Source organism: Leuresthes tenuis, unplaced genomic scaffold (assembly GCF_036924035.1).
Source record: "Leuresthes tenuis unplaced genomic scaffold, fLeuTen1.0.hap1 SCAF_12, whole genome shotgun sequence".
In the NCBI taxonomy this organism is placed as follows: Eukaryota; Metazoa; Chordata; class Actinopteri; order Atheriniformes; family Atherinopsidae; genus Leuresthes; species Leuresthes tenuis.
This window is the reverse complement of record NW_027325366.1, coordinates 3,495,332-3,605,267: the sequence shown is the minus strand read 5'-3', so window position 1 is coordinate 3,605,267 and position 109,936 is coordinate 3,495,332. Positions and strand designations below refer to the sequence as shown.

Sequence of the window (109,936 nt, the reverse complement as noted above, 5' to 3'; positions counted from 1 at the left end):
TGTCATCAGGAAAACAGCTTACGATATAGATATAAAATCCAATGGATTGCTCCCATTTGCTCCATTTGCTTTTAAGCATTTTATTACCATACAGTCTACATAAAGTTATAAACTTTAAAAAGTGCAAACACTTGTTTCTGAAGGCTCTGAGGTCCCAAGAGCTTCTTTGAATATTCATGGTGGTTATTTAAAACTAGTTTTTACATAATTAAACTGACTTCACTTTTCAAACATACACACAAAAAGACACCCACAAACATATTATCTGTTATTTAGCCTTTATTAAATAATAATAATAACATTAAAAAAGAAATTTCTCTGTACAAAGTCTACAAACAACAGTTTGAGTTCTCTGGCCAGTGTGCCATAGGTGTGTCGTAATGTACTGTGTATGAGTCAGTCAGTTGTGCATAAGTAAATGTGTGTCTGTGTGTGTATCCATCAAGACAGAGAGAGGTAATACTTTCCAGAGAAAACAAGTTAGCAAAGTCAAGCAAGAGACAGAGAGAGAGTATGGGTTAAGAATGAACACGTCTGTGTGTGTGTGTTTGCATGTTGCATGATGTTGTCAGTGGTCACTGCTTAATTGTTCTTGTTTGCATGTGAGAGTAGAGCCGGAGTGTGACGTAAGATAGTACAGAGAAAGAGAAAGATAGAAGGACATGATAAGAGAGCTCCAAGGCACTTGGAAAACAGTCCAAAGAAAACGCAATAAGATGGACAGAAAAGTCTTCATCTCTTTCCATTGTTCCCTTATTCCATCTTTCCTTTTCTGACCATTGTTCAACACCTTTTAATATTCCCTTTATTTTCTTTGTGTTTTTCACCAACGCAGGCCTGTTATTATGGGGAGGGGAGAGAAGAACACAAAGAGTGGGGGCTGTAGGCACAACTGAATCCCAAGTTTTTCTCCCCACTTCCTCAATTTCTCTCACAATTTGTGCCTCAGACAACAACATCATAACTCGGATACTTCACAGATTCAGAGGGCAAAAGAGACTTTGATTGATGCAGCTTAACCTGCTGTTGCGCAACAGAGAAGTCAGTATCTGATTCTCCAAAGTACAGATTCCTCATTTTTGTTTCGTTGTCTCTTTGCCTGTATTCTTTGTGTCTTGATTACATCTTTCTCTCTTTGCTCTAACTTTCTTTTTGACAGTAATATGTATGTTTTGTATCTTTTTAACACTAAATCTAATGAAATAGACCTAATCCTAACCATTTTGTGTGCCATTTAGCACCATAAAATGCAGACAGCTACTGAATGACGTAGAAATGACACACAAAATGTCCCTGAAATGCAATCTTTATGCACTGTCATGATATCAGAGATATTGGCAGTGTGTGTATGTCACCTGTTCTCCCCGTTGTTCACTCATTACAAGCTATGTTTACATGCATAAGGCAACCTGCTCGTTAATTTATCAAATGGTCCACAGTTTGGTATGGTCAAATAACAATAGTTTGCTTCAGATAAATGGAAAATGTATATACTGATAATAAGTTTTAAATTAAGTTTATACTGTAGGAAAAACAACATACGAGAAAAATAGGATGTATTAATATATCAATTGTAAAATAAAGTAATCTGAGAAGCATTAACACTGCAGTAGAGAATGTGAAATAGCCATGTTGGTCCACGGTGCAAAAGGTGGTAGTTTCCCCATGAAGGCTCATAACATGAACACATCTTTTGGGCAACAGAATCATTAGGTGCTACACCTTCCATTCAAAATTTTGCATTACATGAAAGAGTGACGCTTGCTCAAAAAGGATAAGATTACAATATTTGCAAGGCTTCAAAAGCATTTCATTTCTACATTGTCCTTTGCAGATTGTAATTACGTTTACATTTTGCATTAGTTGTTACCTTCACAATGTAATATTGTGCAAAATTCATTCAAAAACACTAGAAGAGGTAGGAGGTAGTGGATGGTGGAATAACACCAAGCACTCTCAAGCAAGTGAAGCAAGTTTGTGGCTTTCAGGTACCTTTATTGAGACACTACTGTGTTTTGGACTTGTGGACAAATGTACCTATTACACATTTTCTTGTAAGACTGGGCTGAGATTAAAAAAACTCACATCAGAATTCTCTGCAGCATTGCTACATTTGTTGATACGATACTATCACCAGCTGCTGATCAATTAAACAGCTAAGTTCAATACACGTACAAATAAATCGGAAATCTGCCTGTAAAAACACTGACCTGTTGTGCTTTTACAGGTCCAAAAGTTTAGGTACAATTAAAGTCATGGCAAAATGTTCTGAGCCGAGGCGTCATATATAGTCCTTCAGAGTTGATCTCAGAAGGAATAGCTGATTTATTGTGTCTACAAATGCTCAAACTGACTGATTACACCGGTCGTTCTTATGTCCTTTCCAGGCTCTTGATAATGTGAGTGTAATTTTCACTACTTTGAGTAATTATATTAAATATATAGTGGACCCTTTTGGGGATTTCCTCTTGCAAGTAAACATAAAAACTTGGATTGAGGTTTAAGATTATATCAAAGTCCAGGCTATGGCCAGTTAATCAAGTTAAGGTGCGGGGCTGAAGAATGCATTACGTCTGTGTAGGCTACCCACAAACACTGGAGTACAAGGCTGTGTGTATGCATGTGTGTGTTGATGTAGGCGTGTGTCTCCCCAGCAGCACTGGCCCTTCTTGATGGCTGTCCTCCGATACAGCGTATACTGTAGTTTGCTTAAGGCTCCTTTGTGTTTCCAAAAAAAATCGACTGTATGATTTCAGTTCTCCTCCTTTAGTCATTCCCTCTTACTTCAGCCTTTGAGCGGCCTTTTCGCAGCAGGTGGGATTAAGAGTGATGGATAAACAGCATGATAATTCATCACTCTCAGTCCACCCAGCCTCTTTTAACACTAATTCAGCCACAACTGAGCACATACAAAGCTCTTTGGCAATCCATAGGTTGCAATAAAACAATCATTGAAATTTTGTTTACACAGTGTGTATCCATCATTTGGGCATCATACAGTCTGAAAAGCAAAAAATATAGATATATACCAAAAACGAAACTCTGGAATACTGAATCTAAAGCACGACTCCATAACAGCATGTTAGATTTTGATAAACCTCTGACTTCCTGTCTATTGTATTACTTTACCTTTCTCCTACTCTCCGGTCTGCAAAGACCGATAAACTGTAATGGAAACTTTGCCAAAATAGAAAAGAACTGAAGTAACAGTTAAGACTATGAAGTCCAACACAATTCTAAAAGAAAAGTCTAAAAATGGCATCAGAGCTCTACAGGGCTGCTACGAACCAAAGTTTGCTTTTCTTAACCTTCTTATCCAAATGGACACAAGTCTAAAACAGAACAAAAACAGTCACCATTACTCTTCTAAGCCACTGGTTTCACAAAGCGCAGAGCGAGGGCAGACAAAGGAGCTAGCGTGGGCCACATGGCAGGCTAATGGACGTTTAAAACTCACAGAACTCATAGCTAAAACAAACAAAAGTAATATGTCCTTTTTCATCATCTTTTCCTTCTTTGCCATAAAAAAAGCATTCACTTGATATGTGTTGATTTCAGTCAAAAGTACCCACTTCAAAGGGCCCACTGGTGCTGAAGTCTTCACAAACAGTAAGAAGCTGGAACTTTTAGATTTTTGCAAGCTGTCTCCGTTAGCAGATGACGACAAAACCTTATGTTGCTCTCCTGTAAAAAGCACCAGTCCTTCCAGTGGAATGCACGTCATTCAGAATCCCAGTAACAATGTATTAACCAAACACTCCAGACTGTGCTGTCATTTGTGGTCCAAATGTCCAGTTTGTCATGGGTGCTGCAGTTCAACTCCTTTTAAACTTCATTCCAGGGGCTGGTGGGATATATTCTATGATAGATCTGATATTTATATTCATTTCTTCATTCATTCACAGGCTTTAAGAATTGAGCAGGCTCTCTCCTTCAGGCAGAGGAGAAATGGGAGTGTGGGGAAGGGAGACTGGGGTCAGATGTTTCCTTGGTTCAGGCCACAAAGCATGTAGAGGAGATCAAGTCCCCACTGGCACATAAACAGTTGTGCAAGCTCTGGGTACAATGTTCCCCCATTAGACATCAGAGCAAAAGAGTAGTAGAATTTTAGGTCGGGGACACTGAAATTATAGATAGTGCTTCTTTTTTGTTGATTTTGTCCAAACTGAGAACAGATTTCTTATGCAGGGATCAAAGGACACGTCTTTCCCCATCATTCTCCAGGGTCCTGGTCCTTCTAACCTCATGCCTCTGAGCAACACCGCTGCTGGTTTATCTTAACTTTGTGCTTGATTCCATCGTACAGTTCAAAGTTGTAGTTCTCCAGTGTCGTAGAGGAACGTGAAGACAGCCCGCTATAGGAGCACGTGCAGTAGAGGAGCAATCCGGCACAAACTGCTCCCAGCAGGACGCCTAATGAGCTCATCACAATTATGGTGAGCAGGATAGGGTCCAGTGTGTACAGCCAGGCATTGTCCTTGTCTTTTTCTGACACAAGGGTGACAGATGATGGGTCTACATCAGAAGATGGAGTGGAGAAGGAGGATGGCCAGCCTGGGAAAACATAATCTGGAGATAAAACCGGAAATGTTAGAAACATAATGTAACCATACGCGTGTATTTGAAAGACGCTGATGTGTTGTTTTAATCTGAAACTATTGCTGTGTTCCATTGGCTTTGGAAATCTGAGCTGAGTGTGACTTCATGCTGGAGTTGACCATTTTCCAGTTGAAAGTCGGAAAATACCTAAAAAAATCTAATTAGAATTGCCAGACATGCCATATGACATATGACATGCCCATATGTACACATAACCTTTTAAAGCCAGTTTTCAACTTGTTAATTCATGATCTACATTAGCGTCTTGCTGGGTAACACATTCTAAGTCCCAGCTCGTAAAATGCGGCCTCATCAGGAGCCCTTCGTGTCAGTTTTCAATACTCAAGGCAATCCTTTAACGTCACTTTCTGACATGTTGACATACTGTAAAGCTGCATATTGACAGTTAACCTAATAAGTAATGCACCAATAGAAAAGGGCGACAGAAATTTGAAAATGGGGTCAAAGTGCGCACATCTACTTGGTACATAATCATGCTAATTCATGTAATGAATATATACACATAATCAAGTATGTCTATGATTACGGAATTATGGTTTCACAGAAGAACAGACTGAAACAGACAGACGCTCACAAAAGGATGCTGTAAACAGACTTGTTTAGCGAGGTAAAGGCTGAGTACTTGTCTTGTATCTGTCGAGGGACTGGAAAATACAAGGAACAGTGGGCATACACACACACACACAAACCGTGATTGTTACAGACAGATGTTTTTCTAGGTGCCCAGAAGGAAGCTGTCTGTCTCACTTTGTTTGCCATGGAACATAAAAGAGTAGGAGGTGAAACACGCTACGTGTACACACAGACACGTACTTCTGAATGCTGTCTTACACTTTTCTCTACTCACTCTTTCTGACACCAACACGCACACACACACACACACACACACACACACACACACACACACTGTCTGTCACTGTTGCCACAGGCTTGTTTCTTGTGGAATTGTGAGTAAAGAAAAGAGCCATAGGCATGCCTCTGCTTAAAGAGCCATTTCACTAGCCTTTGGGTGAGACTTGTAAAACAGTCAGTTTTAGCCTCAGGCTGAGAGGGGAGAAGAGGGGAGGACAGAAGCAGAAAGGAGAGGACCTCACCTCCGTTGATGGGGGGCTTGGGCTTGAAAACAGAATCTTTTCCAAAATCCCGAGTCTTGGGATCTGCTAAAAAGACAGAAAGAATAGCAGTATTAATCTCAACCATCCAGATGCTGGGAGTACTCAGAGTCCACCTCATGCTGTGATAACTCTCTCCATCTCTAATGTTGTCTGCACATGAGCTACATTTGTAGATGGAAAACACAAAATACAACCACCTTAAAGACTGAGTCATTTTATTTAAACTTTCTGAAGAGATCAAGTTAGAAATCTTCTACAAACCATTTAGTTCTGTGTTCAGTTTATCAAAGGAAAAGCGAAAAGCCAGCCTTACTAAACTTTTAAGCAAGACTACCTGCATAAATCTGACAAGTTCCAGTACGTGATGAAATAAGAAATTAAATTAAATGAAGAGAATGTCAGAAGATTGAGACAATGAGTGTAAAGTTAGGATGGAGAAAGTGTGGAAAAAAAAACACCCACACAAAACTGTTTCATAGAAAAATAATACTTTTATTACCTTCACATTCACTACAATCCATTTTCTTTTTATACCAAGACCAATAAATTCAACAAGCTAAAAGTACAACTTTAAATTTTTGAGGCAGGCCGTAGTGCAAGGCTTTGAAGGGCTTGGAGCTCCGTTCTCGTTCAGCTCAGTTTTTTTCAGAGAAGTTGACATTAAAGTCCCCAGAAGAAAAAAAATGGAGCAATATCTGGAAAGCTGATAACCATTTATTGGGCAAGGGAACCAAAAGCACTTTATGAAGTAAAATTGTAATAGATATTCAGAGGATAAGAGGTGAGAACCTAATTTAGACAGTATGAAAAAGATCCAGATCCTCATTTCCTCAGTTAGATAAGGTCATTCTTCCATGAGACAATTTTCCCATTTTCATATTAGAATTTCAATAAACTGTCTTTACAGACTTCAAAGACTCCTCAAACAGTGAATAATGGTAGGAGATTAAAACTTTTAAGGGACACCTGCAAAATGATCTGACTGAAATATGATGTTATTATTTCAAATAAAAGAGGGTGAGTGAATCTTTGTTTCAACTGAGCAATCATTAATGGACAAACCTGGAAAAATCGACTTCATCTTATTTTGAATTAAAACCATATAAAAGCTAACTGTCACAGTCTATGTTTTAATAGTCTTGTTTTCAGTTCTTATGTTTTCTTTCTCGTCATGTTTTCAGGTTCTTGTCATGTTTCTCCCCTGTCACGTTAGGTTAACTCGTGTCACCTGTTTCTGTTCACAGCTGCACGTCATCACTGATCACGCCCCCACAGTATTTAGTTTCTAGGTTCACTTGCGCTCATTGCAGAATCCTCACTACCCTTTCATGATCTTCATGAAACACTAAGTCTGGTTTTGCCCTATAGTCTTGTTTTTCATACTCTCGCTTTGTTCTTTCATAGTTAAGTATGTTTGATTATCCGGCTCAGCTGCGCCTTTTGTTCATGCCTTAAATTTGGAATAAACCTTTTTGGTTTTGACATATTGCATCTGGGTCCTACCTTCACCACCGTTCCTGACACTAACAAAGCCAAGATGAATTAGATCCAGTTAGATTCAATTGCAGAGCATTTTGTCTATGATTGTATTAGTGTCTCCGTTGGTTTTGTACACAGCCAGTTCCAATGAATTTGGGAAGCTGAACAGCCTTTTGTTGCCCCTGTCCCAGCTTTTTTTAGACATGTTGATGTCATCAAATTCAAGATGTGCCCATTTCTTTTATGACATTGGGAAATGTCTCACTTTCAACATTCAATTTTCAATAAAACTTTGGTTTGTGAGATTTGTAAATTGTTGCATTCAGTTTTTATTTACATATTACTCAGTTTGGAGTCGGGTGTGTATATTGTACATCAATGTTTCATGTACTGAAAGTGCAACGCAAGGAGCTAAAGGCTGGTTTGATTTAGTCTGAGTGAGTCTAAACCAGTTGCATTTGGAACTGACTCCAGTTCAGCTTCATCCCTTGCTGGGGCTAAGTTTCAAAGATCAATCTTCACTCCTTAAAACAAATTATTATCAAGAAAGATTGCTGATTAATAAAGAAATCCAAAAACTATAAACACCATTAAATTATCTACTAAAAATTACATGTTGGTTGATTTCTTTGAAACACCACATGGGATTGTACTTTTAGAATAATACAATTTCCCATCATCAGAATTTAAAAAAAGAGATGCAAAAACAGAGGAAAACACAGGGATTCACAATATCTGACCACCCTGTAAGGCATCTTAAAGCATGCAAGCACGAAAAAGACCACAGTGCCTGCAAACATCATTTCAAACAGTGTTGGTAACTTAATTATAGTCTTAATTATTTCAATAAATAACTCCCATTCTAATAACTGTAAAAATAGTGCAGTGATTCTTAAGCTAATGATCCCACTCGTAATATTGTTATGACTTTTTGGCGCTCTTAGTGAAAGTTACTTTAAATAAAACAATAAAGTTTTTCTATCATGTGACATGTACCGTTGCACAGCAGCCTGTCTGTCCACAGGCTCTGAACTCTTTCTACTCACTGTCAGCTGAAATCACCGCAGGCTTTGACCAGAGCATTAAATCAGTTACGGGGAGATTGCAAAAAGAAAGGAGGGAAAACAGGCGCCTGGACACCCTTTGGACGACTGTTGAACACTTTCTAATGACCCTGGCTGGAAGCCCTCCGGCTGAGAAGCCTGAGAAGAAATATCACATGGATCTGAGAAGAGATTAAAACTCCCTGCAGTCCCATTTTATCTCCCCTCTCCAATTAGTAAAGAGAAAAATAAAATGGTCTTTTTTTCCTTTTAATTCCAGCACAGATAGGGATGGCTCTTTGCCACCGTTTTCTGTTCAAGTAGGGACCTGAGGACCTGTTAGACTGCTTGCACTGATATGTCTCCAGGAAACAGAAGAGGAGGAGGAGGAGTAAAGAGAAAAACTAGAGATGGCCTGAGGGCTCAAAATGCTTACTGCAGGGTTTTATGAATGCAATCAGCTCCATTAACTAATTAGAGATATTAAAGGGCTTCAAAGTAGCCTGTGATGGAGATGAGGGAGGGAAGTGAGGGAAGGCTGATTTAAAAGCTCTCTGTGAAAGGTTTTCCAAATCTTGCAAAACGTTTGATAGGCTGAGACAGAATGAGAGAGAAAAGTGCATGGCTAGCACAACATAAATACAGTCATACATCATTCCTCGATTTGAATTCGGACCCACATTGATTGGGTTATGGCACAGGGTTGCTGGAATGAGTCATATAATGTGTAAATCATGCACATGTCCATTGAAATGGAAGTGTAAGGGGCTCGGGAGGTAGAAACAGATATGCAAGCAAAAAAAATAACTAAAATACTTGTTGACTAAAGCACAAAAAAGCATTTTATGAGATATAGTAAGATGAAATAAGTCAATATGAGTAATATAATATCTGCACTGTGAAAATATGCATGCAGCAATGATCTAAATGGCTGTATTGGAGAACAGGAGGAAATATAGACTCTTAGCCGTGACTGGTCTGTGCTGGTGAGTTGGTTAGTGTGCACAGCATCAAGAGTGTGTCTTCATCAGACTATTCAGCCAAAAGACTTCTTTCATCAGCTTATACGTTTGGAACTACCTGTCCGCCGCCTTCAAATCGCCCTTTCCTTCAATCCAAACCCCAACCTGCCTCCCCATTAGCCTCCCTCTCAGAGTAAGAGAAAAAACTCTATCTTTATAATGTATAGAGAGGAGCTTTGCTTTTTTCCTTTTACTTCTTTTATCTCCCTCCATCTCTGGGTGCATTCATTGGAGAAAAAAGAGGCTTGTTTAATGGGCCCTTCTGCTCAGAGAGATTTAGCTCCCCTCTATTTCTGCCTCTCATTTTCTCTCCTGTGTTTTTTTGACTGGGAGGATATGACGTGAAGGGAAGGAATAGAATACAAACAAGGTTTGTAAACAGGTTTTGGTAAAAAAATTAATAAATGAAAATGGAAAGGGTGCATGAGCAAAATGATGTAGCAGGTAGCATACAACGCAAGATGATGAGAAATCCAGACAGTAAGTACGGCATTGAATCTCACAAGTGTGAATTTCAATCAATTTTACATTACCTGAATAATTTTTACAAAAAAATGTATTGATTTGCTTCAAATGTGTCGCCATCTAAATAAACTGGATGAGGAACAAACATTCCCATTTCAAAATACCTTAAGCTTAACATACTGACAGCAATTGTCTGGTAATGTCTGGTAAACTTATTAAGATTATCTCAGTGAACAGAGTAAATAGTGTGTAAATAAAAAGAATGACTGTATAACTACTATTCAAACCACATGTCGCTCTCTTATACCAAGTTCTTCATGAGTTCTTTAAAAGATTCACAGTAAATGTAAGAAATAATCCTTGAGTAAATTGATATCAAGACAAAACAAGAAAAGTGCTCATCTAAGGCCCTGTCTGGATCCGGTATTAACATGAGTGCTGGGCGATCCGATCACAAGTGGCCAGCTCTGAATACAGGCGTGAACACACTCAGGACAGATTGAGGATACATCCAGATGTGGTCCAAGATGCATTAATCTGGCCAACTGACATCCACTGCATAAACAGATGTATCTGCTGAGCTTTGTCAATGAAAAGGACCATTCTTGTCAGAAAATGATCTATCACTGGTTACCAATAATATTCACAGGTGAATTGTCTTAATGGTGTGATTTTTTGTTATTGTTATTGACATTGATTGTACCCCAATGGTCACTGAATCGCTAAATGCTTTGCATCAATCAAATCACAAGAATCTTAGCTTTCCATCAACATGTTGCTTGTGCACCCACTTACATACAACCCTTGTGTGCACAACAAAGTTGTCAAGAAAACAGCTGACAGTCTAGTGTGTGCGTCTTTATCAGCAAAGACCAGCTGACACTGAGCTCTGCAACATTACAAATGATTTGTCTAATACACCTTCGCTTTTCTCATATAATTTCTGTTACATAACTGAACTTATTCAAATGTTTGTAAATGATGAGGAGTCTTAGTATCAATGTAGTTCGGTTCCTGAAACACGATAGATGAACTGATGATGTTTGATGCTCGCTGGCAGCTGACTGTTTGACGCAGGGTGCGTGTTTATTTGCATAAAAAGCAGCTAACTGAGATCAGATGACAACGTGTCACTCAGGACGCATGTGAGGATGTACTGTAATGCCAGGCGTGAACACACATACTTAGTTGTCCACTTGTAAACGGATCACTCAGGATGCATTATGATACCAAATGTGAAAGAGGTCCTAATCTCAACATTGAAAAAACAGTTAATTATATTACATTTCTTCATATGCACTGGTAGACTCCAGTACATACCCAACTGGTAACTCAAAAATAAGTATTCTGACATTCTTACTTTAAAGAAAGGATATATACATATATCCATCAAATAAACAAACTAAAGAAAAGTAACCAAATAAGAGATTTAAAAGCCTTCATAAGGGGTGTTTCCATTTAAACTCTTCTGTGACAAACAGGTGTTGACCTAAAGCTAACAACACGTATGGAAAGCATACAGTGATAAAAACACAAACAGACTGTAAATATCCCAAAAGGTCACCAGCTTCATTGCACGTAATCACCCACAAATAGTCATTTCTGTTTTTGTTGTTTTGTTTCTGTTAGGCATGCGAGCACAGACAAACTGATCTGACCACATCTGTTACTTCTCAGTCTCCTCAGTTACCAGAATGACAGTTGTGTCCTTACCCTCGGTTGCCTTAAAAGATGGAATATTGATGACACCATTGCTTTTATGAAGTTTTTTTTAACATGACACGCATGGCAACAAAGAAAGGACAGAACTCCAAGTTGACACACTGATATGCTCTGAACTAACTGGGTAAATTTGCCAATGTCAGCCCTCAGAAAAGTTTGATGCTTTTTTTTGTCACAGTAAGTTTGGTCTCAGTTGTTGAATAAAAGTAATACTGCAAAATATTTAGCCAAATTATTTTCTTTCAGGATATAAGTCAATGTACAACAAATTCTTAGTTTATAATATTAAATGTCATGGTTTGTGTCCATGACAATGATTTCAGGATACTTGTACTTGCAGAGAGATGAAGGAAAACATACATTCCGTGTTCACATACAGTCTAATGTGAGCAGGACACAGAGTGGGTTTTAGTTTGAACATTAAACTGACAGGCAGAAGATCCAGGCAACAAACGGTAGAGTAAAACTGCATCCATCCACATTCTTATTCAACATTGAGGCACTACCTCATTCTGGGGGGGAAGAGGTAATAGTTTTAAAGCACATTTTTAAAAAGGCATATCCAGGATGTAATGAAAAATACGCTCAAGGTCACACAATAGGCCTGAAAAGTCTTGAAAGTGTCCGTGCATATACTGGAGCCTTTGTTGTGGTATTCACACGCCAAAGCTGCAATGTTAGTTTCTGTCTAGTTTTCAGTGACGGACACTCCCTTTTGTTTCTTTTCCTCTCAGTCTCTCAAAGGTAAGGGGACAAATAAACTGCAGATTTATTCAGTCCCAAAGACATAGCCATCACTCTTAATGCTGCTAACAAACACAGTGTGTCCTCTCTACCTGCATGTAAATCCCCTCTTTGTCAGACAGGGTATTTGGAAGCAGCCAGTGTCCAAGCTGTAGATCAGAACAGGGCAGACAGACATATCCTTCTTTGACATTAATAGAAGATGGCAGCAACACCGACATTGTACACTGGAAGTACACAACACATGTCTTGTCCAGAGCTTGTCAGTAAGTCTACTTGTAATTTACTCTGTCCATAATCCAACTCACTTTTTGGGGTTGGCGTTCAGATCTAGAACATCAGAAAAGTTGCACTATATTGCAGTTATCAGGCTCTCCTCAAAGATCAGAGTTGGAGTCTGAAGTTTTCCATCTTCAGCACTCTCTTTGTTGAGGGAAAAGTAGTTTAACATCAGGCCTTCATTCTGCCATTTTCAGCCAAAAGTGTTAACTGATCATTTAATTAGATCTCTCAGTAGCAACAGGAGCTGGGGTGCCTCTACCATGTAGATGCTCATCAGTGAACAGTGGAGATTATGCAGAATGCTGCTGCTTATTCATTTCACAAAGCTGCCACACCCCTAGATATCTTTAATTTAAATAAGCATTCTAATGAAAATGCATTTTTCTCTTCAGTCCAGTCATTTCAACACCGGGAGCCATAGCTGTCATCTTTCTCCATTGTTATGGTCAGCATGGGTTCAAGACCTGGGTTAGCTCCCGGGTACAGTTGGTTTTGGTTAGGGATCAGATTACAGCTGAGGTTTTGGTTCTGGTAACAGCTCTCTTGACCTTGCTGATACAGTTGTTGGCTGTTGTGGTACATCACTGAATGATGATGGCTACTGCTGGTCTTCTTGGTCGCCCAGTGGTAGCGATGACAGCACAGTATCATCACCACGGTTACAGTGACCAACAGCAAGAGGGCACCGCCTGCCGCCAACACATAGTACCAGTAGGCAGGGAGCGGCTGCACCATCACTGTGTCTACGGTGGGCTCCATCCAAGATATGGCACCCCCTGGAGGGCAGGAGTACACATTACTGATTGGCTCAGAGGAGGAGCGAGGCAAGCATGCAGACTTTACCGAGGAGTTAAAAGCTGGTAGTTGTCTAACTTATAATTCAGTTTGCAGCTGCTAAGTTGTGACTGTACATAGCAGGTCTGTCAAGCTTAGAATTTCTCCACATGCTTAAGTGTGCAGAACTGGTGTGGTAACATTTAAAATGTGAGTCAGTAGTCTTTTCAAATCCCCCCACAAAAGCTAATTTGATTATACAGCTTGTATATGTATTAGTTGCAACTCTGATCTAGTAGCTTAGTACCTTTAAGTATTACTTTTAAGGTCAATGTACAAATGATATAGCAATAGCATTATTAGCAGGAAGTGTGTGTCTGTATGTGCATGCACATTTATAGCTCAGCTCTGCTCAGCCAATTAAAAAAGCGGCACTATGCTCTATATCTCTCGACAAACAAAGTCAATGTTGTGAAAAAAATTGCAGCAATGTAGCTGCAAATTGTTTTACGTTTCCCTCGCAAACAGCACATTCTTTTAGGTGGTGATGTGGTAAAGAAATGTCTCACAAAAAAGTTTTTTTTGTTAGCCTGCTTTCTTCTACAGGCACATATCTGTGTCACATGACTGTCAATTTGTTTTCTTATTGTAGATAAATAGAGTCATAAAGTCCATAAAGTCCTTTGGAGACGGGAGGCCGTGTCCTCTCTGCAGACAAGAGTCTCATAATTGTGCATTCGTGGTTGTGCACAAGGACACTTGTCACAACTGACATGTAGTTGCACCTATTATAGTACCGTATTGGATTCTACTTGGACAACACACTCTATAAATGCAAAGGAGACTGAAATCCACATAATATGGGTTTGTGGAAATGTGCATGATGTAATGTTCAGATCTTTTGTTCGACTCCACAATCTTTCCCACTGTCCTTTTCCTTTTCTCCTCTCCTCCGTGGATAATTTTTTTCCCTACATTTTTCTTACTTGTAAGTGGTTAATGCTAGGAAGTGAAAGTACACAGTTGGGGTTAAATGCTCAAAATATATGGTTAGGGTTTTAAAGGCACTCAGTTTTGTGTAGGTCTCGGTCCCTTTCATGTGCAATGATGCTGCACTACACAAAAACCAACAAAAAAACCCAGCTGTTTTCTGGTGAGACTGGGCCGGTGAGTCATATACAGGAGTTTCTATTCTTACCCTCAAGTATTTCTAGGTTAAGTTTAAGATGTAGTTTTAAACTTTTCAGTCAGTGTGTGTTATAATACCATTGTTTTATTAATTATATTAAAAATAAAATTTTTAGTCGCTGTTTGGTTGGGATTAGGCAACAAACATATTGGCTTTGGTTAAGAACAGATGAGATCATGATTTGACTTTAAATATGTTCTTTCACAACGTCATTAAAACATAAGCAATTTAAATTTTCTGCTTTTTCAGCGTGACTACTACAATAGGACGCTCACAATTTAACAGCCTATCTAGTAGCAAGTCTGGAAAGTTGTAGCTAATAACACACATTTTGGTGTGAGACTGTTCTGCTGGTGTCCACATACCCACTAATGATGACAACAAATCAAAGTAAGAGGGAAATAAGAAAATACAGCCACAGGGCAGGGACTCTCCAGGACTCCCACCATGTAGCCTACTTGTAGTGGACAATCCTATAAGATAAGACAGAACTTTATCGACCTTATTGAACTTACATTAATAAGTTCATTACTGAGGTTACTTTTGTGTCAGACTTTAGATTTTTCAATAGAAAACCGTTTACTTATTTCTCTTTTACTGTACATGGATAAGTAATGGGTGAGGATGCTAATTTCTTGACGTATAAGATGGAAAGCTGGAGGCAAAAAAAAAATCAACTAAGGACTTAATTTCTTGTGGAGCTAGCATTAGCTCAATTAGCTATCTGGCTACAGCTTATCAAATCTCCCTGCACTGGTTTTGAATGAAACACCTCATGCTTAAATATATCTTTAGAAAATAAGTTTAGATATGTCACTGTTAGTATTGTAAGCTGCATACACTTTTTAAAACTGAAAGCTTGACAGGCCTAGCATCTGTAACCAGCAGGGTCTTAACAAATGGTAAACTTGTTGCTGCTGGTATTTAACTAAACAAGTAAGCTCCAGATTTAATTTGATATTGCAATTTTCAAACAACCAAACACTTATTCTAATGTATTCAAAATCCTTATTTCTCAAAGAGGCTGATGCATATGTCTTTCAAACATTTTCCAAGTATTTTTTGATTGATGCAAACGTCACAAACATTAGCTGCACATTGACACGCAAAGGCCCATTCCATGCGCTCAAATTCAATCAAAGAATGCAAAAGCTTGATTATGCGGTGACTGGGGGACCTGAACAAAGGGTGGGGAGTGTCGAGTGACTTGATTTAGCTTTCTTCTTCCTTTTTCTTTAATCGGGGCAAGCTCATACTAGTGAAGAGTGGAGAGAAAGCCGGAGAGAAATTACAGGGTTGGAGAAAGGGTAAGAAAGAAGGTATTATTGGTGGATCGAATGCAGTGAAATAGAGTAGGTAGAAAGTGAGAGTAGAGAGGGTGGGAGGATGGGGATGTGAAGTGAAAGAGCTAATCCTGTCATGATATCTTTAATCCTGCATTAAAGGGTTTGTCTGAAACTTCAATACTCTGTCAACTCACTGTGAAAGAAACCCGCAGAGAGAGAGAAAGATACAAAAAAGGAAAAGGAGAGAAAATAAAAAAAGACACAAAGAGAGAAATAAAGAACAGGAGTAAGAAAGAGAGGAGAGAGAAAAAGGAAAAAGAGCAAAAACTAGCTTGGGATGAGACAGAAGAGAGAAATAATGAAAGATGAGATGAAGGAGTTGAGCAGAGCAGGATACAGAACCTCAAGGCAACCAGTCCCCTTGATTTAGTCTTTTTCTAAGTTCAGACGAGCTCTTTAAGGGTTTAAAATTGGCTTTGATTGTAAAGCTGCTCTCAATGCAGCTTGCATGCAGAGCCTTCCCACTGGTGGATTAAGAGACAGATAATTTTCAGGGGAAAGTTTCTCAAGAGCACCCTTATTAAACCTGAACATGTCGAGGAAGCTTCCAGCATTCGAGGAAGTTTCTGAAACACTTGACCATTATCATACCAGGACTTTCACTTCACTCATTAGCAATCTTACCTTAAAGCATGTAAATGAGAACTTTTGAACAATCTGAGTAGGAATGTGAATCACTTCTTTTAGAATTAGTATCTTGTCTGAGTGTGTTTGCCTTCATATGTGGCATGATCTGTCAGTTATCCGTTATACCTTAATCACTAAGAATCATATCCAGTCTCATTTTTACCTGTCGGATTGTGTGAGAAAGCGTTTAAGTGACCAATGATAACAGCTTTAATGTATATGCACCTCATGAATGAGAGAGTGTCAAAAACACATCAGCCTCAATTCTTGCTGAGACAAATAAATAACAGCACATCAGTGAATAGATTCAAACAACAGCTGAAGTATTTTCTAATATTTGCAAGACTTTATTTTGAAAAAAAACATTATGATAGCTGTTTAGGATTCAACTGTGTCAGAAACAGCAAAGACTGGGTCACACACTTGACTCATGTGACTTTACTTGTCTCTTATCTTTGACTATTTTGGAATGGTATCCATGTTTTTGTTGAACTGGATGTGGGGAGAAAAAAGTAAGTGCTGCTCAAGCGTCCAACAGTATCAAAAAAAGAATGTGTCTGATCTATTTACACACCAAGAACACATGTAGGCCTAAAAATACCCATACCACTGACAAAGATAAAAGTACCACTTTGTCCCTAAATCTACTTCCAAAAAAAAGGAGAAGTGATGACTAACTGAATGAAAATGAATAATCATTATCACCACACAGCAGCCATGAATCAAGCACCCACGAACTGAGATCAAATCCCTAAATCCAAGAACCATCTTCATATCACTAATAGCCTTGATATTCTTCTCAGTGTATTTAGGTATGTTTTAACAAATAATAGAACTTGAAACAAAATGACTATGCTTACGATCAGGCCTTTAAACAGTAGCACACATAGAACCACTGGTTTGGGTTGCATCCCAGAGTTTAAAAAAAAGAGATCCAGGAGCATAATCTGCCTAAGCCCTTTTATCTTCCCTCAGTCGGGCTATTTGAGGATGAAGGAGTGAAAAAAAAAAAGGAAGCTCAGCATTTCTTGCAGGTGAGATCAGGAACTTACTGGGCTCAGTAACAAAGCAAGAATTAGAGAGGGCATGGAAGTGAAAATAAAAAAGGAATGACCAGAGAAGAAGGACAAGAGTGGAAAAGTAGTAGAGAAGCAGAGAAGGAGGAAAGGGAGCATTGTCTCTGTGACAACAAAATAAGAAAAAAGAAACATGGGCAGGGCTGCCTCTCTTTGGGCTCCAAAAATGTTTAAGGCTGAATAATACGATAGTAACAAAGACATTTGTGCTTTTCATTTCATGATAAGCCTGACCTCATGAACTTAAACGTCACGCCAAAGTCATTTACCATACAAGGAGTTTACAGAGAATCAGATTTTAACTGAAGAAACACAACCTAAAGCGAAATAACAACTGCACACCTGTGAGACACAGTTCAGTGTACTGGACATCATTCAGGACTACCAAAATACCTTGGTTTTACTCTGTTATCAACAAATCCTCCAAACAATACTTGTTTGAACCCTGAAATATGACCTTTAATGTTTAGTACCACCCCTATGAGCAGCAGAAGGGAAATGTGACTCACATGACACTTCCACATCGGAGCAGACATCATTATCAAGTCTTTTGTTTAAGAAGCCAAAAAGTAGGGGGGGCAGATGGTGTGGCTGTTCACAGCACTTTCAATCATACACCTTAGGAGGGTGCAAGATCAAGACCACTAAATGACTACTGTTTTTTTACTTCTGAGTCTCATTCAGTCTATAAGCTGACGCCTCGTTACTTAAATCTTTGTGTCACTTACTGATTGGGTTTTAGTATCAATTTCACTTTGTTAGGCTTAAAAACACTCTCACAACCACTAAGGTTGTATATCTTTTAACAAGTCTCCGTCTTCATGTACAAATGTCATACGGACACATTTTGGGGAGGAGGATAGTCTTCTATTACAGCTGCACGTGGCTGCCATTGAAGTCTGACAGTCGCTGCTGTAGTGAACGATCATGTGTCTGTTTCTTTATGATACCATTAACCAAGAATATCAGCCCAGCATGCAGGGAGTCATGCAGTGGACCCATTCCATCAAGCTGCAGTGTTGGAACTGTATATGGACCAGGTATACATATCTAAGTCTATAAGTGAAATATATCCCTTTAAAGTATTTCACTGTTTCGGTCCAGTTGTTTGAAGCTCCAATTACAAAGCATTTACAAAATCCCATTTTTATTTGTTTGGAAATAATGCACCAAGTCAAAGTTTAGCTCCCACATAAGTGAATATACTTTAGAGCACTGTTTTGTATGAAGTCTTATGAACTAAAAAGGTTACTGAGGGCCAGTGCAGTGCTGCAGGCTGAGCTTAGCAACAAGCAGGAAGCACAGACACGTTGGCAAAGAATGAACAAATGCACAGCAGGTAAAACTTACTGATTATTCCAGGAGTTAAGGCAGGAAGGGGCTCTGGAAAAGAGAGAGAGAAAAAAAATGTTGATGGGGGTTTACAGAAAGATCAGAAGTAATAATGATCAGTTTTACCAGAATTGTTTCACTAGTCAGTCGGGCCAAAATAAAAGTTGTTGGAATATGATTTTATTCAGGTATTACTCAAATATTTTCCTTTCCAACATGAAATACAATAAGACTAATAAGGATTTTTTCATACTTGGTGTAATGTGACATATTAACATTATTGTTCTATCTAATTACTTTGTGGTAATCATATCTAATTCTATTACTTATTCTGTGCTCGGGGGCATATATTAGCAGTCAATGCAAACTCAAAAACAACCCAGACACTTCTCATTTAGTGAGCAGTTCAGACTGTGGTGGATTTCTACGTCACACTCCCCGTTCCGAGTAGAAGTATTCAGTCATGCCCAATTTCAGGTTCAAAGCATGTTCCATTTGCTGTACCTCGATCAGCTCTTTGCCTTTTTGCTTTGTTATTAAAAGCAAATTCTGATCAGTAGTTACATATCTTACTTAACATGCTTTTTTCCCCCCGATGGAACTTGGAAATCCCAATTTCGAATTGGCCACTGAATTCTACCATCTGCAGTGCAGCAGCATTCCACCATTACATTGAGCATTGGTTTCTAAGGTTAGACTCTAAAGAATTAAGCAAAACACAGACGAATTAAATGACAGCGAGGCCTAGGATTTATGAAGCCAATATGAATGTAATTTGTCCAGATTCGTGTTTGCATGGTAGCTTGAAGCAGTAGAACAGATCTCAAATAAGACACAAGCCCATAGAAGTAGAGTTGTATGGCTCACTCCACGTCCTAAAACTAGTTGCTATGAAAACAGCTGTAAAGTCATAGTTGAGCTGCTGTAAGGTTTCTCTGTGGTCTTTTGAACCATGCAAATGATAGATTCTTAATTAAGACCTCAGGAAATTGTGTCAACTTGAATGAAAAAGGGTCCTTTGATATATTTGCAAAATTGTTCTAAATTTCAGTCTTTTCTAGGAAGATTAATTCAGATTTACCTAGTTCAGACATAGTTTTGATGTTGAAAGGTCCATAAATCTTCCAGGATGTGAGTTATTTTTCCAAAATGGAGCGAAAATAAATAGAGGAAGACAAAAAGGAAAAGGGGAAGCATGTCCATGCTGTGTTTATTTTTCTCTTTGCTTTGTAATCCTGTGTATCTCTTTTTATGTATTTGCCCCTAATTATCTTGCATTCTCTTTCCCACTTTGATAAACAAGGTTTAAATTGCAGCAAACATGCTGGGTAAAAAAAGTACAGAGAAAAGAAGGGAATGAATAGAAGATGGGGTGAAAAGGGTAGAGGACAATATGTAGAGAAGGAAATGTAGAAATGGGAAGGAAGGGTGGAGGAAAGCTCAAGGGTCAGGGGGTGTGAGAACATGATGGAAAGTGACTGCTGGGTATTTTTGCTGGAGCATGTGACATGTATTATGAAAAGGAGAAAATAGAAATAAAAGAAATGGAAAAATGATAATGAAGGAAGAGGGAAGAGTGAGAAAAAAAAACAGTGGAAACAAAGTGGTGGGAAAAGTGAAAAAAGAATCTGCTATCCCAGATGAAAGCCCTCAAGAGTCTTGCTTGGATCGCTTAAAAAATCCTGGACAAAAGAGAAGCGCCAAAGGCAGAAATATTAAATCCTAGGCAGACCAAAGTTGAAAAAATTCTCAATCCAATAATTTCTGTATCCGAATTTGATATTATTTTGTACTAGCTCCATGCTCCTTGCCAACAACAGGTTCCTACATCTTAGGAATCTGATTTTTTCTGAGCATAGCAACTATTACAAGAGAAGCCAACAATTATAAACAGTACTGTCACTGTTCAGCTAGGGTCTGTGTGCAGGAGAATATGAGGACAGATTAACTGCTTCTGAAGCATTACGATCCCTACAACATTATGATTCCCTTCAGGAATCACACCAAAGCACACACCTTTTTTCCGTGCAGAAGACAATGTTAGGGATGGATAAAGTGATAGACAACGAGAGAGAAGGAATGGGAAGAGTGGAGACACAGTATGATAGAGTGGTACAGGAAAAGACTGAGGGAGATATAATGAAAGATAAATTAGAATCCATGCCCAACGGCCCTTTGTGGCCTACTTTCTCTTTGTATGCAGTATATTCTTTCTTTTTTTGATGTGTCTGTGTGTAAATACAACATTTTAGTAGTTATTCCCCCTTTAGTTTCTTTTATCAGGTCTCTTGAGCAAACACACAACAAACGGTCTGGTGTGAGGACAGCGTAGTAATAAATGTGCTAAAAGGTGAACAGACACATTATGGAACTTACGTGCACACTGCTCCAGCTCAATGCTGTTGCTCATGTGGATGTTGTCTATTCTGATGTGGCCTCTTGTAGGGTGATCAAAGAACCCCTCAAACACCACCTATATGATAAAAGGAGAATATAGACCATTACATTTGAGCTTATTTGTTAGCTCCTTTATCTAGAGCACGCAGTGATGGATTTTGTGCATTTGAGAGCAATATGGCACAGAGAAGTGAATGAATGTTGCCCATCAGTTGTTTACCTGATACTCTTTGGGGCTTTGGGGTAGGATGGTCCGACCTTCTCTCCAATGAGGCCCCTGGTCGCCTTTTAGGACCCATAAGAGGGTCTCCTCCTGGTCGCTGTCCCTCAGCAGGACCCTTAGGCTCCCCTGTGCCTCCCCCTGGAGCTCGTAGTAGAACAGAAGGCAGAGTGGGCCTTGCTCTGGCCCCACCTCAGGGCTCAGCAGCCGGGCTCTCTTGCGCTGGGTGTGGCTGCCTGCATCCAGATGAAGGTAGTTCCCTGAAAAATCTGGTTGGATAAGGAGAAAGATGTGTCAACCAAGAAGTGCATTTGACTCCAATAAGTTTCAATTAACAATAAAACCTCAACACTACTCTGTATTGAGTGTGTGACACATCAAAAAAGGATCCATAAGTATTTCCCTTTACTCTTAAAAATGCACCTTCCAAACACCTCTTCCATAAGAATAGAATAGAATAGAATTGAATAGTATAGAATAGAAAATAATAGAAAAATACTTTTCTTATATTCATTCTCTGTGGAGGAAATTAAAAATAAAATATATTCGTAAATATATGAATAAACTAAGCCTACATGCAGATTGGAGAATGAGGGTGAAATCACTGCTCTGCATATCTTAAATATACATTTGACATGAGCTATTGCATTCATTGCAGTAGATGGATTTAATGTTACTTTATTTTCTTATTTAAGACAGTGCTTTGTAGACAGCAGGTTGTTGTAGTTTCGATTTGAAGACATTACCACCATCATTCTGTGGCGAGCTGCTCAACCACAAATTTGACTGCCATTTCATAATGGCCACTAATAGCTATGGACACAGATGACATACAGTGCATACACACACACGCACACACACAGCTCTGCTAACTGGCCTTAATCATTCTAATGCTGTAAGCATGTTCAGAAGGACGAGGCGGTGAGGGGAAGGAAGGAGTGAGTGGGTGAAAGTATGAGCAGGGCTGACAGAGAAATGTAGAAACATAATGCTTTTCTCCACTGAAAAATAAAATCATAATCATTAGCTTGCTCCTGTTTTCTGCTGTTTTTTTGCTGTGTCCATTATGGCCGGGGAGTAAGAGGTGCTCTCAAGCTGCAAATACACCAGTAGTTTCATCAAAAGACAGGCCATCTGTCACCTCAGTCAGCTATGACAGCGAGAAAAAGGTTTGACAGATTTCGCAGCACATTATTCTCAATGAATAATGCATTTGGGTTTAGGTTACTCAACTCTTCACTTGGAGGCATGGAAAAAAGAGGACCTAAATTACCGTTGCTCATTAGGCACACTTAGAGAAAAGTTGCTGTGTTTTTCTGTCGTTCTGCGTTTGATCTCGGCAAACGTACAAAGGAAGGGAATTAATTAACAACTCTCCATGGGAGGGATAGGCTGGGATGTAGAGTTAGCTCTGAGGGAGGGAGGAAGGAAGGGAGGAAGGAAGGGAGGGAAATTTGTGTAAGTCTGTGTGTGTGTTTGTGAATTTTTTCCATGCGTGTTAGTTCAATGACTGACGGGTCTGTCAGTCATTGTGTGCATGTACAGCTGCTGTATGTGCCTGGATACTATGTGTATACTGAGGTTTCACACAGGGTTAAATTATCATCATAGACACAACTGATATGTCTATCATCTGTTACATGCCTTGGATCACAGGAGGAACATTTTATACAATGTTTTTAGAAACTAAGGTTACCTTGTCAGTTCCTTGTAGTCTCTCCTTTACTTATCAGTTAGAATTCAGTTTTTTTTATGTCCATAAAAGTCTCCACAAAGAGAGGAATTTCAGCATGGCATATGTTGGCATATCTGAGATCAAAAGAGTAACTTATGAGTTCCTTTTTGGTTGACTTTTCTCTTTTAAAGCCCTAAAAGGGCCCTTAATGACAAGAGCTGCAGATTTGATTTGCATATGGAGACAGTTTCTAGACAGGGTGCCACACTAATGCTGCTGTTGAACAAGACTTAATGTCATGTTGCTGTCAAACACTAAGGCAGGGAGGCTGCTAAGTCAATTTCACATTGTCACACGCACACACCCGTAAGGGCTTGAACATGTTTGCAGGCGCACACACACAGCAGCCTAGTGAGATGTGCAATAGAGCTTTGCCTCATGTCACGGCCCAGTCTGTTTATGAAGGAGGTGCTTGGTCAGCCATAAACTAGATGGTTTCAACAGATACGAACAAAACCTTGCTGGATGGCAAGGTCATGTGTCAGCACGCGGAAAAAAACTACTCACTTTGAGTGTTTAATACACGGAGAGTCCTTCCGTGAGTTGTGGTGTGTAAGCGTGTGGAGCCTCGGGGGTTAGGGTAACGCTAAGGCTAAAGCAGCACTTCTGTCGAAGCCATCATCTGACTTATCTGACTGCTCTGGGCTATGTGAGTGCACCTTATGGGTGTGTAAGTCCAATGTGTATGTGTGTGAGACAGGGAATGTAAGTGTGATTGATAAAACAGTCTTGGTTATCCTCATGCTCTCTTATTAAAGATGGACAGATGTGGAAAAAGGCAAAAATCACTGAGGGAAAAGGATGAGGTCAGTGAGGAAGAGAAAAGGTGATGGAATGAGAAGGCTGGAGATGAAAAGTGATGGGAAAATGCAAGAATTATACAAAGTAGTATGAGCTGAAAAAGAGGTGACTGACTTATAAAGGAAAGAGGCATTGGGCTGTAAGGGAACAAGAAAAAAATTAGATGACAATGAATGAGAGCAAGAGGACTTTTGTCGGGACATTAGTGGAAAATAAAGTGCAGTATAGAAAAAAGAGGAAAAAAGCAGAGAAAAGTGAAAGAAAGGGGTTGGAGTAGAATCATTACAGTGAACAAAGATGCTCCAAAGATAGAACACAGAGATGAAGAGTAGTAAAGTTGTCAACTATGTCTGAAAATAACAAGAGGTTAAAAAAACTGTAAATGAGACGACTAAACAGCAAACTAGTTAAGGAAAGTAAAACTGTTAAACCTAGTTTTTTTCGAAACTCCAAACAATTCTAGCAGATCTCAGTGAAATTCTTGCATCATGGTTGCTTCTGGTGTTTCCTCCCAGCACTGGGATGTATAATATTCCACCACAGGATAACTGCTTTGTTCTTAATTAGCAGGAGAAGGCTTTGTGATGAGGAAGGTCAAACATCTCGGCATGACGATGTCTTTCGGATGTTTAAAGAAATGAAATGAAAATGAATGTTTGAATAGAGGCCTGCCCATAAATCCTTTTAATTGGGTGCAACCCTGTGGCTGGAAAATCTGATGGATAAAATTTATAACTGCAACTATCACTTACTCTTTTTAATCTAAAGGTATTTTCAAGAATTCTAATCAAATTAAATGTAAGAAATTTTAAGGCCACGTTTCGTCACGTGAACATTTCGCCCAATAAAACTGCATAGTTGAGGCATCCTTTAGTATACCACTATGTATTCAAGCTACGCGTGATGTTGAATTTTAGCTGATATCTGATATGTTGATATTTTCAAACTCATTCTGGCTGATGTCATTATAAATATAAGTTTCATCTAACTGAAGATTAAGTGTTTCCCCTATGGTGTGATTAATATTGTTCACCTCAGGAAAGATCTATATCGTAATGAACCGCTGAAGAAGCACACAAGAAACAGGTTACCATGCTTTTCATAAGTAAACATTCACTGGTTAGCATTAGAAAACTATAAATTAATAACTCAGTACGCAGCATGAGCATCATAGCATAACCATTTCATTAAAAAAAACTGTAGCTCAGGAGGAAGAGCAGTCCTACTGATGCAGCCATCAGTGTATGAATGTGTGTGAATGAGTAGAAAGCACGTGGTTATAGACTAAGACGTGCTGTATGAGTGTGTGTGTGAATGGGTGAATGTGGCATGTTAGTGTTGAAGCGCTTTGAGTGGTCAGTTAGACGAGGAACGCGCTATACAAGTACCGTCCATTTACCATCAGGAACCTGTTTAGCCAAACTGTGTTTGCACTTTGTCTTCTGTGGTACAGTTCTGCATGTTCTTACTATCAGATCCCAGCGCCAGGTCCTGCCTTGCTCCATGTGAGCTCTGTCCAGTTGAGCTGCTGCTGACTGTGTGCAGGGACCAGCTCACACCTGAGTGGGGATCAGCCGACCAGCCGCACAAACTCTGCTCAAAGTCGCACATCGCTGACAGAGATGGAGTGGTGGCTGTGAGTGGACAGAGAAACACAGATTATGAATAAATATGTCTGGAAGTGCATCTGTTATCACTGAAATAAAACTGATCAACGACTCGTGTTTTTTTTTTAGCATTTATGTAATCCTTAAGATTTTAACCATATTCTTTTTGCTCCCATATAGGCCAGTTCCCATTTATTTTCATAACACTTTGAGAAATATACCCATTGACTATTTTTTATAACATTAAAGTGAAGCAAATCTAATCTTTTTCTGTTGATGTGAAATCAGACTGTGTGGACATAGAAATCGAATAATAAATTCTGATTTTCCATTCCAGTTTGTTTCACATTAACATGTGGTCCTAGATCAGTTACATATATCTGACATGTGGCTAAGTGGCATCAGTGAAAATGCTCATATCTCAGTCGGATTATCTGTGGCTGTTTTCTTAAATATATGTGCGTTGTTGTCATAAACGTGCAGCTACAGACTGCTAGCAAACAGCAAAAGCCAGCTGTCTAGTGTTTTTTTCCTTATAAATCTTTTCTTATGCAGCTGGACACATGTTTGTCATCTTCCAGAGATAAATAACATCAACAAACTTGATAAGATAGCTTCAATTTCAGAATCTAATCCTCTGTGTGATCCCATGAATGACTTTTCTGTTGTTGGTGACACAAGTGTAAAACGTTGAGGATGTGTTTCAGGAGGCAGTCATGTTCGTTTAAAAGTCAGAAGCAAAACACTTGTAGTTATGATTGTGAACTGTCAAGTCTGCCGTGCAATGAATCAGGTTTGAACAATGTGGTTGGTGAACGTTTCCATTGCGTTTAGATGGTTTGGATGGTTTGGCAAGCAAGCAAGCGTTTTTCAACAAAAAAGTACAAAAAGAGGAGTAAAGGAGAATAACAGAAGAAAACACGGAAAGAAACGAGAAAAAAGAAACAAGGGAGAATAAAATGTTAAAATGATGCCGCTTGAACCACATAAACTCCAGTGAGGCTACTTGCAGTCAATTGACCTATAGCTGTGAAATCATATTCCCTGTGCGTGTCTGTGTGTGTGTGAGGAGGCAAGATCCACTGGCTGTGAGAGCTTATTTTCCCTCAAACAGGGCTTCCTGTGGGACTCTTGAATGTAACAGACTTCAAAGCCCAGAGGCCTTGTGGTGCATAGTGACATCATGACTTTGACCTTAAGAGCATCAGCGTGTGTGGATGTGAGACGAACAGAAAGAAAGAAATGTGTGCTTGTAAGGCATCAGCATTTCCAAGAGAGGAGGAATAGTGTGTGCAAGAGTGCTTAAAAAAGTGTTTATGTGTGTGTGCTTACCAGATCTCATTGCAGAAGTTGTCTGTTCCACTCTGGGAGACGTGGGGGTCACCGTGTGAGGTAGAGTGGTGGTTTCTGTCAGCAGGAAAAATAAAAGGTGATTAGGACAAAAGGTAATAATATAAGATGGCAGAACACCATACTTTACATTTAATCAAGCTTTAGTACGAGCATATCTGTGTCAAATTCAAATTTTAACACACTCTAACTGTAAGAGTAGCAGCCACACAGGACATCCCACTACAAAACCAAAGCTGTGCTTTAAATACCCACAATTAGCTCCACAACAGCTCACGACTCTGCTGAATATGCACAGGAGTACGTTTGTGCTCTTGAGCAAAGCCGCGGTGTAGACATTATGGTAAATAATAATGTTTACTGCTGTGTCCCAGGACTGTTTGGAAAAAACTGAACTTTGTTGCAATCCAAGCAGTGACACAGTGAGCTGAAGCAGTCAGCTGGCATGCTGAGAACTGTGCCACATCACTCAGTTGATCCACTGCAGCTTGGCATGCAAGGACACACACACAGAGATGCTTGTACACTTCTCTTTGTAGGGGCCTGTCACTGGCATATTGCATTATTATAATTATCATTATAACCTTTATTCAACCAGGAAGAGCCCACTGAGATTAAGAACCTCTTTTTCAAGGGAGACCTGGCCAAGATAGGCAGCAGCAAATACAAAACACAGTTACAAATTACACAGATAAAAACACAAACAAATGAAAGAAAAAGTATTGAATTTACAGGCAGATTATGAAAAACAAGGACATGTAGTGGAGTCGGCCTCAAGTGTTCTCAGTTTGGATTTGAAGGCCCTCAAAGAGATTAACCCTGTTAGTTTCCAGTCATTCTGAAACATATTCCATGCTAGAGGTGCAGAGTAGCCAAAAGTCTTGTTAACGGAAGGAGTAAGGACCAGCACCTCTCTGTGCAATTAAGGAACGAATATAGGAAGGCAGTAGACCAAGTAAAGCCTTATACATAAAAGTATACCAATGACTGAGTCTTTGGGGGACCAGAGCAGCCCATCCAACTTGAGTGTATAACTCACAGTGTTGTGTCAATGGCTTACAGTTAGTAATGAAACTCAGAGAGGCCCGATAGGCCGTGTCAACCATATACAGACATTTAGCAGATTCATTCATATATAAAAGATCCCCATAATCAGGGCAGTTTTATCAGGACCATTTCCCCATAGAAATTAAACATGACTGCAAGTCTAATGATCCCTGAGACAGAAACATGGCACACATGGAATTACTAGTGAAATACGTCAACAACAAGAAAAATAAATTTGTTGACTTTGCTTCACTATAAGATATGAAAAAATGTTGCCCCAATCTTTACACATATGAATACACAAAGTAGAAGAATAAAAGCCTTTTAAACCACATCTTTTGGTCACAAACAACCTTACTCGTATCTTACCCAACTCTATCTCTAACTTTAAAATAAAGTGTGCCTGCAAACATCTATGTAAATACATCCTCAGGAATAGTGTGCTCCTGCTTCTCAGACCCCATGAAAATTGTGTCCTGTGATGATAAATGCTGCTCTCAAACTGACCTTGGAGCACAGCAGCATGCAACCAGTGTATGATAGATCAAACAGAAGCACACACACACAAACACATCACCACTGGGGTAAGTCATTGTAACCCCATGACCTTCTGGTCTAAATAAGCAGTTTTCTTCAGTTAGTTACCAAGTCTTTAAATGTCCATGAAAGTCTTACCAGCTCTCTCCCTCACACAAACATACACACACAGTGGAGAATGTGAGTGTATGCCTATACGTTGACGTCAGGGAACAGAAGAGTTTCTGGCTTCTGTGGCACAAACACCCCAAACCTCTCACCTAATTAATCTCAGAAGCTGCTCCTGTTTCTACTTCTCTCATTCAGCTGATGTTTTTGTTCTCCCTTTCCTTCATCTCTGTTTCTTTCTCATATGCACACCACATCTGCCTATCCTCCCTCTCTGTCATAATAAATCTGACCAAATTCAGCTCCACTGTGCAAAACCACAATCAACAGCCCCAAAATCTCTCTGCACACATAAACACAAGTGCTAACTCACTCACTCACTCACACACACAATCAATCTTCTCTTGAATCTGTAGCATATCATAGAAGTGAAATCCTGCCCAGTGTTGTTTCTGTTTTCCCACATCTGCAGTTTTCTTCTTCATAACTCTCTCTCGCTGCTCTCTTTCTGTCACCCCTCCCTGAGGTATTTTGATATCCACTCGCCCCATGCTTCTGCATGCCCACAGCTCTTTTCATTGAGATTGTGTCTCTTCTTTTTCTTGTTTCTGTTGAACGGCTCTTTTTAGTGTTGTTTTATGCAGATTTTAACCACCAGCTCAGTAAACTTGATCACACTGTTGATTTACATCTTCTTCAGTTGCAGTGAAATGTTTCCATGACTCATATGGTGATGGCTCTGTCTGTGTGTGTCCTGTTTAGAGAGTAAACTGTTAACCTTTGCAACCCTTTAGTAATAGCTTTGAATTTTCTGTGGCGTCTGGGTTCATCCTGTCCTCTGCTGTGCATTGTGTATGTGCATCATTTTACTGAGTTTGCTCACAGTAAAAGTATGCAGGATTGTTATGTAAGCCGAAACACACACACACACAAATAGATACTCTCAGCTGCTGACATTAAGCTGTTTTAATTTGGTGCCCTTTACTGCTGTAATGAGCCCACACTGGGTGGGAGTGAAGGGGTGGGTAAGACAGAGAAACATAAGAAACACGGAGGATGGAACCTAATCCCTTCTACCTTCCACCCACAATTAGTGACCACATACAACTCCTGTCAGGCTCCTATTTCTACCTCCATCTCCCCTCCACCTGTCCGATCCAATCTTGTTTTCTGTCTCTTCTCCCCACTCCTTTACTTCCTCCGTTCCATATCCTCTTCATCATCTGTCATCCCCATACTCTTTCTATTCATCAAGGTCCTCTATGTAGCTACTGTAAAGGTCAGTGAAATAATTTGAATAAGTTACTTTAATTACAACATTTCCCATATTAAAAGAATGTAATACTGTTGCAGGAGGTTTTTCTTTTACTTGTTGTAGTGAAAGAGGCACTCTTTAGATGGGTCATCTACAGAAAACTGCCATGACTCCCTCGTACAAACACACGTATGTGTGCGCAGACACACACACTCACACATTCTCTAAACTGAGTAACAGAAGGTGTCGTGAGCCCACGGGCTCATTGTGAAGCTGCTGACTGGGTGGAACCAAACGGAAACAGAGAAAACTGTTCAATTATGGAAAGAGCTGTGGGTATAAATCTACCTGTGTCAGCGTAAATAATGACTACTGACATATTGTGTGAGTGTGTGCATCTGGGAAAAAGAGCGAATGTTGTTGTTCCTCACTTATTGGTGACATGCTGCACGTGTGTGTTTTCTTCATGACAGGTAAGCCCTTTTTATGGTACTCTACTGATAGTTCTTTATTTAGAATGGCTACAGTAATTGCTCCAAGTATCTAGCTTGTGTAAGTAGAATCTTCACAACTTAAATTCCTTCACAACTTTGACTATAGTGTGACACGAGATGCTTTAAACTATTCTCTTTTAGACTTACAGCACAGTAATTCAATATTTACAACTAAAAGTGTATTCCACATTTGGAAGCAGTTTTTAGTGACTGGAAACTTGGAAACTTGTAGGAGTATTTCCAGTAATGGAAGTACAGAGAGCAGGGCTGTTGAATGTTAAGTGTGACATCAAATGACAAGTGATGGCACAAAACACGAGTGTTTTTTGGATGAAACTCATCCCAGCAAACTGAATGCCAAATCTAATGACTATTCTTAAAAAGTAAAAGTGCAAGTTTGATTTGTGGGTAGCTTGAAGTGCGACAGTAATCATGACTTTTTCTAGGTTAAATGCCCAACTAGGTCATTGTTCAGCAACCTACCAATAATATCTGTTGTTATAGTAAGTGCTACACTGAACCATAACATTTTATGTCTCGCAGACATGTTGGAGAGTTACTGCTACCCCATTAATAATAAAACTAAGCATGTGACTGTGGTTAAAAAGCCACCAATGATGGAGCTTAAAGTGTGACTAAAAGGTACAGCCATGAGCTATACAGCTGACATGCTAAAAGGGAGGATGCTCTTCATGTCAGGAAACTACTAACAGTGAATTGCTCATTAGCCCATTGTGCCATCAAAGTACCACAAGGTACGTGATTGTAATTGTGGCTTTAAGAGTCAGGCATTGTACAACAACTGAGAAGATAAAAGCAGGCTGGGGGCAATGAAAGGCTTAAACTAAGCTACAAAGGAAATTAGTTTAAGAGTGGCAAAGAAACATTTGTATCAATGAGATCTCTGGAGATGGGAAGGGCAGCTTTCTATCTTACTAATAGCTAACTTATTATATTTATATTATATCTAACTTTTTTATGCGTGATCAGCAAGTATAGTGCAGCACTGATGAACTGCCAGTAAATCGTGGGTAATGAAAGATAAGTCTTCATGTTTCGTCATGGAAAACCCCATAATTACATTTTTGCATAAGGTATAAAGTAGCACTGAACAGATGGACAGACTGACAGAGGGGTGGATGGATAGAAGACATTGGAAATTGATGGAAAAAAAGATGCAGACATATCTGGGAAAAGTAGTAAAGGAATGGTGTGCCAAAGCTAAATATTTATATTGGAAAAGTTTGAGCCCTTTTGCAAACAGACATACTTAAACACAGAGTCAACCACAATGAACCTGAGCCCAAGCTTAAATGTTTCCATGTGTGATATGACAAGCAGGGAAAGAGAACGAATAGATCAACTTAACTGTCCGAAAGGAAATGAAACATTGTTGTATGTGGTTCAAAAAAGCTTATCCTCTGTGACTGTTTGCTTGATTTCCCGGCACTTAACCCGAAAACATTCTTATATCCTGCAAACGTGGCCTTGTGCCTCTGCAGTACGACAGGCCCAGGTCAGGGCACTGAACATCTGCAGTGGACAAAGAATTCTTCAACACCATGGCACACCAGTGCATTGTACTGTCAGGAATCACAATCTTAATCTGGCTGCTGGTTTAACACCTCTGTTTTGATTTGAATGATTAAAGAGGCATGAAAATCTTTGGGATTGCGGGAGTTTTCATAAATAATGAAAGCAACATGTATTGCTGGCAACAGCTTTATTTTGCTTTGGATTTAGATGGCTGAGACAAACAGGCGATAGATTTCTATTAAAAGAAAGATCTCTGCAGAAAAAAGTAAATGTGCAATAAAGAGTGGGGAGAGAAAGTATGGGTATAAAGGAGAGGAGTGAAAGTGATGACACTGGTGAGTGTGTGAGTGTGTGTCTGCAGGGTGGTTGGGCTTTGCTTCAGGGGCCTTGGCAGGAGACACAGTGAGTACAGCAGAAACCACAGAAATTTGAGCAAGGGCCCCGTATCTAACATTATTTTCCATTTTTCCATTTATTGCCAAGTGGCTTTGGGTGAAATATTAATCAGACATCAAGCTAATCAATATTTGATAGGACATAATCATGTGTTGTGTCTTTGCTTGTACCTTGAACACAACTACAACCGCTGTGTTTTGTGAGGATTCTTATTCCTTTTAAAGTATACTTCAGAGCAATATGATACATTTTTTTTCAACATGCTTTGAATAATTTCCACGCTAGTTAGTATTGGCCTCTGTTGAGTTTTTATAATCACATTACTTTCAATTCCCTCAGAAAGACAAGGAGTGTGTAAAGAATGGGGAAGGAGGAGCAGGGGAGAAATACTAGTGGGTGTAACTGAGGACACATCCCACCGATCACATGAATATATTTGAACTGGAGCCATGGCTCACATGTGATAATGATCAGCAATGCTGGACGTGACGCTCACTTGCTCACACGTGCACACACGCGCACACACGCGCACACACACACACACACACACACAAACACTTGGCAAGAATACCTGAGTGAAACTTGGAAAAGCAGAGCACCTCAAAATGTTCAAGAAAAATCAACAGTATGTCTCTCAAGGCTGCATTTGGTGTGTGTGTGTGTTTGTGTGTTTTCCTGATCTAACTCTGTCCAGATGAAAATGACAGAAAAAGGAAAGTCCTTTACTTTCATTTACTGCTGCATCTTACACAATAACCAATAAACGGGTTACCTGCAGTACAATCCTAACAGGAAATCTGTGGCATTATGCACTGACAGGAACATTCTGATTCACCTGCTCATAGCAATGATTAAAAAAAGATAATCTTAATAATCTCTGCTTTTCTAAAAACTGAGCCAAAATGAACAAGCAGTGGTAAAAAATTAGGTACATGATTCAATAGTTTGTAGAACCACTTTCGGTAGCAAGTAAGTGCTGCCATGTCCTTTTAGTGATAAGAGGCTTTCTCCTGCAACCCTTCCAAACAAGCCACACTTGTTCAGTCTTTTTCTAATTGGACTGTCATCAACTTTAACATTCAACATGCTGACTGACGCCTGTAGAGGCTGAGATGTAGCTATTTGTTGTTTTTTTAAAAATAATTTCTCTGAGCATTTATGTGGCCACGGAATGAACTTTTTACGACATCCACTCTCGGGAATCTATTCAACTTGTGAATAATCTTCTATCTCCAAATTATTTGGAAATGGCAGCAACAGCTGCTTCTCTAAGATCATTGCTGATGTCTTTCCTCCTTGGCACTGTATTACCACACCTGAATGCTCCAGAGCAGTTTGCCAAAACGTCTGCTTTTATCGAGGTGCTCACACTGACTGATGATCAATCAATTGCAGTCAAGTGCATCTGATTAGTAGCACCTGGCTGCTATAACCCTCCTAATTACTATTAACACAGTAAGAGTGGATTTGGTTTTTCACACACGGTTCTGCATTTTGACTTAATTTCTGTCAAATTAATAATGACCAAGTGTAATTTGCCATGTGTTGTTGTCAATCCAAGGTTTTAGTTGCCTAACTTTAACCCTTGGTATGGACCAGACTGTTTTTACTATGTCTTGTCAAGTATAACCTTTGAATCCAAAGAAGGTGTACTTTCTTTCTCACATTTCTGTATGTCTGTAGGTTAACCAAAGCTTTATAGTGACACAGTGAGTTTCATAGAGCCAATGCTATCATTGCCCCAACAGTTACTGACTAAAAATCATCAGTTAACTGAGATTGCAGTTCCCTCTTTGGGCAAATCATTGTGGTTTTGTTGTGTTTGGTTACAGTATCTAAGTTTCCTATGCTCATAGGAACTGCAGCAGCAGAAGATGAATATAGACAAAGCTTTTAGAAGCTACTTTAAGATTCTGGACATGAAACTTTCACTCTGTCTGTGTTTGTCACTTCCTCTCTGTTATTTTTCTCAATTACCACATAACATTGTAGTTTTTAATGGAGTTGAGAAACTAAGCATGTATTTAGTAACTAAGAACAAACCCTGATCTTTGTGCCAAACAGGTGGTGTTTGTGTGTGTGTGTATTTGTGTGTACATCTGTGCCTGCCTGCCTGCCAACAACTAGGTGTAGAGTGGAAAGGGATGAGAGTGTAGCAGATGTTCTGATAGCTCAGTCATTGAAAACATGAACAAAACTGGCAGCTTGTAAGCTCTCAGTTCACATCCAATAGTTGAGGTTACAAGACCTAAATTACATGTTGCCTCCATAGCTAGCGTGAATGATTGGAAATGAGCAGTAATATTCTGGCTTTTGTTTCTGTGTTTGCACCGAAGGTTTAGCACAATAATGAGATGCTAAACAACATTATTGTGTGCCCTGAAGAACCCTGTATCTGTAATTTTGAATTGGATTTTGAGATTGTCTCGCTCATGTGAGGAAATTGTTGGGTCAATTCACTTTATTTTATCATATGAAAACACAGCAGAAGTAGTAATGGAATTGCTATTTTTTGTCTTAACATTTGCATGGTAAATAAAGGCATCTTAAACAACACAAAAAAACTTATGTGCATGTTTTCTGGAGTACATGAGTAAATACCAAGACTGAACAGTTTTTTATTTATGCCAACAACCACACAGGAAGCTAACTTGGACACAAGTGGTTTTCTGTACAATGCAATTCTAATATTCATGTGCTCAAAAATAAGTCGTGGTCAAACGTGAATGAGGCAGACAGCCTCATCTTTTCCAAAGGGTGAAAAACACTTTATGAATATGATGGGTTATGTCACGGTCTCCTGTATGTAGATGAAAAAGTTGATGTTAGTTCTTTTCTCATTTTACTCTGTGGATTTCTTCCAATCTGTAACTCTGAGCGTTTGTCTGAATATATAGAAGCCCGCAAAAGCCCACTAGAAATGAATGTCTGCATTTTTCTTTGTGGTTGTGACCTATGTGCAAACAGCTGTGCTCAGTGGACTGAGGCTGATGCAGTGCTAAATATTTTATTTTCCTTCCAGAACTCAACACAACTGCTAGAACAAACACACACATGCAAAAGCAAAACAAAAGACGATGTTTTTCTCTTTTCAAATGTGCATTCTGTTGTTTTTATTTATAGTACTAGGAAAATAATAGTTCATCTCTGACAAGTGAGATCATGTGTTTTTCTGTATCATTATTACATTCAGATTAGTTACAATTAGAGCAATTCAAAGGATGAGTGAAATTTAAGATGTGGGTTTATCTCACTGTGAGGCTATATTTATAGGATAGTAGCAGGAGCAGTTGCTGTGGTGTTCATGTGAAGTGGGAATGAACTGTTATCATCTCTAATGCACAGATTAAATCCAGAGGGCAAACATCTGGCATGCAGACATAGACAGCCAGACCAGCGAATACTCCAGCAGTCAAGATGTTGATCTTTTCAGTAATGCCTGCTGAAATGATGTGCATTAGATGCAGTTAGAAATACTGTGTATGGATATAATAAACACAGCCAGTGAGACTGCAGTCAGTTTGACTGGACATATAAGGGCAAAGTCATATCTTTTCTATTAATATTTAAGTTTCAGTGTGATTTTACTATGCCCGGGGATATTTACCTACCTAATGTTCCTACTTTTTTTTCCCTCAGTCAGTTGAAAATCAAAATGAAAAAAGGCTGCCACCAGGAAAAAAAGAATATATAAGAGATGTCACCTTTATGTGCTTTAATTATACTTTCTGTTCACTGGGAGTGTTGAAATGGTGTATAAAAGGACAATGTTTAAAGGGACGAACTGTAAAAAAAAAAAAAGTGTAAAAGGACTGAAACTGCTGAAATAAAAAATACATACAAAAAAGGCACAATAAATGAAATATCTATGCCAATAAATGTTACAAAAGTCATATGAAAAATCATTTTGTGAAATGTGAATTGTATTGCTATATCTGCTTTAATTTTTAACTGTATTCATTTGACTTTTTCTGTTAACATCTGTTTAATTTGTCATGTATTTGGTATTATTTCTCCAAGCCCATTTATTTCTGCATCTCCTTTTTACATTTCCCGTTGGGCTCATTTTTTCTCTCCGCATGCACACACATTCAGAAATAAAGAACTGTATTTATCAGTCGAAGCCAGCAGTCCATGTCTGTAGCACTGTCAACACTGTAGCCAGATTTACAAAGAGTCCGAGCTCTGTTGAGCCATGTATTCCTTTAACTCTCACAGTCAGATTTCATGAGCTTCTTTACCAATAAAATTGTTTCTATCAGAGAGAAGATTAATGGAATCCTTCCCACTATTATCACTGATGTATCATCAAGTAGAGCAGCTTCATAAGTATCTTTCGAACCTGATTTGTATTTAGACGGCTTCTTTCCAGTCGATCTCTCTGAGCTAACAACAGCAATAGTCTCTAGTAAAACAAAAATAGTTGCAGCTCAACTTTGTGATCATTTACACAGAAATAATCTGTTTAAAGAGTTTCAGTCAGGATTCAGAGTGCATCATAGCACAGAAACAGCACTGGTGAAAGTTACCAATGATCTCCTGTTAGCTTCTGATAGCGGACTTGTTTCTGTGCTTGTCCTGTTGGATCTCAGTGCTGCATTTGATACGATCGATCACAGCATTCTGTTACAGAGACTTGAACATGTTATTGGGATTAAAGGAACTGCATTAGGCTGGTTTAAGTCATATTTATCTGATAGATTCCAGTTTGTTCTTGTAAATGAAGAATCTTCCTCACATGTTGGAGTAAGTCATAGAGTTCCTCAGGGTTCTGTGCTTGGACCGATTCTTTTTACTTTATACATGCTTCCATTAGGTAACATTATCAGACAGCATGGCATAAATTTCTATTGCTATGCTGATGATACTCAGCTGTACTTATCTATGAAACCAGATGAAACCAATAGGTTGGTCAGACTACAAGCATATCTTAAAGACATAAAGACCTGAATGTCTCACAACTGTCTGCTCCTAAATTCAGACAAACAGAAGTTGTTATCTTTGGGCCTGAGCGCTTCAGGGAAAAACTATCTGGCTATATACACTATATATATTTTTTATGTATGTAACGTTGCAAAAACTTCCTGGTTGCATGACTGACTGGTCGGAATGCTGTTACCTCAGCAGTGACAGGCACTGTGGCGTGAGCATGCTCACATTGTGTGATGGCGGAGAATGATTTGATTTAGAAATTTTCAATTTCACAGCGATACATACCAATCAGGCAGTGACTCCCAACACAGGAGGCAGCATGACACCTATTCCAATACCAGTGGTATAAACCTGAGGCAAAGCACCTGCTTAATACCAATACATTAGAGATTGATGGGAACAATCCAGAAGAGAACAGGATGAAGCCCCACCACGAGCTGATCTGAGGGTAATTAAATGCTCACAATAAGTAATAAATATTACAGTGACTAAAGCAACAAAACATCACGGACACTCACACCTTCAAGAGCAACGGAAGTCAGATAACAGGGCGTGCACTCAACACTGGAGGAGAGCTCAAAGCATGAGAGATACGTAAACTGACATCTAGCGTTTATATACTGCAAGCAGAGACCTGATTGGTCAGTAATTGCAGCAGTCAAGAAACTCAATACATTTCCTGCCACAAGAGCACTTTGCTCTCAAACTGCAGGTTTACTTGTTGTTCCCAGAGTTTCTAAAAGTAGAATGGGAGGCAGAGCCTTCAGTTATCAGGCCCCTCTCTGTGGAACCAGCTGCCAGTTTGGCTTCAGGAAACAGACATCCTTTCTACCTTTAAGATTAGACTTAAAACTTTCCCTTTTGATAAAGCTTATAGTTAGGGATGGCTCAGGTAATCCTGAAACATCCCATAGTTAAGCTGCTATAGGCTTAGACTGCTGGAGGACCTCATCTGTCACACCTTTCCTCACTTTGCTCTCTTTTTCCCCCCCTTTTATTTCCTCATATGACATTATGTACATTTGGCATCATTGTGGTCATCAACTTGTATTTCCCTGTTCCCACAGGTATCCTTTGAATGGTGTTATGGTGTTTGTTGTCCCCTCTTTTCTGTCCTGTCAAACCCAGCTGGAGTCTGGTTCTGCCAGAGGTTTCTCCCTGTTAAAAGGGAGTTTCAGTGCAATCTGTTGATTTCCTTAGCTAGGAAATTGTTTTTGAATTGACTTTGTAAGTATGACGTGGATTCATTTTGAATTCAATTAATTGGATTACAAATTGGACTCTAATTGGCTTGAATTGGAAGTGCCTTGAGATGACATTTGTTGTGATTTGGTGCATATATAAATAAACTGAATTGAAACTAAATTGAATGCCTGTTGGGAGCAGGTCATTTCCAGTTCTTGTCTTCACCTTTTATATGTCACAATGCGAGTAAAGTAAGATCTGATGGCGCATGGAGAAAAGAAAATGAGGCTGGCCATAGAAACACCATTTTTAGAGGACCATTGCAAAATAAGTAGAGAGTTTTAGTGAAGAGGACATCATTTATATGCCGTTAGCGTTTCAGATCTAATTATGGGGACTATGACTTTATGTTTTATTTTAAAATGCAGCACAGGGCATTAAAATGTCACAACCATAATGACAAGGTATCCTTTGTCTCCACTTCATTAGGTGTTGAATTTCTACAGCACATCATTACTGCACAAATTTATAAATGTAACAGAATCTGTACAGTGGCTTACTTTATTTCCAAAGTTACTATGCAACTAAGAAAAAAATAGCTTGCCATAACTAACAAGGTCTGTACAATGCAAGCATGTTATAATGAATTGTACTTACACAGCTCAGTAAAGTTACATATAGACTAATGGCCTGCATTCATCACTCTACACACACGACATGCTAAATCACCACTTAAACTCACAGCTGGTCGAGAAAAAATGGCCTTTTATTTTCAACATAACTGATCATGGATTCATCACGAATACCATAATTCAGCACACTATGTAGTGCAGCTAATCCGTTACTACACAATAGCAACATGTTGCTAACTTAATAGACTCTGAGCACAATGTATTACACAGCTGGCCACTATTAGTTAAAGTCCCATGACCTAGACATTTTAATCCCTGTCCAGACATGTTCAAAAGCCTCCTATGGAGCAACGTGATTAACTTCAGCCACAAGAATATGTGCAGGATGAGTAAGAGCAAGTATATGCACACAGACACACATATACATGTACAGTACAGTACATATACCCACAAAGACAGAGACAGGAAGCTGCAACAGCAGATTAAAATACAAAGATGAGCTGTAGCGCAAGAAACAATCTCTCAGGAGGCCACCTTATACTTTTATAAATATAATAGACATTGAATTGTTGTGCTTTAATTCTGTATCAAATGAATTAATTTCCTGTCAGTATTTCCTGTCTCATAATGTTATGTACTCTTTTATTTACAATTTTGATTAAGTTTCTCAAATCTCACTCTTTAACAAAGTTTCCAGATCATGTTACACAGTATCAGATATGATATAAATCTATCATGCTGTAATACACTTTCTTTGTGATATAAACTACAACAAAAAGACTTCAAGATAGATAATTCATTTTATATAATTCTTATACAAAAAATAGCATGTTTAAATTTAAACTATTTAAGCCTATTAAATCCTTTCCCATTGCTAAGAGTACGAAGTTTACCTTTCGTGCTCTTGGGGCTGCAGTGCATTGAGAACTACCACTACCTCCCAGGGACTACACTGGATTCAACAGGATGTGTTGGATCACAATTTCTGAGATTGAAGTGTTTAAATTTTGACCGGTGTAATAGGACTTCACTTTGTAGTACATTTCTTCTGTTTTATCTTCATGTGCCATCAACAAGTGCGCTCATCCCTCTGCTACCATGTGTGTGCTCTTACCGGGCAGGTCGCAGCCGAGAACCTCCATCCTCATGCCGATCCCAGCAGGGGACCACCGTTCTGGGAAAACTCTGATGTGCTGAGCGATGATCTCATCAAACCTCCGCACCTCTGGAGTATCATAGTGGCTGTTCCCTTCAAATATCTGAGCAAAGAGATGAAGAAACAGTGTTAACTGTTGTTTCATTTTTTCCTTCACAGAAAACAGCTACCAGCCACAAAGCTGTCACACTGGATCAAAAATCAAAGGGTTTTAATACTGAGGTCCATCATGTAAAAACTTAAAAATTAAGCTGAGGCAGAAAGATTTTCTAGATTTAGATATTCCACTCCATTCCTTTCAAAACTCACTGTCAAACAATATGAAAACAGTACGCCAGTCTGAAGTCATACAACACAACCCATCAGTATTATTTTCTGGCTCAGTATGATGTGTCATAAAAATGACAACTGAAAGCATGTAGCCTTTGATTTTCCAATGTTTTGGGTAGCAGACTTTATCATGAGCTTAAAGCTGACTGCACCAGACTGCTGTTGGTTTCATTAACTGAGCTGTGTCTTCTGTCTTCTGTGCTTTCAGAGTTTTAAAAACCTATGATGAATTTCCCAGGACACTCATTTAAAAAGACAGGCAGATGAGAGAGAACAGGATTTTAGCATCAGGAGAAAATCCAGGCACTCAATGGTACTATTAAAGCGTTTTAAGACATAGTCTCAGACAGGAAAACGAAGTGCCCTGTCTCACGGTGCGTTAGGCTGCCAGCAGCGTTGAGTGGCGATGCAGGAAAGACATTTTTAATTAACACCCGTGAGAGACAAATAGGGGATGAATGAGCAAGTGGATGAAAGACAGAGACAGTACAGGATTAAGAGAGAGGCAAAGACAGAAGTGAGAAGAGTGAAGTGATTAAACTGAATTATTATCAGAGCTGAGGCTGGAATAAAATGACTTTTTTTGACAAGAATGAGAGAGAGGAGGCAAAGAAGGGGGAGGACCAAGTTGAGAGACAGCTATAAATACACTAAATGTGGGACATTGGCACTCAGAGGACAGGGAGTTCCAATGTATTTCTTAGACAGAGAGAGATGATATGTGTGTTGCTTTTGTTTACCTTAGCAAACCCAGTCTTGCTGTCAGTGATGTACTTCCAGTCTTTACCACTCAAGCTGTATGCTAGTTTGTACTTTCTGACAAATGCTCTGTTCTCAGCACTGGTGCTGCCCTCCAGCCCTCTTGCACCCTGGGTAATAATGCCACGCACCATCTTGGGCACACCGAGGTCCACCTGAAAACACAGAAAATCACTGTTATTATTGTTTGTTCATTCTCCGGGTGGAACGTCAGATACTGACTTTTCATTTGCTGGTTATACCAACACGCAGAGCAAGGAGGTCTCACTTTGGGGGTGTCCAGGTGGGAAAGGGATTTTAGACTTTGGAGCTGAAAAGCAAGTTTTTTGGTTGCAAGTTCATGAATATAATTCAAAGAATGGTTCAGAGAGTTTTTTGTGTATTTAGGTGACTTAAATGTAGAAGGTAGTTTATGCTATTTGGGTAATGATTTGTTGAATAAATTATTTTTTTAGCACTATCAAAAAGACTGAAAAGACACTCCAACTAGTCAATCGACCCTTCCTCCAGCCCTCGAGCCCAACTTACAGTCTCTTTGACTGAAGAGAGCAAGCGTTTAGTCCTATGAAGCATGATGTGATATAAATAGAAAAAAAGGAAGTTAGAGTTACATACCTGCAGCCACTCCTCTCCAGCTATGGGTTGTGTTGGGTTGGGAAACCAGCCTGACCGGCTGGCCACCAGCCTGGCTGCTCCCATGGAGCCATGGATGTCCCTCATAGAGGATGCAGAAATTTGGGAGTCAGGAAGCAGTCCAGACAACATGCCCTGCAGCTCTGAGCAGGGAGCATCTGAACATGAGACAGAGAGAAAGAATACTTTACACTACTGATGGGCAATTTTCTAAAATGTTAAGAGAACTTTATGCTTGTTTTCTTAAGCTGAAGGCAGAAAACGTGATTTGAGTTAATTTTCACAGGGTTATGACGCTCAGCACACAACAGGAATCTTTTTTATATATTTTTTTCTCAGGAGCTAAAGGATGATATCAGCCCTGGATATGTTGCGTTTTCACTGAGGTCAAAAGTTCAGGGAAGATCAAACATACCAAGTCTGCTGAAGTTTTTTTTCTTGCCAGAGTTTCGACACTGCTACACTTAGCTGACAGGAAGCGCTCTTCACTTGTTTTAATATATAATCTGCCAAAGGTATTCACTTCTATTTGTTTTTGGTTGTTTTTTATTTAAGCTTTAGAGCATAGCTACTGTGAAAAGATCAGAGTTTAACACTTTATTTACTGATTTCACTGCTTTCTGGTCAAAATTGGATTGTGGATATTAAATATGAGGTGACTAGGACAGAAAGGTAGAATCAGAATGATGAAAAAATTCCACCAATCAGAAATGATCAGCTCTACAAGCCTCACTCCAAAGGTTCAGGGTAGTCTGAAAGGTACTGCTGCCGTATCAATGCTCTTTTTTAGCAATTCAATTTCTCCCTCAGAACTCTTTTTAGCCTGTGGTTACTGTGGTTAAAATGAGCTGAGAAAAGAACCTGGTTTCTGGAAAAGGTTCCAGTGGTTATGCTACTTCAAGTCCAAACAAGAAAAATGAAAAACATTAGATTTTTACTTGGGTGAATTTAAAAGATGTCAGAGGAAGTTCTGTTTTTTTTTTTGTCCATTTCTTTAAAGTTTATTTCCTTTTGAATACGTTTTAGGCATCAAAACAGCTAAGGGACTAATAAAGTTTGTGCACCTTGCATGTTAAAAAAAACTGAGGCTAAAGAAAGAGAATGCATTAAAACTTGACACAAAGGGATCCTGATCCAGATTACATCAATCTAAAACATACAATTATAAAGGCCAAACTGTTCCACATCCAGACTGGCTAACTGAGGTTCATGCACCCCTTACACAAAAGTTTCGCTCTAATCTTGTTTGATCGTGACACAAATTGTTAAGGCGATGGCTGATGTATTACATTCTGCAGCCCCACTGAGCTGCTTTCCTTCACCCTGTTTCATTATTTTTCCTTCCTGCTGCTGCAAAGTAGATGCATAACTTTAACCAAGGAGCTAAAGGGGATTGTGCATGGGGGATTGAGCCAGAGATCTCCCAAATGGAAGAACTAAATAAAAGCATGTTGCAGATCAAAGAGATTCTGTTTATTACACAGAAAAATGTGTTTTAATCCAAAAAGCATCAAAATATAGCATTGCCATTAATAATGACAGACAACAACGGGGCATCAAACAATGTGGCCACTTCTGTTTGAAAATTCACAGTGAAAATATGATGGCTGAAAAAAAGATGTGAAGTCAGAGGAAGAGGGAACATACAAGACAAAAGGGAGGAAAGAGGAGTTCAAGGATCCTGAGGAGACAAAAAGATGGACAAATGGTTTAACAGAGAGAAGGACTGAAAAGATAGAGAGTAAGCAGAGAGAATGAATACAGGTAGAAAGAGATGCACACAGAGAGAAAGAAGGAAAGAGTGGGCCGACAGCAAGTGCTGACGGTGATTGATGGTGACATTCTTCAGGTCTTGAATGTTTAATGCCATGACGTTTGCAACATTGCCTCAGTATAGTGAATAATGTATTAACAATAAACAACACCAGCCAGAGGCACACTCGATGAACATTCACAAAAACTCTACCACTGCTTTGTTTTATACTTTTGCCTCTGTACTTTAGCTACAGCACCCCAGTTACAGCACTCCAGCAGGCCTTTTAATTCAGGAGTGCAGTGGGAGTCGACGAGAATATCCTCCCTTTCACATCCCAGCAGAAATAGACAGATATTACACACTAGCATGGGAGCTCTTAAACTCACTCTTACACATACACACACATTCACACAAAGTGCATCACCGCAGAGTAGTCAAGTCCTCGCACACAAACCCACTTCCTTTCCTTTGCTGTATGTTCTGATGTGTCACCCACACATGGGCGAGCACCAACTCCCACCGAGCTTTTACTGATAACCAGATAACCACTGATAACCATCCTTACCTGGACGATACAAATGGACATGCTCGACACACAAGCCTGGCGAGGAAAATGATAAAGATGCTGAAAATAAGCGCTGCAGCTCTAAAATAAAATGAGATTAGGATGATGGAGGAGGAAAGAGCTGCTGAATGAGGCCGGGGTCCGGAAAATTTAAGGAAGGTGATGGAGAGAAGAAAATGAGAGAGGGCTGGAGAGAAGTGGAGGCATGGAGGCTGTCAGCAGAGGCAACGGAAGGGCAGGGGAGGGAGCAGAATGAGGAGGAAGAAAAAACAGAGAGACATGGAGGAGAGAAAGGTAGAAAGTGAGAGGAAAGTAGAACAGGAGACATAAAAGTGTGATTTAAGTTAATGACATGTCACTGAGTGGCTGCTTTATGTCTGCCTTTATAGGCTTGTGTAGGGCATTATCGCATCCCCCCTGGTAGTGTGTTCCAGTGTGTGCTTGCCTATATGTCTGTGAGCAGGGAAAGAAATTGAAAAGATACTGCATGGCTATCAGCAGATATGTTTGCTTTTTTCTGCAGGAAGACATATTTCACTACAGCACAACAGGTTGTTTTTTCTCTGCTTACATCTCAAATGTCAAACTCTGTCAATCCTCTCACCAAAAGGTAGACTAGTATGAAACTGTCGAGGTGTTGCATGTAAAGCTGATGTTTTCTTCAGGCCCATTACAGATTGCAGAAATGACAAAGTGCCAGTAATAAAGGATAGACACAGAAAATGGCCAAAAAGTGTGTTAAACATGTTCTCACTGCTGAGAAAAATAAGAAAAGAAAGGTGGTATATAATGACATTTTAGGTGTTAAAATACAGTTTAGAAAAAAGCAGCCAAGATACCTGATATATTCCACATCCCTGTCTGACGGTATCATTTACGCGCACACACACATGCGCACGGTAGCATATTGTTTTGGTGTGATTTTGATTTGTGTGGGTGCTGAAATAGCCCTCCTGGATAAGAGCATATCTGTCCCTCTCAATGGCCGCCACAATGGCAGCGGAGAGAGGCCCTAACCTAATAATGATACAGTGGAGCTGAGACACACATCCAGGCCCACTTAGATGGATTGAAACCCTCTCTCTTTTACTATTCCACAACATACAGATGCACACACACAAACACAGACAGTATAATTAAGTTTTATCTATTTATAGTATAGAGCTGATTATTCTGGTTGAAATCGTGTTTGTTTGCCAGGGCTGCAGATGAAAGCTGAGAGCCTGTTACTCTCTGATGTTATCACCCACACATCACACTCTAGTATTATTCTATTAGGACAGATGTGGGTCTCTTTGTGTGTGTGCGTGTGTGTGTGTGCAAGTGGGAGTCAGAGAAGGGAGCTATGTATTTGAAAGTGCGAGGGCAAGAGAGTGAGTGCACAAGAGTGGGTGTGTTGTGTGCATGTGAAAGAGAGAACAGATGAAAGTGTGAAAAAATGATATATGGGACTGAAGGATGAGGAAATTATAGTATCACTTCTCATCTGATTACATACACGAAAAGAAAAGAACTGACCTTTCACTTTTGCCTGTTCTTTTGGAGAATGTTCTCTAAGGGTGTTATTTTTTCTCTGACCCACCCTCTGACCCAGTGTAAAAGCCAGTATATCACTGGTATAGAACTTGGCAAAATGACAACTGTGTTTTCACAAGAATCCCACGAAGAGACTGACCAACAAAAAATAGTCTGATAAACTCTGCAGAAGAAGACGTTTAATCTTTCTTACCCGTAATCTGACAACCGTACAGCTCAAACCGCAGGGCGATGCCGTTCTTCCACATCTGAGGTCTCATTCGTACAAAGCGGGCCAGGACCGGCTGTGGGATCCGATTGAGAACCACTTCCGTGGCGTCAGTATTGGCATGGAAAACCTGTACAGAGAGCACAATAGAGAGACTAAATAATACTACACTGGTACCTGGACCAGGATGGAGAGTGAGCTGCAACAAAGGAGCTCAGCGTGGAGAACCATAACTGAGTCATACAGTAGTCACGTTGTTGGAAAAAGACAATAACCAGGGTGTTTACCCTCATGGAGAGACACTGAACCTGCAGGGTCATGTGGTGCATTTAGAGCTTGTGTTAGTTTTTTTATGAGATGCTCAGAATGTCTGCCCATCTATGTGGTAAAAATTCTAAAAAGCTATTTAATGGGTTGGTTGAAGGGTGTCACAGAGTCGCTAGAGGAGGAGCACAAGAGACCTATAAGTTCTGACTGTGGACATACCACGAAAAGAAAAAAAATCACACATTTACGACATGATTTACCTAAAATGGTCAACATGCCCAATAACAAGTTAAAATTCAAATCCAAGCTCATGCATATATAGCACTATATCATAAGCACTATTTTTTTTGGCTTCCCTAGGTATGAACAGTGCTTTTGGGCTGACCTCTCCAACTCTCATAGATTTTGAATCAAGCGTTTTGAATGGGCCTGACATAGGCTGCGCATTTGTGTTTAGCTCCTACTTTGAAGTGTGCTGTGATATTGAGCACTGGGTCTCAGTTGGAGCACCAAAAAGGGCAAACTTCTTCTATAAGAACATTACTAAGCTGAAAATCTGCTTGTCAGATATACTGAAAAGATTTTTTTTTTTAATTCAACTATACAGTGGGATTTTCTGTGCCACGCTGACACAGTTGTTGCTTCTTTAGGTGTGCAGAGCGTGTTTCAAAAAGAAAACATTTCTTTTGTTTCTGTTATGTGCAGGAGAGCCTGAAACGTAGCTTTTATTTGACTGTTGTGTTTTAAGGAAATGCTGTTGTGCTCTATAAAACACAATCTAATTTTGATGATGTTTGGAGGTTGTGTTACTTCTGAGAATTGTTTTTGTGTTTTGAACATCTGTTTAACTGTTAGAATATTTGAACACCTCACATCTTCTGCATTTCTGGAATCTGTGGAGAATAAGATGGAAAAAATGTGACCCTTCTGGAAATGGTTCAATATTTTGGGAAATACGGTTACTTTCTTTATTTCCAAGTGTAGCAACATAACATTAATATTTATTCATGGGTCAAAGTGTGTTCACATTAAAACAGAAGAGATGGGGGCTGACATGGCTCCGTCTGTGGTTAGAGCCCAGGACAATATGAGATTTCATGAGAAATGTTTCTCCTCTGTGTCATGACGCACAGTAAATCCAGAACTGTGAATGCACAAAATAAACATATTGTTCTTTTACAGGGGGAAGAATAAGTGCAAAGATTGACCTATACAATCACACACACACACACACACACACACATAGTCTGAAACATGCAGTGTGCAATAAATCAAAGGCGTAAGTATGTGGAGGAGAATCCTCTTCTCTTGACTCCTCTTGACTTAACCACATCCACACACACACACACACAAGCACAAAGGAAAACATATTTAATCCATCACGCTCTGAGTGCAAAGATAAACACACCCCTCTGTGCACAAACACACAATTTTAAACTACATCCTAACACGTTTTCTTTTACACACACAGACCCTTTTTCTGGTCATACATGTTGCCCTCAGAGTCCCTGCACTCGTCACTATGTGCACACACACCCAAAATTATTTCCTGTGAAAATACACACAACTACAGATAAAAGGAAATTGAATGCAAGCACACATGGCCAGAAGCACTCTTTTTGTCTCTTGACATCAGGACTTCATATCTCTGTCTATCTGACAGAGTGTCATGTCTCCCCCTCTCAGTCTGTCTCTTTCCAGCAGTCATCACTGCTGAGCTCTCCACAGGAAAACACAGCTGGGCTTCTGCTTTGCTCCCTATCATTTCACTTTCTCCCCTCCTCTCTGTCCTTCTCTTCGACATCTCTATCTCCTACTCTGTCACGCTGCCATGATGATGTACTGCTGTAAATTTAAGGGAAAAAATCCCTCTCTGTTCTTTTTACAAAACCCTTTCTGTTATGTTACATTAGTGCTGATAACACAGTGTGTTTATTACAGAGAGTAGTGAGCCTTATTTAACAGAGCCAAAGGCCTTGCAATTACTTGCTTGGATACGCATTTATAGGTGTTTTGTTTTAGCTCTGTGTGAATCAATGTGTGTCTGTGTGAGTGTAAATTCGTTATTTTCCTCCTGTTCTCAATCCATTAAACAGCAGGACCCATCAGGGGTGACAAAATATGGATGAAGGGAGTCTCTGACTTGCCGGAACAGCAGCAGGCCACTGAGCCAGCTGGGAATTTAACCTATGACCCAATGGTTGAACAACACAAAGTCGGCTTTGGTGACCTCACAGGCCTTCACACTAGAAACCGTGGCCACCTAAATGATGGAAAAATGCCTGAAGGCCCTACAAGAATTAATGGGATTGTGGTAGCTGACTGTAATTACAAGTGTGTGTGTGTCTTAGTGTGTGTAAAAGTGTAATTATGAGGTCTCGCTCTGAGGATTTGGGGGCTGGCGGGTGCTTTCTAATTTCCCTTGGTGCAGACAGGAACATTTCCTTGGCACATATATACTTTTGTAAGAGTGTACGTACTGTAATGGGTGTTTGTGCACATGTATGTTTGTGTGTCTATTCATGTTGCTGTACTTTACCGGCTCTTAACGTTTTCAGTGAAGTGTTTGTGTGTACAGTATGAGTGTGCGTGACAGGCTTCGGGGTCTGTATACACGTTGTGTTTATAAAAAAAACACAAAACAGGGACATCAGATTAAATTCAGTCAATTATCTACTGTGTTCAGGGTCACCAAACACAGCTCCAATTCAAGCTGCTGTTTGATGTACCATTACCCTTCCACTGCCAACACAAAAGTTCCAAACAAACCATGAAATAAAAAATTGTAATCAAATACAATTTATCACACAAGAACATGAATAGATGTCATAGATATATATATATATATATATGACATCTATTCATGTTCTTCAATACATATATATACATATATATATGGTTTACACTGTGACAGTAACCACATGACAGACTTAAACGAGAATTATGCTTTCAAAAGACTGATGTGGAGACTATGTCATAGCAGCACATCCAACATTCTAGCCTGTGTAGCTTTCCCATAACCTGCTGCTCATTGCTGAACACAGAACTGTAAATGGTGTAAATACAGCAAATCAACAGCTCAAAACTAAAACCTTTTTAAAATAAAAAATGTACTAAGCCATAATTCTGTCAGTATTGGGCATCACAGAGCTGAAGCTGATGCTCTGTTCTGTTACCTTAAAGGAAGTTTTTAATTGTTCAAACCCCTGCGATGGACTTTCTTAGTGGAGTTCCTGGTTGCTCCTACCATAAGTCAAAAACATGATTCCCAGGTAAACCGGTAACTCTACACTAGCCAGTAAGAGAGTGTGCATGCATGCCTGTGTCTGTGAGGGACTGATGACCTGCCTCTCCCCAGGGTCAGCTTGGATAAGTTCCAGCTCAGCAGGACCCTCCAACAGGACAAAGCCGGAACACAGGATAGATTAATGGAAGTATCAGGCTAGCTCACAGTACTCATAGTATCTAGTATTCTCCCTATATTGTTACATGTTTTTTTATAATCTTCAAACCTGTCTTTTTGTGTATAGTGAGTCATTTTGATCGATGGTTATACACTTCACCCCCTCCATTGTCTTCTCTCTTTTCTGTGTTGTAGTAATTTCAATATAAGTGACTGCTGTTCAACATTTATTAACTCCACACACAACAATAGAACTGTTACATTGAATAGTCATCTGTTTTTATTTGTCATAGCTTGGAGCATGCAAAGAAAACACAGCAAAGCCTTCCCAACTCCAACTAACACTATGGAGGTCTAAATTCAAACTGACATACACAGTGTCATACAGGTTCAAATACGCACAACAATGTGAAAGCTCATTTATGCTCGCATGGATATATCTGTCTGCGTCACTGTCACCTCACGCACAGTGAGGGATTTAATCAGGGATTTAATCAACACAGGTGGACTTGCATGAGGTCCTCAAAAAGCTAACAGCTGTACCTCTGAATTAAGAATTGACCTTGAATTGATCTTTACAAGTTAAAGTTAGACTAGCAGGATGTTCATAAATTTTGCTCAATTCTTCATTCAGTCTGAGGTCTACAGTAACTTAATATTTTGCAAAAATGATCTCCTAAAAGTTGAGTACCAGCTGCACCAAAAGAAACCACAATCTTAATTTTCAAGTTAGGAAAATGGCCTAAAAACTAAGCAACAATTTAGCCATCCTGTCAGAGTGACCTGCATCTTTACAAGCTGTCACATTAGGTTTCTGATCATGGCATATTGTCGGCGTTATTGCTCATGCATCCATAGTTTTTCTTGAAAACAACCACTCAAGTATATCTTTTTAGTACATTTTCATATGAAATGGCTAACCTTAAAGAGTTAAAAAAAAAAGCTTTTCTACCTGGTTCATAGGTCATATTTTACACTGTTGTGAGCTTATTAACGATCACCTACATTATGACTCATTTGTGTAACTGACTATTTGTTACCCATGCAGAATATCGTCTTTTTTGTAGATTGGAAAAAATAATGATATGGATCAATAGTGCACATTTTCGTGTCACACCAAAGTTAACCTTTGAATTTAAACTAATAATAAACATTTGTTTATGCATACTAACAAAACATATTGTTATTCCTGTAACTGCTCCCAGGTCATGGCGTTGCAGTGAGAATCCACAGAGGGGATGTGTAAGAGGATATGTAGCATTACTGAGGTCTTAAACTCCTAAATTCACTGTTAACACTGTGTCTAAAGGGCATCAATAATAATCAGCTAATGGACAACACCTGCAACCCAGCCAAGTGTGTGTGTCTTTGTGAGTCTGTCAGCATTGTCATGAGTGTTCAGAAACATGGGAAGCTGACACCAACAAAGGTGGAGGGTGAACAGATGCTCACCTCACCCACCCCATCACACACACACACACACACAAAACAAAAAATAACAAGCTGTTTCTCAAAAAATGCTATCAAATAGTTTTCAGTGAAGTTCAACCTTGGCAAACTGCAAGTGAGTTCTGTTTTCTCCTTCATTTATACACACCTGCTGAAGTGAAAATGATGAGTGTGTGCAGGTGCAGGGTACCTGATTCTGGTTTCTAGGCAAAACACGACTAATAAGATCTTGTATAAAACTAAACGATATCTAATGAGGAATACATTCACCCCACAGGACTGTGAGGAACAAGAAACATGTGTGCCTGTGTGTGTAAGTGACCTTGTCGTAATGCTGCAGGCCACAGTCACTCAGGAGAGTCAGACATGCTAAATTATGCAAATGTCTGTGCTTTCTGTGTGTGTGTGTGTGTGTGTGTGTGCATCAAGTTATAAAACAGTAAAACACCCTCCATCACCTTTCATTTCTTCTCACCAGGACAAAAAACAGATACACACACACTTATACTTTGGGGAAGTGACCTGTCTTTGGCAGCTGAATGCAACTGTGTGTTCATGTATGAATGTGTAACGGTACAATACACAAAGCTCAGAGACCAAATGACACACAGCATCTTTATTATACCACCTTTGTCTCTCTTCTCCCTTTATTCTCTAAGCTTTCCTGTCTTCATTTGTCACAAACTTGTTTCTCCTCCTGTCCTTTGACCTCACCCTCCCTTCATGCTTTCCCTCACCTCGCAGCCTTCCTCCCTCTACTTTGACATTTTATTTTCTTTCCTCCCCTACTGACATCCTTCCAGGCTGTGTTGCTGAGATCTCTGATCTATCCAGGGGGATTTGTGGTCAACACCCTGATCTGTTATTCTCATTATTCCCCCCCTCTTTCTTGCTTCAATCCATCCATCCATTACTCTCTCTTTCAGCCTGTGATTCCCCGAAGAACATTTCTTCCCCTCATCAGCCTCTTTCCTTCTCTCACCTCTTCCCCTATGAACCTTGCTTTTCGTCCTCTGGTTTCCATCTTTCTTCCTCCCTGCTCAGTTTCACATCACTATCAGTTTATTATTCAAATCTTTTTTTGTTCTTTTCATTCTTTCTTTTCTTTGCAAATTCAGTTAAACTTTTGTATATGCTCCTTCATACGTTCTCTCCCCATCTTTCCCCCCTCCCATTGGTTGGAGTGGGAATAGAAGATTTTGGTCCTTGACTGAGCTCCAGGGTTGCAATGATCACAGTCAGGTCTGCCTGCAGCAATTCAGGGTGATACATAAGGACATTTGTACTACGTCAAACGTGAATAAAAACTCTCTAAAGAAGGTCTCAAACAACACAGACTGAAAGTGAGTCAACATCATTTCTCAACTTGAGACCTCAGGTTGCTGAAAATCAGTGGTTTTCCCTTGTCATGTACACAACCTCCCATAAAAATGGCCCCCAGGAAATTTTGTGTTCCAAATCCTTGACTAGTTTCAGTTGTACAGATATTTTCTCTGTCTGTATTCTGCAACTTCACATGAGCAACTGAAAAATTTGACACTGACTGGACGGCTGCTTTGCAGTTAAGACAGGTACATACACAGAAAAACAGAAAAGTTACATAAAACACCATTCAGACTCATGTGGGTGCCTTTCCCATCTTTCACTCCTATGTATTTCTGATAGTATGTTTCAGCGCTTTGTTGGAGTAAATTATGCTTAAATATTACCCTCTGCCAAAAAAATCTCAGGACATTAACATGAATTCCTTATGTCCCATCTGGTTCACAACAGGCCTTTAATTACGTTATCAAATACATTACAGCATCACAAATCAGTGTGATATGCTGTGTGACAACAGCACCACCCCTGTGGGCTGGCTCACAGATGTTTAAGTGTGTACATGCATCTGTGTGAGAGTGTGTGCACAGTGGCTGCTTCGTTAAAAGTTACTCATCTGAGACAAATGTTAAAAAAATAAGAAGAACGTAGTTGTCAGCATACATCTCTCTATATGGGTTCTTGTCTTTGTATGCATGAACTACAGTATTTTGTACATCGTGTGTTTCTGCCAGTGCACACGGTATGATGTGTTCTGTTTCTGTCCATATGGCTTCCATTAATTTCTGTTTTTAATGATTCTTGCTCATAAAGCACTAATTCAATCATTTTTCCAGATTGACACGCATATACACACTTAAGCATTACCACGGCAAGCACAAAAAGTCATTTGTTTAAACTGCATCAACGTGCCTGTCTATTTCATTACTTTCTCAGAGTTATAAAGGAAAGGGAGGAATAAATGATTGAGTGCTGAGGGAGGGAAAGAGGGGGGATGGGAAAAGTGGAAGGAGAGGTAGATGCAGATGTGAAGAGAGTGAATGAGTAGACAGGAGGGAGAAAATGATGAACGAAGAGATTTTGAGAAAACTAGAAAAGACACAAGTGAATGAAAATGTCAGTGAAGTGATGTGTGGTTAGAAACAAGATCAGGCAGTAAACAGACAGGGGTGAGGATTCAGGAATCAGTTAAAAGTAGGGATTGATCGATTATCTGCGCCGATTTTCTTCAGCATTTTGACGCATATCGGCATCGTCCTTTTTTTTCCGATGGTCAATGAGAGATCAATTTCAAACCGGATTATTTTGGCTCTGATGCAGCTGCGCCTCTCTGTCTGTAGTCTCTTCTCTGTCTCCAGCATGGGCCCACCCACAGCACCATCTGATTGGTTACACACAGAGCCAGGTAGCAGCCAATCAGCAGTGAGAGCTGTGCGCGCACCGCAGACGAGAAACAGTTTTGACGGGAGAAGAAGCTACGAAGAGCAGATATATGTTTCGAAGGTACGTTAAGGCAGCAAACTCTCCCGAAATTGTAATAAACATCCGAGCCCTCTACAACTCACAACTCGTAACGTTACTGTGAGCCCAATAACGTTATTTAGACATAAGCGGCAGCTCCGCTCGCCACGCAGTCCCTCTCAACGGGCTGCTGAACGTATAGCTATGGAAATAGTCCGTGATGGTAGATGTGTGTGTGTGTGTGTGTGTGTGTATGAGAGAGAGCGAGAGAGAGAGATAAGTCCTAAAGAACTCAATTCAGTCCAGTTTTATTGCAGGGAAGCAGTTTGAGGGGGTGGCTAGAGAATGGTGTGAGTCTCTCCTATTGCAGTTGTCCCTTTTTTCAGCTATAGTAACATTAATCATTAGTAATATAGCAACCTCGTTTTGAATGACAGGGTCCCTGCTATCACATGTTAAAATATAACATTTACATAATAAAAATCAATTACAGGCTTTCCAAATGCTGTAATAAATTCAGCATGATGAGTTGAGCATATGTCATCTTTGTTTCTGAAAATCTGTTTAATAAACACACGCTTAAAGGCATTTAAACAAATCTAGGTGTTAGAGTTTGTACTACACAAAATTTTGATGCCAATATTTTCACTTTTACTGCAAATCAATATCAGTCCAAATATCGGCTATCGGTCTCCTTGACTACTAATAATCAGGATCGGCCCTGAAAAAAAACATATTGATCTATCACTAGTTAAAAGTTCAACTCAAAAGTATAAAAAGAAAAACAGGTCTGGTCCTGAGAGGCTTCTATGCTGACTTAGGAAGAGACAGAAGAAATACATCAAACCTAGAAACTGAATCCTCTATGAAGTGAACAAAGGTCTGCTGTCACTTATTAAAACAATTTCTTTGAATTATTTTGTGAAGGCAGACAGCATTTTACACTCAAAACTACACTTTGTTAACAGATCTTTTCCACTTCAGCCAAGTTATTTACAACACAAAACACTGACTAGCTGTCTGAGGTGAGTCAGCTGAGATGGGATGTCATGGTACACCAGATCCTGACACCATAGTTTCATCATCAGAAATATAACCGGAATACAAACACATGGCAGAAATTTTTTTCACTTTTTTCTGCTTCTGTCATTTCTCCCTCTAGGGATAGAACATAGCACAAAGACTAAATTATGGTTAGCATCCAAAATGTAACAATGTGACACAGAAGTAAATTAACTGCAGTGACTGGCAGCTCTGATCAGAACCGTCAGATTACTGCACAGACTGACACACCAGGGAGCAGAACAGCTCAGAGGACCCTTACCAGTTTGTTTGAGTGTATCTGATGGTGTATTTGGTGTATTCGACCAGAAGCTGCTACTAATCCATTCTAGAGCCATTCTCCTCAAACACAGACATTCATATGTTGACACGCCCTCCTCTCTGTATCTCTTGATATTCAGCTTGAGGTGGCTTTCTGCGGTTATGGAGGATTTAAAGGGTATTATGGGTTGTGACACCAGCAACTCATCTCAAAACACTGGTCATTAATCTGTTTTGCATATTGGATTTTTATAATTTCATACTGTGGCCTAATGTCACTATGACAGAAAACTGGGCTGCAGCTGCTACTGCATGAGGTGGAGACACAATACACGGTAAAATGACTGATCGGTCAGTTTCCCATCCCATTTCCCATATTTTATTCACTACAGAATTAAATATTCCTGCATACAGCATCTTTATAACTAACACATTTAATCATACTCTTCTATAAATCATAAGCAACAAGTCATCCACACAAAACAGCCAAATTTTGAAAATTGAACCTATTAGGTCGTGCCATACAGGTGATAGGAGGAAAATACATCGCATATAAGTGTTTCCACATTGGAGGGAAAAAAAGTCCTTTTAATGGGGAAAGATTAGTGGGGCAGGCGGTTGCACTTTCAACTATGGAACGGAGTTAGACACCCAGATACGACAACTGTTCTTCACTTCTGGGTTACATTCAGTCAATAACATAACAACATTCGTTGAAAACACTATTATCCAATCCAATCCAATCCAATCCAATCCAATCCAATCTAGCTTGATTTATAAAGCACTTTAAAAGAACCACAGTGGACCAAAGCGCTGTGCAGAATAGTAGATAAAAGACAAAATGAATGTACATATACATGAATATACAATAAAATAATAAGAATAAGGAAGTCAACAACACAAATGGTGTCAAAGGCCAAGGAGAAGAGATGGATTTTAAGAAGAGACTTAAAAGCAAGCACAGGCGAGGTCCGTCTAATATGCAAAGGGAGCTTGTTCCAAATTTAAAAAAAATGGAAAAAGCTTGATTTGACGACTGCTCTGGTCTGACTGTCAAGCTAAAGATCGGCGTCCACTTTAACCTCCAGTTGGCTTGATATACTGGGTAAAGTGTCTTTTTTTCATTCAAATTTAAGAGGTTAAGAGCCTTCCAGGCCTTTATGTCATCAAGGCACTTGAGCAACGGTTTTACAGAATAGCCTCCATTTTTTTAAGAAGTAGATAAATCTGACTGTCATCTGCATAACAGAGGAATTAAATACCATGTTGCCTAAGAATAAAGACAAGTGCAACACCCCCAATGTTCCAAACGAGAGGGTAAAATAGTACGGCCCACTGTGTCAAATGCAGAGGTTAGATCTAAACGCACAAGAATAACACAGTCACCAGAATCAGTAGCTAAAAACACATCATTAAAAACCATTAAAAGAGCTTCAGTACTGTGTAACATTTTAAATCCAGATTGGAAAACCTTTAGGATATCATGTTCTTCCATGAAAGCCATTATTTGACGATAAACAATCTTCTTGAGGATCTTTGAGAGAAATAATAGTTTCGAGATAGGCCTGTGGTTAGAAAGAACTGTGGTGCCAAGAGTGGCTTTTTTAAAAAAAATCAGGGGGTGGACTACTGTGTGTTTCAGATTTACAGGGACCACACCTGAACAGTATAGGACCACCCTATAGTGGGGAAAACCTCTTTCAGTAGTTGAGGAAGGACAGCATCATTTGGATAGACTGATGGCCTCAGATGATCAACAATCTTCTGTAAAGATACCAAAGTCCCAGACTCAAACTTATCAAAAACACCAGAACAGGGGACAAAGACTGAGGGGTCATATATGGAAGCTGCAGTAACAGCCCCTGTAGATGCAACCTTACTTATGAAAAACTGAAGAAAGCTTTCACAGACAGCAGAGGAAGGATAGATGCCGACAGTCTGTGAGGCATTAAGAACAGAGTCATTTGTTTTAAACAAGACAAGTTTTAAACAAGATTAAGATTTGAAAGAACAGCACCAGTTTGTCTTTCTTCCACTTTGGTTCAGTCCCATGGCACTTGTGTCATCCAGCCAGGGCTCAGATGTAGTTTTAGGCTGCCTGTTTTTTAATGGCACCACAGTATCTAAAATAGTTCAGCAGGAGGAACGAGCTAAACTTCTCTGTATCATTGCACAGACTCGGGGATGGTACAGTTCTGACTCAATACGGCAGAGAACTGAACAGCAGTGGAAGGGTTAATTATAGGACAGCAGCGTGACGCAGCAGAGAGCAACCTCAACACTACCAGCGTATGGTCCGAAAATACGACGTCACAGAGCTCTAAATTACGCACAGGCAGCCCCTAATGATAAAACAAGAGGGAGTGTGTCCGTGTTCTTGTGTGGGACCAGACACAAACTGCATGAGCCTAAAAGAGTCAATGAGTTCTAAAAAGTCTTTTGCCATTGCCTTATCAGGGCAGCACACACGAATATTAAAATCCCCAAAAATAAGGAAACAATCATATTTAGGTTTAAGTTCAGCCAGGAAATCAGAAAAGTCATGTGAAGTCCTTACTGTGCCTTACTTTTGGAGGCCGATAGACCACTGCACACAGCACTGTGACAGAGCTGCCCTGCCCAAACACGTTCAGTTCAAAGCTGGAGTAAGAAGATGACAGCAATAACTGCTGACATTTAGAGTGACTCTTAAATGTAGTCGCTCGTGCTGTGGTAAAAGTTCAGAAAAAGCGCTGAACTCACCATCATTTAACCATGTCTCAGTAACACAGAGAAAATCCAATCCTCTGGACGTGAGGATGAACGTATAATATGAACGTTTTAACTAGCGTTCACCAGGCCAGTCCTGGCAGGCACCGGCAGATCCACTTCGTCAGTTATCCGAGTCATCCACGCTGGTGTGGACGAGGAGAGTAGGGCTCCCCGATAGTGGCGTGGGCGCCGTCTTATGTCCAGCATGATTCAATTTCACCACATCTCTCGCTACAGACCAAAGATCTAACAATATTTGACGATTGTACAGCAGCATAAAGTTAAATTTAAAGTAACGAGTAAAAGACAAGTAGTAGAAACGCAGTGAGAGACGGCATCCTGGTTGGATTAGCATTGGTTAAAACTACTTACAGCACAACAGCATTTTATAACGTCAATTTGTCCCTTCTGGTTGGATTTAGGCAATAGCATTACATGCTTAGAGTTAGAAGTCAAAAGTACTTCACAAGGATTGACAAAAACATATGTTTAGGACTAAATGCATTCTCTGACATGCAGCTGTTCTCTCAACCATTAGAGTTTGCTTATTCTTTGAAGATGATTATCATCTATTCATTAGTTCTCTTAAGCCCTTAAGGGTTGCAGTGGGTCTGGAGCCTATTCCAGCTGTCATCAGGTGACAGGCAGGCTTCATCCTGAACACATCTCCAGTCCATCACAGTTGGACGCGATGTTGCTGTGAGGCGACTTTGCTATGTATCACACTACTGTCCAACCCCATACCTATAAATATGATTTCAAATTCATTTGCTCTACATTCAGTCCTAAGGCTTTTCCCTCAATAATCTCTCTATTCCACACTCTGTTTTATCCGTCTATAACTTCTTTGGAAGCTAGCCTTTGCTATGAGTCTTATGAGGTCCGCAAGAACCCCAGATAGTTATACTAGATCTCTTGTTTCCCCCTCAGAGAAAAATGCATGCATCTGTGAATGTGTGCATGCATTACTGTTCATTAAGGAATAAGGGTTTACAGCACAAAGCTGGACGTGGGGCTCCACCACAGGAAAAACGTGTGCCCACATTTCAGGGGAAGAATTGCTGTGATGGAAAAACCAACCACAACTGCTGGAATGCTCCTCTACTTTAATTGCTGCTTCAGCCAGACGCTCAGTTCAGTTTGCTTCGTTTCTACCTGGAGCCCCCCCACTGTATGCTGACTGATATATGACATATCGTGCCTTAACACCTCTGAGAGAAACAGCTAAGAGTGCTGCTCGGTCAGGTCAAAACTCAGCAGAACTCTGACCAGAGAGTAACAGGAAACAGATGTGATGAGAAAAGCAGAATGTGAAGTATAAATGTACATGATGATGTGAGGTACCACTCTGAGCTTGGAGGCGTGCATTCACTCACGGCTTGGTCATAAACCCTTAAATCAAGCCTACTGAATGGCATTCAAACAGCTGTAATTGTAGACACAGGTTAAATTTTGCATTTGTGGTCAACTCTGGCTGCAGTTATTCCATCTCGTATTTCTCTTTACCTCTTCCGTGAGAATGCAAGTGTGTCTGTGCTCCAGTTCCTATCATGTGTGTCTGTGCTCACCTTGTGGTTCTTGCCATATCTGTAGACCATCCAGTCTTCTCCATTAGTGCTGATCTCCAGCTTGAAGGTGGTAACATAGTAGATCTTCTGAGTTTCCTTCGAGATGGCACCCTGTGTGGCGATGCCTGTAAGCACCTTTAGAGTATGGAGGTCCACCTGTTGGTGGGGAGAGAAGCTTTTACGTTTTATTATATAACAGAATCATTCATAATTGAATAAAAAAATAAAAAATAGAAAAAGATCAATATATTTTGATCTGAAAATGGCTTGAGTTTGAAATACACAACAACAGTGACAGGTACAATACATTAAATAAATACTAAACTAATATCAGAAAGTAATCATTTTACAAAATGGGATGTGTGTGTTGAAGTCACATTAGAAAAGGATTTCTAATTACATTTCTAAGATTAGTTTAAAGCCATTTTTCTAAAAGTTCTACAAGTAAAACACAACTTTATAGTAATAGATGAATATTTTAATATAAATATACACACATACATATGTACATATATATATATAGATGGGAACAGAAGTCTACTTTTGTTCCCATCTCCTTCCCCATGTTTTTTTTTCCTCTCTGCATCTTGGCAGATCGATAGTAATTATCTGGACTCATTTTCATTTCCTCCTGTACAACAGCAATAATCACCTCCCCAATTCTAATTATGGATGTTAGGTCTGGCATGCTGTTAGCTGTGCTGTGGTATACATGGGCGCCATTGTGCAGGATGAGGGCTGCCCACTTCATAATTAAGCAGATGTGCATTTATTTTGCACAGCAGTGTTGAGAATGAGTGGTATACTGATACTTAGATCATGTTTAGAAGGTTGTGAAGCTGTTTTAATGTTTTTTTTTTTTCATTTATTCATATAAATGGGAAATAAAACGTCATGTCTACATAAGTCCTAAAATAAAATAAAGAGCACCAAACTGAACATGTTGCAAAACATTTTTATAATTAGTATTTTGTTTATTGAGTAAAACCATGTAATATTACTTTATGTGGGTGACACAGTAATTTTAAAAATTTGATTTTTGAAATTACCACAATTCTATGTTAATGAACAGCTGCAGCTCTGGGATGTTGGTCGGTCTCTCTCTTTTTTTTGTCAGGTCCATCCATAACATTTGTTTTGGATTATGATCAAGACTTTAACATGACATTCCAAAACCTTCTTTTCTTTTTTTTAACTATTCTATAGTGGAATAACTTATGTGTTTAGAGTACCTTCATTACTGCATTATCCACTCTCTCTTGAAATTTACTTCAAAGACAGATATCCTGACATTTTCTTTCAGAACTTGCTGGCATTACTCAGAATTTATTGTTCCATCAATGATGGCAAACTGCCCTGGTGCAGATGCAGGAAACAGGGGACAAATCATGATACCACCACCACAGTTTTTCGAGGGATGAAAAAAAAGGTTCTTATGCAGGAATCCAGTATTTTCAAATCCTTAAAGGTGACTTCTATTTTGGTCTCATCTATCCACAAAACCTTTTCAGCAGTGTTCATGGTCATGGCCCTTTTAGCAAACTGCAGACGAGCAGTAATGTTCTGCTCGGAGAGCAGAGGCTTTCTTACCACCACCAACATGGTCGCTCACTGATGGTGAACTCACAAACATTAATCTTAGTCAAGTTCTCTGGGTTCCTTTGTGACTGTTATCAATTTGAATATTTCCTCATTTGTATGCAGGTTCTCAGCCTGTGAATTTTTGGAGATTGAACTCTTTGGAGATCGCTTTCTAAAATGTCCAACCTGAACAACTCTTTTTGAGGTTGTCAGGAATCTCATTTGTTTGATAAAGAGTGTCTGTCAAAAAAAAAGCAGTTGCTCTGTGATGATTAATATAGAAAAACCAGAGACCTGAAAATAGCTCAAGTAAACGTAATAATATACCTCACAGAAACCATGAAGTTGTTTGTACATGAAGAAAGAACTGCTCATACCTGAAGTTAAACATGATTTTCCTTGAGGATTGTAGTAGTTAATAGTTCCTTCATAGAAATATGAGCATTTTACATTTTTTAAGCTCTCACTTCAGGACAGACAAATAGAGATCTGAACATGAGAAAGGTTCTATTTAAGGTCACAACATTTATTCTCCTCCATTGGAGCTGTTGAAACCTGTAGATTAATCTGACTGTGCTGTGTGAGTGTGAGCTATATGTCCCTCTGGGATAAAATACAAAACACTGGGGGAGGTAAAATGCAGTGTTTGTTATCTGTCAGTGAGACAGGTGTTTTAGATTACTTCCAACACACACACGAGTGTGTACCTGCACTGCTGGAGCAAGAGCGAGATCCACCAAGACAACTAATCAATAGTCCAGAACCAAGGAGAAGAGAGGAGAAGAGAGGAGATGGAGGGGGTAAGGAATAACGTAGACAGAGAGAGAAAAGGAAACAAGAGGAAGGAGGTGAAGAACAAATGAAAGAGAGAGATGCTAAGTGAGCCTTCCCAGGGAAGGTCTCTCATCAATCACAGAGCTGTTAGAATAACAGAGCCACCAAAGCTGGCATCATCAATCTGCAGCACACCTCACTGGACCAAACCAGAATATAATCTATAAAGGTAGAGAAATAGAATAGAATAGTAAAACAGCATAAGTTAAATCAGAAAAAGTGCCGTAGAGAGAGTTAAACCACACACATGGTTCTTGAGTCACCGTGGCAAAGCATGCATGCCTAAGCTGCAAAGGCAGAGGCAGCACACACACACACACACACACTCAAAGTTATAAGACACCACAGGGTGCAAGAAGCAAGAAGGGGAGACACGTTGGCATTTATGACAGCTGCTCGTCAAGACAGAAGCTATTACACACAAAGACACACACTGACACGCACGTGGGGGCTCTTGCTCTCTGTTAACGCAAGGAAACAGCTGAGAGTTTCTGCAGGACACAACAACCCAACACTGACACCAGGGACCAGAGAGGAGGAAAAAATACAACATGAGAGAGATAGAGGCTGCATTTCCAGCCAACTGTCTTTTACGCAAACATCTGAAGCATCACAGACAATAAAATCTAAAAAGTCAGGTCATTCAAATATGGAAAAAGTATAGTATAGCATAGTTTTACGTCAGCTACTTTTAGGTGATGGCTGGAGGGAGATAGCTGTCAGCTGAAGAAGGTACTGTAAGTGAGAGAGGAAGTGCCAGACTGATGGCCACAGTCCATTCCTGTGTCTTTCTGGGCCACTGAACTACTGTATTTAGTCCACATCTGTAACAATCTGTGAGCACGGTTACATGTCCATTTTGAGTCAAACTCAGAGTTACAGCTTGATTCTCACCCCCATCCTCATCCCAGTATACATGCACAGGAGCAAAATTGAGTTGAATTATATAGTATATCTGACACCGCAACACTGTGACCTGTATGAGAAAACATTCTACCTTTCTCCGTGGGGGATCGTCTTACTTAGTACAGCTGATTTCATGGCACAGACGTTGTCTTTAAGTTACTTAAAAGGGGATTTTATTAGACAATGCTGCAGTTATAAAATCAGGAATTTAATAGGGCAGTGCACCAGTCTGGTAATGCTTACAGTGATCGCTGAAGTTGAAATACTTTTTTTTATCACAGAAGAATATGTGAATGAGAGCAGAATTCAGCTGTATTGATATGAATTTACTGTTTTTACAAAAAGAAGCAAAGTTTACCTTTGGAACATGAGCGGAGTATCGAGGCCCATTTGGACTAAAGTTAAGTGTAAATATGGAGGGTTTTAATCTCCAAATGCATTACCTAGATTTATTCCCATGTTTTCAAGAAGCTCAATTTTGGTCAGACTAACATGTTTACACACATTTTAAAAATCCGGTTTTGGATGGATGTTTTTCTAATTTCATGTAAACGTGCCTTATGAGCCAGCCCTTATTCCCACTAATATAAAGGAAGTGGAAACAAGATGAAAACAAGAGAGGCTTCATAACAGCAAGGGAGCCAGGTTAGATCTGAGACTTGTCTACCTTCTAAAAACAAACCCATGTGGTGTTTGTTCATGCCGGCACATATGGTCAATAATTTCTTTCAAAGAATGTGAACCTCAGGTGGTCATGAGAGCAACTGCTGATGAACAGTAAAAATAGCGCCTATCACATTACAGTCACATTGAAAGAAGATTTTTTTTTATCCCTAACTATGAATGTTTTCTAACCCTACCCGAGCAGTTTAATTTTCAATTTTTTCCTATAGCTAACCAGAAAGTAACGTTTCATTCTAACTTGCTGTGTTTCCATGCAGCTAGGGAAACAAGCAGAATGGCATTTGCTTTGTAAAAAGGTGATCATTGTTAAAAGGTAAAGTTATTGCCTAAATCCAGTTACAAAATGTTCTAATAAAGTGTTGAAGTTGCATTTAAATTCTAAGTGATGAAGAATAAATGTTAGTCACGATCTTACGTCACACAAGGCCCACGGTTAAAAGTGCAGCAGCTACATCGGCCACCCCTCCATCTTTATGAGGACTTTGTGGCTTCTCACACAAAAGTCTTTAGAATGATGATTGTACTGGTGTGGAATTGCTCATATGAGTCGTATTTCAATTCAATTCAATTCAATTTTATTGATATAGCGCCAGATTACAACAATTGTCATCTCAAGGCACTTAAGTAATATAGTCCAATTCAAGCCAATTGGAATTCAATTCATTGTAATCATAATACAATTCATTCATATAGAGCCAATTCAAAAGATAATATCCAAGCTAAGGAAACCAACAGATTGCACCGAAACTTGTCTTCAGTCCAATCTCCCGTCCTGAGCATGAGGGACTGTGGAAAGGAACGACTCCCTTTAACAGGAAGAAACCTCTGGAAGAACCAGACTCAGGAAGGGTGGCCATCCGCCTCGACCATTTCCCTTCTGCTGCTTGTTGGGGCAGCTCTACATGGTTTTCAATTGGAGGACTTGTAATTTAATTGATATACCTGACCATTAAAACAATTGGCGTGAATTTAAATGACTTAGAAATACCCTAAATGTATTCCTAAGGTGCTGTGTACAGGCAAAGCTTTCAAAGGGACAATTTAAACTCTAATAATCTAATAATTGCCTAATCTGGCATATTCAAATTTTGCAGTGTGATGTTGTAGTTATGTGGAAAGCTGAGAGCAGGAAGCTAGGCCAGTCAGAAAACTGTAAAGGTCAGTTGAGTTCAGTGCTTTGCAGCTTGAGGTGCAGCGTAGCAAGATAAATCTGAGGGTTCACAAGATATATTTATGCTATTGAAATTTTTTTCTAATTAAACTGTGTTTTATATTTTGACCATGGACTACTATAAACTGCATTCCTTAAAAGGAATTTAACAACCCCCAGGCCTTGATTTAATGGTTGGTGATGATAAAGCAGAGTTGCTGGCCCTCAGATCTACCTTTAAAATCTCAAAAGATGGATTTACAAGATTGGTGAGTGCTTTACAGCATTTATACAAACCCTGCCATGTTTCTCCCTTTTAAAGGTCTAAAAGAACTGCAAGTAAAGCACCTGAAACAAAACCAATCCCCCTATAAGATTACTGGACCTGAACAAAAAGCACAGCTAAAACTGCAGGCTGGCTTTGTGAGACAACCAGAGAGTGACAACCGACAAGATAATCTGTTGTTTACAGAGGGTGTCTCCCTGAAAAGCGCTTTTCTGGCTGGCCTGAGTGAACCTAAACTTCGCTCTTCCCCCTCACTCAGACAGCCTTATAACTTAAACTTAGCAGACGGATGGCACAAAAAGTGATAAAATAAAGGAAACAATGCCTCGTTCAGGCTGCTAAACCTTGATGGCACTACTCCTCCCACTCACTACCTCTCACTAACTCCCACATAAAGACACACTGACACAAATATATCTGCGGAAGAGTTGTTATGTCAAGAAATGGAAAAATATTCTGTTAAAGTCAGAGTGCAGCTTATTTTTAGTTTAGGCGGAACACTGCGTTTGAACTAATCTGTATGTGAGGCTTGGAGTTTTTCATTTTTTCCACAATCTGATAAAAGAAACAAACGTCAATAAAAATAACCTCCTTGAACTGTTCTAACCAAAGCAAAAGTTTGAGGAACCTTTTCCTTTTTAAACTCAGCTCCAAAACTTGTACCTGAATGTACTCCCTGTTGCTGTCTTCCTTCGGCGTCCATCCGTTGTCGTTGTAATTGAGTCTGGCCTGACGTGGCAGCCAGTGTCCATCATAGAAACTTGATGAGGCCGTGATCTGATCGTCTGTGATCTTTCCTGACTCCATACCAAATGCATTACTACAGTGAAAAGCTGGAGACAAAGATGTTTTAACCAACACTGATAAGTTCATTTTTTAAATAAAACACAATGCTGCCTTAAACTTACTCTCGCTGACTTCCTTGTGCGTCATGTTGTATCGAGCTGAGAAGCCATCTTTAGCCACGGCCATGTCAGTGTGGAAGGACAGTGAGAGAATCCCAGTAGATGACTGGATCTCAGGGGGCACCCTGATCCCACAGTATCGACCAATCAGGGGGCCCACTGTCAGTCAAACAACATTTATTGGATTAGCGAGCAATCTCAAGAAAAATTTGAAAGTAACTTTGAAACCGTGTGTCATCATTTCTTTCTTTATTTCTCTGACCCATGACAGAATACTCCAGGTGTCAAGACAGAGATCTGTATTTGAATCCTTCCATCCCTTAACCCTCACATTAGTTTATCTCTCTCCTTTGCTGCTTGTGCTGTTTTCCCTTTCATCTATTATCTCTATTACTCCCTCCTCCCCTGATATCTGCTCATCACTTCACCTCGCTTCCCGTTATCTACCCTCTCTATCTCTGGATTGAACCTGGCTTTACAATGTGCACTTTATACTATATACTGTAGTGTATGTGTGTGTGTAAATCCAAGGATCTAAGTGATTCCTCTACAGTCTTCTTCTCTAAAAGGCCACTGTACCACGAGCTGTGAATGTGTCAACATAAACAGATGACTGGGATTTAAAGCCCAGGGGAGTGTGTGTCTGTGTGTGAGGGGGTGGGAGCACAGATAGTACATTTATCCTGCAAACTCCTGTTTGCTCCTGTCTTACACACAGAGATATACACATAAGGAGGCCTGCAGAGGAGGAGGAGAGAAAATAACCAGCGATCGATTTGTGCTATTGATTTTTTTCCCCCCTTTTGGAATGGGTGGATATTTGAAATAGGGCTCTTGAGCAAATAATGGCAATAACTCTTTTCTTGATGGTGGTGAAGAGAAGGAAAACAGGAAAAAGAGAAGAGTAGAGTAAAACAAATGTAATGCGTAGTAAATTGTATTTTTTTTGTCTCATTTCCTTCATGATGTGGATAAATGGCTTTGAGAGCAAACAATTGACAAGACAGTTTATCAGAGGAGATAAAATCTCAGCACACTTATTCACATGTATGTACATTGGAGCAAATGAAGAAACTCAATTTTAGCTCAGATATCGAGTTTTCTCTCTCTTTCCTTATTTGATTTGTTGTCTAATCAGGTAAAAACTGGATTCTCTCATCTGTTCCCCTTCTCCCTATTATCTGTATACAGATTTATCAGCCATCTTACCTTCTCTCAGCATCTCTTCCCTTCTTCCCATCCATTTAACCTCAACACATTCAGGCTTTCTCTTTTCCTACTTGACTTTTTCTCATCCTTTCTTCCTGTTCGGTATTTTATGATCATGCAAAGAACAACTTCTTCATCTCAGACTGTCATCCTGTATATTTTCTTCCCTTTCAACCCCCTACAACTGCATTTCTTTCCTTTCCTTTTACCGTCTTTCTTTCTTGTCATCTCTCTCCATCACAAAGAGCAGGAGCCTCTCATCTAATTTCCTCCACCTTTTTCAGAATGTTGTGGAGCAGCTGTCTTTATGCTTGTATGCAGCTGTCTTTTTTCTGTGTACCATCACTTTCTCATACTGACAGTAAAGTTCATAACAAGCAGAACACCATTGTTGGCTCTCTTTTCTGATAGGTTGAATCACTGTTCGTTGAGGGATTTTACCTGTGCATGGAAAACCCTGGTTTTGGGTTTGCGATGTCAGATTGTGCGTCGCTATCTCCTTGGTTTTAAGGTAAGCAGCAATCACCACTTTGTTTACATGACAGGTCCGAACCCAATAAACAGGCAATAGTGCTAACTTTGCTGAGGGGATTTTCCACATGTTCGTGTATAAATGTTGAGTTTCTTGCAGACAATACTGAGGAAAGGAGGCATTATGGAGTACACTGCTACATAAAACAACAATCCAGCAACACAGAACTCTATGTGGATCACCAATTTTGGACCACAGCCAGACAGACCTTTGAGAACGAGGTGACTTTCGTTAAAGAATGGTGAGAGAATTGTCTTATGTCAAGGAAATCCCTGTGTGGTTCGATATCATATTGAACCCAGTGTTTAATAAATACCTGTGATTGTGTATACTTCGCCTTTAAGTACATTTTATAAGATTGTTTAAGTGCTATAATTCTGCAAAAACCTTTTCCTCCATTTTCTGTTGCTGTACTCCCTTGAAATCTCTTGAAGTTTCTCTTTTTTGAAGGTGGACCATACATTTTCAGGACTTTACTGTATGTTCACACCAAAATCTACTTCCTTTGTTATAGTCTCTGCAACAGCAGCGGATTTTTGCTGCCCTTCCACTGCTCCACTATTTCTTTCTACTTCTTCCATTGCTTGAAACTAGACCCGAGGTCTTTTTAGCCTTAGATTTTTCTTTCTAAACTCTTCCAATATTTCCTGAAGCTAGACCAGAAATATCTTATTTCACCACTGTTCTCCACCTCACCTCCAGTCTCCTCTCCCTCAGCTCAGCAACTTCTATTTTATTTCCCCCTTCAAAGTTATGTTGTTTTTCCACAGTAGGTGCCAGCCTCCTGCCTGTAAGCTCAGCTTTCATCTACCGTTGCATTGCTACTAAAATAGTTGCTGCTCCACCTTAGTCAATAATGACATAGACAAGGCTGGATACACAAATTGTTACTGTACTGACTCACAACACTGGTGAACTACTGCTAAACATTTCCACCAAGAACCCCACTCTCAGCACAAATAATCTAGAGATTAAATGATCAAGAACAAAACAAAGTGTAGTAAATGTTGTACCTCCCGGGAGTCCATCCCATACTTCCAGCCAATCGTACTTGCATTCTCCATCTCCGCCTGGCAGGGGATCATTCTCCAGGTCAAAGGTGAGAAAGGTGAGAGTGACATCCATGCTAGGCGGGACAATGATGATGAAGGAGCACTCCAGGTTGTGGGGGTATTTGTCAGGGAAGCCTGGGGACTCAATGAGACCCGTGGGACTGGTAAAATTACGGGAACAGTCTGAGCCTGGTAAGATGAGACAAAACGTATTATAAGATACATATATTAAACAAAAACTGTTCCTGATAGCAGTTTGATGTTGGTTGATGGCATTATTAACCTGACAAATAAAAAAAAATTAGAAAAGCATGTGGACTACAAAGATTGTCTTCATACTTTAAACTAATGGGATTACTCTGGGCACTAACCCAGATGTGCTGTTTTTAGTGGAGGTTGCTTTTAAATTCCTCAGAATAACTCAAAATGTTTCATAAGTCGCAGCTGTGGTATCTAAGTTTTCTTGAATAATGACATGACAGCGCATCCGTAGTCTGTCGTTCATTCATTTTGTGTTGTATAGCTTGATGTCTGACATGAGGGGAATCGAACCAAAGATTAGTGAAATGAGTTTCTAACTCCAACCATGGATTGTCTAAAGATGTCTAAACCCTACAATCAATGTACTGCAGAAAATATTGTGCAGGATGGATCTTGAACTGGATCGTGACCAACCCATCTTTACTCCTGACAAGCATCTGCAACCAGATCAACAGTGTTGACATTTACAAGACATCAAATATCAATGATGTGATGAAGCAACAAGATGTCAAATGCCAGCATCACCACATAGTAAGATGTAAGCTCCATATGAAAATGAGTCAGGAAAACATAGACACATAGACAAGTGTTGAGCTCTTCACTGTTGTGGAATCAAAAGACACATTTGTGCTGTGGACATAGCAATTTAGCTGTTACACATTCAGGTGAGAGATCAGGTAGTACATTATGTATTTTGAAGTCAATTCTTGCAATCTAGAATGTGAATATGTGGCATTTATTGTTACAGTAATAACATCACTCTTACATCAATGCTAATCTTGTGGTATCTTTCCATGTCCAAAATGTGGCAGAATCACAATCCATTATTGTAAACTGTGAGATGGTAATGTATCCCTATGCTACTGTTTTCTTTCAGTGAGGGTTAGATCATCATGACAGAAATTGCCTGAGAATTGAATATGTAAAATCTAAAACCAAAAGTGTCTAATCCATAACCATTTGGATTTTTGGTACTGTCACAGTATGCATTATGTAACACGTTTACATAACCATGTACATTAATGCTAACCCTAACCAGGTACTTTTAACACCTATCCCTAACCATTCAGGGTGCAAGCAAAATGGAGAGGATGGACTGTGGATGATGGCACGAAAAAGATATTCAGTGCATTTGGCAAGGAGATGATGCCAAATGCACTGAGATTGGACTGAGACGATTTGTTTTGTGCAGGTCTATAAAACATAGAAAATTGACTGCCTGAAGAAAACAAGCACATGTCCACATGCATTACTGATATGGGGCTGATGTCAGGTAAAGGACCAGGGGAGATGGCAGTCATACCCGTCATAACTTTACAGTAGATGTACAGGTTGACTTTAAATTTTGGACACTTCAAATTCCATCAGTGGAATGGAAGTTTGATAATGCTGAGGTCGGCTTCCAGGATGATAATGCATCCTGCCACAGAGCAAAGAACATTCAAAATTTTTTCATGAAAGACTTATAAACTCATTGGTCTGCAAACAGTTTGGATCTTAGTCCAATTGGAAATTATTCATTGAAACTGATCAAATAAGAAAGAAAAACTGACAAAGCTCCATCATGCAAAGCTGATCTGTCAACTGCTATACAAGGAAGTTCAAACCATTTTTGATGAAGAATATTGTTTTTTCTTTTGTGAAGTTCATGCCTCAAAGAATTCATAAAAGCCAGAGGAGGTGTAACAGAGTAGTGTGATTTTTATGATTTATTTATTTGGATCATCATTCCAAAATCCTTTTCCTCTACTTGATATGATATGTTTATCATTTTCAGAATGATAAACATCATTTATCTTTTTTTAAAAAAAAAACAAATTAAAAAAGCTGAATGAACATCCACAGACGCCATATTTTTGTAAGGGGTTGTACTAAACCCTTAGGCTAGAGTGTCTTCCTGCAGCTCCAGGAAAAAAAATGGAAGAAAAGCCTCCACCCTGCTTTAATCTTTTAGAAAAATGAGCGGGCACGAGTGAGCAAGAGATGGTATTAGAGAGACAGAAAGACAGACATGTCTGCTGACAGTACCATGGATCGGTGGTCTTGCAGTTACGGGGAGCTTTTAGATATCATCATATGTGCACACACACACACACACACACACACACACACACACAACTGTAATACCCCTCTATTAATACTCACATTCACACACATTATAAAGTGAATGTGGTCTCACCAACTGGACCATTATTCCAGTGCAGCCAGCCATGTGAGACCTAACACGCACACACACACACATACACACACACACACACACACACACACACTCTGTCACACCAGCTAAGCCTCTTATAGTAACCCACTTCCCTACAGCCTGTTTGGGTGTCTGCTATTCTGTTTACATGTTTCCAGAAGTAAATGAAGAGAATTAAGTAAGTGTATTTGCATTGGTTGTGCATGTTTGGAACTAACTGTACTTTTGACATGTCTGAGTCACATCTGTAAAGTCCCTTCCTCTCATTTTTTATGTCAAAACACACGGATATGAGTTTTAATCAGTACAGCTGTTAGCATTAGTATGTGAGCTGCTCAACAGCTTGTGTTTATGTGGCAGCCTGAGGTGTGTTTTAAGTTGTATTTTTATTTCACTAACGCTTGGGAATACACAACAGTACGAGCTGGGCTGCTATTTAGTCTCGAAGCAAATTTAAGGATTCTTGTCTTCTAAGGAAAAAGAAATGGCGTTTCCATTAATAGTTTGAAACAAATAAACTACGCTGCATAGTGTTGCCAGACGAGCCACAGAAGAAGAAGAAAGGAACTATCCTCTGGGATTTACTTTTTTGTAATTTTTCAGAAATTATTTCAATTTTCTGGGAATACTGTATCGTATCTAGGAAAACAACATTCAGTCATGTCAGTTTGATGTTTGTTAGCTCAGCTTCTTGGTCACATATCCTAAATCCCTGCCAGGTTAGAAGGGGTTCAAAAAGTTTTTTATATTTCCCCTAATTTCTACCAAGTCTTCTTCGAAGAACTTCAGCTTTAAGTCGTGTGCTACTTTTGCAATGTGTGACGTGGTGTCACAGCATAGAATAAGTCAGTTTTAGTATATCTCCAAAATTAAAGACTACACCTAACATGTTACTTTCAGTAGAGGTAATTAGTTTGTTATACCATAGATGTATGAACTGACAGATGCTATATCAAGCAAACAAATCTATGTACAAGACCCTTTTCTTTATTTTTGAACATCTTGCCCAATATGCTGTCGCCACTCTGTTTCTCCTCATGTTTTTCCTGGAGATCAGTTTTCTCTGAGAAATTAATAACTCCCCTCCATCTATCTGATCTGTTTTTAGACTGATAAAAACCGCCTCCCTTGATTATCCCTGTTATTTTCTGTCCCACTTTCTGGTCTGATTTTCTTGTTATTGTGATTTTCCCTATCATCAAACACAGACACAGACACTTTCTCACAGGGCTTCCCTTGCGTCTGGCTTGCCTGCAGAGGCTGTCGCTGCAAAACATGGGTCTGCGTGACTACGAACATGTGTGTGTAAGTGTGTGTACAGTGAACGCCTGACCAGTTTTGTAGCCAACGGCAATTTTATTCCCCTCTCATTACTTCATGTTCATGAACATAGCAAAAACACTTGTGCCCTCCTTTCTCCTGTCTTGCTCTGGTCGATCCCCACTCCACATTCTTTCTCCGGGTAAACTCCACCTTGTCTCATTTCCTATTCTACTCTCATTACTTCCCATCTGTTTGAACAGGATAACTGTGAAAGAAACACGTTTCACTTGTAAGGTTTGGAGGTTTTCTTGTGTGTGTGCGAGTATGTGTTGCTGGGTAGATCTGGTGCGGGTGCCTTGTTGATCTCTAGGAGACAGGACAAGGATGTCAGCGTGCCGTAAAGTGACGTGCTGGCATATAAGCACTGATTTATCTCAGTTGTGGGTGTATAGTATGAAAATGTGTGTTGCGTGCATTCTGTAAGTTGACATGAGGACATCCAGTCAAACCATCTTTCATACCAAAAGGCTGTTAATTAGATGAAACCCATTTTACAACCCCTTCCTGACACACACACACGTCAGTGCATATGCCAAGGAAATTTACTGTAACATAAATGCTGAAAGACACACACTGCACGAGACCACACACAGTTTAACACGCCCAGCAAAACCACAGCCTGGCTTTTCCTTGTTTGTGTTTGAATTCAACCTGGGTGTCATCTAAGTTTGAGGCACATGGTGCTGAAACTCCTCTGACATTGTATTTCAGCCTCTGTCACTGACTCATATTTATATTTATATGCATTTGTATGTACAGTATATTCATATTTATACAAACACATATTAAACACCCTTACCCAGCACTGAGGGAGGTGAGCCAGCTATCAGAGCTTCAGAAAGGTGCCATAAAGAGGAAACTACCTAAGAAATACAACAAACTCTCCATACCTGAGGCACTGGAGACTGCCAAACAACGACTCACAGCTGAGGCTACCTGCCTCAGAAGGTACACCAGAGAAGCTGAAGCCAGGAGAGTAAATAGGATGTTTTCCACTGAACCATCCAAAGTTTACAATGAGTGGCAGGGTAATAAGATGAGAACAGACCCACCCGGGGCTGAGACTGAACAATACTGGAGGAGTATATGGGAGAGAGAAATATCACATGTGGGGACCCCCTTCTTCGTTATTATGGCAGTAAATGAATGATGAATCTTTTTCTGGTGGTGATAGAAGCCAAATCAATGAACTGACAATATATCAACAGCACTTATACACCCATCTACAAACCAATCAATGTCCAGTGTAGTAGGTGATGGCAACAGGGTGTTTCATAAATACTTTGGGGGCAATGCATAATTGCAATGTGAAACCAAAATTAATTGCATTATGCAAGTACACTGTAACAAGTACACGAGTCTTGGTTTAAAGTGAAAATACTCTGTTTTCCATCAGCCTCGATGCTGTCTGCTTTATCTAAATATTTTCAAACAAAATCAATTAGAATAAAACTTTTCCAGCAGAAAACTTCTGCAAAGGACAGTAATATTACGTCTTGATTTCAAATATCCCTCAGCCAGCAGCACTAATGACAGTTAGTTTGCAGTATCATAGACGTGTAGGTTATTGGTGATTTCTTTTATCAGAACAGATGGCAAGATAACAAGGGGAAAACATTCTGCTTATTTTGCTAACAAGGAGCTTTCTGAAGGACATCAAAACTGTTTGTTACTGGTACTGCAAAGAACATTTTGCTTGTTATTAGGTCAGATCTGGAATCACTTTCCTCAGCTGAAGCCAGAGGGAGGACGAGAGAGTGATATGATGGTTAGACTCTATTAAACTCACTTGATGAAAAGTCGGACAGAGGCTGAGAGGATGTGCCTAAAGGCATTGGGTAGAATGTAAGCAACACCAGGTATTAGAGGGATTGTCACGATAACTTGTCACATTATACAGCCTTTGGTGTGTAGGTGTACTTATATGACTCCTGAAAATCTGTTTACTCTGTTGATTTAATTTCAATTTGATTCCTTTCACATTTAGGGAAAAAATGGCGTTCAGCTGAGGTGATGTTTGCCACTGTTCAGGTAAACCCAGAATAAGTCTACTGGGAATGAATGAAAGTCAATGCAATATTGCTAAGTGATGGAAGTAAGAACTGTACATGTAAACATGTGAATTAGGGTTCCCATGCAGACATGCAAGCTGCCCCACATTCGTGATCCATCCTGCATCAGTGCATTCATATGCGTGTGTGTCTGGTGAGTTCTAGGTCACAATAACAGCTGGGGGCACGCAGCCTAGACAGTGAAATTTGATTGGCTGCCACATTTTTGCATCTGTGTTAGTATTGGCTGGAAATTTACTACTGTATCCATGGTAACAGAGCTGTAAACAATAACAAGTAAGGCATTTCTGTTCATTTTGGCTTATAAGTGGTTACGTGTTTGTTTAAACTTTGATGTCTTCCTCTGAATCCCCGCATGGGTCCAACTGGCACGTATTTATGTATCATATACTCTTTGATTACACAGACGTGCAACACTGCTGCGAAACCAATCCCAGCAGCAGGAGTTGTGTCGGAGACTGCCTTGAAATGTTCACTCAAGGGAACAAAGGACTCCAGAGGAAGAAAAAGCAAAGCCATTGGCTATTATAAAGATCCTACAATGTGGGACACTGAAACAAAGTGACTTAATTACAAGAAAGGCTGGTCTCTCATCTCAGTGAAAAGATTTGCTCAACAGTTTTCACGCAGATTTTACGTCGACCTCGGCAAACTCTTAGTCTAGCAAACAAGGTCCTCTGACCATGACAGTAAACATGAGTGGAGCAAAAGTGTGTACAGATTAAATGAGAAGCTGAACAAGCAGTAGTGTCATAAACTAATCATATAAATCATGAGTGGTTAACCTGCTCACTCTCAGCCCTTGTATTAATGTTTTTACATGGCTTTTCTCATCGCAGCTCAAATATTTTCAAAATGCTGAAAAACAACATGGAGGAGAGGAATAGCTTTTTTTGTCTGTCATGGACTTAATATTTAGATTGTTCACCATGAGTCTGTACAATATTTGTTACACACAGCTTGTACACGCTCTCACAAAAAGTCCCCCACACAAACAGACGTTGAGCTGCACCTTCCGGGATAACGAGATCCCGTCAGCAGTAACAACAGCTTTAACGTTCCAAATGGCTCCGTCGTTACTGCCAGAGATGACTGAAAAATATATAAGCATTACTTCAATTTTAAATGGAAATGCTACTGAGCACGGACTCCTTGAAGGAATCAACCAGCTCAAGAACTGTACAGTTCTCAAGAAGAGGCAAAGCAACCATGAAAGGTTTGGAAGAAACAAGAAAAAAAAAACAGTTCTGCCTGACTAAAATAATGCTAATTTAGGTTGACTCTGTTATTCGGTCATTGGAAGATGTTTACTAACTGATAATCACTTTGTGACATCTAAAAAGCTGCCAAAGAAAGCTGAAAATGCTTTCTGTGGGGAAATAACTACCCCATGAGAATTTGGCTCATTTTGTATTGGCAGGATAGATTTTGAAACTCTCTTTTGTCTTACTTATTTTTGACCAATCAGAAAGCAGCTTCATACTATTCTTTGTGACTTTGTTCTTATTTCAGCTTATTGAAAAGGAAAAACTAATTGAAGGGAAACAGATTATACATTTAGATTATAAACATAAATAAAACATTATAAAACATTACATACATTACAGATACATAAATTAGAAGATTTTCTGGAAAACTTCACTGTACAATAGAACTTACTTGTCAGCCTCTGAAGAAACTTAAAACATGAAATAATAATCATTTAAGATCTTAACACTTTTATTTTGTTAAATGAGTGATTTTGCTTTTGTGTTTATCAGTAATTTTATTCTAAAGTATCAAATAGTTAATCTGTCTTGGAAATGCTGATATGTTTTAACACTCAGGATTTGTAAAGTAAAATCACATCACTGAGAGCAGTGAAAGCAAACTGCACAACAAAAAGGCTGATAACGTGCGACTAGTCCCTTTGAGTCAGTTATACTGAAGGAGTTAAAGAGAGGAGAGGACAATGGACTTCTGCTGCAGTCTCATGCATTACTTTCTTTGACCTAAATGCTGGGTTCAACAGTCAGTGATTTGATTATTATAAATTTATTGTTGGGATTTTTATGTGGGCTTCTTATTGCTTGATGACATCCAGATGGTATTTGTGTGAAGTCTGAGGATCAGAGCTGTGTAAGTATTGCTTTAAATGGCACTTAAATTCTCCTGATATCTGACAGAACGTTCAATAATTTAGATTTATTGTGGGGGTGGGCTTAAAATAACTAGTCTGTGTGAATGCACATGTATGCATTTTGCACAGTCTGCCTCTTCCTTTACAATAGCTCTCAGCCGTTACTGGATTTGCATGTTCCCATACGTGTACAGAAAATTCTCTCCAGCTTGGAAAAAAATGTCTTACAATGTGCAACATGAAATAAAAGCATCATAAAAGCAACTCAATGCATAGATCAGAACAACAAAACAGTGAATTCTCCCATAAAACCTCCAGTCTTATATTTCATGTCTGGTAAGTTTACAATGTCAAAGTCCAAAATAAGTCAGTTTGTTCACAAATCTTCCTCTTTTTCTGGCTCTCATTCTCTTTTTCTTCCTGGGGTGTGAACACTGACACCCTTGTTGTTTTCAAGTCCATCAGGTTGTCATGTGCAAGGCACATACACACACATATACACTAACACACAGAAATCCCAAATGGCGAGAAACACCAACGGCCGCACGTGTTGTGTTAGTAACCTCAGCCCTCTGTGTGTGCGTGTGTGTGCGTGTGTGTCTCAGGGGAAAAGGGCTCAGGACTCAATTAAGCAGGCATGTGAGGAATGCTTTCAGGGGGAATGGGACAAGACGGCTGTGGGGCTGACACTACGCGCCTCTCTGTCTCACTTGCCCTTGATCTCAATTGGTCTCACTTTGGCTGACCCATGGCAGCGTGAAGGGGAGCCATGTTAGGCACACACACACTTATGCACACATACAAAGTGCCTTGAAGTGAAGAAATGACCCGCCTGGACAGACTAGAGGACCGTCAATGGTCCTCTGCTGTGTCTCTCAACATTTTGCTTCCATCTTCGTTGACACCAGGGAGATAAACGAGGCTTGATCACCTAATGGTGCATGTTGAGTCCTCTAGTATCTTGTAATACAGTCACTAATAGCTTACTCAGCTGTATGAACTCCATTCATACAGTAATTTAAAGTTTCTCCAAATGTGAGAGTTGTAGTAATTGGGACTTTTTTTTTTCAGCGCTTGTTAATAAAAGTTAGAAAATGTAAATGGACTCAAAACAACAGTAAATTTTCAGGCTTGGTGTCCTGGTGGCTGAAAAATCGAATTATGCACAGCAGTTGAGCTGGCATTCACGTCAAATTTCCCTGCCATTTTCCCAGATGATAAAACTATATATCAGTAACATTAAATAAATAAATAAAATCCTTCTATTTACCAGTTTTGAAGATCTCATAGCGTAACGAGAAGCCCGCCCCCTGGTGGGCATAGTCTGACACGAACTTGATGTGGAGCGAGGGGCCTGATGATATGATTGGTGCAGGAGCGATGTTGCTGCAGTGCTTCCCCAGTAGGTCAGCTGACTCAGAGTTCCCATCATGGATCTCTACGTAATCATACCTGCAGAAGACAAACAAGTGTGTTCATGAATACCCTCGCTCTTGGATTAATTCTGATTAACTTGACAGAACTGTCATTTTATTGGAATCCAGAGATTAGCAGCATGTGGAAAGTCACGGCAAAAGCAAACATTCCTTTATTACTTTCAGCAAAATGTAGTCTTCTTAGCTTTGTACACACTTGAACATCAGCAGATGCTAGTTTAATCTACTGACGAGTTGTTAAGTGGAGGAGGGGAAGGGGAAATTCATTTCAGAAAGAAAAATATGTTAAATCCTCAAAGCTGCTTTGACTCCGATGTGATTAGTTTTCTTTCTTTATTAGTTCTTTCATTTGGCATGCAACACATCGGATTTGTTAATAGAATGGAGGCAATGAGCAGTTTGTTTGCAACTACGAGATACTGGAAGAACTTCTGAAAGCACAGTTACTATCAGCAGAGTTTAAATAAATGCAGCAAGAGATGCTTGTGCATGTTCACAAAGAACTAAATGATATCTTACACTCTTACACTGAGTGGGCAGCCGTGGCTCAGTAGCAATAACCACAAGGTTGGTGGTTTGATTCCCACTCTGACTGCTCAAAAAGATTGATGAGCGCTGTGAATGGCTGCCCACTGCTCCAGTGTCTCCATGAGTGTGTGTCCTTATGCATGTGCATGTGCATGTTCAACAGGTGCCAAACCTGGATGGGTTAAATGTGGAGGAGTAATTTTCTGTATTTACATGTATCTACATGACAATAAAGTCTAAATCTTATCTAAGTGAAGCTGGGGTAAAAGTCACGAGTGTGGTTTCAATATTAATACTGTCTAAACTGTAAATTAATCATACATGTTTTGATACACGGAGAGACATCCTTTGGATGGCAATGACAGTTTCCATGTCACAATAAGAAATGCTGCTGCTAATTCATTGTTTTACATCTTTCTCTTTGTAGCATGTTTTAGACATACGAACAAAAAACTCTGAACATGGAACTGTCAACAACATTACATCAGACAATGTGTAGTAGATACATTGATGTATGAGCAGACGGGATGCTGTGAATTGTTCTCTATAAAAGGAAGGCACTGACAAAAGAATCTATTACTATTTCTGTTACTTTCATGTTTTCTGACAACAAATGTAAAGGTCTGTCTTGCAGACCCACAGCAGGAGTGTTGCCTCTTTGTCTGGATACCAAAGACACACCTGCCTGACTCTCAAATAGCTTCCAGTGAAGAAATTCCTGGAACAAATAAACACAAAGACTTCAAGTTTGACTCTGATTTACACAAGTTCTCCGTAAATTAGCGAATTTTTTTTTTTTACAGCAAAGCAAAAATTTGTCTAAAGCTTACTTTCACATGTATGTACATCATACCAATAACTGCTGACATCACTGGTGTGACACTAGATTTAGCTAAACCCATAGATTTGTGGCTCAGAATTTTCTATCACTTTTAGAGCTGTAATCTTTGATACTACTGAAAATATCGTCAGCCAGCAACAGAAGGCCTCCCAGTGACTCCACAGATGAGGGCATTATGTACTGCTGAATAGCAAATGTTGTGCCATGGTTCACACACATTAAAAATACATGAATATCAAAGGGGTGTAAATCTTTTCACTCTTTGTTAGCTTGCATTCAGATTAATGTGTTTCATTCCTAAACAGAAAAGCCAAAAAGTACATGCACATGCTGGTTTGTCACCGAGGAGGACAGGAAGATTATTTCATGGACACCCAACTTCACATTATTCCTTAAATAACAGGCACCAGGGTATAACTGGGACAGGATATTTGTATTCAGATTGGAGAGGTATTAAATATGACTGAAACTGGGAACATTATTGAACTTTACCATTAAATACAGTAAGAAATGACTGTTTAAGGTTAATTTATCCTCATGCACTACTCTCACTCCCACATAATGACAGTTATTAACCAAATGTGCGCATGTGTACGAATACAAATGACAAATAAAGTATATCATTTTTCAATTCTAAGGTTTTATATCTCCAGACATTATTAAAAACTAAAAGCTCAGATGAAGAACAACACATTACACTGTGTCATTATTCATTTGACAAAAACTGAGCTAAAATGTGTGAAAAACTAAATCCACTTTTATTGCGTCTATAGGAATTAAGAGGGTAAGTAGCAGCCAAGAGCTGCTAATCAAATGCACTTGACTAATAGATTATCAGTGTGAGTGCCTATCAGCAGAGAAGAGAAAAGCAATTGTTGCTGCCCATCAATGTGAGAATGGTTGTAAGGCCATTTCCAAATTATTTGGAGTCCAATTATTTTTCAGTGAGAAGATTATCTATATAAGTATATAACAGTAGAAAACAGTTGGGACAGTTATCAATCTGTAAAGGGGTGGACGTCTCACCAAGTCCACCACAAGGTCAGACCATGCGATGCTCAGAGAAATTGCAAAAAACCCAATAGCTACATCTCACACTCTACCGGCCTCAGTTAGCATGTCAAATGTTAAGTTTCATGACAGTACAATAAGAAAAAGACTGAAAAAGTATGGCTTGCTTGGAGGGGTTGCAGGAGAAAGCCTCTTCTGAAACATCTGAACAACCCACAAGACTTCTGGAACAAAGTCCTTTGGACAGACCAGACCAAAGTGGAGATGTTTGCACAGAACCGCATTTGGTGAAGACTAACCACATCATCCAAGACTATGGTTCTCCACCAGAAAAGGGTGGAATACTCTCTCCAGGTCATGAATGAGATCCTTCCCCAAGTGGAGGAGTTCAAGTATCTCGGGGTCTTGTTCACGAGTCTTCAGTGTTGCGGGCTCTGCACCGACCCGTCGTTGTGAAGAAGGAGCTGAGCCAGAAGGCGAAGCTCTCTATTTACTGGTCAGTCTACGTTCCCATCCTCACCTATGGTCACGAGTTGTGGGTAGTGACCGAAAGAACAAGATCGCGAATACAAGCGGCCGAAATGGGTTTCCTCCGCAGGGTGTCTGGGCTCTCCCTTAGAGATAGGGTGAGAAGCTCAGTCATCCGGGAGGGGCTCGGAGTAGAACCGCTGCTCCTCCGCATTGAGAGGAGTCAGATGAGGTGGCTCGGGCATCTGGTTAGGATTCCTGCTGGACGCCTCCCTGGGGAGGTGTTCCGGGCACGTCCCACTGGGAGGAGACCCCGGGGAAGACCCAGGACACGTTGGAGAGACTATATCTCTCGGCTGGCCTGGGAACGCCTCGGGGTCCCCCCGGAAGAGTTGGAGGAAGTGGCCGGGGACACTTACGTCTGGGTTTCTCTGTTAAAGCTGCTGCCCCCACGACCCGACCCCCGGAAAAGCGGTAGATGATGGATGGATGGATAAACACATCATATCAGCACAAACACCTCAGTGCAATTATCCATAGAGATTGGGTCATGCAAAAGGACAATGATCCCAAGCACAGCAGCAAATCTACCTCAGGAAAACTGAGAAAGAAACTAATCAAAGTATTCAAGTCAAAGTCTTGACATCATACCTGACATGTGACGGAAACCTGAAGGAACAATGCGTAAAAGAAAAGCCTGTAAACCTCAATGAACTGAAACTGCAATGTAAAGAAGAGTGGACCAAAACTCCTCCACCATGATGAGAGACTGATGCTGCCATTCAGAAAACCATTACTTTAAGATGGTGGTTCTACAAGCTGCTGAATCAATGGGGGGCTTTCACACACTGCCTCTACATACATGAAACCTTTTTACATGACAGCATGTGACACAACCTGCCTCTTATCATGTCACAAAAATACTCATGGCAACAGACATTAACTCAAAACTACAGACCACTGACAGCTTTACAATATGCTGCCAAGAATACAGATGTGGTGTGTGTAACAGTACCAAAGAGTGTGCATTCTAACAGTTTCTCTTCCTCTGCATGCAGTCATCCCTGAGTTTGTGTTTGTTAGTGTCTGCGTGTCATCTGACAGGTGAGCAACCTCCCAACATAATGAGGGTCACACACTTCCTACTCCCCCATCGTGTTCTGTGTGGAACTAACACCAGATTTATGATGCAAGCTGTCACTGCACTGAGCTTGTCTGTGTGTGCATCTGCACATGTGGATGTGCATGCAAGTGTGAGTAAGTGTGTATGTATGTGCCACAGCTCCAGTCATAGTTTCCCCGGAGAACGCTTCATTGCGTTGACAGTTTCTCCGTCCTCTTTCTTGGAGTGACAACTTTGTTTAACAGCTACTCATCTCCACCCAACATTCGTTTTTCTTTCTTTTTATTGCCCACTCCCTCAGTGATTTGCTTTTCCGCGCATTCTTTCCCTCTGTAGCTTTGTGTTATGTGCTTAGGCACAAAACCAGTGACAACGACCCTGTGAGTGGGTAAAAAAGAAGTGGCGAAGATGGCAAAGAGAAATTTTCGACCTTCACCTTTATGCAACTAAAAAAACAGTTTAAGCTCATTAGCTTTTTCAAATTTCAACAATTTGGAAAAGCTAGCGAGCAAAGCTGAAAAAGCTGCCCTCAGGTTTACAGACACTGCCAAAATGCAAAGGGAAGAGAAGAATTTGAAAATGTAGCCAGTACACTTTGCATAGGGTCAGACAGAGAACATGAAACTGCAGGCAGTCTGCCTTGTCTGTACCTTTGACAGACGGAGACAGGTGTGTGTGTGTGTGTGTGTGTGTGTGTGTGTGTGTGTGTGTGTATGTAGGAGGTGCACAGCCTCTAACAACCTGTTTAATCCCATCATCTCTCCCTCCTTCTCTCTCCTCTCCCAGAATACGTTTCACTGCAGCCAATCAGTGATTCACCATGACTTGCCAAAGGGAATGAGAAGAACTCCAAATTGTTTCTCACACACTTTCCCCCAAAATGAATTTGTTAACAAGCAGCAGGATTTTCATTCTTTCTAACATGAAGGAGTTTTTGAAATTGTAAATGCTGGATCCAAAGTCAACATCGTGGGAGGCTATAAAGAAGCACTCACGGACTATAAGCACAAATTGCATTGTGGAATGAAAGCTGACTGTAAGATCTGAGATTCTGGCAGATTTTTTTTGTCTGTGCTTGTTTGTGTTTTGGGGGTAGGAGTGTTTCAATAGCGAGAAAGCTCTCCAAAGCCCACCTGACAGGAACCTAGGAAAAGCCTCTGATACAGATTAACTTCCACCTCTTATTCCTCTTAAATGCCTGACTCCTCAGGTTGGGAGTTGTCTTCTACCACCTGCAGATATCTTTCAAACACTGGGGGTGCCTTTAGCTGTAGACACAACGTCTGTTTGGCACACATGCACATTATCTCACACAATAAAAAGAGCTGAAACCAGGTCTGACTTGCATTTATGTTAGACATTGTGGTGATGGTGAAGCAAATATATTTATAACAATACATAAATAATATCACAAGTTATTAGGAGGTCAGAACCATATTTGTGCATGTATTGTTAGATTGTGATATGTTTCTCATTACTATTTCATCTGCCCTAAGTAGTAAAATAGAAAAATACTCAACTGAAAACACTCTTCAAAACTTTGGGAGCTGACAGAGAAAATTAACATAAAGTCAACAGTGACATCAAATGCAGCTTCAGGCACCTACTGGAATTGAAAACTCTTAAAAAAAATCACGCTGTACATTGTTTTGCTCTGTTTTTACAGAGAAGCTTCCCAGAAAAGGAAGTGAAACCACTTGTGTACACAGAAATATTTCTTAATTAAACATATGTGCTGATTCATTTATACACCTCCTTTCCACTTTAGTCTTGTGAATGACACAGTTCAGTTTTAGCCATTGGAGATATTTTAAGGTGGTTCATAGAGAAGCGAGACTGCACTGTTTAAGAAAATAATTAGATGTGTTGCTAGTTCTTTCCCCTCTAACTGTTCTCATATGCTTCTTGCAACACTCAGACTGGTTACATACACACTGAGTAGAGTTACGGCTGGAGTTTGATATGGCCATTTAAGTATACCATCTTCCTTTCCACATGTTGAGTAAAGTTGAATTACCTTCACAGATGTCATCTTTAAGGTGCTTGAATGGTGATTTTGTCAGATGACGCTGTGTTATTAAATCAGTATTTTATTAGAGCAAAGCAGCTGCTTTAAGCAACAGCTGACGCAGTATTGATGGGCTGATTTTTAGGCACAATTGCCAGCATCTTTAGCCATATTGGGAATTTGGCTGTATTACTATGCTTCAATATTTTTACAAAAAGATGCAATGTTAGAACTTTGGAAATGTGTGAAGCATCTAGGCCCATTTGTACCTGGTTTAGACAGTTATAAATGCAAGAGTAATTCAAACCCCACCTGTATTACTTCTGTGTGTAAGCCTGAGAATGAGAAGCTCAATTTCTTATGATTTTGGTCAGATTTCAGCTGTAGTCTGTTTTTGGCAAATTTTTTAGTGTCATGTAAATATACTAACTGGGTAGAACTATAAGCCATAGCAAACTAGTAGTTCAACAATTCTTGGTGTTTTTGTTGTTTTTTCTCTTTTGATTCTCATTTTTGTACACCCTCCGAGACAATGATTCAGAAGAAATGCAATTCCAGCTGGAGTTTTCCAGATTGACAGCTGAGTGGAATCAGTGTTGCCACAAGCAGAGTGCAATGTTGAACAGCATGAAGAAAGTACAAATACTGAAAGAAGTTTGGCCCTTTGAGAGACGGTCTCTGCTAAGGCGAAGCTTTAAGGAGAGCTGTTACGAGCATAGTTTACTGATAACACCAAAACAGCTTTTGCAGAGAAGTTGGCAAAATTTAGACACAAATCTGATGTGATAACTCGAAAAAACAGTTTGAGCAGGCTGTCCTTGAGATCTAGCCTATGTGCAGTCTTAAAGCATTATATTTCTGTGTAATTAAAGCATCACTTTGGCTGTTGAAGCAGGGCTGAAAATCATCAGAAGAAATTAGGATTACGAACCTTTGCACTACATTGGTACCTAGTGTTGAAAACTATAAACAATAAACCAATCATCATCAAATCAAAACTGGAGTTATCCAGGTTTCTACACAGTGTGACCCACACAGTATTGTACAGTATATTCACACACATGCACTGACTTAAAGTAGAGCAGTCAGTCAATCTGTCACTGAAGTAGTTAATAGAGAGTCGGGAGGGTGGCTGACTTCACTGATATCAAGTAATAGGCATATTATTATGGACTGTTGGACAGTGTGTGTATGTGCAATATGTGTATGCGTGTGTCCAGCTGCAGTCTCCAGGACAACCAATCGATTCCTCATTATGGCTTTAACACGCATTGATCAGGATCAGTCCTTCACTGACATGCACACACACACATGCACACACCAACATATGCAGAGTTATTACAGTGACAAACATTGATCAGGCAGACCTTCAGGGCCTAGAGGAGTGTCTGTAAATCAGAGCACTGATATTATCATCATTACCACTATCTGAGGGTGTGTAAGTGGATTTCTTTGAGTCACCACTCTGGAGCTTAACAAATCTTGAAAGGTACTTTTCTGTAACAACATAGCTCTTAAGTCGGTGAGTGTCAACTTTTTTCAACGGACATACACAAGCAGACCAAAAAGAAGAGCTACGATTTCCTCCTCAATGACCCCATCATAACCGTGATGTTCCAAATATGTTCATTTGACGTTAAAACGTTGTCAAAACTCATTATTATACAATAGAATTGCATATTCTTGCTGTGGTAAATGGCATTCATTTGGAGGCAAAACCTAGAAGCTTGGGTCATGGATCCATAACAATCAGATAAATATCTGAACTATTTTTCCAATATTTCCAATTAATTGTTCATATCTAAATTGATGATTGCAACCTTTTTCATATTATATTTCGTTACTCAAACCATGTTCCATAACTGTGTTTTTTTATTTTAGATTGACCATATATCCAGTATTTGGCTACATACTGGGATTATTTTTCTGTTGCTTCTAGCTACATGTTTCCTAAAAGCATTTGGGTATTTAAATCATGACCAGATGAGTTTTTATAGAATGTGATAAGTTGGACATTTTTGTTTGATTTCTTTCTTTACTTTTACTTATCATGAAAATAAAAATGACTTTTTTTTTGCTTTGGAATATATTTTCAGCCCACCTAGGTTTGAAAATATCTCATTCACTGAGTGGTTCAGATTTTTTGTGGATCTCCTACTAATTTCAGTGGTTCTTATTGTTACCCTCTGAAAAACTAAACTAAACACAGTGACAGTGCAGCCCGTGCTCTGTATGCCTGCTAATGTATGCCCTGTCATATGCTAATGCACTTCAGGGATTACTGGCAATTACCAATCTCAAACTTTGTACAAAGAGGTGTGAGTGGATCTCAAAACTCTACAGGTCAGTTTGAAGAGAGATGTAAATTCATTGTGGACAAAAGAGCTTTTCTGTGATATTTTGACCAAAGCATGTGACATCCTTCATTAAGACCTCGGGAAATTGTATTCATTTGTGGGAAAAAAGATCATGATATACCTCTTTTAATGTATAGGAGCTACTTTTGAGCTACTTCTATCTGTGCAGCTCTGTGACAAACGTGAACAAATAATCACATCAAGACACCTGTCTCCACACATATTCTGGCATTGCTATTTTGACCTCAGCTGTACGGGGCAAAATACTCACCTGTTGTCGTCACTTCCTGAAAGTTTACACTGTGACTATTTTTAGTTCAACAAAATATGTGTTGTACCACTTATTTGAGTCCCAATGAAATCTCTTAGCTTTTCTTTCTGCAGCTGTGTAATAACACTGTCCTCCCCTCTGTGTTCAAAGTCTTGTCTGGACCCTTGAGTCTCCTGCTGGGAGTGTTGCTGTGACGTTAATTCAAACATGCAGGTAGCTGCTAAATGCCCACAGCTGGTAATCGAACTGTCACTCCACATATTGCTCCTCTCTCCTGCTTCTTCTGTCATACAGCCTCTTCATCTCTCTCTCCACCTTTCTCCTTCTGCCACTTTACCCTCAGGCCAGTGTCACATCACATCACTCTACCATTTGCTTTTCTATTGGTGGAACTTCTGCCTGCCAGCCAGGTGTGTCTACATGTTGGATATTCCTACAGCTCTAGCCAGCAATGTTCATATTTGATACCTGACTGAGATTCCACTTCATACAAAGACGTAGAGTAGAGTAGAGTAGAATAGAGTAGAGTAGAGTAGAGTAGAGTAGAGTAGAGTAGAGTAGAGTATTTTTATTTTAAAGTAACCTTTATAAAGTATAGAAGTATAACTCACTATAGATTAAACTAGCAAAAAAACAAGGCCAATATCAATACCTCTTCTTATTTCAATACCCCAAAAACAGAGAGAGAGAAAAGGATATGTCATCACTTCATTTTCACCCAGAATACATAATACTCCCTCTATGGCCAAAGTACACTTGAAAGTCTGCAGTGCGCCCATCATCTTAAATAAGCATACTCAACCTTTAGTGGAGATTTCAACACTCCCTGAAACAACATTTTATATCCACCCAACCGGCAGATTCAGAACAATTTCTTCGTGTCAACCATATAGTAAGTTTGGCAGTAGCAAAAATTAGATTGACCAGCTGGCAAACATGCTTCTTCCTTGCAGAATATCTTGGGTCATACACAAACAAGGGGAAAGAAACACCGTCAGTTAACATATCGAACATCCCTTTTACCTTACAAGAGTTCCAGTTTCATTCCAAAATATACAATTCCCCAAGTAATTGGGATCAATATGTGCCTTGTATCTGTTTCAAGCTGTGGCACCAAGTACAATCCTCAATTGGAGGTCTGCTACCTGTTTCTCAACAGGCAGTTTGTACAGAAACTACAAGCGTCTTCTCAGAGTAGAGCCTACTCCAAAAAACTCTACCCACCTCAATGCTTTTAAGTCTTTCAAGGACCAGAAATGTCTCACTTTTACACAAATGTAATAGGCCGTTTTCTTTTTTAAGCTCTCAAACTCCCCCAACTCTGCAGCCGTGAAAGAAAGCAATTTTCTTCCCACTCTTCCACATTGGGAGCAACAGTCAGAGATGGAAACTTGTATGGCGCTTCTGGATCCCAAATGCCCGCTGAAGCAGACATGAAACACCTCCATCTTTCTGGAAGGGATCTCATAGTGTCCGCCACAATTATGGCCAGCAATCTTGGTCTTTATTCTGGCTCGACACATTTGTAGGTGAGGTCAAATGTCCCAGCTTCACACAGCCTGCTTCTCTCAAGACAGAGCTTATGGAGACTGATGTGAGAATGCTTGCATTAATCAAGCAATTGTGGAAAAGAGGCTCTTGAAATTTCCACAGACCTGGAATGGCAGCAGGTTCCCTGCCAGCTTTCAGAACTTCCCAAGCTTCCAGAACAGAAGTAAAAAATGCTGAAAAACCCGTCAAGACTGCAGAAGGAAAAGCTGTTTATCATATACCAGTCTTCCAGTCCTTCGCTAGAGACACTCTGCTGTATCCAACCATGGACAAAATGTCAACGAGGCATTGACCTCCTGCTACAGGTAAAATAAAATGCAAATCCATGCTTCCAGTATTTACTGCTCCAAGAAAAATCCAAGATCGTATGCTGTATTCTCTCAGTCTTTAGGGGGACAGAGTACTATCAGCTTACGCCACAGCATCAAGGCAACTATGTTTTTAGTAATCAGGACATGTCCTCTGTAAAACACCTGGGTTGTTTCTGAAACTCCTCAGTACCCAACAATACCCCAAGAACTTTCAAGCCGGTCCTTAACTGGGACCTCTTAACTAGGATTGGTCTACTAAGACCACCACCTTTAACAAACATTTTTCTGGTCCAATGAGATTATGCCAAAACACAAATTATCAACAGTAATTAACTCAAAAACATCTCAAATAAGAAAAGATTGTCTATTACATTGCGATCTGGAATACAGTAAGTTAGGTCCACATGAATTATTGATTCTAGGTATCCTTTCAGCCAATGCTTTAGACAGTATCTTATAATCTGTGCATAAAGAGGCCACAGATCTCCAATTCTTGAGGACGGCCAAATCCCCTTTATTGGTAAAAGTGACAAAACCGCTTTGCAACAAGACACCAGTAACTTCTCCAACCTGAAACAGGCCAGAAAAACTTGACTGAGGATATCCCAAAAATGCTTAAAAAATTCCACAGAGTCCATCCAATCTAGGGGCTCGCCTAGACCTAGGGCTACAGTCCCTTCCTCCAGATTTAGAGTTCCATCAATGTTTCCCTTTTCCATTTCATTTAGTCGAGGAGAAGTTCAGCAGGTACTCTTTAGGCAGCAGGCTTCAGCAGCAAATAAGTCAGTATAAAAATCAACTGCCACTTTCTTTATTTTCTGTGAATCTGTTGTTACTCTCCCATTTGATCATTTCAGGCCATACATTACTTTTGGCTGTGGTCTTCTCCAAGCTGAAGGAAAATGAGCTTGAGGCATCCATATTTTTCAGGCTCATATAACGAGACCTAATAAGATCCCCCTTCACTCTATCTTTCACTGTGTTTGTGAGTTCAAATCTTTTTTCCTGTAAATGTTTGTCCATTGCAAGACTTTGATTGGTAAACAAAGAATGTTTAATAATTTTAATACTGTCCTGAAGTTTGCTTTCAGTCTTTTAGTGGAGAATATATGTTTTACCAACCTCCCACCATTGCCAGAGAGGAAAAATATTTATTTTGGAAGTCCAATGTGACCAAAAGGTCCTAAGGTCTCACAAAAAATTATGTCTTGAAGCAGCTTATTGTTAAAGGGCCAATATGATACAAGTTTTCTTTTGAACCAATTGCTAAACAGATTACCTCACTACTTACCAAACCTGACCTAAGTGCATCAGATATGTCAAACCTGTCTATTCTTGCGGCACTTATCCCGTTATCACCCATGGATATTGTCTATAGCTTGCATGGTTTAACTTCTGAGCATCAACCACTTCTAAGCACCTGACATCCGAGGACTGAATATGAGGCTCTTTTTCTGTTCTATCAAGTACAAAGTCAGTGGTGCAGTTCCAGTCCCTATGGTTAAGTGATCATTTTTGTACTGTTCTAATTCAGAACCTAGTGTTTTAAAAAATCACCTCCTTCTCCAGCTATGTTTGGTGCATAGACACTGACTAAACAAAAAACTAACCCCTCGACTTCAATTTTGACAATGAGTAATCTCCCTTTCCCCACCTCATCATGTTATAAAACCACATGTGCTCTTTTTGAAATTAGAACTGTAACCCCTTTGTTTTAATATGACCCATGACTTAAAACACAAGAGCCCTCCCACCACCTCTGCCAATGTAGCTCATCAGCTGAGTCAGTATGAGTCTCATGTAAAAAAACTAATATCAAGTTTGTCTTGCTTAACAAACTCATCTTTCATGGCCTTTTTATTCCTGTCCCTACCACCTTTTACATTAGTCCACACAAAGACTACATAGAAAGGATAGTGAGTGCATATCTCTCTTTTGCAATGGCTAAAAAGAAACAGAAGAAGTATCAGGCTCAGTTTCATAATCAACATTTTCTGGGTCTTCAGTATCCTGGCTGCAAAAACCATATTTAGATTCTCATCGGCACCTGTATGTCTACCCTTAGTTTCCATTTTAGGGCAACCAGACACCACTGATTGCTCATTTACTTCATCTTCTTTATCTGCAACCATTGTCAACACAGAATGGGATTAACACACCAGTCTCCACCACAGAGAGCGACTTTGATGACACAGATCGAGTGACCAGCAATGTAGCAGCCTTGTCTCTCAAAACCGGGTTAGTTGCTGCCATCGAGGGTCCATCTGCACGACCAGAAACCACCAGGAGCTCGGAGGCATCTCCACCATCCGACGTTCTGGTGCCAGCTAAAACATGCTCATTGTGCTCTTTTTCTTCCACCTGCTGTCTGTATGGCCAACATTGCCACACTCTAAACACTTAAGCTGCCCCAAGCTGCCGTAGAACATATAACTGCCATCGCCACATTTAACCCTAAAGGACACCCTCCAAAATTTGAGTCGGGTTATCAAGAAACATGAGTAGTTGCCTTCTATGAAACTGCACATGCTTGAGCTTAGGGTCTAACTTCTAAGCTCAGTCTCCAAAAGCTCATTTGAACAGTGGCACACCTGACACATTGGTACAAACTGTCGGCACTGGCATCAGGGAAAAAGATCTCGAATAACAACACCTTTCTCAATCAGTTCAGTCACACAAGACACCTTCTTCAGAGATACAACAATGGCCTTATTCATTGTAGAAGCAAAAATAAGATTACCATGACCTACCTGTTCACCGACAGCCAACAACACCTTCTCCACCCTGATAGCGTTATCAGGTGGTACTATGCAAGCTCCATGACTTACTGTCGTAGGAGGCGCCTCGGAGGATGCTATCCCTCCGGCGCAATACGACTCTACTCACACTCACACCAGAGAAAGAACAGATCTAGCATGATGTTAAATGACTGATAAAACCATGGTCTAAGTCATTAGTGAAACCATTTTTGTTGACTGCAGCTTCTAAATCACTTATTGACTCATCGCTTTACTCCACACTTATTGTGTGAGTCATGCAACCATGAAAAGGCCTGTGTGACTGTCTGCATTATCCATAATCCATCCATCCGGATGTGGATCCATCTGCAGATCCCGAGTTCTCAACCTGAGTCACCTTTTGGACTTCAGCACCTCTTGTTACCCCCTTTTGAATACATTTGTTTCCGTTACCTTTTGTCTCTGCTCATCACAGGGTTCGACCTGTAAAAAGCCTGATAAATTACAACATACACTTTCGATTTTCATGATAAGACTTCCATGATATGTGAGTTTGTTTGGGATAGAGATTTGCAGAGAACGAGACAAATACTGTCTGACAAAAAGTCTAGGAAGAATACGTATAGATGCGGCACAGAGAGGAGGCGAGTGAGAATATAAGAGATAGCGAGAAGCAGGGGAGAGTGGAAATTTGCCCGCTGTTTACATTTTTTTTACAGCAAATGCTGAATAATGATTTGTGGAATAAAAGACTGCCTCATAGCAGAAGGAAGAGGGTGAGGTGTGATGAGGTGAAAAGAAGGAGGAGAGGGGAAGTAAAGAAAGTGAGATATTAGGCACTCAAAGCAGGTAGAACAAGGTGGGGAAAAAAGAGGAGTGGACATGATGAAGAGGGAGGAAGGAGGGAAGAGTGAGGAGAAGGTGAGTTCAATAAAGTTGCAAGAGCAGGTGAAAAATGATAGATGGAATCCATTGGGCAGTGTATGTGTGTGTGTGTGTGGGGGGGGGGGGGGGGGTGGGGGGGTGGATTAAGGGGTGAGAATGGGGGAAGAGCCAAGAGGAAAGAGGAGAGGAGACAGAGGGACAGGAGGTAGCTGTCAGGATGATTTGAGCCTGCCCTCAGCGGACCCTGACGCTGCACTTTTGTCTGTGCTGCTGTCTGTGTGTGTACATGAGTGTGTGTCCTCTCTCCAAAACACTCCTAATAGAGAGCTTGCTCTCTGACTAAGCAGTGCAGTGAACTACAAGGAAAATGTTAAAAAGGTGTTCAACCAATACCTCATATTACAACAGTTTGTATATTCTGAGCTAGGCTGTTGTTTTGTATGGGCTACCTCTAGGTCACATGTTGCTACTGTGACCCAAAAGGATTAAAAAGCGTAACCTTGTATACCACATACCATATATTCTAAATATCTAACCCCGTTGTTACTGTTCAAATAAAACTTGTTATGAAATGTATTCATGAGGGCTGACTTTTTCAGTTATTGTTTTATCAGGGATCGGCACCCGTCAAACTGTCAGGGGAGTTTTTGAGTTGAGCATGCTAATTTTCTCATTGTTGTTTAAAATCTAACCCAAACCATGCATTTTTAATTTCAAACTGTAACCACTGAGGGTGAGAGCAAAGTAACAATATAAGTATAGACGAGTCATACGGGACGTAGAAGAGCGAAAAGACTGCTAAACAAACTAGCACTGATTTGCATATGAGTGATTGGAGCACCATCCGTCGCCCATCAGTATAAAAATCAACTGCCACTTTCTTTATTTTCTGTGAATCTGTTGTTACTCTCCCATTTGATCATTTCAGGCCATACATTACTTTTGGCTGTGGTCTTCTCCAAGCTGAAGGAAAATGAGCTTGAGGCATCCATATTTTTCAGGCTCATATAACGAGACCTAATAAGATCCCTTATTAAGATCCATCCTCCTTATTAGCAACATAATCAAAAATGAGTAACATCTGAAAATACTTAGGTTACAAATAAACAGGGTTATAGTGCTGTGCTGGACCCACAGTTTGCACACTCAGGGACCAGCACGTCAAGCATACCGGGTGGGGGAGGCTGAGTCTGAACATTTCTGTGTATTTCTGGTCCAAACCTTACATCCACTTCCCATTGCAGTGGTGAGTCAGTCAGCTTCTCACCATTGAACTAAAAAGCTCCTAGTTTAACTTATTTATTAATTTCCTAACTGTTTGCAACAAAAAGACATTTTGAAGCACACAATCTTCTCTCCTGTGTGCTTGTCACCTGTCACATGGTTTGGTATTACTTCATGAAACACACTCAGGCTCTACAGATGCAGCATATTTGTAACTGAAACTTGTCACTTATAACGGGCTGGTGTGTTGCTATGTAGTGACAGTCATGTGAGGGGAAAAGTGAATCATGATCTGACTGAATATAGTCAGCTTAGCAGAGGGACAAGTCTGTCTGAATTCCTGTTTATTTATCTAAGTCCCCAACAGCTGTTTCCCTTTATATAAATTGCCACTCTATACAAATTTTAAAGAATACTTTTTTTTAATTCATTATTATTTTCCTTTTTTTTTTTTACAACCACTTCCAAATGTAATGTGTCATAAAGTGAAGATTTCTATCCTATATTACAATCAGGATCATAATAGATTCAACTGCTTCATTACAGTGATTAAATAAGACAATCCTTGTGAAACAGGGGTAAGTGCTACTTATGAGATTTTGTGTGCGCTAGTTGATAGACAACTGTGTAAAAGAGAGAGGCCAAAATATCTTGAGGGTCTTTTCATGTGTAAAAAAGGGATTGAGAGGAACCATATAGCTGTTCATAATGTCATCTTTGTCAGAAAGCATAGATGGCTTCTTTGTCCCAACAAGATAAGTTTGCATTTTCTCCTCCACATATACTCGAGATAAACAGCAGTTTTCTGTCTCTAAAAGCTAGTAAAAGAAACACATGGATAACTTTCTCATGACCATATCAAATGCAGGACACATTAGACAGCCACAGATGAAGAACTAAACACTGGCATGCGTGTGTCTGTCTGTCATGGTTGTTGCTGAGAATCATTGGACGACCATGTTCACCCCCCACAGACAGCCACACACACACCAACTTCTGCTCCTTGGCTCTCTCGCCCTCTGAACCTAACAGCTCATTTTCAGCCAAACCTTGGACAGACTAACACACATATACAGACACACTTGGGGCACAGTGCTTGTAGACCTAAATAGCTCTTCATCGTAAGGCGTCACCAACAACAACAACAGTATTTCACTCTCCTTGCATGGCCTGGAAGATGACTTTTAAAAAAATGACTGAAACTAAAAGCTGCGTAAGATAAAGGTTTAATGCTCTGCACAGGCAGTATACTACATGCATGCATTATAGTAAAAAAAATATATATATTTCTAGTAGTTACTACATTTCATCCTACTGGGAAACTGTTGGACTTCAAATGAATGCAAGAAAGTAAAAAAAGAGGAGCGAACAGCAGGGGAGCAAAAGGGAGAAAACCATGTGCATGGGCAAGATGGAAAAGAAAGCACTGAGAGAAAGAGCAAGAATCCAACAATATGTATCAAACTAGATGTTGAGTGTAACTGGAAAAACTATGACGACTGGAGACAGAAGAGTGTTTTTTTTTCCTATTTCCACAGCAGAGTGGGAAAACAGGGCAAAACCTTTTCAACCTCTTAGCCTTTCAACAAACAGGCAGTCAGTAAAATATTGATGCTTTAATTCCAACAAAGAAATATCTGAATGATTTTGGTACATCTGAGTGGGGAGAATTCCCCTATTCATAATTGATGTGGTTGAAATGTTAATAACTAGATGGGGAAGCACTGAAACACAGGTTGAAAAGTGTGTGCTTGTCTGCACTGCTGGGTTTGAATCTGTAGTCTTTACGCTCACAGTGCTCATAACGTCCCAGAGGTCTCTCCTCCTCTGTGTGGAAGATGCATTTACCCATTTCGTGGCAGCCACAGAGATAAAAACTTTCCACTAGTGTATTTTAAGGCACATGGCTTAAGATGTGACCAACCATTGTTTCAGAAAAATTCACTTTATGTGTTTTGTGTCTACATATATTTTTCAGATAACTGTCCATGTGTCATTTGAAATGAAACATTTGCACATCATACCCTTTGAGGGGTTTGATATAGTGTAGATATAATGTTTGCCTCCTAACTAGTCTTCTTCAACAATGCGATTTTTATGTAATTTCTCTGCCTGCCTGTTTGCCTTTCAGCCTGCTTTTATTGCAACTGTTTTCCTTTCTGTCAGTCTCACTGAGCAACCAAACAGCCAAACACAATGATGGACACCAAATCCTCTAATCTGTGTTGATTGCTCCAAAGTGTGAAAACCATGCTGGAACAGTAAATGTGTTGTAACTAGACTTTGATAATTAGAGACAGGGGACCAAGGGAGGTCCCACAGTGATTATTATGGCATACTAAAAGCCAGAAAAACAGAAGAAGCGTGGGCTGAAGTTCACCAAATACACCCAACAAGTCTCACACAGAGACAGAGGAGACAGAAGCTCCAGGGAGAAAAAAGAAGTAAGTGAAACTTGTCAGATGCAGTCCAACTTTTCATGGAACTTTAAATCTCTCTGTCTTTGAATCCACTCAGTCTCACTTTGTCTATATAAAGTCCTAGTTTGCCAGCCAGCCCAGGTAATCCGTGCACTTTAGCCTCACCTGCAGTCCAGTTTCTCAATTTCAAAGTGTGGGTTGAAATTGAGAATAATGCGTTGTGAAGACTCGGGGGCTGTGATGACCCAGCGACAATTCTGGTGGGGTGGATACTCCAGCGGGTAGCCGGGGGTGGTGATGTAGCCAGCATCACTGGCATCTAAGTAGCCTCCGCATGGCTCAGATGCTGGACAAAGAGAGAAGAAGCGGAAGAAAAGAGAGAGAAGAAAGGAAAATGTAAGTGAAATTAACAAAACATATGAGCAATGCAATGGCTTTGTTCTCTTTATTTCTGTACAAGTAACTGAAAGTGTTAAAACCTTGCCAAAATGTTATAATATGATGATATTGTAACGTAAACTAATACAGACATATCTATAGAAATCTCAACCTCATGCTCTAAAGAAATAAACTAATCTATCACTTTGAAAAAACATTTAAGTAAAAAAGTACGACTTAATATCCTAACTTAATGTTGCCTTATTATCTAAGATTGATGACCTTGTAACTCACACACTTGACTTATCTAAAAAATTTAACTCAGTACCTGATCCTTTTGATTGAGTACGTCATCATTTTTGAGATTCTATCTGAAAGTTTTGAGATCATTTCTCATAATTCTGATTTATCTGGAAATTAAGAATTTATTTACTGAGTCATAATGTTGCAATACTAGTTTAAAACAGCAGGATTTTTTTTTCATTGTAGAGGTGGAAATGGGCTTGCATACCAATCAAATAAGTCCCCAATCACAACATGAAACAACAATACCTTTCCTTGGGGTAGCAGATAAGAGTTTCATCAGGGTCAAAGCTGTTTAATTATAAAGACTCACCACATGGAAGTACAAACTCACCCAGGTCAGTTCAAAATAGATTTGCACATTATGCATGAATTCAAACTGTAGGTTAGGCTAACCAGATGAAATGCTGATAAGAGTTGTTTGCAATGACAGGATATGAGAAACAAAAGTAAAGTGTCTCTGTGTGTGTACGGTGTCAAAAGTCATCGCAGCATCCTGATGCACAAAGACTTCATTCTGGCCCAGGGTGACTCACACACACTATCTTACACACGCACACACACGTGCACACAGAGCTTACCAGATGCCACAGTCACTGTCACAGAGTGGATTCACTTGTCAGCAGTCATACGTCTGTGTCATGTCATAAACAATGCCATTCATTCACTGCCACAGCTGTATCCTGGCATTGAGGGGTAACACATAGATATCTGTGACACCCAGCAACATAACACACACACACACACACACACACACGCGCACACAACTCCACTGTATGAAATCTATAGGGTCAATTGTCCAGACTGCTGGCTGCTCTTTTTGATGGACTCTGCAGACTTTCTATTTGAGCTGTGCTTCTTCATTGTTTAAGATCCATAAAACTTAAGTTAAACCATCATGGTGGACATACACTGAATGCAATCTTTGTTATGTTTCAGAACTTCCAATATAATGGCATATTTTAGGCTGCAGTCAGCTCCCAAGGCTACAAGCTGTCTGCTCCCTAAACAGTACAAAGTATTTAATATATAGAAAGAAAACTATAATCCCTCTACCTCTCTGCAAAACGATGCAAGAAAAAGGACTCAATGGTAAACAAGGAATAGGTTTAATACACACAGACACAATTGATCAAACTGTTTATCTTTAACAAAGCAAATTGATTTTCAGCAAATATTTGGGGAGAATGATGGCCACAATAGACCAGGTTGTTCAAATGAAAACAGCATCTGTGAATGTTGGATGTTCGATGGGAAACACTTGGCTGGTATGCAACAACTAAAATAATTTCCTGTTTTTGAGAGAGAAAAGACAAACAAACTCACAATCACGCTCCTGACAGTCTGTATTATTCTTTCAGTCATGGCTTGGTATGCAAAAGGAGACCAGCCTCAGGAGAAAAATAAGAGAGGTAAATCTGTGTGGAGGTTGCGTAACGTGTTGAGCCACCATGCAGCCCCCTGTGCTATGACATCTTATTTATTGCCTCTGTGCAGCGATGGGTTGACATAGCCAAGTGACACTACTCGGCAGAATACAACATGTTTGAAAGCTAATAATAGACTGACTACTGCAAACCTACTCTGAGAGGAGTCACACATGCAAACATTAGCAGACGCACAAGGCACAGCGTAAACACGTAGCCAGACACCAGCTTCAAAAGTAATTAAAGCGAGCAAAAAAATACACATGAAAAATCTCACTTTTGTCACCACTGCAAAATAGGCCTACATGTGGTCTGATACATGTCATATATGTAAGAGTCAGAAAGTGAAACTGCCAGAGGAGATCACATTTCAGCATTCAGCACAAGAAGTGATTGACACTTTGGCACCTATATCTGGTGTCTGCCGCACTCTGCTTGCTAACAATTAATGACCACCACTCGTTATCTTTCTGTCTCCTTATACCTCATGCTGTGAACTAACTACTCCCGTCTGACTCCACCTATCTGTTTCCAGTCTCCCTGGTGATATACAGTAATACAGGAGTAGAGTTACAAGAGCTATGTAACCAAGCCGGATGCATTTCATCTCAGCTCCACCTGGATTAGTGTTTAACCACTCTGAAATCTCACAGCAGCATCAGCCAAACACCACTTATAGCACACTGCTTAGCTAGCTCAATTTAAAGACTTAAATTGGTAGAGAAAACGAACTGATTAATAACCTTTCGTGGGACTTATATTGCATTCTTTATTATTGGGCTAGCTCATTGTATGTGATGTAAAACATGTGACTCCACATTTTTAGATTCCGTCACATGAAAACGAAAAAAGTAATAATTATGCTGGTGGCATAGATTAATTGTGACGTTAGAAAAGTGTCAAAACTATTCATACCACCGCTTGAGGCATGCTGGACTCACAACAGTCTTCATCCTAAAGTGTAGGTGCTACTACTCGGAAAAAGCTATGTCACAGGAATAGTACTGGAAGAAGTCAAACATGAAGCACCAAAATAACTACACAGTTTCTACTTTTTAAGCATTGTTTTTATGGTTTTACAACATTTGTAATAATTATAAAAATTGTACCCTCTTGGGTTTTGGTACTTGTGGAGATGGGCCTGCTAACCTCCAGCTCTTCTAATTTTCAAACGTGTCGGTCTTGCAGCTTGCGTCAAATTACAAATAATGGGAGGTGCATGCCTGGCCAAAATGACACTAAAGCATCTAGCTCGGCAGGCTTTATGACTTCAGTTCTGGAGTGTGCCACCATTCACTGGGTCAAGAATGATCGCCTCAAATTTAGCTTAAAGATCCTTGAAAACATGACGCCTTCTCCGATCAGATGGCAACTGAACATAGCAACTGCATGTATAGACGAGCACTTCAGGGCTTCTCTGTAACAATTAGCAGCAACAATCTTAGATTAAGTCACATAAAGTATCACTATCAATACACTGGTGTGTCCTTCTGCAGTCACAGTAATGGACAGGTATGCAAAGGGGCAGAGGGCCTTAAACTGGCATTTAATCTGCTCTCAGAGGACTCCAGTCATTTAATAGATTAATAGAAATTGCGGTCTAAATTTTTCTACTTCATGGTTTTCCTTAACAATATTTTATGCACCATGAAATCCTTTTTCCCTTTAAAAAAATAAAGAAAGCAAAAACAAAGGAGAACTGTCCTGAATGGTTACAGTGTCTGAGGCTGTGCTGCAGCTTCTTCTCCCACATTCTTAATACATAGAACAAAGATGATGATGGAGTCAGGTGAATTTAAAGATAACATTTATCTTAAGTTGAAAACAACTACGTTAATTTTTATGCACTCCTACCCTTAAGAAAGAGAAGCCAGATTTCTTAAAAAAATATTGTTGGTATGTTCGATTGATTCTCTAAAATAAACATCAATAACAGCTTTGGGTCGCTGATGCTCTTACAGAGTGATCAAACCACAAATGTTCCATAAATCATGTCTGAAAAGGGCTTTAGGAACAGTCAGATGTTTATTCTTTGAAGGAAAGATTTATTCTTTTCTTTCAAATGATTTTCAGCCACGACTAACTGGCTTGTGGAAATAGAGTGAGTGTAGACAATAACACAACCACCTGTGAAACAAGCCAGCTCAGCAGAATATACCTCAGGTATTTCTCGGTCTGTTTACCCATTTTTTAAAAATATTTTGGCTCAGTGCAACTACCCTGTCCTCTCTCAACTTTGGCATGTAGCCAATAAAGACAGCACCTCAAAGCATATGATGAATAAGGCTACTGTAATGGTGAGACAGGCGGTGTATGTGCATGAAGTGATGTGTCTGCTCCACTTTAAAGGTCTATTAATCTGCAGACATGCACACAAGTCATTTAAGTGTTAGTGCATCCAAACAGGGCAATAAGCTGACATTCTCTTGGATCTGATAGAGTTTGCTCCTTTGCTGTGTTCACATACACATTTAACTATGCATACATTAGAATCTCGAGTTCTAGCAGTGATAGATGAAGATTTCATGGAAGGACATTGTGATGGCCACACCTGCAGCCACACAGCTGTAAGGTCGGTAAACACATGCAGCCCCATTGATTTGTTTCCCCTTATGTGTCAGACTGGTCTGATCAGCCAGTATTTAAGTCCCCTTTGTTTGTTGTGTGTTAGGTCAGTTTGATTTTCTTGAACAGTTAGTTTGGAGTTACTTCGGTGATAAAGTTGCTGTAATGACTTGAGTTCAGTTTTATTTTCTATTAAGGGTCAAGTGTAGTTAGTTGAGTTTGTGTGTTTTTTGCATTTTTGGTGAAATGAAACCCATTTTTCTGGAAACTATCACTGTGTCCTCATGTCTAACTGTCTCGGTCCCTCGCAGACATAAAGGACAATTATTAAACACAGCTTCCAAATCAAAATCAATGCTTATTTGTATTCTGTACTGAAGAACTCAGGTCTGCATGCTGTGCAGTGCAGTGCAGTATGTGTGTGTGGTGTGTCACAGTAGACGATATGCTGAGTTCATGAAAAGAATGATCAAACAGATAAAAGACAGTCATCCTAAAGCTGTGCTTTAACTTACAGCATCTTTCCCTGCCTGCTCCGATCAGCTGCAGACATGGCAGTTGTTATATCATACCTATATGAGCAAAAGATACCACTTCAAAAAGACCACCGTGTTTTTTGTCCTGTATATTAACACTTTCCCAGTGTTAATGCTGTAAGACAGCTTTGAACAAAACCACACCAGCATTTAAGATCATCAGGGAGACGCTGTATTTAGACCACATTCAGAACAAATGTGCAAACACAAGCCACTGAACATGATTTCTCCCCGTCTGGTTAAGACATTACTGAATTCAGGCCACACACATGCGCACACACACACACACACACATAAGAAGCGGTAAATGGTGCTAAGCAGTTGGGCAGGGGTATAAGACAGGTCACTGCATTATGTATGGCTCACCACCATGTTCGGTATTGCATCCCGATAACACCTATTCAGCAACTTCTCCCCACATGCTCAAACCCCAACACGGATACAGATGTCTTCATACAAAAGTGAACCACACTTTTCATATTCCAAAACATGAACAAACACGGGCTTGCTTTACACAATTGGACTAGTTTGAACCCTAGAGCCTTGTTTGTTGGCCCCAAATGCAAATGTTCTGACCTTGTTTCAAAGATCTCTTACAGATTTCATCTCCCTCTGAGGGAGCCTGGTTTGACTTGACTCCAAATAGACACTTTTCCACCTGAAGCAATCAATTTGCTAATCAGTGAGAACTTTGGTAATGTGAGTTATTTCAAACGGCTTGAACCCGTAATGAAAGCATTAACAGTTTAGCAAGTGTTTGTGTAAAAAAGTGAGAAAATGTGTCTCACCCAGCTAACCAGAGAGCTTGTTAAGAGGAAAGTTGTCAACAACACCGGCCCTAATACTCTAAACAGTACAGTGAGTCAAGCATTTTCATCATTTTGACTTTAATTGGTCCCTAAATTTAAAAATCAGACCATGTGAATCAAAGCCTGACTAAAATGATCAATTGCCTACAGATTTCAATTCATGTCTTTAACTGTTTATACCATTTTGAGGGGTTCCAGCATTGTTTCCTTAAACATATTCTTCTGCCTTTTCAATGGTAATATGAGAAACATTGAGAATGACAAACTGAAATGTGTTGTCTGGATCAAAGCCAAAAGCTTTTAGTCAATGAATTCTGGAAATGGACAAACAAAGAGAGAAGAGAGGAGAGGAGAGGAGAGAGAAGGCAGAGCAGGATGAAAATAAGAAAGGGAGAGTGATGCAAGAACATCTGTCTCTCATCATCTGAAAGGAGAAAGTCAGCAGCTCAGAAAAGCTCACTGGACAGAAAATCCAAGCTACACACATACTGACGCAGGCACAAATACGCACACCAAAACAGGTGGAGCTGTGTTCTCCAGGTGCCCTGCATTAAGACACAGTGGAAAACCTCCGGGTGTGTGTTTGTGTGTATATGGATATGAGCAAAACTGAGAGAGGAAGGACAAAGGAATACTACAAAGGATCTGAGTCTAAATATATATATATAAATGTGGAAAATACAGAGAAAATTAGTAATAAAAAATTAAGCTGAGAGTGTTGGAAAGAAAAAGTTCTGACACAAGAACAAGCTTCTGAACTCACAGGGCTTTGAAATGCAAAGTGACAATATGACATCAAATGAAAATAGACAAAGATTTAGGATCAATACCTTAAAGTAGCAACAGCTAGTAGAAAAACTAATATTAGAATTTGTCACTGCCCTTTAAAGGCATTTTCAATGTGATCATTTGTCAGAGCCATCTTAAAATGTTAGACCTACTTAAAATTGATAAAAGTGACAGATTAAGTGGGTATAGAAAAGAGATGGATGGATGGAATATGTTACCTCTACTGGTCATGAGAGCAACTGCACATGATGGGTAAAAACTTGGTAAAATAAATACTTTTTTAACTCCAACGATCATCATTAACCAACCCAACGCAAGTTATTTCTTCTGCCTAAAGCCAAGAAGGAAGTCTGGTCCAAATATCAATGTGGAGCTGAAGCGCTTCTGTTTGGCATGTGTGTATTACCAAGAAGGAACAGCGATGGATTAAGAAGGATGCCTTTTTTTCTCTAATACGCCAAAACCGATAAAAGAAAAGGGCTACATACATGCATTGGTGGGATCATGCTATCCTAGAAAGTTTGGTCACGTCTTATTTGGAGCCTTATCTCAAGACATGCAACATTTAACATGAAGGGGTTTGCTAAAGATGTTAAAAGAGATATCCACATGAAAACAATGCAAAACAAAGAAACAAAAAAACTGTGGTGTCTGTTCTTTAATCCATGCTGAAACGTCAGATTTAAGTTGAAATATTTGCATCTGTGTACCACATGTCAAAATTGCCGAGTTTGACATTAGCATAGTCTGCCATCTATCAATGGAGCCTTTTATCAGTCATTCTAATGTTCTAAAGGGCCGATTATGTAAAGATTTTGTAATGATCAATGGAGCCTAAATCTAGTGTACTCCTTTAGGCAATTGGAAAAATACCAGAATCAGCCTACTTAAAGTCACACATCATGTTTCTCAGACGTGTATGAATGAGTTTCTTTCTCTAACAAGTCGTGTGAATGAATTTCCGACAAGTGTGAGAAAACATAAACTGACGGAGTCTGAGACGATAGGCAGAAAGAGAAAAACAAATGGCTCAAATAGTAAAAGAGATTTGCCACCGTGTCGGAGTTGGGAGAACAAAAGGTGAGAGAGGCTTCTGAATCGGGTGAGGAAAAACAGGGACAGGGAGGTGTGGAGAAAGAGACAGAGCGCTATTATAGACGAGCTAAAGTGCCGTGAAGGGGGAAACAACAGGATGATTTAGCATGAAGGAAGAAAGAAAAAGGAAAACAACCTGTGGCCTCGCACCCCACTGCTTTGGAGGGACTTCCGAAGGCTCGGACACACACACACACACACACACAGATATTCTTTATAGTGTCTGAAGATTTTAAAGAAAGCGAGGACAGGTAGATATCGTGCTTTGAGGGATTCCCTTGATTTCTGCTTCCATCTGAGTGAAGTGTACAAACACAACTGACACATTTGAGTCTGCCTATCCTCTATAATTACACTAGCCATTACAAGCGGCCAATGAAGACCCCAGAGTACTAACAGTTTACTAATGACATGATAACTGTAATTAGAACATCCTGCTGGTTACACTAATTGTTCTATCTGTTTTATAGATGGGAGAAAGACAGAGGAAGAATGTGCAAAAGGGAAACTGGTCTCGTGTCTTTCACTGTTTTATGGGTTGCTGATGTCAGCAATACCCCCCAATACAAGGCTATATATAATCAAATAAATGAAAGACTGATGCTGTGTTATTTTTTCTTTCCTTTTGTTTGACACACAAAAAAAGAAAGGTCTGAGTCGCGAGATGGATGACGGTAACTCTTAATCCTGGAACCTGCTGGAGAACAGCTGCTACCTGCAGGTAATTAAAATGAAATCTGAGGAAAGTCTGCAGCAAGGTGTCACCTGCCACAGAGCGGCACACTCACACAAGCACTGTCACTTAAAACGCTTTAAATGGAAATGTGACATTAAAAAACAACATGACTGCTTTTCTGTTAAACAAAAGAAAAAACTCTGACTTCAGTAAAAAGCCTCCTGTTGCGATAAAATGGCTGAAACATGGCTTGTGCTTCTTTAAGTCAAGGCATCCCTTTAACTGCCTTTTGTTTTCATTATCAATTATAGGCATGCGTTTGAATCTTTCACCTTTGGTGTTTTATCAAATTCTATTTAGTGTCACACCTGGGGTTGAAACCCTCCTGTGCACAGCAGCGGTGGGGAATAAATCTGGATTGGTTTACTGCAGGTAGCTCCCCTCAAGTACTGCTGTCCTCTTGTTACACTAATGCCCTCTAATACTCTCACCCTCGCAGTGTCTCTCCTTTCCCCTCTCCCTTTTGCACTTCTAAACTCTCATGATCCCTTGCTCTTTCTATCTTTTTCTCTCACATTTTCTCTTTTTGTTGCCCAAGGAAGAAAGTTCCCAATTTCTGAAGTTAAGGCAGCATAAACAGCTTTTCTATTAGAATGTCCTCTCATCAGTACTGGTAATGAAATACATCTAACAATTCAGTCCGAATAATAAACATCTCAATCAGTACAAAACACGATCAGAAACTACAAATTAAGACATTATCTGAACCACACAGAGAAACCAAGAGAAAGTGATTCCCCAGTCACGAACTGACCTCCCTGTTTATAGCCAGCTGTAATATATTTTGCTGCTAATATTAAACATTTATTTGTAAGCTGACTTTTCATTCCATGGAGCTGTTATGAAGCCTGTCCGAAGTGCTTGCCAATATTCATATGAGCTCAGTAATTATTCACATAATACAAAATCTTATTAGAAAGAACAAATCCAATTAGATTCATATTTATAGAAAATCAATAATATCCAAATCTAAAAAGCTCATCCTGTCTAATGTGAGGTAATCACATAGAATGGCTGTGTATGTGGCTGGCAGTCAATTCAATATGGAGTTAACGAAACGGAGGTAAAAGCCCATTTGTTTTATTGATGGCTAACAAAGCACTATGACCTGCACCAATGTAACGTTTACTTATTACAAACCTACCTGCTTAGGTTGAGGTTAGAAAAAAAATAGAAAAAACTCCTGACGCGTGTTATTCATAAAGTACTGTAGCAAATGGTCACGTGCTGACTTTGCATTGCAATGACCAAAAAAAAAAAGAAAGTAAAAACAACCAGTAACAATTGAAATCAGGGGAAACTTTCCTGCTCTGGTTCACGCAAGCATGGTTGAAGCATACACAGCTGAAATTCAATGATTTACAATAAATAGGTATATAAACTTGCTGACTCTCTCTCTCTTTCAGACTCATGAACTTATAGTGAGTTTGTTGGAGCAATGAAAATAGCTTTAATAAAAACATGCATCAATCCTTAATGCTACCTGTGGGCAATTCACCCCACTGCTGGAGCTCTTCTTCCACTCTCTATCGTAATGATCATGTTTCATCATCTAGCATACTTCAACAGAGACACTATGGAGGCAGACAGCTGGTCTTGAGTGGCCAATTATGTCCGTTTATCTCGCTTCCAGGCACAGTTGTGATCAAACGGAATGAAGAAACAGGATCAAACAGCGAGGCTAAAAATCATTCTTCCGTTTCGTTCTTTTTTTTTCCAGCTTCCCTTTTTGCCTGTTTCTGCTACTTTCTCTCTCTGTACTTCCATCCCTTATGTGTCTTACTATATGTACACACTTCTTAGTCTCACCATGCTTAACTCGCTCATCTCTCCAGAGACAGAGGAGGAGGGGTATCTAAAAAAGTTTACTGGGGAAGCTTCATTCTACAAAGCTTATGAGAACAAGGATGTTCCGGTGGTGCTCAGCATGCCAGTGGGGAGATTTGGAAGGGAGCTTGAGGAAGTCCCCAGAAAATATGAAGTTTCACCGATTGTCTGAAGATATTCTGTTGTCAAAAAAGTGGGTTTGGCAGTACATCAACAGGTCCTCCGACAAAATAGGTCTAAATGTGATGATTGTCAGTGCGTGTCATGTGAAACAATTGAGTATTAAGATTATATTGAGGGCACTGATGAAGATTAACAGAATATTGTTTTACATGGATAAAGAAACGATGATTATTGGTAAGAAATCTTTGAATGGATAAATGGATGGATTAGACAGTCGTAAATATAGGCTAGTGTAAATGTTTCATCTCTTTCTGCTTTCAATATTTCAGGTTTATCATAGGAATGTCCACAGAACGGCAAACTTCTTCACATCAGAGTTGCACGTAATATGAAGAATGCCTCCTCTGTGCTCTCTGCAAACTGCGTTTCTTCAAAACAACATTTAGCAAACAAGCAACTCAATCCCAGTCATGAGACCTGAAAAAAGCCCTAAATCAATATAAAACTAAACTGCAACCAGCTTCTCCATAGCTGCACTTTTAATTTCCTTTTTTTTTTAAATGTGCACACACGAGTGTATTTCCAACCTTAACTTTAACTTCGGAGATGGCCAAGTTACGTTTTCTGCTTTTTACATTAACACAGTTAGAAATAATTAGCATCTATGATCAAAAAACGGTTGTCATCACAATAGCAGTCAGTTTCTTGTTAAAAACAAGGCAATAGAAGCCCGATTATGAGAACCGTAACATATTATTTGCCAAACTAACTTTTTTAAATAGTCCATTATTCTTGGTACTCATTGGCTCTTCAAGTTCCCCACACCTGTGGCGGCTGAGCAGAGAGTGAACGCAGCTGCGTTAAACTGGTGTCAAGTAGGTTTTATTTAACAAAACGATCTAAAATGCGTCTCTGTGCGGCTGCGTAAGTGCATAAAATTGGCCGTTTCTAGTTTTCTCTTTGTGCGTAAAGATTGCTTAGATACATTGAAAGGCGCACAGAGATTTACGCAAAATGCATCGCAGCGTCCGATTTTGTGTGAATGTCAGAGCTCGTGTTATCTCTCTAATCACAATCTGTGTAAAAAATGTTAAATGCAAACAGCAGATAAAGTCTATGCTGATTAAAAATCCGTCCCTCACTCACTCCTCGGCAGCGGGAGCTTGAGTCGCTGGAAACCAAGCTGAAGCCCGTGTGGAGCGCCGGAGCTGACCCCTGGCAGCAGGAGACGGTAGCCCGGTCAGAGTCACCTCCACCTCTTCGAGCAGCTGTCAGTTACGTGAATGCTGACCAGGACAGCAAAGTGTTGAAATGCATTCACTTGCCAGACTTCCAGGAAAAACTATCGCGGAATGTTGAAATATTGATTCGGAGGTAAACGGGTGATAAACTCTGTTTGAGGCAGAACGCCGACATAATTTACCGACAACCTTAGTTTATCATTGGGATATTATTTTATGTATTTATTATCACTGACATTTTTTTCTATTGTGCTGTAGCTAACAATAAAAAAACATACTTTTCAGGGCGAAAAAACCAGTATCGATGCGCAGCCAACATCATGGACGGGCTGAGAGCAACAGTGAAGTGGAACAATGGAGACAGACGATGGGGGCGATGTTTGATCGTCCAGGTTAAATTACCTTGGAAGAGACAAATCGCTGATATTGGTAATACGTTAGTGTCTTACTTTTTTAATTTTACCACCCCGCCTTTTATGGCCGACGCCGACAGGGCGAGTTATAGTTTGTTCACATATCTGAGGCCGTCCTGAAGCTGTGGGCTGCCTCCTAATTGTGCCTAAATAACATAAAATAATGTCTCTATGTAGTGTTCAATTTAATGTAAATGAAGTGAAGGCTGTTGTATCCACTGGCTGTGGTCAAATGCATGGTTTCCTTAAAATATCCCGCAAATACCCGCATTCACTGCCTATTTTAGACAGTAAAACATCGTCAGTCAGTATCTGTTGTGTTTAACAGACTTTTTGGGAGTTGGGTAGGGGATATTCTGTAGTACTCAAGAGTTCAATGAAAACTTGCTGTTTATTTTCCATTCAGCACCTTATGAGACATCTAAGCGAGCAGCAAAAGTGTCAAACTTACCCCCTTCCTCTGTTTTTGCTCCCGAAGGCAAAAGAAACGCCAGTATACATCCACACAACCATACGAGTAAATCCATCTTTCCCCCTCTGGTATGGAGAAAAAATAGTAAACACCTCCTCTTCTTCTGTGGATTTTCTTCGGTTTATCTGTGACAGAGCTGAGGGAGAACTTTTCCGACTGTCCTGTTCCACAATTTTCTGTTTCTAGAGACCAAAATCCAAAAGCCGGTTTGCATTCACTGTGCTGTCCAAGAATGAGACAATGGATCTAATGCACAGTTCATATGAGTTGCGTCTGTGTGTAGCACTGCTTCTTCTCTGGTGCAAAATAAAAATCAGCGTAATTTGATGTAAAATCAGAGTCATTCATTCTCTAAACGCTGTTTTAAACCCGCGAAATCCATTGCGGTGCGCACAGTCCCACAGCACTGGGTCTCCGCGACAGTCAAAACGCGTGCGAGAACGGACCGTGGCAACACAGTTGATAGAAGAAACTGCAGATTTGAAATAAGCAGCAAATGAAATAGAGCCACCAGAAACATAAGCAAACAAATCAAATTTATCAAAATCTAAAAAGAAAAAAAAAGTGTCTCTCCTCCTCGAACAGATTCAGTATGAACAAATCTGCAACTCTCTTCATGAGGGGCGAATTTTCATCAACTTCCCTTTAATATTATGTCCCGACAGCAGTTTGTTCTTGGGCATAAAGATAAGACAAGATCCAATTTTTGTGCGTAAAACTGCTCGGAAGAAGGTAAACGCGGTGCCTCTCCACTCTGCTCCTACAAAACCGTCTCTTCTGCGTCCTGACGCTCACTGAGTGCCTCTCTGTCTGTCCTCCCTCTCCCGACAAGCTCCGGTATTGCGCTCCTTCCTCTCCGATCTCCGGCGAGTTTGTGGCAGCGAGGAGGACTGCTCACTCAATCCCCTGTCTGGGAGTGTGTGCTCGCCGTGCGCGCGAGCGTGTATCGGATTACAGTAGGCACCTCGGTCCGCCTCCATACAGCCCTTCGCTGATTAAAGAGCAGTTTCATTTCCCTCTCTATTCTCTCACCCCCCTACACCTTTACCTTGATTCTTCTTTAAACGTTCACAAAATTTATCTCAAACTTTCTCTAATTTTCTTCAGCTTCCTCTCATTCTGTACCTGGATGTTCTGTCATACCCCCCCCCCCCCCCCCTGCTGTAGAGAAAGGAGGGAGAAAGAAAGTGAAAGGGCAGACAACAGAGAGCGGCCCATAACACAGCTTTGAGAGCTTTGTGGTGTGGAACCCCATGCTGCTTTACAGCAGGTTTACTGTGCATGAGGAAATGGGGAGGAATATGAAAGGCAGCATTGTGACCAAATATCAAAAACACTATTAATTCTGTGCAAAAGTCTTGAGCCACCTCTCATGTCTTTCTCGAC

The 109,936-nt window shown here is 39.8% G+C and overlaps 1 protein-coding gene across 2 annotated transcripts; it reads right to left on the bottom strand.

The window, feature by feature from the left end:
• Positions 1-263: 263 nt before the first annotated feature.
• Positions 264-109,409, bottom strand: LOC140320059 (neuropilin-2-like). Of its 2 annotated transcripts, none has more exons than XM_072397828.1 (18): positions 108,530-109,409; positions 96,002-96,182; positions 77,935-78,116; positions 68,654-68,881; positions 65,903-66,058; positions 65,658-65,827; positions 59,554-59,709; positions 45,997-46,141; positions 41,929-42,104; positions 41,295-41,468; positions 40,183-40,327; positions 26,929-27,003; positions 25,459-25,623; positions 21,454-21,722; positions 21,213-21,309; positions 18,855-18,887; positions 5,715-5,780; positions 264-4,569 (listed from the first exon to the last, which is right to left on the bottom strand). In XM_072397828.1, the coding sequence occupies exons 1-18, from the start codon at positions 108,603-108,605 to the stop codon at positions 4,244-4,246; spliced, it is 2,820 nt and encodes a 939-aa protein (XP_072253929.1). In that variant the 5' UTR covers positions 108,606-109,409; the 3' UTR covers positions 264-4,243. The 2 variants fall into 2 exon arrangements, with proteins under 2 accessions (XP_072253929.1, XP_072253930.1); XM_072397829.1 differs by having other exon boundaries at positions 5,715-5,777.
• Between the last annotated feature and the right edge of the window lie 527 nt (positions 109,410-109,936).

What these genes read in the sequence shown, in the direction of transcription:
- LOC140320059 (XM_072397828.1), bottom strand. Translation starts at nt 108,605, where the DNA reads ATGGATTTACTCGTATGGTTGTGTGGATGTATACTGGCGTTTCTTTTG. An exon ending in ATTGAGAAACTGGACTGCAG is followed by an intron (nt 78,117 to 96,001) that starts GTGAGGCTAAAG and finishes TGTCTTCTGCAG; the next exon opens with GTATGATTACGTAGAGATCC. An exon ending in CTTAACTCCTGGAATAATCA is followed by an intron (nt 5,781 to 18,854) that starts GTAAGTTTTACC and finishes CTGTCTTTTTAG; the next exon opens with CAGATCCCAAGACTCGGGAT.